Genomic DNA, 144,179 nt, shown 5'->3' on the forward strand with positions numbered 1-144,179 from the left:
GGAGTTGAGGAATTCTAGGCAGCGTGTGTAGATGACTTGCTCTAGGAGTCTGGAAACGAATGGTAGGAAGGAGACAGGGCGATAGGTGGAATGGGCAGTGGGGTCAGGTGGGGTTCTTTTTAGGATGGGGGAGAGGTGGGCATGTTTAAAGGCAGAGGGGAAGTGCTCTATCCACTTTATAACACCATAACAGACACATTCCCTGCCCCTTCAAGAAGGGAAAATAGAATGGAAAGATAAATATACAATTATTGGGTACCATTTTACAAATGAGGAACCTGAGGCTCATAGAAGTGAAGCGACATTCCCAAGATCCCCCAGTAGCACAGAGAAAGAGGCAGGATTAAACCCCAAGCCCTCTGATTCCCACTAAGCTATGCTTGTGAGAGTACAATAGAACAGAGCTGGTAAATGTGTATACTGCCCGCACAGCTCACAGTCTGGAAGAGACCTCCTGGGCCCATATCCAGTAACTGAGGATGGAAATGAGTTGAGTCGCATTTGAGTTAGGTGAAGTGGGTTTAGAAGGCTGGGGAATTAATCAGGAAAGCTGGTTGGAGGAGGGGGGATTTTAGCAGTGCTCAAAATTCAGAATGAACTGTGCTCTCTCTGATTTTGAGTGGATAAGAGAGGGAGTTCCAGGCTAGGATGGAAACGAGGGAGTAACAAGTAGAAAGGTGCTTTGAGAGTTGAGAAGGCGTGTTGAACAAGGGAAAGTCGGTGAAGTGCAGTCATAGGGCAGAGAGTCTTCAAGCCGATTGTGAGTTTTTGTTTCTCGTGGGAAGACACAGCTTGTCATGAGAGGAGGTTGAGTAGAGGACAGGTGTAGGTTGAGGGATGCTTTAGGAAAGGACATAATGAATACTGAGGTATGCTTGTTTTTGTGTGTGTACAAGTGTGAATGCAGATATGTGAGCAAATGGAATTAGTTTGGAGTATATGTGTTTTTGTTGTTGTTGTTTGTTTTATGGTAGCGTTAAGTGCTTATTATGTGCCAGGTACTGTAGTAAGCACTGGGTGGATCCAAGCTAATCAGGTTGTACATAGACCTCCAGCACTTAGAACAGTGCTTGGCACATAGTAAGCGCTTAACCAATACCATTATTTTTATTATAGCCCATGTCCCATAGGGCGCTCACAGCTGTGGTCCCCATTTTTCACATGAGGTAACCGAGGCACAGAGAAGATAAGTGACTGGCCCCAAGTCACACAGCAGACAAGGAGAGGAAGCAGTATTAAAAGCAAGGTCCTTCTGTCTACCAGGCCCATTCTCTCTTCATTAAATGGACGAATTTTTGTGTAAAAGCCTTTCTTGTTTGACTCTAAAACCACTGAAAAACTTTCACAACAGTCATGTACATATCTTTATGTTCTCTGACTTCTTCTCTCTGCTATTCATTTTAGTTTCCGTCTCCTCAACCAAACTTAATTCTCTTGATGTTTTTTAAGTGCTTACTGTGTGCCAAGCAACGTAGTAAGTACTGGGGAGATTCAGGATAATCTGCTAGAAAACAGTCCGTGTCCCACGAGGGATTCACAGGCTACGTAGGAGGGAAAACAGGTATTTTTTTACTACTACGAAAACGGAGGTAGAGAAATTAAGTCACTTTCCCACGGCTATGCAGCAGAGAACTGGTAGAGTTGGGGTTAGAAACCAGGACTTCTGACTCCCAGGCCTGTGTTTATCCAGGTAGTGCACCCTGCATCTACACGGCTCGAAGCCTGGTGCTTCCAATAGAATGGAAGGTCCTTGGGGGCAGTGATCATATGTACTAATACCGTGTCCTCTGTAGGTACTCAATAAATAGAATTGATTGACTTCGTCTTATTCCTTCACCCTCAACATCAATGTCCTTATATTGAAATCTTCCCTCCCTCTTCCTGTGCATTCCCCAGAAATGTTCAATGTCTCCACGGTGAATTCAAGGATCATCAGTAACTGTCTCCTCTCCATAGAGAAATACTAGCAAGTGTCCCGTCAATTCCTTTACTCATCCCATCAATGGACTCTAAATTGGACTTTTCCCTCATCACATGCAGAAAGTCCAAAAATGTCCAACGTTTCCACAGTGAGGGAATTCGTCCTGTTGGGTTTCTCGGAGAACCGGGAGCTGCAGCTGATCTATGCCGCGCTGTTCCTCCTGGTCTACCTGGCGGCCCTGATGGGGAAATACCCTAATCTTCGCCGTCACCGCCCTCGACCGGCGCCTGCACACCCCCATGTATTTCTTCCTCAGGCATCTGTTCGTCCTCGATCTCTGCCGAATCTCCATAACTGTCCCCAAGTCTGTCGCCACCTCCCTGACAGATAGTAGATCCATCTTCTTCCTAGGCTGTGTAGCCCTGGTCTTCCTCGTGGTCGTTTTGACCATTTCAGAGCTGTTCGTTCTCACGGCGATGTCGTATGACCGCTATGCTGCTATCTGCTGCCCCCTGCGCTATGGACAACACGGCCTGGGGAAAGATGGCCGTCGCCTCGTTACTCAGTGGAATGCTGTTTGGAATCTTCTATTCAGCCTCGACATTCTCCCTGAACTTCTGTGAGTCCAACGTTGTCCAGCAGTTTTTCTGTGACGTCCCCTCCCTGCTGAAGATCTCCTGCTCCGAAGACCACGTCGCCTTCGATGTGAGCCTCACCGGTGGGGTAGCGTTATCTGTCGTCTGTTTCGTCTCCATCTTCGTCTCCTACTTGCGCATCTTCCAGGCTGTGCCAAGGATGCCGGCCACCAAGAGCCGGGCCAAAGCCTTCTCCACCTGCCTGCCCCACCTCGCCGTCTTCATCGTCTTCCTCTCTACGGCCATGGTCTCCTACCTCAAGCCAGTGTCATACTCACCCTCGACTTTGGACGTGCTGGTGTCCGTGTTCTACATCGTGGTGCCCCCCTCACTGAATCCCCTCATCTACAGCCTGAGGAACCAGGACGTGAAGGCAGCCCTGGGGATAGTTCTAAAGGGGAGATTCCTCTTCCCTCTTCTAAGGGACAAAATGTCTGTTTCCTTTTTCATCAGAGTTTCCTGTTTCATCAGGGTTCTGACCCTGGGGGTATCCATATTAAGAGCTGTCCAAAGAGAAAGTCCAGTGCCTGAGGATTTGTCAATGTCTGGGACAGAGGCTTAGAAGCCGTGTGCGACTGTCAGCCCAGTGTGGGCAGGGATTTTCTCTTAATTCTGAAATTCACTTTCCAAGCCCTTGTACAGTGCTCTGCGCTCGGTAAGCACTCAATAAATATCATTGAATGAATTAATAAATAACTGACAAGGCTCTTGGAGAGACATCATGGCTTAGTGGAATGAGCATGTGGCTGGGAGTCATGAGATATGAAAGGTCTGCCCGGTTCTGCCACCAGCCTGCTGTATGACCCTCGTCTAGCCACGTAACCTCTTTGGGTCTCTCTATAAAATCGGGATTGAATATGTGCGCTCTCTTTCTCTTACAGTCTGAGCCCCTGTGGGTCAAGAAACCTGTCTGATCCGATTAGTTTGTTTCTACTCCAGGACTTGACAGTTTTTTGCAAGTAAATTCTTAATGAATTCAGTAATGATACTGTTGATACTACTACTGATAATAGTAATTCTATGAATTTTAACATCACTCCTGATGGTTATGAAAATCAGAAAATCAGAGGGTGACAAGGGAGAAGGGACTTTATCATGGAAACTGTCCCCCACATTTGTTTACTTCTTATGCTTGTCTCCCCCTTATAGACGGTGAGCCTGTTGTGGGCAGGGATTATCTCTGTTGCTGAATTATACTTTCCAAGCGCCTAGTACAATGCTCTGCACCCTGCAAACGCTCAATAAATACGATGGAATGAATGAATGAATACATTTGACTTATCAAATCCTTGTCTCGAATCCATTCGTTCATCCATCCATCCATCCACCCAACCATCCATCCCTCCATCTATCTGTTTGTTCACCCATCTATCTGTCCATCCATCCATCCATCCGTCCATCCATCCATCCATCCATCCATAATAATAAAAATAGTGGTATTTATTAAGCACTTACTATGTGCCAGGCATTGTACTAAATGCTGGGGCAGATACAAGCTAATCAGGTTTTACACAGTCCCCATCCCACATGGGGCTCACAGTCTCAATTCCCATTTATGATGAGATAACTGAGGCACAGAGAACTGAAGTGCCTTGCCCAAGATCACACAGCAGACAATCCACCCACCCATCCATCCGTCTATTCATCATCTACCCACCATCCATCCCTCCTCCATCCAACCACCCATCCATGCATCCATCTCTCAATCCATTCATCCATCAATCAATGGTTTTTGTTGAATGCATCCTGGGTGTAAAGTACTGTACTGAACGCTTCAGAGAAATCAAAATAAATTGAACACCACCCCTGTTTTCCAAGAGCCTAAAATCTAACAGAGATAGACACATAATTAATTAATGGGAGGACGAAGAAGAGAATGCAAAGAATGGTAAACAGATGACTGTGTGCTTAAAGAGTACATTTTATAAATAACACTAGGTACAAAACTATAATGGCGGGTGTGAGTACAATCATGGAGACGTGGTATAAGGTGCAGACTGGTAGTTGGGAGTAGATGCCTTAGGGAGAAGAAAAATGAATCATGCGAGGCATCCTGGAAGCGCTGATGATGGAGGGGCTTTGTAGATGGGGAACGCTGTGCTCTGATGGACTGGAAGGGGGGAGGAGGAAATGTGGGCTGAGAGATTATTTCTCCATTTTCCATCACTGAGATATTTTGAAAGGGGACAGGACCATTTTGAAAGGGGACAGGACCATTCAGAGGAGAGAATGCACTGACCTCCTCACCCCAGTTTGATACAGTGTCTCAGCTCTGCTATAGAAGAGGACGAACCCTAGGCGACAAACTATTCCTTTTGAAACCAGGGATTTTCCCGTCAAGTTCACCCAGCCAGTATCAGTGATTCTTTCCCATCACCCTTCCCAAACTGATAATAGTAATAATAATAATTACATTTGTTAAGCGCTTACTATGTGTCAAGCACTGTTCTAAGCACTAATCACGTTGTCCCACCTGGGGTTCACAGTCTTAATCCATTTTCCAGATGTGGTTACTGAAGCCCAGTGAAGTTAAGTGGCTTGCCCAAGGTCACACAGCAAACACGTGGTGGAGTTGGGATTAGAACCCACATCCTCTGACTCCCAAGCCTGTGCTTTTGCCACTAATATGCTGCTTCATATTCTGCTTCTCTGGGTTGATCCCCAAGCTAGCCCTGGGGAGGGTCTTAGGATGGATTTACAGTCATTTCTCGTTCTCTCTAGATTTGCAAGCAGAAGGAGTCAGAAAATAAAACTGATTAAATGAACAATTGATTGTTGGAAGTCATGAACAAGATGAAACTCAGAGAGGCAGCGTGGCCTAGTCGATAGAGCATGGACGTGGGAGTCAGAAAGACCTGGGTTCTAACCTCGGCTCTGCTACCTTTCTGCTGTGTGACCTTGGGCAAGTTTCTTCACTTCTCTGGGCTTCAGTCCCTCATCTGTAAAATGGGGATTGAGACTGTCAATCTCATGTGGGACAGGGACTATTTCCATCCTGATTAGCTTGTATCACATCACAGGACTTAGTACAGAACCTGTCACATAGTCAGTGCTTAGCAGGTACCATTGAAGAAAAAAAAGAAGTTGAAGCGCCCAGCCGTTGACCCAGATGGTCCCTAACAGAGGGAACCGTTAGGATGCTGTTGCCATGGGAACCGTGCAGCCAAGTGCCAATACCGGATCTTAATCTCTGTGGGGACTCAAAGATTGTGGGGACGAGCCGCCGTGATCCGATCCTCCTGGGCCCCCTCGGAATAGTGGTAGCTTTATCTAAGGAGATGGGGGCCTCGTCTGGAAAGCGCGTCTCAGTGTCTGCGGGAGAGCAGAGAGGCCCTAACGTCTCCTCGCTGTCCCTCAGGACTCCTCCAGCCTACGCTGGCCTGGGGAGAGAGATCGGGGCTGGGGAGAGACAGGGAGGACCATCGATGTGAGCGTGAGGGTCACTCTGAGAAGACGTTCATACCCGGGGTCCAGGGTGGAGTTGTAGCCAGGGCTGCGTACACAAGCAGAGAGAAAATGTTTGCCCCTACAGTAGTCTCCTGGCCGCCTCCATCCACTTTGCAAACACAGGCTACCATGGCTGCCGGGCTAGTACGTTATGGCATGGGGTCAGCCCTGTGCCGTGGTGACTTCAACCGTCATCTTGACCCTGCGAGCAGGGACAAGAGGGTATGACTGCCAGGCACCAGCCAGGCACTTCATCACCAGTTCCCCCTTACAGGACGTCCCCCCAAAATCCTGGGAGGATGCAAGAGAGAAGTAGGGTGGTCTAGTGTATAAAGCATGGGCTGAGAGTCAGAGGCCTTGAGTTCTAATAACTGTTCCATCTTTTTTAATTTTTAATGCTATTTATTATGCACCTACTATGTGTCAAACATTGTTCTAAACACTGGGCAAGTTAATAAGGTTTGACACAATTCCTGTACCTCATGGAGCTCAAAGTCTGAGCAGGAGGGACAACAGGAGAACTGAAGCAAAGAGAAGATAAGTGACATGCCCAAGGTCACACAGCAAGCAATTGACAGAGCTGCAATTAAAGCCCAGACCCATGCTCTTTCCACTGGATCAGGCTGTTTCTCTTCTGGGTGATTTGGGGCAAGTCACTTCGCTTCTCTGTGCCTTAGTTCCCTCATCGGTAAAATGGGGACTGAGACTGTGAGCCCTGTGTGGGACGGGGACTGTGACACACCCAATTTTCTTGTATTCCTCCCAGAGCTTAGTACAGTGCCTGAACATAATGAGAGCTTAAGAAATACCATAAAAAGAGGGGTAAAAGCCATGGTCCCTGCCATCAAAGACTTCCCACTCTAATAGGCTAGATAAGCAAAATGTCATTTACATGTGGGAGGAGAAAAGAATCGAACAATGGATATGTGGATGAGGAGCAGCGTGGCTTAGTGGAAAGAGCATGGAGGTGAGAGTCAGAGGTCATGGGTTCTAATTCTTGCTCCACCACTTGCCAACTTTGTGACTTCGGGCAAGTCACTCAACTTCTCTGGGCCTCCTTTACCTCATATGTAAAATGGGAAATAAGACTGTGAACCTCAGGTGGGACAACCTGAGTACCTTCTTTCTTCCCCAGCGCTGAGAACAGTGATTGGCACACAGTAAGCGCTTAGCAAATGCTGCTATTATCAGTATCAATATTATTATTAGTGCTTGATAATCATATTTTGAGTGCTTAATGTATGTAGAGCGCTATGCTGAGTGCGGAAGAGAGTACCCTATAAAAGAGTTGGTAGACCTGTTCCTTGCCCACAAGGAGCTCACCGTTTCTGAGGGAAGCAGACATTAATCAGTCAACCAATCGGAGACATTTTTTGAACGCTTACTGTATGCAGAGTACTGTACAAAATGCTTGGTGGAATACAATATAAATGAGTTGATAGACATGTTTCCTCAAGGAGCAGGAATATCCTGAGCGTCTGCTCAAGATTCCTCAGGATTCATGCATAAATTCTGGAAATGGTCACACAAAGATGGTGGGAAGAAGTGAATTAGCTAAATCCACCTTGAGACGGTGGAATTCCAGAGCGTTTTTGAGGGCGGGAAATCTTCGGGCTGGGGAATTGAAAAGGGTGGATTTCCAGGCCAAAGGAAGGGTGAGAGCCAGAGGTGGGAGGGGGAAGTGTCGAAAATGAGTCACGGTAAGAAGGTTGTTTTTGGATGGTTGGTTGAAGAAAGCAGATAATGAGAAGGAGAATTAGAACAGTTGGATGTCACTGACGCAAGTGATCAGGCATTCATTGAAGTCAACCCAACCACTATCAGTTATTCCTCTAGACTGTAAGCAAGTTGTAGGCAGGGACTGTGACTGTTTATTATTATATTGTCCTCTCCCCAGCATTTAGCACAGTGCTCTGCACACAGTTAGTGCTCAATAACTACGACTGAATGAATGTATTTTCCACCTTACAGGTTGCTGCTGCAATCAGGTTCCCTGTGCTAGAAGCAATGTGCGTTTGTGTGTGTATGTTTCTATATGTGTGCATGTTTATATATGTGTGTATGTTTGTAAGTGTGTGTGTGTGCATGTGTGTGTGCACGTACACATACACAAGGTTTTGGGTAGCGGAAGCAGCGAACAAATTTAGGCAGTGGGGATTGTTAAGACAACACAGAAAAATATCTCCCTCCAGACTTTAAACTCGATGTGGGCAGGGAACGTGTCTACCAACTCTGGTGGGATTGCCAAGGGGAGAAAATCTCAGGAGTTCCCTTTAAATGGACCAAAATAATGTGAAAAGTTCTATCTTTCCTTTTCCCTGCCAGATAACGAACTCAAAGGACTTTTTTAATTCAACAACTGTCTCTTCTCTATAGAGAATCACTAACAAATGTCCTGTCAGTTTCGTCATTCATCCCATCAATGGACACTAACTTTGACTCTTCCCTCATTACATTCAGAAAGTCAGTGCTGCCTCCCCAAAATGCCCAACGTCTCCATGTTGACAGGATTCCTCCTGCTGGGTTTCTCTGAGATCCGGGAGCTGCAGCTGGTCATCTCTGTCACCGTCCCCAAATACGTCATCATCTCCTTGACTAATAACAGCTCCATCTCCTTTCTGGGCTGTGTGGCTCAGCTCTTAATGGTGGTCTTGTTTGCCGCTATGGAGCATTTTGTCCTCACAGCGATGCCGTACCACTGTTATGCCTCCTGAACTATCAGGTCATTATGGACCCAGGGGCCTATGAGAAGAGGCCGCCACTTTCTGGCTCAGCGGGAGGCTGCTTGGGGTCGTATTTTCAGCTTCGACATTCTCCCAGTCCTTCTGCGTGTCCAACGTCGTCCAGCAGTTTTTCTGTGACGTCCCCATTCTGCTGAAGATCACCTTCTCCGATGACCACGTTGCCATCGACGTGAGCATGACCGTCGGGGTAGCGTTAGCTGTCGTCTAGTTCGTCTCTATCGTCATTCATTCATTCAATCATACAATTATATTTATTGAGCGCTTACTGTGTGCAGAGCACTGTACTAAGCGCTTGGGAAGTACAAGTCGGCAATATATAGAGACAGTCCCTACCCAACAACGGGCTCACAGTCTAGAAGACTCAGGGTCAACTCGTACATGCGCATATTCCGGGCTTTGCTGAGGATGCCGGCCGCCGTGGGCCGGGCCAAAGCCTTCACCACCTGCCTGCCTCACCTCGCCATTGTTATCATTGGTATCTTCCATTTGCGTTAATAATAAGAATAATTATCTAATAATATAATATAGTTACTATTATTGTATTTGTTAAGCACTTTCTTTGAACCAGGCACTTTTCTAAGCACTGTGGTGCATATAAGCAAATCAGGTTGGAACAGTCCCCTGTCCCAGTTGGGGCTCCCAGTCTCAGTCCCCATTTTACAGATGAGGTAACTGAGGCCCAGAGAAATGAATGGACTTGCCCAAGGTCACACAGCAGACTAGTGGCAGAGCCGGGATTAGAATCCGTATGGATGAACCACAATGATTCCCTGCATAGCTTTGATTTTTCCTGAAGTATTGGGGGTGGGAGGGATAGCCTGATCCCGATCTAATATCCAAAACATTTCAGCCTCCCAACTGTCCCAGGTCTGAGTGATTTTACCCAGTGGGCCGAAAAAATATTCAATTTAGGTGGTCTTCTAGACTGCTAGCTTGTTATGGTCAGGGAACATGCTGATTTTGTTTTATTGTACTCTCCCATGATGTTAGTAGAGTGCTCTGCACGTAGTAAGTGCTCAGTAAATACTTTTGACTGAGGATGATGATGATGATAAAAACAATTTAGAAGTCAGTCAATCATGTTTACTGAGTGCTTACGGTATGCAGAGCACTATACTAAGCACTTGGAAGAGTATAGTATAACATTTTACAAAAGAGGAAACTGAAACCACAGAGAAGTGAAGCTACATTGCCATACGCCATCTCTCCTGCCACGATAAGGCATTGATTCCTAGGAGAACGTCCGTTCAGAAGAATTGATGATGATACTGGGGTTTTTCCCAGAATTAGTCACGCTCTCTCACCCCTGATAATCACATTCCCACTGAAAACATTTTTGACATAAAGGAACCACTGACAGCCGAAGTGGCTGTTGTAAGTGCCAATGCTCAGATGTAGCATCCGAGCGTGACAAGTGGCTGCCATGGTAGCTGAGGTGGGTTGCTGGAGGGAGGAGAGCTGTGTCAGTTATGGGCCCACTGGTGGATAGAGCACAGGCCTGGGAGTCAGAAGGATGTAGATTCTAATCCCAGCTCCCTCACAAGTCTGTTGTGTGATCTTGGGCAAGTCACTTCACTTCCCTGTGCCTCGGTTACCTCATCTGTAAAATGGGGATAAGAATATGAGCCCCATGATGGATAGGGACTGTGTCCAGCTTAACTTGTGATTAACCCAGCGCTTAGAACAGTGCTAGGCACACAGACAATATTTAACACGTACCAAAATTATTTATTATTTATTATTGCTGGCAAGCCATTCCCCTCCTATAAGCCTGACCTGTCTGGGGTACGATCTTGGTCTGAATTAGCCTCTCCCCGCTTCTAGACTGTGAGCTCCTTTTGGGTAGGTATTGTCTCTGTTGCTAAATTGTACTTTCCAAGCGCTTAGTACAGTGCCCTGCATACAGTAAGCTCTCATTAAATACGATTGAATGAGTGAAGGAACTCTAACCTGTTCCCCGAGTGTGAGAATCTCCCCAGACGGATCCATCTCTGGCTTCACCCATCTGGTTCCATGCTGCCTCTCTCCACCCCTGCTCACTCTCACCAGGGCATCTGGGGCTGGCGGAGGGCACTAAGCTCCTCTGGATCGGGCTGGTCTCCTCTTTCTCCTCTGATTCCTGGGTTCTGTCAGACACAAATGGACAGCCAGGAGCCCTCAGCCACTCTCCACTCTCCCATGGATCCTGACCTGCTCTCCAGATAGACCCTGTCCCCATAGATAAAGCAGTCGCTGCTCCGAGGGGAATCCCTGGAGGACCGGCTTGGCCCCCAGTGGAAGGACCTCGTGGGCCAGGTGACCAGAGAACCCTCTGGCCACATGGTTCCTGAGGCCCTCCAGAGATAAAGACCTGGCACTCCCAACTGCAGCAACGGTCCTGGCCTGTGATGTTCCCATGGCAACAACAGCACTAGCATGATTTAGTGGAAAGAACCTGGGCACGAGAGTCCCATCTCCCCCGAATGCTTTCCGGGTGACCTTGGGCAAATCACTTCACTTCTCTGGGCCTCAGTTCCCTTAGCTGTAAAATGAAGATGTAACACTGGTTCTCCCTCCTAGGCAGACTGTGAACCTCATGTGGGCCAGGGATTGTATGCAACCTGATTGTTTTGTATCTATACCAAAGCTTAGAACAGTGCTTGTCACGAAGTAAGTGCTTAACAAATACCATATCAAAAATAGAATGTATCCTCATTGGGGGAGTACGACTGGTTACTCAGAGTAACCAAAGGAGAATCAGACCCCTCAACACAGAGATTGGCAAGCTCAGTTAGTGTCTGGAGAGTAGAAGCAGCTTGGCCAGTGGAAAGAGCCCGGGCCTGGGAGTCAGAGAACCTGGGTTCTATTCCCGACTTCGCCGCTCATCTGCTGTGTGACCGTCGGCAAGTCACTTCATTTCCCAGTTACCCCCTCTGAGAGGCTGAGAGTTCCATGTAGGACAGGGACTGTGTCCAATGTGATTATCTTGTATCTTACCCAGTATTTAGCCGCAGGTGAGCTGGGTGACCCTGGACAAGTCACTTCACTTTTCCTGTGCTTCAGTCTCCTTATCTGTAAAATGGGGATTAAATCCTATGCCCTCCTTACTTAGACTGTGAGTCCCATGTGGACAAGGGCTATATCCAACCTGACTATTCCTGCATTCATTTATTCAATCGATTTATTGAGCACTTACTATGTGCCGAGTATTGTACCAAGGGCTTGGAAAATACAATTCAACAACAAACAGAGACAATCCCTGCCCGCAACGGACTCACAGTCTAGAAAGGGGGAGACAGCCATCAAAACAAGTAAACAGGCTGTCAAATGTGAGGGACAGTTTCCATGATTGTGTCCCTTCTCTCTTCTCACCCTCCGGTTTTCTGATTTTCATAACCACCATGAGTAATCTAAAAATTCATAGAATTATCATTATTATCAGTAGTAGCATCAACATGAGCATTATTGAATTTATTAAGAATTTACCTGCAACAGACTGCTAGGTGCTGGAGTAGAAACAAACTCATCAGATCAGACACGTTTCCTGACCAACAGGGGCTCAGATTGTAAGAGAAAGAGAGAGCACATATTGAATCCCTATTTTACAGAGAGGCTCAAAGAGGTTACGTGGCTGGACCAAGGTCAAAAAGCAGGCCTGTCGCAGAATCGGTCAGCCCTTTCAAATCTCATGATTCCCAGCCACATGCTCATTCCCTAAGCCATGAGGTCGCCCAAACAATCACTTATTCATTCACTCAGTCATTGTTATTGAGTGCTTACTGTGTGCAGAGCACTAGTAAGCTCTTGGAAAGTACCATTCAGAATAAAGAGAGGCAATCCCTGCTCACAGCGGGCTTACAGTCACACACTTCTTATCAACCTCTTTCCCAGACATTGACAAATCCTCAGACGCTGGACTTTCTCTTTGGACAGCTCTTTATGTAGATACCCCTGATGAGGTATGGGATAGTCAACAAAAGGAAAGCGGCATTTTGTCCCTTAGGGGATGGAGGAGATATCTCCCCTTTAGGACTCTCTCCAGGGCGACCTACATGTCCCGGTTCCTTAAACTGTGGATGACAGGGTTCAGGGTGGGCGGCACTACGGTGTAGAACACGGATACCAACATGTCCAGGGTCGAGGGGTAGTCTGACACGGGCTTGAGGTAGGTAACGGATCCAGTCGAGAGGAAGATGGTGACGATGCTGAGGTGTGGCAGGCAGATGGAGAAGGCTTTGGCCCGGCCCTTGGTGGCTGGCATCCTCAGTACGGCAAGGAAGAAATGCAGATAGGAGATGATGATGAAGATGAAGTAGACGACACCTAAAGATACCTCACCAGTGACGCTTACATCGATGGTGACGTGGTCCTTGGAGCACGTGATCTTCAGATGGGAGGGGACATCAAAGAAGAACGTCTGGATGATGTTGGACCCACAGAATCTCAGGGAGAAAGTTGAGGCTGAATACAAGACCCCATGCAGCATCCTGCTGAGCCAGGAGGCGGTCACCATCTTTCCACTGGCCATGTTTTTCATGATACGCTCATAGTGCGGTGGGTGGCAGATGGCACAGCAGCGGTCATAGGACACCTCCATGAGGACAAACAGCTCTGAAGTGGCCGAAATGACCACGAGGAAGACCTGGGTGACACAGCTCAGGAGAAAGATGGATCTACATTCTGTCAGGATGATGATGACAGATTTGGGGACAGTGACGGAGTTGTAGCGGAGGCCGAAGACGGTCAGATTCCTGAGAAAGAAGAAAATGGGGGTGCAGAGGCGCCAGTTGAGGGCGGTGATGGCGAAGATGAGGATATTCGCTGTCAGGGCCACCAGGTAGACCACGAGGGACAGCCAGGCATAGATCAACTGCAGCTCCCAGATTTCCGAGGAATTCCCTCACTGTGGAAACGTTGGACATTTTTGGGAGGCTGCATTGATTTTCTTCATGGGATGAGGGAAAAGCCAAAGTTAGAATCCATTGATGGGATGAGTGAAGCAATTGATGGGACACTTGCTGGTGATTCTCTATGGAGAGGAGACAGTTATTGAATTCAAAATGATCTTTGAGTTCACCATGGAGACATTGTACATTTCCGGGGAATGATGTCGTCTCCCTGCACAGGAAGAGGGAAGACTTCAATTTAGAGACACTGATGCTGGGTGCGAAGAAATAGGAATAAGTCAAACAGTTCTATTTATTGAGTACCTACAGAGGACATGGTATTAATAAATATGATCACTGTCCCCAGGGAGCTTCCATTCTATTGGAAGCACCAAGTTTCGAACTGTGTAGAAGCAGGGTGCTACTGGAAAGGACACAGGCCGGGGGATCAGAAGACCTGGTTTTTAATCCCAATTCTATCAGTCTCTGCTGCATAGCCATGGGGAAGTGACTTAATTTCTCTACGTCTCAGTTTTCTCAGTAGTAAAATGAGGATTTGTGATTTGTTTTCCCTCCTACTTAGTCTATGAATTTCTCGTGGGACATGGACTGTGCTCTACCAGATTGTCCTGAATCTTCCCCAGCACTAAATACTATGCTTAGCACGTAGTAAGCACTTAAAAATATCAAGTCAATTATATTTGGTTGAGGAGACTGAAACTAAAATGAATAGCAGAAAGCAGAGGTCAGAGAACGTAAAGATATCAACAAGACTGTTGTGAATTTTTTTGGTGGTTTTATAGTCAAACAAGAAGTGCCTTTATACATAGATTCATTCATTTAGTGGAGATAGAATGAGCCTAGTGGCCAGAAGGAGCTGGATTCTAATCCTGTCTCCTCCTCTTGCCTGCTTTATGACCTAGGGTCAGTAATTTACCTTCTCTGAGGTTCGGTTACCTCACCTGTCAATTCAGGATTATGACTGAAAGCACTATTTAGGTCATGGACTGTGTCCAACCTGATTAGTTTGTATCCACCCCAGTGCTTAGTACAGTACCTGGCATTTCATAAACAATTGACGCTTCCATAATATAAACAACAATACTAAAGCCCATATATATATAAAACTTATTCCATTTGCTCAATATCTGCATTCACACTTGGACACACACAAACACAAGTATTCATTCATCTAGTCCTTTCCTAAACCATCGCTCAGCATACATCTTCTCCTCTCATCATTCATTCATTCAATTGTGTTTATTTAGCGCTTACTGTGTGCAGAGCACTGTATTAAGCGTTTGGGAAGTACAAGTCGGGAACGTATGGAGACGGTCCCTACAAAACAACAGGCTCACAGTCAAGAAGGGGGAGAATGACAACAAAACAAAACATGTACACAGGTGTCAAAATCGTCAGAACAAATAGAGTTAAAGCTGTATGCACATCACTGACAAAATTAATAGAATAGTAAATATGTACAAGTAAAATAGAGTAATAAATCTGTACATATATATGTATATATATTCATTCATTCATTCAATCGCATTTATTGAGCATTTACTGTGTGCAGAGCACTGTAATAAGTGCTTGGGAAGTACATGTTGGCAACATATAGAGAGGGTCCCTACCCAACAGTGGGCTCACAGTCTAGAAGGGGGAGACAGACAACGAAACAAAACATATTAACCAAATAAAATGAATAGAATAAATATGTACAAGTAAAATAAATAAATGGAGTAATAAATATGTACAAACATATATACATATATACAGGTGTTGTGGGGAAGGAAAGGAGGTAAGGCGGGGAGATGGGGAGGAGGAGGAAGGGGAGAGGAAGGAGGGGGCTCAGTCTGGGAAGGCTTCCTGGAGGAAGTGAGCTCTCAGTAGGTCTTTGAAGGGAGGAAGAGAGCTAGCTTAGCGGATGTGCGGAAGGAGGGCATTCCAGGCCAGGAGGAGGACGTGGGCAGCGCGTCGACGGTGGGACAGGCGAAAACGAGGCACAGTGAGGAGGTTAGCAGAAGAGGAGCGGAAGATGTGGGATGGGCTGTAGAAGGAAAGAAGGGAGGTTAAGTAGTGGGGGCGAGGTGATGGAGAGCCTTGAAACCGAGAGAGAGGAGTTTTTGCCTGATACGTAGGTTGATTGGTAGCCACTGGAGATTTTGGAGGAGGGGAGTAACATGCCTAGAGCGTTTCTGCACAAAGACGATCTGGTCAGCACCGTGAAGTACAGATTGAAGTCGGTAGAGACAGGAGGATGGGAGATCAGAGAGCAGGCTGATGCAGTAATCCAGTCGGGATAGGATGAGAGATTGAACCAGCAGGGTAGCGATTTGGATGTAGGGGAAAGGGCGGACCTTGGCGATGCTGCAGAGGTGAGACCGACAGGTTTTGGTGACAGCTTGGATGTGAGGGGTGGACGAGAGAGCAGAGACGAGGATGACACCAAGGTTGCAAGCTTGTGAGACGAGAAGGATGGTAGTCCGTCAACAGTGATGGGAAAGTCAGGAAGAGGGCAGGGTTTGGGAGGGAAGATAAGGAGTTCAGTCTTGGACATGTTGAGTTTTAGATGGAAAGCAGACATCCGGATGGAGATGTCCTGAAGGCAGGAAGAGATACGAGCCTGGAGGGAGGGAGAGAGAGCAGGGGCAGAGATGTAGATTTGGGTGTCATCAGAGTAGAGATGACAGTTGAGGCCGTGGGAGCGAATGAGTTCACCAAGGGAGTGAGTGTAGATAGAGAACAGAAGGGGACCAAGAACTGACCCTTGAGGAACCTCTACAGTAAGGGGATGGGAGGGGGAGAAGGAGGCCGCAAAGGAGACTGAGAATGAACGACCGGAGAGATGAGGAGAACCAGGAGAGGGCACAGTCTGTGGAGGCAAGTTTGGTAGCGTGTTGAGGAGAAGAGGGTGGTCCACAGTGTCGAAGGCAGCTGAAAGGTCGAGGAAGATTAGGATAGAGTAGAAACCGTTGGATTTGTCAAGCAGGAGGTCATTGGCGACCTTTGAGAGGGCGGTTTCAGTGGAATGTAGTGGAAGCCAGATTGGAGGGGATCGAGGAGAAAGTTGGCTTTGAGGAATTAGAGGCAGCGCGTGTAGACGACTCGTTCAACTAGTTTGGAAAGGAATTGTAGGAGGGAGATAGGGAGATAACTATAAGGTGAGGTGGGGTCAAGACAGGATTTTTTTAGTATGGGAGAGACGTGGGCATGTTTGAAGGAAGAGGGAAAGGAACCAGTGGAGAGTGAGCGGTTGAGGATGGAAGGTAAGGAAGGGAGGAGGGACGGAGCAAGTTATTTCATAAGATGAGAGGGAATGGGGTCAGAAGCACAGGTGGCCGGATTAGCACTTGAGAGGAGGGAGGAGATCTCCTCTGAGGATACTCCTGGGAAGGAGGGAGAATAGCTGAGAGGGTTGAGAGCAGGGGATTGGAGTAGTGGGGCAGTGACTTTGGGGAGCTAAGACCTGATGGATTTAATTGTATTAATGACGTAGGAGGCCAGATCGTTGAGAGTGAGGGCAGGAGGAGGGGGAGGAACCGGGGGTCTGAGAAGGGAGTTAAATGTACGGAAGAGCTGATGGGGATGATGGGCATGGGTGTCAAAAAGGGAGGAGAAATAGTTTTGTCTGGCAGAGAAGAGGGCTGAGTTAAGGCAGGAAAGGATAAAATTGAAGTGAACGAGGTTGGCATGGTGTTCAGACATTCGCCAGCAGCGTTCAGCAACTCGAGCATAAGAGCGAAGGAGGCGGACAGTGGCAGTGATCCAGGGCTGTGGGTTAGTGATACGAGAGCGGCGAAGGGAAAGGGGAGGGAGGGAGTCGAGCTGAGTAGAGAGGATAGAGTTGAGAGCAGTAATCTGATAATTAAGGTTGAGTAGTGTGGAAAGTGGGGCGTCGTGGGGTGTGTGGCCCTCAGAAAGATGGATTGGGTCGAGAAAGCAGAGGTCTCTGTGAGATAGTAATAGAGAATTACAGGGGAGAGGGGTGTGAGTGAGGAGGCAGGTGAGAAGGTTATGATCAGAGAGAGGGATTTCAGAGTTGGTGAAGGTGGAGATAGTGCAGCGGTAGGAGATGATGAGGTAGAGGGTGTGACCAAGTTGGTGAGTGGGCGAAGTGGGGTGGAGCAAGAGTTTGGCAGCGTCAAAGGAGAGATAGAAGGCAGGCGGCAGGGGAGTCTCCAGTTATAACCATATGGATGTTGAAGTTCCGAGGATCAGAGTGGGCACGGAAAAGGAGAGAAGGAAGGTGAGAAAGGGGTCAAAATCGTTAAGGTATTTGGAGTTGGTGCCGGGGGGGGGGCGGTATAGGACGGCTACAAGAATCTGGAGGGGGCAGTAGAGGCGAATAAAGTGGGCTTCAAAGGAAGGGAAGGAAAGGGAAGGGGGAGGAGGAATAGTGCGAAAGCGACATTGGGGGGCGAGAAGGAATCCGATACCCCCTCCTTTTCCGGTGAGTCTGGGGGAGTGGGAGAAGAAGAGACCTCCATTGGAGAGAGCAGCAGAAGAGACCGTGTCGTCCGGAGACAGCCATGTTTCAGTTAGGGTGAGGAGGAGTAGAGACCTGGAAAGGAATAGGTCCAGGATGAAAGGGAGCGGGGGTTCCAGAGGCCACACATGGCAGCAGCTGTGGAGGGAGGGGAGGGAGAGGGAAGGGTGCAAGGGGTGGGGAGGGTTTGGTTTGGGATGAGCTGGCGGGGCCTAGGTGGGGAGAGTGAGAAGACGGGTGGTGATGTGTAACGAGAACTGGGATGGGGTGGGGGCGCGGAGTAGGGGAGAGAGGGGGTTGGGAGGGAGGTGTTAAGGGTTGGAGCCGGTACAGAGGGATCCTGGGTAGGGGATGAAGGGGAGGGGTGGTGCTGGGGTAAAGGGAGGGAAAAATATGGGTGGGAGAGGGGAAGGGGAAGGTGAGGAGTGGGAATGGTAGTTGGCAGCAAGGGAATTGATAGTTCATGGTGAGGTCAGCAGGGTAAATTACAGCACAGCGGGAGGCTAACAATTGAATGCAGAAGCAATAACACAGTAGCAATCATATAAGTAGGCACTGGCACCGCAGGGGGTAGTTAATTAACATGCTATGGCACTAATAAAATGGGCAGATGACAATGTCACAGAGAGCAGATAACTACGATGTGATGGTAAAAAAATGAGCAGATGATGACATCGCAGACGGCGGTTAACAATTAACATACGATGGCAGTAAAATAAGTCGGTGATGACACCATCGAGAGACGTTAGCAATTAACATTCGATGGGAATAATAAAATAAGTAGACGATGACATCTCAGAGAGCAGTTAACAATTAACATACAGAAGCGACCATGAACTATCCATAGGTCAGTCTAATCAGGTCAAAGAGGTTAACGGCAAACAGAATCCCGGGGCTCTTGGCAAACGTGTCTCGGAGGTGGAGGACGGGGTCCTATGGATGGCAGCTCTGGAGTAGGGTGGAACTGTTAAGGGGTGTCCGGGAGTGGAGATGCCTGGGGAGAGGATTGAACAGGCAAATAGCATGGGAGGGCTGAGTAGGTGCAAATGAGGTTGTCGTTAAAGTAACTTGGTGATATCAAGGACCTTTTTCCCGGGGGAGGGGAGGCGGGGGTTGGGGGGAATCATTCAGGTCCGGACAGGGAAGGGGGGTACTGGAGGGACTCTTCAAGGATGGTCACTTAAGCGGTGGCGGGGGGGAAGCAGGTGACGCAATGACCCAAGGACGAGCAAGGGGATACAGTGATCCATGAACAAGCAGGAGGACACAATTTTTCACGAAATAGCAGCGGGACACAATGTCCCTCGATCCCAGTTGGCTACTTGGACAGAGTGGAGGTGGCTTCTAGGGGTGAGTGTAGCGATGATGGGGGTGGGGGCCCAGCCCAAGGGCCTCGGTGTGGTCGGGCGGGGATGCAGATGCCCGGGGGGGGGGGCGCCAGGAACCCGGCCATGGGGTATACGCACCCGATAGCAGGCTGCTGGGGAACGGACAGTCGGAGGGAGGGAGGGTAGGGGAGCCCCGGCCCTGGCGGCAGCGTCCGAAGGACAGGATCCCTCCGGAAGCAGCAGGGCCATCCGGTGTGATGGCAGGCGGGCCTTTCGGGAACATGGTCCCGGGTTTCTATGGCGGCGCTCTCCGGAGAGGATCCTTTCGAGAGCAGCAAAGCCGCGCGGTGTGATGGCGGGAGGGCCTCTCGGGAACGGAGTCCCGGGCGTCTATGGCGGCGCTCCGAGGAGAGGATCCTTCCGGGAGCAGCAAGGCCGCATGTTGTCTATGTACAAGTGCTGTGGGGAGGAGAAAGAGGTAAGGCGAGGGGTTGGGGCAGAGGAGAGGAAAAAAGGTGCTCAGTCTGGGAAGATCTCCTGGAGGAGGTGAGCTTTCAGTAAGGCTTTGAAGGGAGGAAGAGAGCTAGCTTAGTGGATGTGTGGAGGGAGGGCATTCCAGGCCAGGGGGAGGACGTGGGCCCGGGGTTGACAGCAGGACGGCGAGAACAAGGCACAGTGAGGAGGTTAGTGGCAGAGGAGTGGAGGGTGCGGGCTGGGCTGTAGAAAGAGAGAAGGGAAATGAGGTAGGAGGGGGCGAGGTGATGGAAAGCCTTGAAGCTGAGGAGTTTTTGCTTGATTCGCAAGTTAACAGGCAGCCACTGTAGATTTTTGAGGAGGGGAGTAACATGCCCAGAGGGTTTCTGCACAAAGATGCTCTGGGCAGCAGAGAGAAGTATAGACTGTAGTGGGGAGAGACAAGACGATGGAAAATAAGAGAGGAGGCTAATTTAGTAATCCAGTCGGGATAGGATGAGAGATTGAACTAGCAAGGTAGCGGTTTGGATAGAGACGAAATAGCGGATTTTGGCGATGTTGTGGAGGTGAGACCGGCATGTTTTGGTGACGGATTGGATGTGTGGGGTGAATGAGAGAGCGGAGTCGAGGACAGCAAGGCTGTGGGCTTGTGATACGGGAAGGATGGTAGGACCGTCTACAGTGATGGGAAAGTCAGGGAGAGGGCAGGGTTTGGGAGGGAAGATAGAGAGTTCAGTCTTGGACACATTGAGTTTTATATGGTGGGCAGACATGCAGATGGAGATGTCCTGAAGGCAGGAGGAGATACGAACCTGGAGGGAGGGAGAGAGAGCAAGGGCAGAAATGTGCATTTGGGTGTCATCACTCAACCTCCTCTCAGGACAAGTTGTGTCTTTTCAAAAGCCACAAAAACTCACAATCGGCTTGAAGTCTCTCCACCCTATGATTGCACTTCATCCCCTTTCCATCGTTCAGCTCATCTTCTGAGCTCTCAAATCAACTTTCTAGTTGTTCCTGTCGATCGGCTCTCGCATTTCCATCCTAGCCTGAAACCCCCTCTTATTTGTTCAAAATCACAGAGAACACAGTTTTTTCCTAATTCTGACCACTGCTAAATGCTTCTAAGCACTGCTAAGCGCTACCCCCCTACTCCAACCAGCTTCCCCGATTCATTTTCCAGCCCTCTAAACCCACTTCACCTACCTCAAGTGCGACACAACTCATTTCCATCCTCATTTATTGGAACAACCATGGGTCTAGGAGTTCTCTTCTTGAATCTGAGCTCCTTGAGGGCAGCATACACATCTACCTGCTCTGTTCTACTGTACAATCGCACGCAGAGCTTAGTGAGAGTCAGACCATTTTGGTTCTAATCCTGCCTCTGTCGCTTTGCTACTGTGGGACTTTGGGCAAGTCGTTTCCCTTCTGTGGACCTCTGTTTCCTCATCTGTAAAATGGCAGGCAATTTATTGCATATTCATCTTTCCATTATTTTTTTCCTTCTAGTAGGGGCATGGAGTCTGTTTGTTACGGTGTTATAAAGTGGATAAAGCACAGGCTTGGGAGTCAGAAGGGCCTGGGCTCTAATTCCGGCTCTGCCCCATGTCTGCTGTGTGACCATGGGCGAGTCATTTTACTCTCTGAGCCTCAGTTACCTCATCTGTTAAGAATGTGCGCCCTATGTGGAACAAAGGACTGTATCCAACCTGCTTAACCTGTATCTACCTCAGCGCTGAGAACACTGCCTGGGACATAGTAAGAGCTTAACCATTACTATTATTATTATTATTATTATTATTATTATTATTATTATTATTATTATTATTACTCTCCCAAGGGCTTAGTGCACACAGTAAGCACTCAATAAATATTATTCAAGATTGATCGACTGATAGTAAATTATATTGTGTTAACCTAGCCCAGTAGACTGGAAAGTTCTTGAGGGCAGGGATCATAACCTTTCCCACTATTTGAAATCTCCCATCATTTGGGAATAACTCTTAAAAGGAGGAAATTCTGACAGTGACAGTGGCTATCCAAATCTGGTCACACTCTTTCAGCCCTGCATGTCATTTGCCGCTGCAAGTAATTCTGGGACTCACTGAAGGCCGAAGTGATTGTCCACAGTGCTGACACTGTGCTAGAACACCATAGCCTGGTGGGTAGTTGGTATGGTAGCAACGTTTAAGGAGGAAGGAGGAGAGGTTAGTGAGTATTACTGAAGTGGAAATCACCTCTTCTTCTACAAGCCCGCCTCCCCCGCCCCTGGTCCAAACCCCAGCTTAGGCCCCAGAGTGGCTCCATGTCTTCCATCCTCATCCTCGTCCCCCTGCCCCCCGCCCCTCCAACTCACTCAACCTCTATCATTCTCACCGGGGCATCCAGGAAAGAACATAGAGGAGCCCTCCATTCCTCTCTGCTCTCCCTCAGATCCTGAGAAGCTCTTCAGATGGGGCCCCGTCCCTGTAGATAAAGCAGGAGCTGCTCCGAGGGGGATCCCTGGAGAATGGCTCGGAACCCTGCTGAGGGACCTCGTAGCCTGGACAAGACAGGCACCCTCTGGTCACGTGGTTCCTGAGGATTCTGGGAGACAAGGCTCCGGTCACTGCAGCATCAGTGATGGTTCCGGCCCTCCGGGTTCCCGTAAAATCAGCGGCATCTGCATCCCAGCGTCCCAAAGTTTCACGTTTGAACGACATTCTTTAGTCACTGTGAATGGTTTCACCTTTGTCTAATGCACAACCTGAGACACTCAATCTGTCAGTCAGTCAGCCAGCCAACTGTAACTTTTTCTTATGGCCTTTATGAAGTGCTTACTATATATCAAGCACTTTACGAAATGCTGTAGTAGTTACAAGCTAATCAGATTGGAAAGAGTCCATGTCCCCCGTGGGGCTCACAGACTCAATCCCCATTTTACAGGCGAGGGAACTGAGAGGCACGGAGAAGTTAAGAGACCCTGCCCATGTTCACACAGCAGATATTTGGTGGAACCGAGGTCAGAACCCATGTCCCTTTGAATCCCAGGACCCTGTTTTACCAACTAAGCATGCTGTTTCTTCTGAGTTGTTCTGATTGCAAATCTGCTGAAGCTCTGTTCATACTGACAATATAAACTGTACTCTTGAATCAAGCGTTCTTCCACTTTTCCATCTTTCCCTTCTGTCCTTCCTACTCTACGTACTTTATTCTGTGTCTATCTTCCCCCGTTAGATCATAATCTCCTGGAGAGCAGGAATAACACCTTTTATTTCTTTTCAACTCTCCTGGGAGCTTACTACAGTGCTTTGTACCCAGGATGTGTCCAATAAATATGATGGATAGATCGACGGATGGATGGAATGATTGTTGGATGGATTGATGTATAGATGTATGGGAGGATAGATAGACGGATGGATGGATGGATGGTTGGGAGCAAGGATTTGACCAGTCAAAAGTGGGAGGGGGAGTTTCCATGGTTACTTCCCTTCCCCCTTGTCACTGAGTTATGTTTCGATTTTCATAACCACCGAAAGTGATCTTAAATTCATAACATTTGTTTTTATCATTACTAGTTGCATCAACATTATAATTCCTGAATGTACTAAGGATTTACTTGCAAAAGACTGCCAAGTGCTGGATTCGAAGCAGTATAATAAGAAGAAACATATTTCCCTGTCCACATGGGCTCAGAGGGTAAAAGATAGAAAGAGCACCTATTGAATCCTCATTTTCAAAGAGGACCAAAGAAGTTAAGTAGCTGGAGCAAGGTCGCCCAGTAGGTCAGTGGCAGAACTGGGCAAACGTATCAAGTCTTATGACTTCCAGCCACATCCTCATTCCGTTAGGTATTCATGCCCCTCAAACCATGAATTGTCGGTCACACACGTCTTTTCAACCTCTCTCACAGACACTGACAAATCCTCAGTCGCTGGACATTCTCTTTGGATTTGTAGGTTAGCTGATGAGGGATGGGAAAATCAGTGAAAGGAATCAGACATTTTGTCACATGGAGGGATTAGGAATTTCTCCTTTAGGATTCTCCCCAGAGAGACCTTCATATCCCTGTTCCTCTGGCTGCAGAGGAGAGGATTCAGAGCGGGTGGCACCATGGTATATAAGATGGACGCCAGTAGATCCATCGCCGAGGGGGAGTTTGATACGGGGTGAGGTAGGTGATGGCGGCCATACAGATAAAGACGGTGATGACGACGAGGTGAGGCATGCAAGTGGTGAAGGCCTTGGCCAGGCCTTTGGCGGCCAGTATCCTCAGCACAGCCCAGAAGATGTGGACATATGAGACGACGATGGAAACGAAGCAGACGACAGATAACACTACCCCGGCATTCGTGCTTACATCGATGGCAACGTGGTCTTTTGAGCAGGAGATCTTCAGCAGAGAGGAGACGTCCCTGAAGAACTGTTGGACGACGTTGGGCCCAAAGAATTTCAGTGAGAAGGTCAAAAATGAAAATGAGAGGTCAAACGGCGTCCCCCAGAGCCAGGAGGCAGCCCCCATCTTTCCACATGCCGTGAGTACATGATGACGTCATTTCAGGAAGCTACAGGTGTTGTTTTAGCTGTCGAAGGAAATCTCCATGATGACAATCAGCTCTGAAGTGGCCAAAAAGACCACCAGGCAGACTTGGGTGGCACATCCCACCAGGGAGATGGATCTTTTACTGGTCAGAGAGTTGTATATGGATTTGGGGACGGTGACAGAGATGTAGCAGAGGTCGAGGGCGGAAGGCTCCTGAGGAAGAAGTACACTGGGGTGTGGAGGCGCCAAGCCAGGGTGGTGACGGCGACGAGAAGGAGATTCCCCGTCAGAGTCGCCAGGTAGACCAGAAGGACCAACGCGTCGTGGACCAGCTACAGCTTCCGCATCTTCGAGAAACCCAGCAGGAGGAATCCCGTCACCGTGGAGCCATTGAACATTTCTAGGAAATGATGTCGACATTCTGCACAGGAAGCAGAAAGACTTCAATTCAGAGACATTGATGTTGGGGGTGAAGGAATAGGACTAAGTCAATCAATTACATTCATTGAGTACCTACAGAGGACACGGTATCAGTACACATGATCACTGACCCCAGGGAGCTTCCACTCTATTGGAAGTACCAAGCTTCGAACAGTGTAGAAACAGGGTGCACTATTGGGATGTATACAGGCCTGGGAGTCAGACGACCTGGGTTCTAATCCCAACTCTACCACTTGTCGGTTGCGTAGCCATGGGAAAGTGACAATTTCTCTACGTCTCAGGTTTCCCAATAGTAAAATGAGGATTCGATACGTGTTTTCCCTCCTACTAAGTCTGTGTATTTCTTCTGGGACATGGACTGTGTTCTACCAGATTGTCCTGAATCTCCCCCAGCACTTAATACTTCACTTGGCACATAGTAAACACCTAAAAATATCAAGAGAATTATTTTTGGTTGAACAGACCGAAACTAAAATAACTTACAGATAGCAGAGATCAGAGAACAGACAGATATAAACATGACTGCTGTGACATTTTCAGTGATTTTAAAGTCAAACAAGAAGTGCCTTTACACGTAAATTCATCCTTTTAGTGGAGAGAGAATTTGCTTGGTAGAACGAAGGACCTGGATTCTAATCCTGTCTCTGCTCCTTGTCTGCTGTGTGACCTGGGACCAGTCACTTACCATCTCTATCCCTCGGTTACCTCATATGAAAAATAGGGATTACAACTGTGAGCACCCTACCGGGCATGGCCTGCGTCCAAACCGATTAGCCTGGGATCCACCCCAGTACTTAGTACAGTACCTGGCACATAATAATCACTTAACGCTACCATAAAGCAAACAAACAATAACAAAAAACACATATACTCCAAACTAATTCCATTTGCTCACATATCTGCATTCACACTTGTACACACACAAACACAAGCGTATCTCATCATTCATCTAGTCCTTTCCTAAAGCGTCGGTCAGCCTACATCTCTCCTCTCCTCAACCTCTTCTCATGGCAAGTTGTCTTTTCATAAGCAACAAAAACTCACAATCGGCTTGTAGTCTCTCTGCCTTATGACTGCACTTCATCCTCTTTCCAATGTTCAGCACATCTTCTCAGCTCGCAAAGCAACTTTCTAGTAGCTACTCACGATTGGCTTTACCATTTCCTTCCTAGCCTGAAATTCCCACTGTTATCCACTCAAAATCAGAGAGAACACAGTTCTTTCTGAATTCTGAGCACTGCTAAAATTCTCCCCTCTTCCAACCAGTTATTCCGATTCATTTCCCAGCCTTATAAACCCACTTCACCTACTTCAAGCGTGAATCAACTCATTTCCATCCTCATTTAATGGAAAAGGCGTGGGCCCAGGGGATCTCTTCTCTGTCTCCCCCTTCTAGACTGTGAGCCCACTGTTGGGTAGGGACGGTCTCTATATGTTGCCAACTTGTACTTCCCAAACGCTTAGTACAGTGCTCTGCACACAGTAAGCGCTCAATAAACACGATTGAATGAATGAATGAATGAAACCCTTCTTGACTGTGAGCTCCGTGAGGGCAGCATACACATCTACAAGCTCTGTTCCATTGTACACTCCCAAGCATAGCTTAGTGGGAGTCAGAGGACTTCGGTTCTAATCGTGCCTCTCCCCCTGTGCTGCTGGTGGACCTTGGCCAGGTCGCTTTAGTTCTCCGGCCTCAGTTTCCTCATATGTGAAATGGCAAGCAATAATTGAAAATTCTTCCTTTTTTCATTCTAGAAGGGGCAGGTAAGGTGTCTGTTGTAGTATTATAAAGTGTATAGAGTACTTTCCTTTGCCTTTGAACATGTCCACGTCTCCCGCATCCGAAAAAGACCCTCTCCTGACTCCACTGCCCCTTCCAGTTATCGCTCTATCTTCCTCCTACCCTTCTTTTCCAAACTCCTAGAGCGAGTCGTCTAAACTAGCTGCCTCCAATTCCTCAACTCCAACTCTCTCTTGGACCCCCTCCAATCTGGCTTCCGTCCCCTCCAAGTCACCAAACCTGCCTCCCCAAAGGTCACCAATGACATCCTTCTTGCCAAATCCAATGAATACTACTCTATCCTAATCCTCCTCAACTTCTCAGCTGACTTTCACACTGTCGACCAACCCCTTCTCCTCAACACGTTTTCCAACCTTGGCTTCATGAATTCCTCCTTCCCTGGTTCTCTTATCTCTCTGGCCATTCATTCTCGTTCTTCCTCGCGGGCTCCTCCTCCCCCTCCCATTCCCTAACTGTAGAGGCTTTTCTCAGACGACGGCCGTGTTATTTTCTGGGGGATTCCCTGTGGCAGGGTGGGCCCGCGGCTCGACTGGGACAGCTGACTGCCCGGAAATCTCAGAAGTCCGGGATCGTGGGCTCCGTGTGATCCAGGCGCCCACAACCTAAATGACTACCCAGTCCCATGTGGTTCCCAGTCTGGGACTCCTTCCTATGAAAACACCACCTGACTAATCATCATTCCCTCTCTGTGATTCATTCATTCATTGAATCGTATTTTCTAAGTGCTTACTGTGTGCAGAGTACTGTACTAAGCTTTTCGAAAGTACAATTTGGCAGCAGATAGAGACAATCCCTAGCCAACCATGGGTTCACAGTCTAGAAGGGGGAGACAGACAACAAAACAAAACAAGTATGCAGGTGTCAATACCATCAAAATAGATAAATACAATTATAAATATCTACACATCATTAATAAAATAAATAGATTAATAATAGCGCTCATGTTAAGCTATGTGGTTTGGAGCTTCGTCCCATGCCAGGGCCTGGGACCATCTGAAATCAGCAGCAATCCAATTTAGACATTCCCCTCGAGACTGTGAGCTCATCATGGGAAGGGAATGTGGCTACCAACCCGATTATACTGTTAAATCGTACTCTCCCATGCGTTTAGTACTAAGGTCTTCAGATAGTAAGTGCTCAATAAATATGATAGATCGATTGATATGCTTTATTTTCCCCTACTGAATTCCCATCTGCATTCTCCATTCCTCCCAAGATCACCACCTCACTGTGCCTCTCTCCCAACTCCCCCTACTCAGACCCCTACCTCACCACCTTTCCCACGCTTGGAATTCCCTCTCCCTTCATATCCACCAGACCACAAGGCTTCCCATCTTCAAAACTCCTTCCTGAAACTCTATTAAATCCACGAGACTTTCCCCGATTATTTTTTTCATAATGGTACGTGGTAAATGTTTACTATTTTCCGGGGACTGTTCTAAACATTGAAGTATATACAAGCTAGTCAGGTTGGACACAGTCCCTGTCCCTCATGGGACGTCCAGTCTTAATCCCTATTTTACAGATGAAGTAGTTGAGGCAAGAAGTGAAATTACTTGCCCAAGGTCACATTCATTCATTCAATCATATTTACTGAGAGCTTACTGTATGCAGAGCACTCCAGTAAGCGCTTGGGAAGTAGAAATTGGCAACATATAGAGGCGGTCCCTACCCAACAGCGGACTCACAGTCAAGTGAGCACACAAGTGGTGGAGGTGGAATCAGAACGTAGGTTCTCTGACTTCCAGGTCTACGCTCTATCAACTGGGCTATGCTGCTTCCCTGTGCTTCCCTGTGCTTCCCTGTCTCAGGGTGCCTAATTGTCTCTGTCTGGGCCTGTGTAAAAACCTCCCTTCCTCATCGTTACTACTAATAATAATACCAATAATAATAATGATGACATTTCATAAGCGTTTTTTATGTGCCAGGCACTGTACTAAGCGCTGGAGTGGATACAAGCAAATTGGGCCAGACAAGCCCCTGTCCCACATGGGCCTCACAGTCTTAATCCCCATTTTACAGAAAATAGAAGCGACTTGTCTAAGGTCACACAGCAGACAAGTGGTGGAGCTGGGATTATAACCCAGGTTCTTCTGTACTCTATCCAGTAGGCCACACTGCTTCTCTTGGTTTGCTGCTGCTGGGGTCAAGATATCTGGTCTCTTTACCTGAGCAGGACTTAATTGGAGTGGAGGACAGGCAGCTTCCCTGGGAATCTATGGAAAATCTATGATAGAAGCAGGTGATTCCATTTTCCAGATGGCATTTATCCGCCAGTCATTCTGAAAACGGGCAGACGACCTGAAAGGTGAACCATAACACCATTTAGCAGTTCATCAGCAAAGGAGATTTTTCTTTCATATTGGGTATAACTCTCAGCATGATGGACTGCCACCCATAGAGGAGGACATAGAGGACGACCAGGGCCACCACCGTCTTGGCCGCCCTGACCTCGGGCATCGCCCTAGGGGAGCATCGGGGACCGTGGAGGTGCTGGACCTACAGCTGGTGTCTGTACAAGACGAACACCAAGTAGCCACTGGCCGTGCTCATGCGTCCCAAGAAGAACAAGTCGTGGAGGGAGAAAATGATAGTGATGAGCAGTGCGGGTTCCACGCTGACACTGACTTTTACCAATATTTGAGGTCCAGCACGAGCTTAGCACTGCTGTTGCTGATGCAGATGTTAGTTCTCTCATCTGTAAAATGGGAACTAAGGCTGTGAGCCTTAAGTGGCGCATGGACTGTGTCCAACCTCATTATCTTGTATCTAGCCCAGTGTTCACAACAGTGCCTGGCACTTAACAAGTACCATAAGAAAATCCCCAACAAATGTCTTTAAAAAAAAAGAGCAAGGAAACTGGGCTAGCACTTCTTTGCAGATGACTCTCAAAACCTTCCATCCAGCCCTGAGTTCTCATCCAACCTACAGTTCCCCTACTCTTCTTGTCTTTACGTAATCCCCACTTGGCTGTCCCACCAAAACTTCACATTTAGAACATTTAAAATCAAACTTCTGAGCTTCCCTCTTAAACCCGCTACTCCACCTACATTTTTCATTTCCGGGGACGACTCTCCTTCTGCCTTCATAGCCTTATTAAAGGCACATCTCCTTTAAGGGGCCCTCCCACGACTAAGCCCTCATTTCCTCTTTTTCCACTCCTTTCTGCGTCTCCCTGACTAAGCACTAGAGTAAATACATGCTAAACAGATTGGACACAGTCCACGTCCCACATGGGGTTCACAGTCTTAATTCTTATTTTACAGATGAGGTAACAGAGGCAAAGAGAAGGGAAGTGAGTTGCCCGACATCACAAAGCAGACAAGTGGTGGAGCCAGGATTAGAAACAAAGTCCTTCTGACTCCCAAGCCCGGATTCAATACATTAGGCCATGCTAAGAGCATGGGCTTGGGAATCAGAGGCCATGGGTTGAAATACCGGCTCTGCCACTTGTCTGCTGTTTGACCTTGGGCAAGTGACTTAACCTCTCTGGGACTCAGTTACCTCATCTGTAAAATGGTGATTAAGACTGTGAGCCCCACGTGGGACAACCTGATTACATTGAATCTACCCCAGCGCTTAGAACAGTGCTTGGTACATAGTAAGCACTTAACAAATACCATTATTATTACCATTATTATTATTATTATTATTATTATTATTAGAAACGCAGCGTGGCTCAGTGGAAAGAGTACGGACTTGGGAGTCAGAGGTCATGGGTTCTAATCTCATCTACAGCACTTGTCAGCTGTATGACTGACTTGTCAGCAAGTCACTTAACTTCTCTGTGCCGCTGTTACCTCAACATTAAAATGGGAATTATGACTGTGAGCCCCACGTGGGACAACCTGATTACCTTGTAACCCACCCCTCAGCACTTAGAGCAGTGCTTGACACATAGTAAGTGTTTAACAAATGCTATTATTATTATATTATTATTATTAAAAGATGCCTTTGGCAAGACATGGCAAAATCAGAAGAGCAGCCTGCAGGTTTCAGAAATGTCACAGGTATTTTTAAGCTCTTACTAGGCATCAGTCACTGTACTAAGCCCTGAGGTAGAAACAAGTTGGTTGGTTCCACCTGGATGTCAGCCCGCCACCTAAAGCTCAACATGTCGAGGACTGAACTCCTTGTCTTCCCTCCCAAACCTTGTCCTCTCCCTGACTTTCCCATCTATGTTGACGGCACTACCATCCTTCCCGTCTCACAAGCCCGCAACCTTGGTGTCATCCTCGACTCCGCTCTCTCATTCACCCCTCACATCCAAGCCGTCACCAAAACCTGCCGGTCTCAGCTCCGCAACATTGCCAAGATCCGCCCTTTCCTCTCCATCCCAACCGCTACCCTGCTCATTCAAGCTCTCATCCTATCCCGTCTGGACTACTGCACCAGCCTTCTCTCTGATCTCCCATCCTCGTGTCTCTCTCCACTTCAATCCATACTTCATGCTGCTGCCCGGATTATCTTTGTCCAGAAACGCTCTGGGCATATTACTCCCCTCCTCAAAAATCTCCAGTGGCTACCAATCAATCTGCACATCAGGCAGAAACTCCTCACCCTCGGCTTCAAGGCTCTCCATCACCTCGCCCCCTCCTACCTCACCTCCCTTCTCTCCTTCTACAGCCCAACCCGCACCCTCCGCTCCTCTGCCGCTAATCTCCTCACCGTACCTCGTTCTCGCCTGTCCCACCATCGAACCCCGGCCCACGTCATCCCCCGGGCCTGGAATGCCCTCCCTCTTCCCATCCGCCAAGCTAGCTCTCTTCCTCCCTTCAAGGCCCTGCTGAGAGCTCAACTCCTCCAGGAGGCCTTCCCAGACTGAGCCCGTTCCTTCCTCTCCCCCTCGTCCCCCTCTCCATCCCCCCATCTTACCTCCTTCCCTTCCCCACAACACCTGTATATATGTATATATGTTTGTACATATTTATTACTCTATTTATTTATTTATTTATTTATTTTACTTGTACATAGCTATTCTATTTATTTTATTTTGTTAGTATGTTTGGTTTTGTTCTCTGTCTCCCCCTTTTAGACTGTGAGCCCACTGTTGGGTAGGGACTGTCTCTATATGTTGCCAATTTGTACTTCCCAAGCGCTTAGTACAGTGCTCTGCACATAGTAAGCGCTCAATAAATACGATTGATGTTGATGATGATGATGGACACAGTTCACATTCCACATGGGGCTCATGGTTTTAATCTCCACTTTATAGATGAGGTAAATAGAGGTCCAGATAAATAAAGTGGCTAGCCTAAGGTCATACAGCACACAAATGGTGGAGCCAGGATAAGAATTCAGGTCTCTCTGAGTCACAGGTGGGCTCTAACAATTAGGCAACGCTGCTCCCTCCCTGTTTGGGGAGGGCCCGTGGCCTGAAACAGGAAGGTATCCCAGTTGGCCCGGGGCCAGAGATCTGCAGAGACTTAATGATGCTCCTTGGGGCAGATTCAGAACAGGCCCTATTTGTGGGACCCTCCCAAGGGACCCCATCCCCGGGACTGTTCGGTTGATAAGACTGATCCAGTCAGAGAACAGTACTGCCCCTGAGGAAGAGTCTGCCGTTATTAAAATCCGAGTTATTTTCTGGTCATACACCTCATCAGGCTAGGATTTATGGACCTAAGACCAACCGATTAGCGAGGAAAAGGAGAAAGCAGCAGAGACCAGACAACTCCAAACTACAGCAGGTAAGCGAGGTTAACCATCATTGATAGTATTTATTGATGGCTTAGTGTGTGCAGAGTACTGTAGTAAGCGCTTGGGAGAGTACTATGGAACAGAGTTGGTAGAGAAGTTCCTTGCCCACAACGAGCTTACTATCTAGAGGGTGAGAGGTTGATGTGTTGGTTATGATATGTATCGTATTGGGTAGTTATTCAAGCAGCCTGGCCCAGTGGAAAGGACCCAGGCCTGGAAGTTGGCCCAGGCCAGGAAATTGTCTGCTGTGGGACCTTGGGCAGGTCCTGTCATTTCACTTCTCTGTGCTTCGCTTCCCTCTTCAGTAAAGGCTGTTTGGGGTTGATATGAAGGAATGTGGGAGTTAATAAGGGGTGCCTTGTTTGAAGAGGTGAGATTTTAGGGAGACTAAGGTCTGGTGGAATTTTGAGGGACGGGATTTTAAAATTAAGGACACTGGTGCTGGTGATGCAAGAGAGGATTAAAAGGAAGTACAATTAGGCAGTTAGCTTGCATGGAACAAAAAGTGAGAAGTGAAATGATATGTAATAATAATTATGGTATTTTATTTAATGGCTACTGTGAACCAACCAGTATAGTAGATATAGGATGGTCAGATCAGACAGACGCCATGCCAGATGGAGCTCAGAGCCCAAAAGGAAGGGAAAACTAGTTTTGATAGCCATTTTACAGATGAAGAAACTGAGGTACGGAGAACTTAAGTGAGTTGCTCAAGGTCACACAGCAAACAAGTCGCAAAGCCTGGATTGGAACCTAGGTTCTCTGACTCCGGACCTGACCATCTTAATAGATCACTTCAAAAAAGTGATCTATAAAACAATGGAGAAGGATGTGGATAAAGGCAATTCATTCAATCGTATTTATTGAGCGTTTACTGCCTGCAAAGCACTCTACTAGAGCTTGGGAGAGTACACCACAACAACAAAAGACACATTCCCTGCCCACAACGAACTCACAGTCTAGAGGCATTGTGGTGGAGGGCTGACACGATAGTGTAGTGGCTATATAATGAGATCTTAGATTAGGGTGGTAATTCTTTGGATGAGCAGAGATTCTGGGAATTGTTGAAGAGGAAGAATCGGTAAGATTTATCAGGAAATTGTATTCAATTTCCACCCTAAATGAGGAGTAAAGTGGGACCCCAGGTTTTTGTGACAGAGACATAGAATACACTATGTGGGATTAGCATGCTCTAGTGGAAAGAGCCCGGGTTTGGGAGTCACAGGTCATGGATTCTTATCCCAGGTCCACCACTTACCAGCTGTGTGACTTTGGGCAAGTAACTTCTCTGCGCTTCAGTTACCTTATCTGTAAAATGAGAATTAAGATGGTGAGCCTCACGTGGGACAACCTGATTACCTTGTATCTACCCCAGGGCATAGAACAATGCTTGGCACATAGAAAGTGCTTATCAAATATCATCATTATCATTACTACAATACAACCTAATAACAGACACATTCCCTACACACAAAGAGCTTACAGTCTAGAGAGAGAATCAAGCCAGGCTGCTCTTCAAGTGAACATATTAAGGACTTAACAAATACTATTATTAATAGTAAGTGCATAGAAATGATGGGTCAGTCAATTGTTTTCATTGAGAGTTTACTGGATGGAAAGCACTGTACTGAGTGCTTTTGAGAGTGCAATGTAACAGAGTTGGTAGGCGGGTTCTCTGTCAGCAAAGAGCTTAGCTTGGGCTGTGGATCCTTTGTCCTGACAATGTTTCATTTGTCCACAGGAAGCTCTCTGCTTCTCCCAGAAACGGTCCACGTCTCCGTGGTGACCGAATCCCACTCAGGGCCGTTGGTAGAGGGAAAAGGCATCTGAGGTGTTCCATCCAACCCTACAATTTCATCTTTCTGACAGTGCTGTCCTTGGGATGATGCTCATGTTCTCAGTTTTGACTTCCACGCAGACGTCAGACGACATGGCCAACCGCACGACAGTGACGGGATTCCTCCTGCTGGGATTCCCGTAGGTCCGCGAGCTGCAGCTGGGCCGCGCTGTTCCTTCTGGTCTACCTGGAGGCCCTGATGGGGAATCTCCTCATCTCCATTGCCACCGCTGTCGACCTGTGGCATCTCCACACCCCCATGTACTTCTTCCTCAGGAACCTGGCACTCATCGACCTCTGCTACATCTCTGTCACCTTCCCCAAATCCATCCACAACTCCCTGACCAACCGAGATCCATTTTCTTCCTGGGCTGTGCCACCCAGGTCTTCTTGGTGGTTCTGTTTGGTGTTTCAGAGGTGTTTCTCCTCAGGGCAGTTTTATACAACCGTGACTCCTCCATCTGCCTCCCCCTGGGCTACACAGTCCTCATAGACCGAGAACCTTGTGAGAAGCTGGCTGTCACCTCATGGCTTAATATGAACTAACATGAACTAACATGGCTCATAGTTGGGGGGCTGTATTCAGTCATGTCATCCTCTGAAACATTCTCCCTACCCTTCTGCGGTCCTTCCGGATCCCACATTTCTTCTGTGTTATCGCCTCCATGGTCCAACTCTCCTTCTCCAAAACGCACCTCGTCATCGATGTGATTGTAGTCACCGGGGCCCTTTGGGCATCTCCTGCTTTGGCTCCATCGTCTTCTCATACGTGCACATCTTCTGGGTCCAGCTGAAGATGCCGGCCATCGAGGGCCGGGTCAAAGCTTTATCTACCTGCCTGCCTCACCTTGCCGTCATGACCATGTTTTTCACCATGGCTGCCTTCGGTACCTTAAATGCACCCTTAGACTCCTCGTTAGCTCTGGACCTGCTGGGGTCTGTGTTCTACATTGCGGTGCCCCCCACCCCGAACCCCCTCATCTGCAGCCTGAGGAACCGGGACGTGAAGACTACCCTGGGGAGGGTCCTAGGTGAGTCTTTGGACCCAGGATAGAAAGTTCCTACTGATGCCTTGATCCTTTGATTTCTCTCTCATTCATTCATACATTAAATCGTATTTATGGAGAGCTTACTGTGTGCAGAGCACTGTACTAAGCGCTTGGGAAGTACAAGTTGGCAACATGTAGAGACGGTCCCTACCCAACAATGGGCTCACAGTCTAGAAGGGCTCATCCATCGAGAGAAACAGCGCTTCGTAGTGGAAAGAGCACAGGCTTGGGGGTCAGAGGACCTGGGTTCTAATCCCGAGTCTGCCACGTGTCCGGTGTGTAACCTTGGGCAAGTCACTTAACTTCTCTGGGCTTCAATTACTCCATCTGTAAATTGAGGATTAAATCCTACTCCCTTCTGTTTAGACTGTAACTGGGACTGGGTTTATGTCCAACTCCATTATCTTGCTTCTACCCCAGCACTTAGTACAGTCCATGGCAGACATTAAATTCTTAACAAATGCTATTATTATTAATACCCCCTACTTCCGGGTGTCATTTTGTGCTTGGTCATTTTTCTTCTATCACCCTTCCTGGCAGGATCAACTGTGCTATGCGCTCAGTTGTGCTCTGCACACATTAAGTACTCAATAAATATGATTGAATAAATTGATCAATCAATGAACTGCATTTATTAAACACTTACTATGTTCTGAGTACTGTACTAAGCACTTGGGAGAGTATGACAGACACATTCCCTGCCAAAGCGAAATTACAATCTAGACAGGGAGACAGATATTAATGTAAATAAATATATTGCAGATACATATATATTTGTTCTGGGACTGGGCGGGTGTAAAAAGGGAGCAAATCAGGGTGACACAGAAAGGGGTGGGAGAAAAGGAAATGAGGACTTAGCTGGGAAAGTTCTCTTAGAGATGTGCCTTACATGTAGCAGTGCAGCATGTGTGGAGTTGAAGATATACAGTGAGAGTGAGAATTGAATACCTCAGCCTGTTAGGTTGTCATGACTATGAGGTTGTGAGTCAGGGAAGGATTCTATAGCACAGGACAATAATAATAATAATAATAAGAAGAAGAAGAAGAAGAAGAAGAAGAAGAAGAAGAAGAAGAAGAAGAAGAAGAAGAAGAAGAAGAAGAAGAAGAAGAAGGAAGAAGAAGAAGAAGAAGAAGAAGAAGAAGAAAGAAGAAGAAGAAAGAAGAAGAAGAAGGAGAAGAAGGAGAAGAAGAAAGAAGAAGAAGAAGGAGAAGAAGGAGAAGAAGAAGAAGAAGAAGAAGAAGAAGAAGAAGAAGAAGAAGAATAAGAAGAAGAAGAAGAAGAAGAAGAAGAAGAGGAAGAGGAAGAAGAAGAAGAAGAAGAAGAAGAAGAAGAAGAAGAAGAAGAAGAAGAAGAAGAAGAAGAAGAAGAGGAAGAAGAAGAAGAGGAAGAGGAAGAAGAAGAACGGTATTTGCCAAGCATTTTTCTAAGTGCTGGGGTAGATGCAATGCAATCAGGTTGTCTCATGTGGGGCTCACAGTCTTCATTCTCATTTTACAGAAGAGGTAACTGAGGCAACAGAGAAGTTATGTGGCTTGCTCAAGGCCATAGAGCAGACGAGGGGCCGTGCCAGGATTAGAACCCACGTCCTCTGACTCCCAAGCCCATGCTCTTGTCACTAAGCATCGGTCTCCCGACACCTGATTGGATGTGCATGTCTGACTCCAGCCTTGACCTTGCAAGTCAAGTGTAAATCAATCAATCAGTCAATCAATCGTATTTACTGAGCGCTTACTGTGTGCAGAGGACTGCACTACGCGCTTAGGAAGTACAAGTTGGCAACATATAGAGATGGTCCCTAGCCAACAGTGGGCTCACAGTCTAGAAATAACCCCAAGAGAGAGCTGGAAGTCTGTACCTACCAGGACTTGGAGGTCCTGTAACCAACCAAAATTCTCACGACAAAAAAGAGGTTAATGATGTGTGACCTTGGACAAGTCACTTTATTTCTCTGTTCCTCAGTTTACTCATCTGTAAAATCCGGATGAAGAGTGTGAACCCTTAGTGGGATAGGGACTTTGACCAACCGGATTCACTTGTATCTATCCCACTGCATAGAACAGTGCTTGGCACATAGTAAGCGCTTAACAAGAACAATAATAATAATAATAAATGGATGCAGGAGGGTCAGAGGGGTTGGTGTAGGACAGTGAATGAAGCTGTGGGTAGAAGGGTGGGGAGAAGTGATGGGGGTGGCAGCTGACAGAAGAAGAGCAGTCTTTGAGAGGGCAGGGAAGTTAGCGAGTGGGATCAGGAGTGGGAGAGTTAAAGTGAGGTCTGGAGGAGGGAGGACTGGTACATCCAAAGTACTTTAAAATGGCCGCCTCACGGCCGTGAAGCGGATAAAGCCGGTGGGGTACTGAGAAAAAACCAAATTGGGCACCTCATTATCATCTCCGCAGTTACTCTGGAGGTTCGCCCTGTGCAAGGCACACTAGTTTGATGGGCCACATGGTCCCCAGTGGAATAGTCACGTGGGGCAGGGCCACTACCCCACCCAAAGTTCCCAAGGTCCCCAGCAGTGCCAGACCACTGGGAAGCCAGGCCCGAACAGGACATAATGAGGCCACTCAGCCGAACGTGTGACCCGTCTCCCAGGGGAAATCCCGCGGGAGAGGCAGGAAGCTTTTCCGGAAGGGACTGGCTTCACCGAGAGCCCGACACGCTCCAAGCAGGAAGGAAGAAGAGCCAGAACCCTGCACACCTCCCGGAGATCCTCCTGTGGCTGACGTCCGGGAGCTGAGGGGACGGGGACGGCTGAAAGACAACAGAGACCAGAGTCCACTCGCTCCAATCTGACCAGTGAGTCTGGGCCGGGAAGTGCAGGGATGGGTTGGGGTCTTACGGGGGATCCTGCGGTGACAGAGATCTAGAACCTCCTCACGTCTCCTTGCGTAAAACCGATCTCTCCCCCCGGCGTCTCCATTGCTCTCCATCCGCTGGATCTACTGGGTATTGGCCGGGATGGACGGGGATGGATGGGTGACAAATGTTCTGGGTGGATGATCTATCATATTTATTGAGCAATTACTGTGTGGAGAGCACTGTACTAAGGTCTTGGGAGAGTAAAATATAAGATTGGCAGAAGAATTCCCTGCTTGTAAGGAGCTTACAGTCTAGAAGGGGAGACAAACATTAATAGAAATACATAAATTATGGATGTATAAATAAGTGCTGTGGGATCGAGAGAGCGGTGAGTAAAAGGGGCAAGTTCAAGTGAAGGGCAACACGGAAAAGAGTGGGAGAAGAGGAATCAGAACTTAGTCGGGGAAGGCCTCTTGGAAGAGCTGTGATTTTAATAAGGTTTTGAAGGTGGGGAAAGTGAACGTCTGTCGGATATGAAGAGGGAGGACATTCCAGGCAAAAGACAGGATGTGGACGAGAGGTCGTTGGCTGGAGAGACGAGATGGAGGTACGGTAAATAGGTTTGCATCAGAGGAGCTAAGTGTGCGGGCTGGCTTGTAGTAAGAGAGTAGCGAGGTGAGATAGGAAGGGGCGAGGTGATTGAGAACTTTAAAGATGATGGTGAGGAGTTTCTGTTTGATGCAGAGGTCGGTGGAAAACCATTGGAGGTTCTTGAGGAGTCGGGAAACATCAGATTTGGTAATGTCTGCCACTCAATGGTGTTTACTAAGCACCTACTATCTGAAGAAAACCGTGCTCTGTTCTGAGGAAGAGAACAATGGTGACTAGACACGGTCCTTTGAGAGGCCAGTGACTGACAACTAGATAAGGGTTATGCTCACATAGGGGATAAAAGGCTATCCTACCCCGTATTTGCCATGAACCAGGGTGCTCTATCTGGTGAGAGATAATTCATTTAGTTGCGCTCAACACAGAGCTCTGCACAGAGTAAATGGTCAAGATATTTGATCGATTGATTGATTTTAGTTTCCTTCTGCGTGAAGGTTGCTTCTGTGTGAAGATTGAAGGTTAAGAGTGGCAGCTTCTCATGGTCACCCAGTCTGTGGACCATCTAAAACCAAACTACTCACTGTATTTTGGTCTCATCTATCCCTCTACTGATTCCTAGCCCATGCCCTTCCACTGGCCTGGAACTCCCTCCCTCTTCAGATAATAACAATAATAATGGTTGTATTTGATAGCACTGTAACACTGCTCTAAGCGCTGGGATAGATACAAGGTTAACAGTTTAGACGCAGTCCCTGCCCCACATGGGGCTCATGGGCTTAATCTTCAAATTACAGATAAGGGAACTGAGGCACAGAGAAGTGAGGTGACTTGCCAAAGGTCAAACAGCAGACAAGTGGCAGAGCCGTTATTAAAACCCAGGTCCCTCTGACTCCCAGGAGCAGGGGTACAGGTAGAATTTTTCTAACTACGTAATACTCTCAGTTGTCACTCAATAAACACCATTATTATTTCTCTTCCTATTCTTACTTTTATTACTATGATTATTTATTGTATGACATACTTCAATATTTACGTATTAATTCAATCAACCAATCAATCAAATTGAAGTGCAACAGAAGGCCAAGTTTCATTCTTTGCACACAAGGAGCTTACACTTTTCGAAAACTTTACAGGTGCCTGTGACACACAGCTATTCAGTGTCAAAACTAGAATGAGATCTCGGGGTTCTTTCCCTTTTTTGCCAGATCAATCTGAGTATTGGATTCAACCATGACTACCAAATGGGCTAGGTTGCCTATTCTCCCTACCACGATATATCTCCAATACCCAGAGTTGAAACAGGAAGCTGTTATTAATCATGGAAAGAGAATGATGAATCCGTTAAGGGTGTTCTAAGAAAGAGTCCCAGAATGGGATCCACGTGGGAGTAGGCAGTTATTTAGGTTACGGGGGCCAGGACCTTAGAGAGCCCACGATCCCAGCCTTCCAAATTCCCAGACAGTCAGCCGTCTCAGCGGAGCCCCGGGACTGTCCTCCCATAGGGAATCCCCCAGGAGATAACACGGCCGTCATCTGAGGTGATGGCACAGCCAGCCAGAGAGCCGAGAGCGGGAAGCAGGATCCTGACAGCTCCCACACCCTACCCAGACCTTTCTGTCACTGTCTCCCCTGTCCAGGACCGACGAGATGGAACTAGTCTCTCTCTCAGCAGAGGTCGATGCTCCCCAGCCAAGGACAGGTCCGGTGACTCCAGAGAGGAGCAGGGGAAAGGTGAAGGGCAGGGAAAAGAAATTTAAATATAAACCCAGGAAATAACAGGAAATTTTCTGTTCTTTCTTAATAATGATAATTGTGGTATTTGTTAAGTGCTTACAATGTGCCGAACACCATAGTCAGTGCTGGAGTAGATACGATATAATCTGATTAGAAACTGCCCCCGGCCCACATGATGGCGCTCACCTTCTTAAACCCCATTTTGCAGTTGAGGAAACCGAGAAACAGAAAAGTTAAATAACTTCCCCGAGGTAGCCCAGTAGGTAAGTGGCAGAGCCGGGATTAGGATCAAGGTCCCCTAGACTCCCAGGAGTCTTTCCACTAGGCTATGCTCCTTCTCATTCATTCATTCATTCATTCATTCAATCGCATTTATTGAGCGCTAACTGTTTGCAGAGTACTGTACTAAGCGCTTGGGAAGCACAAGTTGACAACATTTAGTGACGGTCCCTACCCAACAATGGGCTCACAGTCAAGGACAGACAGAATGAGGAGACAGACAACAAAACAAAACAGGTAGACAGGTGTCAAAATCTTCTGAACAAATAGAATTAAAGATATATGCACATCATTAACAAAATAAATAGAATAGTAAATATGTACAAGTAAAATAGAGTACGAAATCCGGATAGATAGGTAGATAGATAGATAGATAGATAGATAGATAGATTGATAGATAGATAGATAGATAGATAGATAGATATAGATAGATAGATATACACAAGTGTTGTGGGGAGGGGAAGGAGATAGGGCGGGGGTATGGGGAGGAGGAGAGGAAAAAGTGGGCTCAGCCTGGGAAAGCCTCTTGGAGGAGGTAAGCTCTCAGTAGAGCTTTGAAGTGGGGAAGAGAGTTAGTTTGCCGATTGTGAGGAGGGAGGGTGATCCAGGCAGAGGTAGGACGTGGGCTAGGGGTCGACACGGGACAGGCGAAAACGATGCCCAGTGAGGAAGATAGAGGTCCCAGAGGAAGGTAGTGTGACGGCTGGGCTGTAGGAGAGAAGGGAGGTGAGGTAGAAGGGGGCGAGGTGATGGAGAGTATTGAAGCCAAGAGTGAGGAGTTTTTGCTTGATTTGAACGTTGACAGGCAACCACTGGAGATTTTTGTGGAGCGGAGCGACATGCCCAGGGCGTTTCTGTACGAAGATACTCTGGGCAGCAAAGTGAGGTATAGACTGAAGCAGGGAAAGACAGGAGGATGGGACATCAGAAAGGAGGTTGATACAGTAATCCAGTCGGGATAGGATGACAGATTGAACCAGAAAGGTAGTGATTTGAATGGAGAGGAATGGGCAGATCTTGTCGATGTTGTGGAGGTGAGACAGGCAGGTTTTGGTGATAGATTGGATGTGTGGGGTGATTGAGGGAGCGGTGTCAAGGATGACAACAAGGTTGTGGACTTGTGAAACGGGAAAGATGGTGGTGCCTCATACAGTGATGGGAAAGTCAGGGAGAGGACAGGGTTTGGGAGGGACGATAAGGAGTTCAGTCTTGGATATGTTGAGTTTTAGATGGCGGACAGACATCCAGTCGGAAATGTCCTGAAGGCAGGAGTAGACACGAGCCTGGAGGGAGGGAGAGAGAAGAGGGGTGGAGATGTAGATTTGGGTGTCACCAGCGTAGATATGATAGTTGATGCCGTGGGAGCAAATGAGTTCACAAGGTTAGAAAAGCAGCATGGCTCAGTGGAAAGAGCGCAGGCTTGGAAGTCAGAGGTCATGGGTTCTAATCCCGGCTTCGCCACTCATCAGCTGTGTGACTTTGGGCAAGTCACTTAACTTCTCTGTGCCTCGGTTACCTCATCTGTAAAATGGGGATTAAGACTGTGAGCCCCACGTGGGGCAACCTGATTATCTTGTATCTCCCCCAGCGCTTAGAACAGTGCTTGTCACATAGTAAGCGCTTCACAAACACCAAGATTATTATTATTATTATCATTATTATCATTATTATTATTATTATGGGAGTGAGTATAGATAGAGAACAGAAGTGGACCAAGAACTGACCCTTGAGGAACCTCTACAGTAAGGAGATGGGAACGGGAGGAGGAACCCGCAAAGGAGACTGAGAATGAACAGCCAGAGATATTAGAGGTGAACCAGGAGAGGACAGAGTCTGTGGAGCCAAGGTTGGAGAGCGTGTTGAGGAGAAGGGGGTGGTCCACAGTGTCGAAGGCAGCGGAGAGTTCGAGGAAGACTAGGATAGAGTAGGAGACATTGGATTTGGCAAGAAGGTCATTGGTGACCTTTGAGAGGGATGTTTCGGTGTACTGTAGGGGACAGAAGCCAAATTGGAAGGGGACTAGGAGAGAGTTGGAGTTGAGGAATTCGAGGCAGCGAGTGTAGATGACTCGTTCTAGGAGTTTGGAAAGGAAGGGTAGGAGGGATATAGGGCGATAATTAGTAGGGGCAGTGGGCTCAAGAGGGGTTTTTTAGGATGGGGAAGATGTGGGCATGTTTGAAGGCAGAGGAGAGGGAACCAGTGGGGAATGAGCGGTTGAAGATGGAAGTTAAGGAAGAGAGGAGGGAAGGGGCGAGAGTTTCCATAAGATGAGAGGGAATGGCGTCCGAAGCACAGGTGGATGGGATGGCACTTGAGAGGAGGGAGGAGATCTCATCTGAAGATACTTCTGGGAAGGATGGGAGAGTAGCGGGGAAGGTTAAGAGTAGGGGGAAGGTGGAGAAGGGGGACGGGTGACTCTGGGGAGCTCAGACATGATGGTGTTAATCATTACTTGTATCAACATTATAATTATTGAGTTTATTAAGAATTTACTTGCAAAAGACTTCCAAGTCCTGGTGCTGAAACAGAATAATCAGAAGAGACATATTTCCTGGTCCACAGGGGCTCCAAGGATAAGAGAAAGAGAGAGCACATATTGAATCCTGATTTACAGAGAGGCCCAGAGAGGTTACACTGCTAGACCAAGGTCTCCCAGCAGCCCAGTGGCAGAAATGGGCAAACATCTCCAGTCTTACGACTCTCAGCCACATGGTTATTCCGTTAGGTCTTGATGACCCCCACACCATGAATTGTCAGTCACACACGTCTTATCAGCTTCCCTCACAGACACTGACAAATCCTCAGAAGCTGGATTTTCTCTTTGGATTTTTAGGCTACCTGATGATGGATGGGAAGATCAGTGAAAGAAAGCAGACATTTTGTCCCATAGAGGAGGGATTAGGAATTTCCCTTTAGGATTCTCCCCAGAGAGGTCTTCGTGATCCTGTTCCTCAGACTGTAGAGGATAGGATTCAGAGCGGGTGGCACCACGGTACAGAACATGGACACCAGTAGATCCAGCACGGAGGGGGAGTCTGACACGGGCTTGAGGTAGGTGATGGCGGCCGTAGAGAGAGACGGTGACGACAACGACGTATGGCAAGCAAGTGGAGTAGGCCTTGGCCCGGCCCTCGGTGGCCGGCATCCTCAGCACGGCCGAGAAGATGTGGACTTAGGCGACGATGATGAGAATGAAGCAGACAACGTCTAGCACTATACCGGTGGTGACGCTCACAGCGATGTGGTTCTCGGAGCCCCTGATCTTCAGGAGGGAGGGGACAACACAGAAAAACTGCTGGACGATGTTGGACCCACATAAGGACAGGGAGAAGATCGAAGCTGAAAACAAGACTCGAAATAAACCCGCGCTGAGCCAGGAGGCAGCGGCCATCTTCCCACCGGCCCCTCGAGCTGACAACTTTATAGCTCAGGGAGAGGCACATGGTGGCATAGCCGTCGTGGACATGGTCGTGAGGACGAACAGCTCTGAACTGGCATACCAGACCACGGAGAAGGTCTGGACGGCACTGCCCACTAGGGAGATGGATCTTCTGATCTTCTGACCCCTCTAAAAATCCTCCCCCTCCAAACGCACCTCCAACTCCATCCTTTCGCTCCTTATAAAATCACTTGCTCCCTCCTTTCTTCCATTCCTCACCTTGATCTTTAACAATTCACTTTCCGATGGTTCCTCCCCACTGCTTTCAAACATATTCATTTATCCTCTATCTTTTATCTACACCTACTCCCTTGGAGCTCATTGACTACCATGGCTTCAACTACCATCTCTGTGCTGATGATTCCAAATCTACATAATCAGCCCTGGCCTCTCTTCTCTGCGGTCTTGTATTTTGTCCTATCTTCAGGACATCAGATGACATATGTTCCCAACCTGTACTTCCCAAGAGCTTAGTACCGTGCTCTACACACAGTAAGCGCTCAATAAATACGGTTGAATGAATGAATGAACATCCATACTTAGATGTCCCGCTGATGCCTCCAATTTAACACATCCAAAACAGAACTTCCCATTTTCCTATCCAAACCCTGTTTCCGCCCATCTTTCCCATCACTGTAGGAAGCACTACTATTATCCCGGTCTCTCAAGCCCATAACCTTTGTATTACCCTTGACTCATCTGTCTCATTAAACCTTAAAATTCAACGTCACCAAATCCTGTTGGTTCTAACTTCACAACGTTGTTAGAATTTGCCCTTTCCTCTCCATCCCAACTGTTACCACACTAATCCAAGCACTTTCCTTCTCCTGCCTTGATTGCTGTATCAACACCCTTGCTACCTATCTATCTTGCTACCTATCCTCCCTACCTCCTATTTCTCCGCACTCCAGTCCATACTTCACTCAGCTGCCCAGATCGTTTCTATGAGGAAACTGAAGCACAGAAAAGTGAATTGACCTGCTAAAGTCAGCCAGCGGGTAAGTGGTGGTGCAGGGATTAAAACCCAGGGCCTCTGACCTCCAGGATTGTGTTCCTTTTTTCCCCTAGGTCACATGTCTTCCCTGGTGCCAAGGTGCCATGATCTTACTGGTAGTTGCTTTGACAAAAGTTGTGTTCTCTGCTTATATTAGCTAACTCTTATGGAAGATTCCAGCTGAACCTTATGGAAGCAATCAATAGGTTGCAATTATTAAGTGCTTATTTTGTATAGAGCATTGTACTAAGGTCTTGGGAGAATACAATATGACAGAGAAGCTCTGCACACAGTAAGTGTTCAATGACTATGATTTTTTGATAAAGTTGAAAGGCCGACTGGCCTAATGGATAGAGCATGGGGCTGGGAATCAGAAGGACCTGGGTTTTAGTCCTGGCTCTGCCACTTTACTGCTGTGTGACCCTGGAGATTAATGGAGATTAAGGCTGAGCCCCGAGTTGGAACAGGGACTGTGTCCAACCTGATTGACTTGTATCTACCCTAGTGCTTGGTGAAGTGCCTGGTGAAGGGAAACTTGACTCAACTGTCCTTTAGACTGTAAGATCACCGTTTGTTAGGGGACATGTCTACCAACTCTGTCGTATTGTACTCTCCATGTGCTTAGTAAAGTGCTCTGCATATAGTAAACACTTACCAAATGCCATTAAAGAAAAGAAAAACAGAGTTGATAGATATGTTTCCTACCCACAAGGCCCCAGGGGGTACTTTGGTCGGAAAACTTAACCCAGAAGTCAGACCACATCCTCAGTCCAGTTGATCAGTCAATGAATCATTTGATTGTATTTCTTGAGCACTTACTGTGTGCAGAGCACTTTACTAAGCACATGGAGAGTACAATACGACAGAGTTGGTAGACATGTCCTCTAACAAAAAATGATCTTACAATCTAAAGGACAGTTGAGTCAAGTTTCCCTTCACCATTCATTAGAATGTACATTTCAGTGTTCAATATTTCTCCCTCTCTCTTTGGTCCACCTGGACAGTGGATCTAATCTGCCTCAAAAAGAAACACACCATCAGTTTTAAAATACTTAATCTCCTTGACCCTTCTACCTTTCCTCACTGTTCTCATTCTACAACCCAGCCCGCACACTTTGCTCCTCTTGTGCCAACTCACTATGCTTCAGTTTCATCTACCTCACGCCCGACCCCTCGCCCATGTCCATCCTCTGACGTAGAACTCCCTCCCTGTTCATATCGACAGACTATTACTCTGTGTCATACTCAAAGCCTTTAGAAGGCACATTTCTTAACCACGGCCCTGCTACTTGATTGCTGTGTGACCTTGGGCAAATCACTTAATTTCTCTGTGCCTCAGTTTCCTCAACTGTAAAATGGGGATTGAGTACTTCGACTGTGAGGCAAATGTGGTAAAGGAACTGTGTCTGACTTGATTACCTTGAATCTACCCCAGCCACTTAGAACAGTACTTGTCACATAGTAAGTGCTAAATAAATATTAAAAAATGAAAAAAGGAGGAAGAAGAAGAGGAAGAAGATAACTACTGGGAAACAGTGTTGCCTGAGGAAACAGTGTTGCCTGAGAGTCAGAGGACCTGGGTTCTAATCCCAACTCTGCCACTTATTTGCTGTGTAATCTTGAGCAGGTTACTTAACTTCTCTCTGCCTCAGTTACCTCACCTGGAAAATAGATATTCAATACCTGTTCTCCCTTTCAATTAGACTGTGAGACCCAATGGGACAGGGTCTGTGTCCAACCTGATTATCCTGCATCTAACCCAGCGCTCAGGACAGTGTTTGACACATAGGAAGCGTTCTATAATAGCCATAATTATTCATGAGGAGGATGAGGATGGAGAGAATGGATTTATTTGCCTTGTCTTCTACAAGGAAATGGGAGAGATTCCTATTTTCATTTTCCCCTGTCGCAGTCCTCCTGTGAAACTCCCTCCCTGATCTACTCTCCTCCTGTACCTCCCATTTGGATTCACAGCGTCAGGCCCTGGCTTTAATGTTCATGCTTGTTCACATCTTTGGCTTCTCCTTTCGAGCCGTGAAACCTTTAGTGAGGAGGAAGAGGATTTCCAGACCTCTTGGTCCCCACTCACCCTGGCTCACCAAGGGCAAAGAGACCAACGGCTGCTTCTAAGTTCCCCTTATTAGGAGCGGCCAGGATTCCATGGGGGAAGGAGCTCCTTGGGGGATGGGATTGGGACCTCATTACTGGTGAAACACCGAAGCGCTTTGCAGGTGAGTTTCTCTGGAGGTCACCAAGGTGGCTCTCCTGGGAAACGGAAGAGTCACCAGAGTGTCAGTTCTCTTTCAGTTAAGCCCTGCTGTTTTTGTTGCTTGTTTTGTTTTTGGTACTTTCTCAGGGTTTACTTTGTGCCAGGCACTGTTGTAAGTGCTGGGGTAGATATAGATTAATCAGATTGGACACAATCCCTGTCCTATATGGGGCACACAGTACTAATCCTCATTTTACAGACGAGGTAACTGAAGCCTGAAGACGTGAAGTGACTTGCCCAAGGTCACTAAGCAGAAAAGTGGTGGGGAAAGTTTGAGAGTCCTTCTGACTCCTAAACTCATGCTCTATCCATTAGGCCACGCTGCTGTAGGTCTGGGGGAAAGAACATGCCCTGGGAATTGATAAACCCTGAACTAATAATAATAATAAGAACTGTAGCATTCGTTTAGCTCTTATTCTGCTCCAGGAACCGTACTATGCACAGGGGAAGATATAAGCAAATGGGGGCGGACACAGTCCTTGTTCCACAATGGGGCTCACAGTTTTAATCCCCATTTTACAGATGAGGTAACTGCGGCACAGAGAAGTGAAGTGACTTGCCCAAAGGCACACAGCAGACAAGTGGTGTAGCTGGGATTAGAACTCAGGTCTTGCTGACTCCCAGGCCCGGGCTGTATCCATTAGGCCAATTAAAGCTCCATCTCTGCCTGCTGGCACTGGGCCACCTCTGGTCGAGGTTTCTGACCAACGAATCAACATCGTATGAGGTGGGTGGATCCAGTAGGAATCCCCCTAAAGAGATGGCTAATGTGGACAACAAATATGTCCCTGGAATAATGGAGTTCTGGTCCTAGCTTCACCACTCTCTTCTGTGACCTTGGGCATGTCATTTGACTTCTCTGTGCCTCAGGCTGCTCGTCTGTGAAATGGGGAGTAAACATTTCTCCACCTGATTTGTATTTCAATGTCTGTCACCCCCTCCAGCCTGTAAACTCATACTGGACAGGGAACATGTCTACCAACTTGATTATATTGTTATATTGTATGCTTCCAGTCCTTTAGTACAGTGCTCTACACACAGTAAGCATTCAATAAATAAGACGGTTTAAGTTAAAAAGCAATGTGGCCTACTGGAAAGAGCATGGGACTGGGAGTCAAAAACTTCATGGGTTCTAATCCCACTTCTGCCACCTGTCTGCTGTTTAACCTTGGACAAGCCACTTCACCTCTCTGTGCCTCAGCTACCCCACCTGTAAAACAGTGATTGAGACTGTGAGCCCCAGATAGGTCAGGAACTCTGTCCACCTTGATTTGCTTGCATCCACTCCAGCTCTTAGTACAGTGCCTTTAACATAGTAAGCACTTAACAAATACCATGATGATGTTGATGATGATGATGATGATGATGATGATGATGATGATGATGATGGTAATTAACCTGGGTTCTAATCCTGGCTCCTCCATTTGCTTGCTTTGTGGCCTTGAGTAAGTCATTTCACTTGTCTGTGCCTCAGTTGCCCATCTGCAAAGTGGGGATTAAATGTAAATGTGAGCCCTATGTGGGACAGGGACTGTGTCTAACCTGATTACCTTGTATCTACCCCAACACTTAGTTCAGAGCCTGGCACAGAATCAGTTCTTAACAAATTCCATTTGGAAAAAAAATGTTGAGGACTGTCTACTGGACGGCTCTCTCAAATTCATTCATTCATTCAATCGTATTAATTGAGTACTTACTGTACCTTAGGAGAGTACAGTACAGCAATGAACAGACACATTCCATGACCACAAACAAGCAAGCAGTCTAATGGGGGTAGACAGACATTAATACAAATAAATAAATTACATATATGTATGTTAGTGCCGTGGGGCTGGGTGGGTGGATCAACAAAGGCAGCAGGTCAGGGTGACACAGTAGAGAGCGGGAGAAGAGGAAAGAGGGGTTTATTCTGGGAAGGCCTCTTGGAAGAGAGGTGTCCGCAATAAGCCATTGAAAGGGGGGAGAGTAATTGTCTGTCGAATTTGAGGAGGGAGGTTGTTCCAGGCCAGAGGTAGGATGTGGGCGATGGGCCAGCGGCAAGATAGAGGAGATCAAGGTACAGTAGGAAGGTTGGCTTTAGAGGAGCGAAGTGTTTGGGCTGGGTTTTAGTAGGAGAGTAGCGAGGGGAGGTAGGAGGGGACAATATGACTGAGTGCTCTAAAGCCAATGGCGAGGAGTTTTTATTTGATGTAGAGGCCATATCCCCATTTTATGGAGAAGGAAACTGAGGCCCAGAGAGGTATAGTGAGGTGCCCAAGGACTGCCAATGGAAGAGCTGGTAGCATATCGCAGGTCCTGTGGTCTTACCACTAGCTCATGCTACCTCTAAGGGAGAGATCTCACCTGACGAAAATCTCAGATAGTTTCTTTGAGATGAACACGGGTTCACTAATTTTCTCATGGAGGAGATTCCTGCCCTGAACTAGGATCCTATCTTCTATTCATTTTCCTCTTGGCAATCCTGGCAACATCAGACTGAGTTGTCAATCGCCTGGGCCTTTCTCTTAGGGAGTGTTAAGTTGGGACAGGGTGCAAGCCCTGACAGAAGGAAATGAATGTGTCTTTCCCCACCCACTGCTGGAGAATGGAAATTCCCAGACACAGAAGGGAGAATCTAGCCGGGCTTGGAACCATGAAAGTTTTTATTTGTGTGAGAAAAAGTATGTAAATATATTGCTCTATTGTACTTTCCCAAGTTCTTAGTATAGTGCTCTGTACACAGTAAGCCCTCAATAAATACAATTGAATGAATGAATGAATATGAGTTTGTGTTTATTTCTGTGTTGTGTGCAAGTTTGTTGGTTTTTTTGTGTCTGTGCAATCCTATGAATGGATTTGTGTGATAATAGGAGGTGGACTTATGAGTGAAAGCATTTGTAAGATCATGTGTTTAAAGCAATGTATGTATGAGTTGGCGTTATGTGTGCATATATGTAGCATTGTGAACAGAGGAGAAAATGAAGTACGCAACTATGAGTGTTTATCTGTATTCACACAAGATTACATTAGTGAATGTTTGTGTAGATATGAGTTTAAGTTTGTGCGTGTATGTGGAAGGGAGGCAGAGCATTCTAGCAAAGGACCCAGGACTTGTGTTTTTTTTAATGGTATTTATCAAATACTCACTATGTGGCAAGCACTGTAATAAGCTCTGGATTAGATAAAAGCTAGTCAGGTAGGACACAATCCCCGGTTTACACATGGGGGAACTGAGACCCAGAGAAGATAAATGACTTGCCCAAGTTCACACAGCAGACAAGTGGAGGAGTAGGGATTAGAACCCATGTCCTTCTGACTGCCAGGCCTGTGTTCTATCCACTGAGCCATGCTTATTCTAATCCCAGCCCTGCCACGGACATAGTATATGACATCAGGGGAGTCACTAAACCTCTGGGGTATGGGTTTCTAGTGCTTTGCACCCAGTAAGTTCTCAGTAAATACGATTGAATGAATACCTGCTCTCTGCAACTCTTAGATCGTGAACACTGAGTGGGACAGGCAAAGTGTTCAATCTGATTACCCAGCACCAACCCCAGCTGTTGGCTAAGTGCTTTGGCACGGAGGAAGCACTGAAAAAATAATTATTTATCTGTGTTAATGTCTATCTCCCCTTTTAGGTTGTAAACTCGCTGTGGACAGGGAACATATCAACAGATTCGTTTGTACTGTGTTCTCCAAAGCACTTAATACAGTGCTCTGCATAAAGTAAGTACTCAATAAATGGCAGTGATTGATTGATAAACTAGAGTTTTATATTCGAGAACACAGATGAGCATGTGGGACTTAAGGTATCCCTGATGGTTCAATAGATTTCCAGACACCTATTTGCCAATACACCTTTTGTGTAAGCCACAGTCATGAATAACATTCCCTAAAATATATACTATCACAGAGCCATAGCGATACATACAAAAATGATTATTTCAGAAATGCAGAAGCATCATGGCCGAGTGGAAAGAGCACAGACCTCGGAGTCAGAAGACCTGGATTCTAATCACGGCTTTGCCAAGTGCTTGTTGTGTGGCATTGGGCAAGTCACTTCACTTCTCTGTACCTCAGACCTCCTGCTCTCCCTCCTACTTGTACTGTGTCCCATGTGGGACAGGGACAGTGTCCAATCTGATTAGCTTGTATCTACTCCAGTGCTTAAAACAGTGTTTGACACATAGTAAGTGCTTAACAAGGACCATAAAAAATGTATTTCCCGAGCAGGTCACCAAGGGATTATGACCTTGGATCCCTTTCTACAGCTCCAAAGCCTTCCTAGATCCCTGTGAAATCTGAATGCTGATTTTGTGGAGCAGAAGCCGAGACAGAGGAAGGCTGAGTGTTGAAACTACAAGTGGTTTTATTTTCTGTTTCTTTCAGATTCCTTTTTATAAATTATGTCCCTTCTCTGAGCCTCCTTATACAGTCCACAGATTCTCCAAGAATATGACCAACGTCACCATTGACCGGATTCCTCCTCCTGGGGTTCTCAGAGGTCCGGGAGCTGCAGTTGGTCTAGGACGTGCTCTTCCTCCTGGTCTACCTGGCAGCCATGATGGGGAATCCCCTCATCATCGCTGTCACCGTCCTCGACCAATGCCTCCACACCCCTATATACTTGTTACTGTTATCAAAATGTAGGGTGCAAAATAGGTTAACCGGTGTAAAACAGCCGCAGGGTTTGAGAAGCCAAGGTGGTGATGCAGACAGGAAAAATGACTCGGTGATATGGGTTCAGATAGAGCAGTAAAGGAGGAAGGTGACTACCAGCCCGTACAGCTCCCGAGAGAGGTACGAGTGACAGGCAGCCCCGAGATCCATTACCACTGTCCTTTTATTGAGTTACAGCAACGCGAGAGTGAACGATGGGGAACTTCAGGGAACCAATGAGGACCGATAGGATGGTTGTGAAGTTTCACTGGTCTCTGTTTCTAGTTTATCACAGCCTTGTACAATCTTGTCTATACTCTTGTATAGACAAGAGTTACTTGTTATAGGCCTTACAACCTTGCTGTACAGACAGGAGTTACTTGTTATCGGCCCTACAACCCTTACACAGACAAGTGTTACTGGCCTTAAAGACATCCTGTTGTTGAATCTTACGTAAATTACAAAAAGGAGTTGCTCTCGACCTGCACAAAATGGAGGGTTAAGGTCGGTATGCACAAGATGGAGTCAGTCATGCCAAGTCCGCTGGCAGACATCAATCCCCCCTTTGATGCTTCCGAGGCCCACGGCCTCCTTGGTATAGCAAAAGTCTTCCACAAAGCCAGCGCCTAAAGTAAAGGAAAAGACAGAAAAATCCAGGCACAGCAGAACTGACCACACACAACAATCCTCCCTCCTCAGCAAAATGCAGAGTCCAGATGGCACGCCATGTCCATGACTTTGGCCTTGTGCAGGGGTACAGTCGGGATTTCCGAAGCATCAGGGTAAATGAAGCGAGTCGGAGGAAGGCCTTCAGGGGCTGAAAAACACAGCACACCAAAAACATGATGCACAGGAAAACCGGAGCTATGCGAAAGGGAGGGCATGCCAGGCTGCCCAACGAGAGGCCTCGTCGGCTCAGCGATTGCCCAAACTCGGGGAATCACTTCCTCGGGTGTGGGCACGCACATGCACAATGGCCCCCTCTACTGGGAGCAAGAGGGCCTGTAATAGGTGATCTATACCATCCTCATTAGCAACCTGATGACTACCTGAAGTAAGAAACCCACGACTTTGTCATAGGGCACCTGTTGCATGACAGACCCCAGAGGCATACTTAGAGTCCGTATAGATGGTCATGCGCTTCCCCTTACTGAGTAATAATGCCTGTGTAAGGGCTTCGAGCTCAGCTGCCTGCGCACTGCAAGAAGCTGGGAGTGAGCCCGTCCATGGCACAGAGGTTAGGGTGACAATGGCAGCGCCGGTGAGGTGCGCTCGTTGGTCCATAAAGCAGGAGCCATCCGTAAGCAAAGTTAGATCAGGAGTGGACAGAGGCTCATCATGGAGGTCAGTTCGAGGAGCGACAGTTTCCCAAACTATCTCGTCACAATCATGAATTTGGTCAGTCATGGGGGAGAACTCCAGCAGAGTAGCCGGTTTTAAGGAGCCACAGTGCTCCACATGTACCTGTGGATTCTCCAATAAGGCAACTTCAAACTTAGTTAGAGGTGCCACAGATAAGGCTTGGGTGGCCGCACACAACTTCGTGCGGAGTCCAAACAATAGCAGGGTGTTCCAAGAGGATATCCTGAGACCTTTCATGTAACTTGACCACCGCAGCTATGCAGCAGATACAGGGTATTTGGCCTAGAATGACAGGATTGAGGACACCCGAATAATAGGCTATTGGCCTATAGAGAGGACCGAGGATTTGGCACCAATCAATCAATCAATCAATCGTATTTATTGAGCGCTTACTATGTGCAGAGCACTGTACTAAGCACTTGGGAAGTACAAATTGGCAACACATAGAGACAGTCCCTACCCAACAGTGGGCTCACAGTCTAAACAGACACCTGAATCCACTCCACAGCATTCATGAATGTACAAATAGAACAGTTTACTATAGTCAGGGAGTCCCAGAGCAGGGGCTGAACTCAGGCATGATTTTAGGTTCCGAAAGTCTTCTGCAGCCTCGGGAGTCCAGTCCAGGGGCCCTGGGGAGGTCATTTCTAGGACTGACCCTTTCAGGTAATTTGAGGGCTGATAGGTTCTGCAAAATTCTCTCGAAGGAATGGTTGGGGAGTGGACAAAACCCTGGGGAAGTCTTGTCCAGGTGAATTTACGGCCCTCTCAGGTAAAGACAAAAAGGTACTGGCTGTCACAGGCCACCGGGATGGTAAAGATGGTGCCAGTTAGATCAATACAAGTAAAACAGATTGCTTTGGGACTCCTGGAGCTAACTAGCGCCATGGGGCTAGGGACCACAGCGGGCATGGGCAAGACATAGAAGTTAATCGCACGCAAATCCTGACTAACAACCCGATAGAATGGAGGCGAGCCCGGTTTCCGCACAGGCAACACAGGAGTATTACATGGAGGCCGACATTCGACCAAAATTCCCTCGTATCTCTTCTCTTTTTCTTTCACACACACTTCCTCTAGCTTTCAGACAATTTCCTTCAACTGCAATTTCTCCACCCATCAAATCTCTTCTCTTTCTCCTTCACATACACTTCCTCTAGCCTTCATACACATACAATTTCTTTCAATTGCAATTTCTCCACCCATCATTCCCCTCTTATGGGACACCTGCTTCGCAAGGTGTAGACGCCTGAGAAGACAATTTCTTTCAAGTGCAATTGCTTCACCTTCTCTTTTCTTTCTCCTTTTCCTTCCTCCTCCCTTCATATACATACAATTCCTTCGACCATTGTCTCTTCTCTCTCACTAAGACGAGTGAAAAATTCATCAGAGGTTTCCCCTTCCATCTGGGCCATCCTATGAAAAGAGTCCCAGTTAGGAGGTTTACGACCTAATTCTTGGATGGCAGACAGGAGAGTTTGCTGTGCCTGATTAAGGCGATTCCAATCTATTTTTACATTTAAGTTCCAATTAGGCTCAATTGCTGGCCATGCTACATGGGGCTGACCATCGTTCTCTAACTTGACAGTCAGGGCTCTGAGTCGGGAGCGCTCATCAGAAGCTAAAAGTGGCACCGGAGGACAAATAAGTGTTGGGGGGAGTTTAAGTCAAACAGGAAACAGGGTAAAACCTCCCGGAGTTTGCAAAGAGTTTGAGGATCATAAGACCCTCCCTCGGGCCAGAAGTAATGATCCTGTGGGTCTCGGAACTGAGTCCAGGCCTTATGACACTCTACAAGGTGTTTTTAGATATTCCTTTAGTTACCGGAAAGTCACCCTTGTCCCTTGATTGGAGAATTTTAGTCAGCCTCGAGCCTGTTTTAGAGTGACTCGAGCCCATGGTTCCAACAACTGGAACCCCTTTTCCGCTTAACCGGGAAATCAATCAATCAATCAATCAATCAATCAATCAATCGTATTTATTGAGCGCTTACTATGTGCATAGCACTGTACTAAGCGCTTGGGAAGTACAAATTGGCATCACATAGAGACAGTCCCTACCCAACAGTGGGCTCACAGTCTAAAAGGGGGAGACAGAGAACAGAACCAAACATACCAACAAAATAAAATAAGTAGGATAGAAATGTACAAGTAAAATAAATAAATAAATAAATAAATAAATAGAGTAATAAATATGTACAACCATATATACATATATACAGGTGCTGTGGGGAAGGGAAGGAGGTAAGACGGGGGGATGGAGAGGGGGACGAGGGGGAGAGGAAAGAAGGGGCTCAGTCTGGGAAGGCCTCCTGGAGGAGGTGAGCTCTCAGCAGGGCCTTGAAGGGAGGAAGAGAGCTAGCTTGGCGGATGGGCAGAGGGAGGGCATTCCAGGCCCGGGGGATGACGTGGGCCGGGGATGACGTGGGCTGGGGGATGACGTGGGGGAAAGAACTTCTAGGATGTCTACTAGGTCCCTCAGAACGTCTTCTGAGGTCGACAACCCACCTCCTAACCCAGGAGGAGAAACCACCCACCCCCTCTAACCGAAGGTGAGGAGAAACCATCCACCACCATGTAACCGGGGGAGGAAGAAATCGCTAACCCGGAACCTCACTGGGCGCTCCAAATTAACTACCCAGAAGGAGAGAAGGGGAGGCTCGAACCCTAAAAGCAGATCTGTACTTGCAAGTTCGTCAACGAGGAGAGTCTACCGTTCTCACCTACCGTTCCTATCCAGATCACAGCATTCGAGGCCCTTCGTGGTCGCCAAAAGAAGTTACTGTTATCAAAAACTGGGGTGTAAAATAGGTTAACCAGTGTAAATCGGCCGCAGAGTTTGAGAACCCAAGGTGATGATGCATATAGGAAAAATGACTCGGAGACATGAGTTCAGATAGAGCAGTAAAGGAGGAAGGTGGCTACCTCCCCGTTCACCTCCCGAGAGAGGTACGAGTAATAAGCAACTCCGAGTTCCATTCCCACTGTCCTTTTATTGAGTTACAGCAACGCGGGAGTGAGCTATGGGGAACTTCAGGGAACCAATGAGGACTGACAGGATAGTTGTGAATTTTCATTGGTCTCTGTTATCACAGCCTTGTACAGACAATAGTTACTCATTATAGGCCTTACAACCTTGCCGTACAGATGGGAGGTACTAGTTATCGTCCCTACAACCTCGCATAGACAGGTGTGACTTATTACTGGCCTTGAAGACATTGTGTTGTTGAGGCTTGCATAAAATACAAAAAGGAGTTGATCTCGGCCTGCACAAAATGGAGGTTTTCACATGATGGAGTCAGTCATGCCAGGTCCGCTGGCGGGCAACACTTCCTCAGGAACCTCTGCTTTGTCGACATCTGCTTCATCTCAGTCACCATCCCCAAGTCCATATACACTTCCCTGACCTGCTCGAAATCCATCTCTTTCCTGGGCTGCATAACTCAGATCTTCTTAATGATTTTGTTAGTTGGTGTAGAACTGGTTATCCTCACAGTAATGTCCTACGACCACGAAATGGCTATCTTCCATCCCCTGAGCTATGATTTCACTATAATAATAATGATGATGATGGCATTTGTTAGGCGCTTACTATGCGCAAAGCACTGTTCTAAGCGCGGAGGGGGGCACAAGGTGATCAGGTTGTCCCACGTGGGGCTCACAATCTTAATCCCCTTTTTACAGATGAGGTAACGTAGGCTCAGAGATTTTAAGTGACTTGCTCAAGGTCACACAGCAGACATGTGGCAGACCCGGGATTAGAACCCATAACCCATATCCACTGACTCCCAAGCCCGTGCTCTTTCCACTGAGCCACGCTGCCTGAAGCCGCTATGAACCAGATCTACATCTCTGCCCCTGCTCTCTCCCCCTCCCTCCAGGCTCGCATCTCCTCCTGCCTTCAGAACATCTCCATCTGGATATCTGCCCGCCACCTAAAACTCAACATGTCCAGGACAGAAATCCTTGTCTTCCCTCCCAGCCCCTGCCCTCTCCCTGACTTTCCCATCTCTGTTGACGGCACTACCATCCTTCCAGTCTCACAAGCCTGCAACCTTGGTGTCATCCTCGACTCCGCTCTCTCATTCACCCCTTACATCCAAGCCGTCACAAAACCTGCCGGTCTCAGCTCCGCAACATTGCCAAGATCCTCCCTTTCCTCTCCATCAATACCGCTACCCTGCTCGTTCAAGCTCTCATCCTATCCCGTCTGGACTACTGCATCAGCCTTCTCTCTGATCTCCCATTCTCGTGTCTCTCCCCACGTCAATCCATACTTCATGCTGCTGCTCGGATTGTCTTTGTCCAGAAACGCTCTGTGCATGTTACTCCCCTCCTCAAAAATCTCCAGTGGCTACCAATCAATCTGCGCATCAGGCAGAAACTCCTCTCCCTCGGCTTCAAGGCTCTCCATCACCTCGCCCCTTCCTACCTCACCTCCCTTCTCTCCTTCTACCTCCCAGCCTGCACCCTCCGCTCCTCTTCCCCTAATCTCCTCACCGTGCCTCGTTCTCGCCTGTCCCGCCGTCGACCCCCGGCCCACGTCAACCCCCTGGCCTGGAATACCCTCCCTCTGCCCATCCGCCAAGCTAGCTCTCTTCCTCCCTTCAAGGCCCTATTGAGAGCTCACCTCCTCCAGGAGGCCTTCCCAGACTGAGCCCCCTCGTTCCTCTCCCCCTCGTCCCCCTCTCCATCCCCCCATCTTACCTCCTTCCCTTCTCCACAGCACCTGTACATATGTATACATGTTTGTACATATTTATTAATCTATTTATTAATTTATTTATTTTACTTGTACATATCTATTCTATTTATTTAATTTTGTTAATATGTTTGGTTTTGTTCTTCGTCTCCCCCTTCTAGACAGTGAGCCCATTGTTGGGTAAGGACTGTCTCTATATGTTGCAAACTTGTACTTTCCAAGCGCTTAGTACAGTGCTCTGCAAACAGTAAGCACTCAATAAATACGTTTGATTGATTGATTGATCTATAGTTATGGCAAAGAGCAGAAGGACAAGGTTTTGGTGGGAAGATAAGGAGTTTAGTTTTGGATATGTTAAGCTTGAGGGGATGGGAGGACATCCAATAGAGGTGTCTTGAAGGCAAGGGGAAATCTGAGACTGCAGAGAGGGGGAGAGAACAGAGCTGGAGATGTACATTTGGGTATCATTTGCATAGAAGTGTTAGTTGAAGACTTGGGAGAGAATGAGTTTTCCAAGGGAGTGGGTGTAGATGGAGAGTAGAAGCGGTCCCAGAACTGAATCTTGAGGGACCTCTACAGTAATGGAGTGGGAGGCAGAAGAAGGGCCCACAAAGGAAGCCTAGAATGAACGGCCAGAGAGATAAGAGGAGAACCAGGAGAGAACAGTCAGTGACTCCAAGGTTGGATAAACATTTCCAGGAGAAGGGCATGGTCCACAGCGTCAAAGGCAGCCTAGAGGTAGAGGACTATTAGAATGGAGTAGTGGACGTTGGATTTGGCAAGGAGGAGGTCATTGGTGACCTTTAAGCGGGAGGCTTCTGCGGAGTGAAGGGGAAAGAAGCCAGGGAAGGAAGGGAACAAGAGGGGAAAGAAGGAGAGGGGGTAAGAAGAGGGGAGAGGAGAGGAGAGAGGAAGGACGATGAGGAGAGAGGAGATGAGAGAGTGTGTAGGAAGGAATGAGGATGCAAAGAACGAAAAGAGAAAGAGACAAGATTCAGCACTTTTCTACATCCACATTTATTTTTTGAATATTTTATGTTCCTACGTTTTATGCATCTGAATACATCAGCTGTTTCCTCCTGAAGTTTTTTTGTGGGGGCCTGCTTCCCGCTTTATCCTTGTTTAGTATCCCACTTTCACTGTCGTGAATTATTTTTGTCTAGGCATCTTCTCTGTTAGATGGTAAGTTCCTTGAAGGAAGAAAATGTTTATCTTGCTACTGTTTGTACTATCTCAAGGGTTTATTTCAGTGACTAGCCCTCAATAGGCATACAGTAAATCATCATGAATGGTATTGATTGAGCAGTTACTGCATGCAGAGCACTGTATTAAGCGCCTCAGATTACATTACAACGGAGTTGGTAGACAGGTCCCCTGCCACTGTGTCTCCTCTCCATCTTCTGCTCTGCCTTCTTGCTACCTGGGTCACGATAGGCATGATGGCTTCTTAGTACCACTTCACCCTCTTCACCATGCCCATTACTTGGGAACTGGGCAGTGTGAGCAGGGTGCCATCTGGGGCATAAGACAGTGCTGTTCCATATACTCTTCTTGCCCCAGCCTCTTTATTTTTCAGTGAGGAAGACAATAATGATAATAATGAAAACAACAACAATAATAATAATGGTATTGGTAGAGCAGTTACTATATGCCAGGCACTATACTAAGTGCTGGGATGGACACAAGCAAATCGGGTTGGACACAACCCCTGTCTCACATGGGGTTCACAGTCTCAATTCCCATTTTACTTATGAGATAACCGAGGCCCAGAGAAATTAAGTGATTTGCCCAGGATCACACAGCTCACAAGTGGTGGAGATGGTATTAGAACCCCGACCACAAAAGGGCAAGTATAAAATCAATTTTCCAGAGACCATTATTGTCACTCCTGTTCACCCCTATGTCCCCCACCTCTCGTATATATCCACGGTAATAATAGCAATAATAATAATAATAGTGGTATTTTTAAGTATTTACTATGTTCCAAGCACCATACTGAGTACTAATATATAAGGTTATCAGGTCCCACACGGGGTTCACAGTCTAAGTAGAAGGGAGAACAGCCATTGAATCCCTATTTTACAGATGAGGGAACTGAGGCAGAAAAAAAGGAAATGACATGCCAAAGCTCACGGCAGGCAAGTGGTGGGGCCGGGATTAGAACCCAAGACCTGGGACTCCCAGGGCTGGGCTCTTTCCACTAGGTCAGAATTGCTCTTCATTGCAGCCATAGTCCATCATAGGTCCAATAGCGATGGTAGTTATTAAAATTCTGAATAAGTGCCAGAGCACTGGAGTAGTTGCAAGACAATCCTATCTGACAGAGTCCTTGTATCACGTGGGGATGCCAGGCTATGATGAAGGGAGAACAGTTTTCTTATCCCCATTTTAAGGATGAGAAACCTGAGTCCTAGAGAGGTTCTATCCAAGGGCACACAGCAGGCCATTGGCAGAGATGGGATTAGATTGTCGGTCTCCTGAATCCCAGGACCATATGTTTATTCCATTATATGGCGGATTTCTTTCTTCCACTGTACTTACTCTCTTTCCTTTAATTTTAAAGGAGCAGGATATCTCATGTAATAATAATAGTAATAATGAAAATCGTAGTATTAAACACTGTCTATGTGCCAGACACTGTACTAAGTGCAGAAGTTGATACAAGATGATCAGGTTGGACACAGTCTACATCCCACATGGTGCTCACCGTCTTAATCCTTATTTTACAGATGAGATAACTGAGGCCCAGAGAAGTTAGGTGAGTCACCCTATGTCACACAGAAGGCAAGGCGCAGAGCTGGGATTCGAACCCAGGTCTTCTCACTCCCAGGATCGAGCTCTATTGAATAAGCAACAACGCTTCTCCCCTATGCTAGGGGCGACTGCCTTCAGGCAATGTTGGAAACCTAGACGCCTCTTTCATCCTCCTCCTTAGTGTCAACATTGCCTCCATTTTCTTCCTTTGTTTCTTCTTCCCTAGGCAAGCGATAAAACCTCTAGAGAAATGGCCAGTCATACATTTGTTCTCGGAGGTCCGGAACCTGCAGCTGGTCCATGCCACATGGTTCCTCCTGGTCTACATGGCGGCCCTGATGGGAAATCTCTTCATCATCGTCATCACTGTCCTCGACTGACGCCTCCGCCTTCTTCCTCAAGCACCTGTCCATCCTCGACCTCTGCCACATCTCCATCGCTGTCCCCCAATCCATCCACAACTCCCTGACCGACAATAGATCCATCTCCTTTCTGGGCTGTGCTGCCCAACTCTATTTTTTCGCTTGTTTTGCTTCACTGGATATCGCCCTGCTCACGTTGATTTCCTATGACCGCTACGTGGCCATTTTCCACCCCCAGCGCTATGACATCATCATGGACAGAGTGGTCTGTAGTAAGATGGCTGTCGCCTCCTGGCTCGGTGGAACTATCTTTGGTCTCCTGCACACCGTCAACATCTTTCTCCTGCCTTTTGGTAACTTCAACGTGATCCTCCAGTACTTCTGCGACATCCTCCAGCTATTAACCCTGTCCTGCTCGCCCTCCATCGTACCAGAGTTGGTCCTGATAGGCGTTAGCATCATGTTGGATTATGGCCGCTTCCTCTTCATGGGGGTTTCCTATTTCCACATCTTACTTACTGTGAGTAAGATTTCCACATCTTACTTACTTGGGGAACCCCCCCTACTTTGGGGATTCCTCAAGGTTCAGTGCTTGGTCCCCTTCTGTTTTCGATCTACACGCACTCCCTTGGTGACCTAATTCGCTCCCACGGCTTCAACTATCATCTATCTCTACGCTGAAGACACCCAGATCTACATCTCTGCCCCTGCTCTCTCCCCCTCTCTCCAGGCTTGCATCTCCTCCTGCCTTCAGGACATCTCCATCTGGATGTCTGCCCACCACCTAAAACTCCACATGTCCAAGACTGAACACCTTGTCTTCCCTCCCAAACCCTGCCCTCTCCCTGACTTTCCCATCTCTATTGACGGCACTACCATCCTTCCGGTCTCACAAACCCGCAACCTTGGTGCCATCCTCGACTCCGCTCTCTAATTCACCCCTCACATCCAAGCCGTCATCAAAATCTGCCAGTCTCAGCTCCACAACATTGCCAAGATCTGCACTTTCCTCTCCATCCATACCACTACTCTGCTTGTTCAAGCGCTCATCGTATCCCGTCTAGACTACTGCATCAGCCTTCTCTCTGATCTCCCATCCTCGTGTCTCTCCCCACTTCAATCCATACTTCATGCTGCTGCCCGGATTGTCTTTGTCCAGCAACGCTCCGGGCATATTACTCCCCTCCTCAAAAATCTCCAGTGGCTACCAATCAATCTGCGCATCAGGCAGAAACTCCTCATCCTGGGCTTCAAGGCTCTCCATCACCTCGCCCCCTCCTACCTCACCTCCCTTATCTCCTTCTACAGCCCACCCCGAACCCTCCGCTCCTCTGTGTCTCGTTCTTGCCTGTCCCACCATCGACCCCCGTTCTCGTTCTCGCCGTACTCGTTCTCGCCTGTCCCGCCATCGACCCCCGGCCCACGTCATCCCCCTGGTGTGGAATGCCCTCCCTCTGCCCATCGGCCAAGCTAGCTCTCTTCTTCATTTCAAGGCCCTACTAAGAGCTCACCTCCTCCAGGAGGCCTTCCCAGACTGAGCCCCTTCCTTCCTCTCCCCCTTGTCCCCCTCTCCATCCCCCCATCTTACCTCCTTCCCTTCCCTACACCACCTGCGTATAGGTATATGTGTTTGTATATATTTATTGATCTATTTATTTATTCACTTATTTTACTTGTACATATCTATTCTATTTATTTTATTTTGTTAGTATGTTTGGTTTTGTTCTCTGTCTCCCCCTTTTAGACTGTGAGCCCACTGTTGGGTAGGGACTGTCTCTATATGTTGCCAACTTGTATTTCCCAAGCGCTTAGTACAGTGCTCTGCACACAGTAAGGGCTCAATAAATACGATTGATTGATTGATTGATTGATCTTGTCCATTGTACTGAGTATCCCATCTGCGCAGGCCAGAACCAAAGCCTTCTCCACATGCCTGCCCCATCTAGCTGTGCTAGCCATATTTTTCTCCTGTAGATTTATTGCCCACTTAAAAATGCCTTCTGACTCCCCTTCAGTGCTGGACCAGCTGGAATCCGTGTTCTACACGGTACTGCCCCCCTCCCTGAACCCCCTCATCTACAGCCTGAGGAACAAGGACATGACGGCCACCCTGGGCAGGGTCCTCAAGGGAAAATTTCCTTGAAAAGCAGGGTGGCCTAGTGGATAGTACTCAGACCTGGGCGTCAGAGGACCTGGGTTCTAATTCGAGCTCTGCCAACTGCTTGCTATGTGACCTTGGACAACTCACTTCAATTATCTGGGTCTCAGTTTCCTCAACTGTAAAATGGGGATTCCATGCCTGTTCTCCCTCCTACTTAGACTGTGCGTCCCATGTGAGGCAGGAACTGTGTCTGACCTGATTATCTTGCATCTACCCGAGCACTTAGATCAGTATTTGACACATAGTAACTTCTTTCTCTTACCTTTAAGACATCTCTACGTGGATGTTCCCCCATAACCTCAAGCTTAACATATCCAAAACTGAACTCTTTATTTTCCCATCGAAACCCTGTCCTCCTCTTGACTTTCCCATCACTGTAGATGGCACCAACATCCTTCCTGTCTCACAAGCTCCTAACCTTGGCATTATCCTTGACTCATCTCTCTCATTCAACCCACATATTCAATTCTTCACTAAATCCTGTCATTCATTCATTCATTCATTCAATCAATCATATTTATGGAATACCTACTGTAGTAAGCACTTGGTAAAGTACGATACAATGATAAACAGTGACAATACCTGCCCACAACGAGCTCCCACCTCCACAAAATCCCTAAAATCTACCCTTTCCTCCCCATCTAAATCACTACCTGATTAATGCAATCACTCATCCTATCATGCCTGAATTAATGCATCAGCCTCCTTGCTTACCTCCCAATTACCTGTCCCTCCCCAACCCCGTCCATACTTCAATCATTTTTCATTTTTCTACAACAAGGTTCAGAAAATGTTTCCCCACTCCTCAAGAAAATCCAGGAGCTACCCATCCACATCTATATCAAACAAAACCTTTTCATCATTGACTGTAAAGCGCTTCATCACCTTGCCCTGTCCAACCTCACCTCACTACCCTCTTTCACCAACCCAGCCCATGCACTTTGCTCCTCCAGTGCTAACCATTGCTCTGTGCCTTTATCTCTCCTGTCTTGCAATGAACCTGGCTCATGTCCTGCCTCTGGCCTGGAACGCCCTTTCTCCTCAAATCTGACAAGCAATTATTATTCCCTCTGTTCAAAGCCTTACTGAAAGCACATCTCCTCCAATAGGCCTTCCCAGATTAGACCCCCCCCTTCTTCTTCCCCCCTCCCTTCTGCTTCACCATGACTTGTTCCCTTTGCTCTTCCTGCCCCACAGCACTTATGTACATAAGTGCTTAGTACAGTGCTCTGCACTCAGTAAGAGCTCAATAAATATGATTGAATGAATATCCACAATTCACTCATTTTTATTGACGTCTGTCTCCCCCCTCTAGCCTGTAAGTCATTGTGGGCAGGGACTGTGTCTGTTTATTGTTGAACTGTACATTCTCAAGTACTTACTATAGTGCTCTGCACACAGTATGTGCTCAATAAATATGATTGAATGAATGAGTAAATTACAAAAAAACTCTCTCCTCGTATTTCATTTGGGAGGCACTGAGGTCAAGTGGAAAGAGCAAAGGAGGACCAGAGGACCCAAGTTCAAAACCTGGTTCTTCCATTAGCCTGCTGTGGGACCTTGGGCAAGCAATGTAACTACTCTGACTCAGTTTTGTTCTCTGGAAAATAGGGATGAAACATCTCTTCTCCCTCCCACTTAGGTGCTGGACCCTGTGGAATAGGAACTGTGTCTGATTGGAGTCTTCTGCTCCTCTCCCCACAGGGATATTTTCGTTGTTATTATTATTTTTTTTCATTATTATGGCATTTGCTAAGCACTTACTGTGTGCAAAGTGCTGCAATAAGCGCTCGGGTAGATAAAAAGTAATTGTCAGACATAGTCCCTGTCCCACTTTGGGGTCGCAGTCTAAGTAAGAGGGTGGACTGGTATTAAATCTCGACTTTACAAATGAGGAAGCTGAGTCACAGAACTGTCGTATATGGGATTCATGGTCTAATAATAACAATAATGATGGTATTTGTTACTTTGTACACTTTGTGTCAAGCATTGTTCTAAGTGCAGGGGTAGATGAAGCTAATCAGGTTGGACACAGTCCCCATCCCACATAGGGCTCACAATCTTAATGCCCATTTTATAGGTGAGGTAACTGAGGCCCAGAGAATTGAAATGACTGGCCCAAGGTCACACAGAAGACAAGTGTCTGAGTAGGATTAGAAGCCAGGTCTTTCTGACTCCCAGGCCCGTGCTATATACACTAGGCTACGCTGTTTCTTGCTTCTAATTAGGATGGAGTACGATTTAATCCCCATTTTACAGATGAGAAATCTGAGGCCTGTCAAAATGACTTGCCCAAGGTCACAATGCAGGTAAATGGCAGAGCTAGGATTAGAACCCAGGTCCTCTGACTCCTAGTTCTATGCTCTTTCCCTTAGGCCAAGCTGTTTCTTTTGTTTAGATTGTTTTTAATTAGTATGCAACTGTCAATTCCTTATGATGTTGTAGGGTTCTTATTATGAGAAGCAGCATGGCCTAGTGGCAAAAGCATTGGCTTTGTAGTCAGAGGAAGTGGGTTCTAATCCTGACTCCACCACTTGTCTGCTTTGTGACCTAATGGAAGTCACTTAACTTTTCTGTGCCTCAGTTACCTCATCTGTAAAATGGGGAGTAATTAATATGGTGAACCGCTTGTGGTGTAAACTTGTGGGCAGGGAATGTGTCTGCTTATTATTATGTTGTACTTTCTCAAGCTCTAAGTACAGTGCTGTGCAAACAGCAAGCACTCAATAAATAGGATTGAATGAATGATTTAATGAATGACAAGAACTGTGTCCAACCTGATCACCTGGTATCTACTCCAGAACTTAGAAACAGTGCTTGGCATACAGTAAGCGCTTAACAAAAACTATAATAATCATTATTCCTATCACTTCTCTATCTTTGTGTTTCACCAGTTCTCCTCTCCCCCATTTTATACTTAAATTCTGAGTCCCTTGAGGGCTGGGTGGCATGTCTAATTCCCACCTGAATAGTCACTCCCAGTTTATTGCAATACAGTGCACAAAGTAAGCATGTAATAAATACTATTACTATGACTACAAGTATTATTCCAATGTAGTGCTTTGGCACAGAGTAATGCTTTATTAACAATGCCAATAGTAATAGCATGGCTTGGTGGAAAGAGTACGGGCTTGGGAGTCAGAGGACATGGGTTTTAATCCAGCCTCTGCCACTTGTCTGTTGTGTGTCCTTGGGCAAGTCATTTAACTTCTCTGTGTCTCAGTTCCCTCATTTGTAAAATGAAGATAAGTGTGAGCCCCATGTGGGACAACCTGATCACCCTGTATCTACCCCAACGCTTAGAACAGTGTTTGGCACATAGTAAGTGCATAACAAATACTATCATTAGTAATAGTCCTTATGATAATTGTCATCATTATTGAAGTTACTGTGCATCCTGAAAAATGTCTTTATTTTCCCGTCAGAATCTGTTCTTCCTTTCCTCTATTTACTCCCTTCAAGGATGCAACCACGTAGTTGGTTATCCATACTGATTCCTCAGGCTATGAGTCCTTTACAAGCTTCAAGGGCCAGGATATGGGTTTTAGACATGGAAAAATGATGTGATTTCTACAGCATGGAGTAGTGGATAGAGCATTGGCCTGGGAGCCAGAAAGTCATGGGCTCTAATCACAGCTCCACCACTTGTCTGCTGTGTGACCTTGGGCTAGTCACTTAGCTTTTCTGAGCTTCAAGTAACCCATCTGTAAAATGAGGATTGAGACTGTGAGCCCCACATGAAACAGGGACTGTGTGTTTCAGGGACAAACAGGGACGATTTGTTTGTCTCCCCCTCAATGCTTGATGTAGTATCTGGCACATAATAAGTACTTAACAAATACAATAATTATATTTACTATCATTATTTCACTTATGAATACTTCTGATCTCACCCCTTTTCTTCCCCACAGATTAGAATGCTGTGTGGACTAGAGAAGCAACATGGCTAAATGGAAAGGATCAGAGGCTCTTCTTAATTGCTTGCTGTGTGACCTTGGGGAAGTCACTTCACTTCTCTGTGCCTCAGGTATCTCATATGTAAAATGGGGATTCAATTTTTGTTCTCCCTCTTACTCCATGCTCCTCTTTCCCACATAGCTAGACCCTCCAGAAACTCTCCCAGGAAAGTGGAATTCTGTGTCCCTTGCTCCAAAGGGAATCAATTAATCTATCATATTTATCGAGTGCTTACGTATGTAGAAGACTGTACTAAGCACTTGGGAGTGTACAACAGAATTGTACAACAGAAGAATTGGTGGACACATTCCTGGCCCACAACAAGCTTACACTCTACAGGGAAGAAAGCGCTCTCTCTTTGCAGCACTGTGCATCTCCCAAAATGGCCCTCAGGAGCTGCTACCAAGATTCCTGAATCAATCAATCAGTCAATCAGTCACTTGTATTTATTGAGCTCTTACTGTGTGCAGAGCCCTGTATTAAGCACTTGGGAGAGTACAATACAACAGAGTTGGCAGACAAATTCCCTGCCCACAATGAGCTTATAGTCGAGGGGGATACAGACATTAATAGAAATGAATAAATTACTGAAATGTGCATAAGTGTGTGAGGCTGAGGGTGGGGTGAATAACAAGTGCTTAAAGGGTACAGATTCAAGTGATTGGGTGATGCAGAAGGGAGAGGGTGTTGGGGACAAGAGTTGGTCATCTGAAGCAACCATCACATACTTCATTATTGGGACACCTCCTTCCCTCTCCTCAGGGACAGGAACTTTATCTAATTCCCATCTGTGTATTATCTCCCATGTTTCACTGTAGTGCTCTGCACACAGTAAGTGCTTAATAAATATTATTAGTACTATTAAAAAAGGACTCAATCGGGTAAGACCTCTTGGAGGAGATGTACTTTTAATAACGCTTTGAGAACGGGAAAAATTATTGTCTGTTGACTATGAAGAGGGCGGGCCTTCCAGTCCAGAGGCAGGACATGAGCAAGGGGTTGGCGGTGAAATAGATGAGATTGAGATACAGTAAGCAAATTGACCTGAATGATGTCAACAGGGTCCTTGGTCACCTCAATGCACGCTCAACAACTGTTCATTAGTAATAATAATGATGGTTATTGTTAAGTGCTTACGATGTGCCAAGCACTGTTCTAATTACTGGGATAAATATGAGATAATCTGGTGTCCCACGTGGGGCTCACAATCTTAATCCCTATTTTACAGATGAGGTAAATGAGGCAAAGAGAATTGAAATGACTTGCCCAAGGTCACAGAGCAGACAAGTGGTGGAGTTGGGATTAGAACCCATGATTACTGACTCCCAAGCCCGTGCTCTGCCACTAAGCTACACTGCTTCTTACGTGGTATTTGCTAAATACTATGTGCCAAACACTGTACTAACCACTTGGATAGATGGTCCTTATCATCAGATCAGGCACAGTCTCTGTCCCTTAAATTCTTTAAATGATATTTGTTAAGTGCTTATTATGTTTCAAGCACTGTTCAAGGCGCTGGGGTAGATATAAGTCAATTAGGTTGGACATAGTCCCTGTACCTCATGGAGCTAATTTTCCCATTGTACACTCATTCTGGATCTACTCTCGTTTCAGAGTTGCCTACTGAGTGCTAGGGTAGATACAAGATAATCAGGTTGGACGGAGTCCGTGTCCCTTATGGAGCTCACAGATTTAATTTCCATTTTAGAGACGAGGAAGCTGAAGCTAAGTTAAGTGCCTTGCCCAATGTCAACTGCTTTTTAAATTTACTGGTCTTTGTTAAGCACTTACTGTGTGCTTGGCACTGTATTAAGCATTGGGGCAGAAACAAAATAATCAGATTGGACACTTTCCATGTCCCACATGGGACTCACAGTCTTAATCTCCATTTTAAGGTAAGGTAACTGAGGCACAGATTACGTTGTGGCTTGGCCTAGTGGAACAAGCATGGACCTAGGAGTCAGAGGATCTGCGTTCTAATCCTGGTTATTCCACTTACCTGTTGTGTGGCCTAGGACAAGTCCCTTCACTTCTCTGTGCCTCAATTCCCTCTTCAGGAAAATGAGCCCCATGCAGGACAGGGACTGTATCCAACCTAACTGACTTGTATCTATCCCAGAGCTTAGAACAGTGTTTTACACATAAGAGCTAAGCAAATACCTTAAACAAATTTGTTTTCCCTCCTACTTAGACTGTGAGCCCTATATGAGGACCTGCTTATCTTGTATCTACAACCGGTGCTTAGAACTGTGTTTAACATATAGTCAGAGTTTAACAAATTCCATAATTATTATTGAGGTGGAGCAGATCACCAGGAGGAAGACGTCCAGAGACACCAGAGCCTGGAGGGAGATGTGGAGTCCCTCCTGCATTCCGAGGAGCCAATGGATTCAGACCATTATTCTGAAGCTGAGCCATCTTCAATAACTGTGCAAAGATGCTGATATTTCTGTGCAGATGGCCCTGAATGGGTGTTAATTTTCCCCCATATAAGCCTCTCCAACGCCACCTTCATGTCCCTGTTCCTCAGGCTGTAGATAAGGGGGTTCAGGGTGGGGGGCACCACCATGTAGTACAAGGACACCAGCAGGTCTAGCATGGAGGCAAAATCAGATGGCGACTTGAAGTAGGAGAAAAATCCAAAGAAAAAAAGGATTATGATGGCAAGGTTGGGCAGACAGGTGGCAAAGGTTTTGGATCGACATTCTACAGTTGAAATCTTCAAGATGACAGTGAAGATGAAGATATAAGAAACGCCAGTGACTAGAAAGCACCAGAAGTCCAGAACAATACCCTTGATGATGGGCACAACCTCTCCGAAGGTTTCTTGAGAGCAGTATATGAGGGGCAATTGAGGAATGCCACAGAAGAACTGATGGATGTAATTGGACCCACAGAAGGAGGGAGAGAAGGTGCCGGCTGTATGTATCACCGTCGTCAGGCTCCTGAAGAGTCATGATGCAGGGGCCATCTTCCCACAGGCCCCTCAGTCCATGATGACATCATAGAACAGGAGGTGACAGATGGCCACATAGCAAAGGACATCGCTGTGAGGACGAACAGCAGTGCAGGTAAAGAGAAAAGCAAAAGGAAGACCAGAAAGAGGCAGTCTAAGAAAAAGATGGACTTTGTGTACTTCGTGTCAGTCAACAGGTTGATGATGGATTTGGGGATGGTCATCATCAATCATATTTATTGAGCGCTTACTGTGTGCAGAGCACTGTACTAAGCGCTTGGGAAGTACAAGTTGGCAACATATATAGACAGTCCCTACCCAACAGTGGGCTCACAGTCTAAAAGATGTAACTTTTAGATGGTGAGTAAGATGATGAAGAGATTAAGGATGGACAGGTTCCTGAGGAAGAAGTACATGAGGGTGTGGAGGCGCCATTCATGGGCTATGACGGCGATGATGAGGAGATTTCCCGCCAGGGCCACAAAGTAGAACAGGAGGAAAAGCACATAGTGGACCAGGCACATCTCCCAGACCTCTGAGAAACCCAGGAGGAGGAATTCCATCACCATCATGTGATTGCTCATTTCTTGGTGATCTGAATCTCTCGCTGTTGAGAAAGAAAAGCAGAAGTGTGGATCAACTCTTGAGCATCAAGTGTTCCTAGTGGCAGATTTATTTTTTGTGGTATTTGGTAGGCAATTGCTGCTCTAAACACTAGGGAATATACAAATTAATCAGGTCGGATAAAGTCCGTGTCCCACGTCGTGCTCACAGTCCAAGTAGGAGGAAGAACAGGTGTTGAACACCCATTTTACAGTTGAGGAAACTAAGGCACAGAAAAGTGAAGTTATTTGCCCAAGGTTACAAAGCAAACAAGTGGTTTAGCCAGGATTAGAACCCAGGTCCTCTGACTCCCAGGCCCAGGCTCTTTTCCATGCTCCCAGACCTCATTGCTTCTCAAAAGCTATTTAAAAGAAGTCTCTGAGCATCAAAGTTCTGTTCATCTTAAAACAGCTACAGTAGATGGAAGATATATGGAGAATGGACAATAGCAGAATATAAAAAGAGTTGTCAGGTGGAGAGTTAAAATTGAGAAACTGAGAACAGGGAGGGCAGAAGAAATGTTTTTAAGGACACGGCAAAACCAAGCTTCAGACTATATTGCATCCCAACTGAAAACTGGGTGTCTCCTACTGAAGATACAACAGAACAGAATCTTGCAATCAAGAAAGGAGCTGCTCCCTTCAAACCAAAACTTTGTAAGCCATGAGAGACAAGGAAGCAAATGAGATAACAGCAAAGTTACTGCAAGCACTAAACATGACAACACATTCAGGGAATGTCTTTTTCTGCATACAGCGTGGACTGTGGATTTTACATTGTCCTTTTCAGTTAAACAAGCACTCGTAGAGAAATTTTACCATCGTTGGTGCCTGCGTTCAAGGTGGTAACAAGCAGTGATAGAAGATAGTAGTAGTAGTAGCAGCAGTAATAATCATAATGATATTCGTTAAGCACTTACTATGTGCCAAGCTCTGTACTATACCCTAGGATAGATGCAAGATAATCAGTTCCCACGTGGAGTTCACAGTCCAAGTAGGAGAGAGAACAAGTATTGTATCCCCATTTTGCAGATGAGAGAACTGAAACACAGAGAAATTAAGTGACCTACCCAAAATAACCCAGAAGACTAGTGGCAGAACCAGGATTAGAAGCCAGATCCTCTCACTGCCAACCCCATGCTCTTTCCATGAGACCGCACTGTGTTTTCATAGTAGTAATTATCTTTATTCAGCTCTAATATTGGATCCCCCTCTCAGGATTATACCTGGAGAGTTTCCAATATTCTACAAGTCTCAGCTATAGGAGGGAGAGTCAAGCAGAGGCCTACCCATTACATTCCTAGTTTGGACAGTGGCTAGCGAGTGAAAGGCAATCTGCTACAAGTCAAAACTCATCTGTGCTGGGCTGCAGTGGCATGAGCGAGAGTCGAGGGTGGAGACTGAAGTTTACTGCATTACTGAAGACAGTGGTAAACCACTTCCATATTTTTTAAAAGAAAACTATATGAATACACTCATAGAACGATTGCAGATGGAGAATGGGGAGTTCTGGGAGAGATGTGTCTATGGAGTCTTTATGGGTCAGAGGCCACTCAACAGCATAAGACAGGAAAAGACAATCTTGACTCTGCCATTTTGCTGCATGACCTTGAGCAAGTCATTTAATTTCTCTGGGCCTCAGTTACCTCATCTGTAAAATAGGGATTAAGACTGCAATCCCCAAGTTTGACATGGACTGTGTCTAACCTGATTAGCTTCTATCTATGCCACCACTGAGTCCAGTGACTGACACATAGTAAGCACTTAAATACCATGAAAAAAAAAACTCACGTACTTGTAATACACATTGCTACTCGCAATTCACATTACTAAAGCAGTAAAGTTCAACAAAAGCAAATGATGTGTTCCCTGCCCACAAGCAACTTACAAATAGGGGAAGAGTCTAGTATTAACACTGATGTGAAACAGTGTTCTGGAGGCTACCTGCTTCTTGCCTATTAGTATCTTAAAGAAACCTTTAGAAAAGGGATACCAAATGCAGAGGTGCAATGCCAAAGCAGTGGAAGGAGAGGAAATGATTCCTTTTGGAGAGGAGGCAGAGGTAGGGGATGGACAGGTGCCTGAGGAAGAAGTACACTTGGGTGTGGAGGCATATCCTCGAGAATAGTCGAGAATGGTGATGAGGAGATTCCCCATCCGGGACGCCAGGTAGATCGGGAGGAACAGCGTGTCATGGACCGGCCGCAGCTCCCAGACCTCTGAGAACCCCAGGACCAGGAATTCCATCACTTTGGTGATGTTGGTTATCTCTTAGGGTGTGTGATTCACTAGCAGTTTTCGAGAGGAAGTAGGAAAGAAAGTGAACCAATACTAGTTATGTATTGTGTATGTATATGAGTTTTGTGTGGTACCAAAAATCAAATATTAAGACGTAAATCAAAGATAAAAGGTCCTGAAATGTGGTACATGATAGAAGCCACAGAGCATATGCCATCAACCAATCAATCAAGCAATCAAACTGAGTGCTTACTGTTTGCAGGTCACGTACTAAGCACTTGAGAAAGTACAGTACTTCAGAGCTGGTGGACATGTTCCCTTCCCCCAGTGAGTTTACAGTCTAGAGGAGAAACACATTAATATACACAAATAATTTGTAATATTTAATTTACATCTCTCAAGCAATCATTACAATATAACAAAGTTGGTAGAATTTGTCCCAGTCCACAATGAGCTTAGAGTTTAGTGAGGGAGAAAAACAATAGTATAAAACAATTACAGATATTGCTGTACGCCCTGTGGGGCTAACGTAGGGGTGAATAAAGGGAGAAAATCAAAGTGCAAGGGTGGCGTAGAAGAGAGTGTGTGGAAAGGACAGGAGGGCTTAGTTGGGGAAGACCTTTTGGAGAAGATGTAGTTTTAATAAGGCTTTGAAGTTGGGGAGAGTGATCGTCTGTCGGATATGAAGTGGATGGGCGTTCCAGGCCAGAGGCAGGATGTGGGTGAGAGATCAGCGATGAGATAGATGAGTAGGTTGGCACCAGTGGAGCAAATTCCATTCATTTATTCATTCAATTGTATTTATTGAGCCCTTACCTCGTGCAGAGCACTGTACCAAGTGCTTGGAAAGTACAGTTCAGCAATAAAGAGAGACAATCCCTGCCCACAGTAGGATTACAGTCTAAAAAGGGAGAGACAGACATCAAAACAATTAAACAGGCATCAATAAATAGGATCATTATAAATAAATAGAATTATAGATATGTACATATGTGCTCAAGTGTTGTGGGGTGGAGGGGTAGAGCAAAGAGAGCGAGTCGGGGTGATGGGAAGGGGAGGGGGAGTTGGAAAAAGGGGGCTTCGTCTAGGAAGGCCTCTTGGTGGACGTGAGCCTTCAGTAGGGCTTTGAAGGGGGGAAGTGTGATTGGTGGATTTGAGGAGGGAGGGCGTTCCAGGCCAGAGGTAGGACGTGGGACAGGGGTCGATGGCAGACAGGCAAGAACAAGGTACAGTGAGAAGGTTAGCACCAGACGAGCGGAATGTATGAGCTGGGACGTAGAAGGAGGGAAGGGAGGTGAGGTAGGAGTCGACAAGGTGATGGAGAGCTTTGAAGCCAATAGTGAGGAGTTTTTCCTTGATACGGAGGTTGATAGGCAACCACTGGAGATTTTTGAGGAGGGGGTTGACATGACCAGAACGTTTCTGTAGAAAGATAATCCGGGCAGCAGAGTGAAGTATACACTGAAGTGGGGAGAGACAGGAGGTTGGGAAGTCAGAAAGAAGGCTGATGCAGTAATCCAGTCAGGATAGGATGAGTGATTGTATTAACGCGGTAGCGGTTTGGAAGGAGAGGAAAGGGCAGAACTTGGCAATGTTGTGAAGATGAGACATACAGGCTTGATGACAGAATGGATATGTGGGGTGAATGAGAGTTTGAAGTCAAGGATTACACCAAGGCTGTGGACTTGTGAGACAGGAAGGAAGGTAGTGCCGTCCACAGTGACAGGAAAGTCAGGGAGAGGACAGGGTGTAGGAGGGAATATAAGGAGCTCTATGTTGGACATGTTGAGGTTTAGGTGGCAGAAGGACATCAAAGTAGAGGTGTCCTGAAGGCAGGAGCAGATGCGAGCCTGGAGGGAGGGAGAGAGAACAGGGGAGGAGATATAGATTTAGGCATCATCCATCTAGAGATGATTATCCATGTAGAGATGATAGTTGAAACCGTGGGAGCGAAAGAGTTCACCAGTGGAGTAAGTGTAGATGGAGAATAGAGGGGCACCAAGAGCTGACCCTTGAGGAACCCCTACAGTTAGAGGATAGGGGGGAGGAGGAGGAGCCAGCAAAGGAGAGAAAGAATGAACGGCCAGAGAGATAAGAACAGAACCCGGATAGGATGGGGTCAGTGAACCCACAATTGGATAACATGTTCGTTCATTCATTCATTCATTCATTCATTCATTCATTCATTCAATTGAATTTATTGGGCGCTTACTGTGTGCAGAGCACTGTACTAAGCTCTTGGGAAGTACAAGTTGACAACATATAGAGACGGTCCCTACCCAACAGCGGGCTCACAGTCTAGAATTGGGAGACAGACAACAAAACAACACATATTAACAAAGTAAAATAAATAGAATAGTAAATATGCACAAGTAAAATAAATAGAGTAATAAATCTGTACAAACATATATAGAGGTGTTGTGGGGAGGGGAAGAAGGTAGGGCGGGGGGGTGGGGGGGGAGGAGGTGCTCAGTATGTTGAGGAGTAGGGGATGGTCGACAGTGTCAAAGGCAACTGAGAGGTCGAGGAGGATTAGGATGGAGTAGCAGCCGTTGGATTTGGAAAGAAGGAGGTCATCGATGACCTTTGAGAGGGCGGTTTCAGTTGAGTAGAGGGAACGGAAGCCAGATTAGAGGGGGTTCAGGAGAAAGTTAAAGGAGAGGAATTCTAGGCAGTGTGTGTATACGACTCCCTCCAAGAGTTTTTAAAGAAGGATAGGAGGGAGATGGGGCAATAAATGGAGGGGACTGTGAGGTCAAGGGAGGGTTTTTCTTAGGATGGGGGAGACGTGGGAATGTTTGAAAGCAGAGTGGAAAAAGCCATAGAAGAGTGAGCAGTTAATGATAGAAGTTAAGGAGGGGAGGAGGGAAGTGGTGAGAGTTTTTATAAAGTGGAAAAGAATGGGGTCTGATGCGCATGTGGAGGGCGTGGCACTTGAGAAGAGGGAGGAGATCTCCTCTGAAGATACACAAGGAAGGATTGGAAAGTAGAAGAGCGGGTCGAGAGGAGTCGGGGGAAAAGGGGTGATTTTGGGGAGTTCAAACCAGATGGTGTTAATTTTCCTGATGACGTAGGTGGCCAGATCATTCGGGGTGAAGATGATTCAGTCCCCTTCCATTCTCCATCTACACCCATTCCCTTGGAGAACTCATTCTTTCCCACGGCTTCAACTACCATCTCTAGGCGGGTGATACCCAAATTTGCATTTCCTCCCCTGATCTCTCTCCCTCTCTCCAGGCTCGGTTCTCCTCCTGCCTTCAAGACATCTCTACTTGGATGTCCCCCTATCATTTCAAACGTAACGTGTCCAAAACAGAACTTCTTATCTTCCCATCCAAACCTTTACCTCTCCCATTCATTCATTCATTCAATCGTATTTATTGAGCGCTTACTGTGTGCAGAGCACTGTACTAAGCGCTTGGAAAGTACAAGTTGGCAACATATAGAGACGGTCCCTACCCAAAAGTGGGCTCACAGTCTAGAAGGGGGAGACAGAGAACAAAACAAAACATATTAACAAAATAAAATAAATAGAATAAATATGTACAAATAAAATAGAGCATATTTATAGTAGAGTAATAAATATGTACAAACATATATACATTTACACAGGTGTTGTGGGGAGGGGAAGGTGGTAAGGCGGGGGCATAGGGAGGGGGAAGAGGGGGAGAGGAAGGAGGGGGCTCAGTCTGGGAAGGCCTCCTGGAGGAGGTGAGCTCTCAGTAGGGCTTTGAAGGGAGGAAGAGAGATAGCTTGACGGATGTGCCGAGGGAGGGGATTCCAGGCCAGGGGGATGACGTGGGCGGGGGGTCGCCTGCAGGACAGGCGAGAACGAGGCACGGTGAGGAGATTAGCAGCAGAGGAGCGGAGGGTGCGGGCTGGGCCGTAGAAGGAGAGAAGGGAGGTGAGGTCCCAGACTTTCCCATCGCTGTTGATGGCACCACCATTCTTCCTGTCTCACAAGCCTGTACCCTTGATGCTAACCTTCACTCCACGCTCTCATTCAACATATCCAATCTGTCATCAAATCCTGTCAGTATTACTTTAACAACATTGCTAAAATCCGACCTTTCCTCTTCATCCAAACTCGTACAATCACTCATTCTAACCCTCCTAGATTACCGCATTAACTTACTTGTTGACCTCCCAACCTCTTTCCTCTCACCACTCCAGTCAATATTTCACTCCTCTGCCTGGATTATCATGCTACAGAAAAGTTCAGGACATCTCACACCCCTTCTCAAAAATCTCCAGTAATTGCCTATCCACCTCCACATCAAATGAAATCTCCTCAATATTGGCTTTAACGCTCTCCATCACCTTGCCCTCTCCTACCTCACCTCACTTCTCTCTGTCTACCATCCATTCATTCAATCGTATTTATTGAGCGCTTACTGTGTGCACAACACTGTACTAAGCGCTTGGGAAGTACACGTTGGCAACATATAGAGGTGGTCCCTACACAACAGCGGACTCACAGTCTAGAAGGGGGAGACAGACAACAAAATAAAACATATTAACAAAATAAAATAATTAGAATAAATATGTACAAATAACATAAATAAATAAATAGAGTAATAAATAAGTACAAACATATACATAAATACACAGGTGCTGTGGAGAGGGGAAGGAGGTAAGGAGAGGGGTATGGGGAGGGGGAGGAGGGGGAGCGGAAGTAGGGGGCTCAGTCTGGGAAGGCCTCCTGGAGGAGGTGAGCTCTCAGTAGGGCCTTGAAGGTAGGAAGAGAGCTAGCTTGGAGGATGTGGGGAGGGAAGGAATTCCAGGCAGGGGGAATACGTGGGCCGGGGGTCAACGGCGGGACAGGCGAGAACGAGGCACGGTGAGGAGATTAGTGGTAGAGGAGTGGACGGTGAGAGCTGGGCTGCTGAAGAAGAGAAGGGAGGTGAGGAGGAGGGGACGAGGTGATGGAGAGCCTTGAAGCCGAGGGTGAGAAGTTTTTGCCTGATGCGTAGGTTGATTGGTAGCCACTGGAGATTTTTGAGGAGGGGAGTAACATGCCCAGAGCATTTCTCGAAAAAGGCAATCCGGGCAGCGGCATGACGTATGGATTGAAGTGAGGAGAGACAGGACGATGGGAGATCGGAGAGGAGGCTGATACAGTAATCCAGACGGGATAGGATGAGAGATTCAACGAGCAGGGTAGCAGTTTGGATGGAGTGGAAAGGGCAGATCTTGGAAATGTTGCGGAGGTGAGACCGGCAAGTTTTGGTGACAGCTAGGATGTGAGGGGTGAACGAGAGAGCAGAGTCGAGGATGACACGAAGCTTGCGGGCTTGTGAGATGGGAAGGATGATAGTGCCGTCAACAGTGATGGGAAAGTCACGGAGAGGGCAGGGTTTGGAAGGGAAGACAAGGAGTTCAGTCTTGGACAAGTTGCGTTCTACGTGGCAGGCAGACATCCAGATGGAGATGTCCTGAAGGCAGGAGGAGATGCGAGCCTGGAGGGAGGGAGAGAGAGCAGGACCAGAGATGTAAATTTGGGTGTCATCAGTGTAGAGATGATAGTTGATGCCGTGGGAGCGAATGAGGTCACAAAGGGAGTGAGTGTAGGTCTAGAACAGAAGGGGCCCAAGAACTGAACCTTGAGGAACCCGTACAGTAAGGTGATGGGAGGGGGAGGAGGAGCCTGCAAAAGAGACTTTGAATGAACGGCCGGAGAGATAAGAGGAGAACCAGGAGAGGATGGAGACCGTGAAGCCAATGTTGGATAGCGTGTTGAGGAGAAGGGGGTGGTCCAGTGTTGAAGGCAACTGAGAGGTCGAGGAGGATTAGGATAGAATAGGGGCCGTTGGATTTGGCAAGCAGGAGGTCATTGGAAACCTTTGAGAGGGCAGTTTCCGTGGAATGTAGGGGACAGAAGCCAGATTGGAGGGGGTCAAAGAGAGAGTTGGCGTTGAGGAATTCGAGGCAGCGCGTGTAGACGACTCGTTCAAGGAGTTTGGAAAGGAATGGTAGGAGGGAGATAGGGCGATAACTAGAAGGGGAGGTGGGGTCAAGAGAGGGGTTTTTTAAGATAGGAGAGACCTGGGCATGTTTGAAGGCCAAGGGGAAGGAACCAGTGGAGAGTGAGCGGTTGAAGATGGAAGTTAAGGAGGCGAGAAGGGACTGAGGGAGAGATTTCATAAGATGAGAGGGAATGGGATCAGAAGCACAGGTGGCCGGAGTAGCTCTTGAGAGGAGGGAGGAGAGCTCCTCTGAGGGTACTGCTGGGAAGGATGGGAGAGTAGCGGAGAGCGTTGAAAGCCGAGGGGCTGGAAAGGTGGGGGTGACTTTGGGGTGCTCAGACCTGATGGATTTAACTTTATTAATGAAGTAGGAGGCCAGATCGTTGGGGGTGAGGGAAGTAGGAGGGGGAAGAACCGGGGGCCTGAGAAGGGAGTTGAATGTACGGAAGAGCTGACGGGGATAATGGGCATGGGTGTCAATAAGGGAGGAGAAATAGTTTTATCTGGCAGAGGAGAGGGCTGAGTTAAAGCAGGAAAGGATAAACGTGAAGTGAACGAGGTTGACATGGTGTTTAGACTTTCGCCAGCAGCGTTCAGCAGCTCGAGCATAAGAGCGAAGGAGGTGGACAGTGGCAGTGATCCAGGGCTATGGGTTAGTGGTACGAAAGCAGCGAAGGGAAAGGGGAGCGAGAGAGTCTAGCAGAGTAGAAAGGGTAGAATTGAGAGTAGTAATCTGATCATCAAGATTGGGTAGAGAGGAAAGGGAGGCGAGGTGGGATGTGAGGCCCTGAGAAAGATGGTCAAGAGAGCGGAGATCTCTGTGAGGGAGTAATATGGATTTACAGATGAAAGGAGTGTGAGTGAGGAGGCAGGTGCTAAGATTATGATCAGAGAGAGGGATTTCAGAGTTGGTGAGGGTGGACACAGTGAAGCGGTAGGAGATGATGAAGTCGAGGGTGTGACCAAGTTGGTGAGTGGGCGAGGTGGGGTGGAGCAAGAGGTTGGCAGCGTCCAGGAGAGATAGAAGGCGGGCGGCAGAGGAGTCACCAGGGATATCCATGTGAATGTTGAAGCCTACGAGGATCAGATTGGGTATGGAAAAGGAGAGAAGGAAGGTACGGAAGGGGTCAAAATCGTTAAAGAAGTTGGAGGTGGGGCCAGTGGTGCGGTAGATGACGGCTACAACAATCTGTAGGGGGTGGTATAGGGGAATAATGCTGGCTTCAAAGGAAGGGAAGGAAAGGGAAGGGGTAGGAGGGATAGTGTGAAAGCGACATTGGGAGGCAAGAAGGAAACCAACACCTCCTCCTTTTCCGGTGAGTCTGCGGGAGTGGGAGAAGAAGAGGCCTCCACTGGAGAGAGCAGCAGAAGAGATCGTGTCGTCCGGAGTCAACCATGTTTCAGTTAAGGCGAGGAAGAGTAGAGACCTAGAAAGGAATAGGTCCAGGATGAAAGGGAGTTTACTGATAACAGAGCGGGGGTTCCAGAGGCCACACTTGGCAGCAGCTGTGGAGGGAGAGGAGGGAGGGGGAAAGGTGCGAGGGGTGGGGAGGGTTTGGATTGGGATGAGTTGGCGGGGGCCTAGGCGGGGAGAGTGGGAAGAGAGGTGGCGATGGGAAAGGAGAACTGGGATGAGGTGGGGGCGGGGAGAAGGGGAGGGAGAGTGCTGGGAGGGAGGAGCTGAGGATTGGCACTGGTACAGAGGGATCCTGGGTAGGGGGTGAGGGGGAGAGGTGGTGTGGGGGAGAGGGAGGGAAAAAGCTGGGTGGGAGAGGGGAAGGGGAAGGTGAGGAATCGGAATGGCAGTTGGGGTCAAGGGAATTGATAGTTCATGGTGAGGTCAACAGGGCAAATGACAGCACAGCGGGAGGTTAACAATTGAGATGCAGAAGCAATAAAACAGTAGCAATGATATAAGTAGGCGATGGCATCACAGAGAGTAGCTAACAATTAACATGCTATGGAAATAATAAAATAGGCAGATAATGATGTCACAGAGAGTAGATACAAACTATTATGTGCTGGAGTCGGGTGGACCTTTTAAGGGGGAATAAGGAGCCGAGATACCAGAGATACCAGCAGAGCACCCAGCCTGCTCACTTTGTTCCTCTGGTGCTAACCTTCTCACTGTGTCTCATTCTTGCCTGTCTCACCACCGACCCCTGGCCCACATCCTACCTCTGGCCTGGAATGCTCTCCCTTCTCAAATCCGACAATTACTCTCCCCACCTTTAAAGCCCCACTGAGGGCGCACCCTGACTTGCTCTCTTTGCTCTTCCGCCCTTTCTTAGCCCCACAGCACTTATGTATATATCTGTAATTTTGTTTATTTATACTGATTTCTATTTATTTGTACTGATGTCCGTCTCCCCCCATCCCAAACTGTGAGGTTGCTGTAAGCATGGATTTTCCTCTTTATTTCTTCAGTGTACTTTCCCAAGAAGTAAATACAGTGCACTGCACACAATAAGCACTCAAAAAATATGATCGAATTACTGAACGAATCTTGAGTCTACCCCAATCCATAAATGGTATTCATTATTAATAACACTAATTGTGGCATTTGTTCAGCGTTTACTTTGTACCAAGCACTGTATAGAGCGCTGGGGTAGATATAAAATAATCAGGTCCTACTTGGGACTCACAGTCTAAGAAGGAGGGAGAACAGGTATTGTATCTCCAATTTTTAGATGAGAGACCTGAGGCACTGAGAAATTCAGTGACTTGTTCAAGGTACCACCACAGACAAATGGCGGAGATGGAATTAGAACCCAGGCCCTCTGCCTATAATAATGATTTATTGAGCACTTACTAAGTGAAGAGCACTGTACTAAGCACTTGGGAGAGTAAACACAACAGAGCTGGTAGACACCTTCCCAGGTCACAGGGAGCTCACAGACTAGCAGGGAGACATATATTAATCAATCATTCAATCAATGTTACTTATAGAGCACCTGGTTTGGGCAGAACACTGTACTAAGCGCTTGGAAGAGTCCAGTACAACAGACTGGGCAGATGGGTTCCCTGCTGAAGATGGGCTTTCAGTCTAGGGGGAACAGGTTGGATAGAAGGCTTAGTGAAAGACTCACCTGAATGCATCCAGCACCAAGCTATCATCGGCTTCAACTGCTCTGGTTGCCAGCTCTCTTCCCACTATGGGAAATGATCAAGGGTTCAAGGGGGAACATCCCTCTCTACATCAGCACCAAGCTCTCCTATCTCCAGGAGAGAACAATAGGGAGGAAGGAAAGCCCTGTTTTTCATAGTCACCATTCCAACAACTGCCGATGGCGGGCTTATTCATTCATTCATTCAATCAATTGCATTTATTGTATTTACTGTTAGCCCCTGTAAAAGGGGCCAGAGACATATTGGCTATTAATGCCGTGAGGCGATTCCTGTATTGTGCACACAGAGGCAGGTGAATTGTATCAGAAGGAAACGGGGTCGACAGTGTGCACTGCTGCCTTGGTTCCTATGGCTACAGAAGTTGTATAGCTCGGAGGTTATTGGAGAAGGATCAGCCAGGAATTGGGGTGGCAGGAAGAAATCCCAAGGAGCCCAGCTGCCATGGAAATGAGAAATGGAGTGGGCTAGGTCAAAACCACTTCGAAAGGAGAATCACGGGTAATGATACAAGTAGCATTAAGGGAGTTATGTCTTCCTTCAGTGCCAGAAATTCATTTATTCATTCATTTATTCAATCGTATTTATTGAGCGCTTACTATGTGCAGAGAGCGCTGTACTAAGCACTTAGGAAGTTCAAGTCGGCAACATATAGAGACGGTCCCTACCCAACAACGGGCTCACAGTCTAGAAGGGGGAGACCGACAACAAAGCAAAATGAGTAGACAGGTGTCAAACTCGTAATAATAAATAGAATTATAGCTATATGCACATCATTAACAAAATAGAGTAGTAAATATGTACAAGTAAAATAGAGTAATATTTTTTTATAAACATATACAAGTGCTGTGGGGAGGGGAAGGAGGTAGGGCCAGGGGAGAAGGGGAGGAGGAGAGGAAAAAGGGAGCTTAGTCTGGGAAGGCCTCTTGGAGAAGGTGAGTTCTCAGTAGGGCTTTGAAGGGAAGGAGGGAACTAGCTTGGCGGATGTTTGGAGGGAGGGCATTCCATGCCAGGGGAAGGACGTGGGCCAGGGGTCGACGGCAGGACAGGAAAGAACGAGGCACAGTGAGGAGGTTAGCGGCAGAGGAGAGGAGGGTGCAGGAAGGAGGAGAAGAAGAAGAAGAAGAAGAAGAAGAAGAAGAAGAAGACTCCTTGAACAAGTCTTCTACATGCGCTTCCTAGAATTCCTCAACACCAACTCTCTTCTCGACCCCCTCCAATCTGGCTTCCGTCCCCTACATTCCACGGAAAGTGCCCTCCCAAAGGTAACCAATGACCTCTTGCTTGCCAAATCCAACGGTTCATACTCTATCCCTATCGACCTCGACCTTTCAGCTGCCTTTGGCACTGTGGGCCACCCCCTTCTCCTCAACACGCTATCCAACTGTGGCTTCACAGACTCCGCCCTCTCCTGGTTCTCCTCATCTCTCCGGTCGTTCATTTTCAGTCTCATTTGCAGACTCCTCCTCCCCATCCCATCCCCTTTCTGTAGGGGTTCCTCAAAGTTCAGCTCTTGGTGCCCTTCTGTTCTCGATCTACATTCACTCCCTTGGTGACCTCATTCGCTCTCACGACTTCAATTATAATCTCTACGCTGATGACACCCAAATCTACATCTCTGCCCCTGCTCTCTCTCCCTCCCTCCAGGCTCGCATCTCCTCCGGCCTTCAGGACATCTCCATCTGGATGTCTGCCCACCACCTAAAACTCAACATGTCCAAGACTGAACTCCTTGTCTTCCTTCCCAAACCCTGCCCTCTCCCTGACTTTCCCATCACTGTTGATGGCACTACCATCCTTCCCGTCTCACAAGCCCGCAGCCCTGTTATCATCCTCGACTCTGCTCTCTCGTTTACCCCTTACATCCAAGCTGTCACCAAAACCTGCCTTTCTCAACTCCACAACATTGCCAAGATCCGCCCTTTCCTCTCCACCCAAACCGCTACCCTGCTCGTTCAAGCTCTAATCCTATCCCGTCTGGACTACTGTATCAGCCTCCTCTCTGATCTCCCATCGTCCTGTCTCTCCCCACATCAATCCATACTTCACGCCGCTGCCCAGATTACCTTTGTCCAGAAACGTTCTGGAAATGTTACTCCCCTCCTCAAAAATCTCCAGTGGCTACCAATCAACCTACGCATCAGGCAGAAATTCCTCACCCTCGGCTTCAAGGGTCTCCATCACCTTGCCCCCTCCTACCTCAACTCCCTCCTCTCCTTCTACAGCCCAGCCCACATCATCCACTCCTCTGCCGCTAATCTCCTCACCGTGCGTCGTCCTCGCCTGTTCCGCCGTCGACCCCCGGCCCGCATCATCCCCCTGGCCTGGAATGCCCTCCTTCCCCACATCCGCCAAGCTATCTCTCTTCCTCCCTTCAAGGGACTACTGTGAGCTCACCTCCTCCAGGAGGCCTTCCCAGACTGAGCCCCCTACTTCCGCTCCCCCTCCTCTCCCTCCCCATGCCCCTCTTCTTACCTCCTTCCCCTCCCCACAGCACCTGTATATTTATGTATATGTTTGTACTTATTTATTACTCTATTGATTTATTTATTTTATTTGTACATATTTATTCTAATTATTTTATTTTGTTAATATGTTTTATTTTGTTGTCTGTCTCCCCCTTCTAGACTGTGAGCCCGCTGTTGTGTAGGGACCATCTCTATATGTTGCTAACTTGTACTTCCCAAGGGCTTAGTACAGTGCTCTGCACACAGTAAGCGCTCAGTAAATACGATTGATTGATTGATTGAAAGTAGAGGAGGAGGAGGAGGAAGAAGAAGAGGAGAAAGTAGAAAAACATTTGTTAAGCACTTACTGCGTGCCACTGTACTAAGAGCTGGGGTAGCTATGTCATTTTGGACACAGTCCCTGTTCAGGAGGGGCTGACAGTCTAAGTAGGGGAAAGAACAGATACTGAATCCCCATTTTGCTGATGAGGGAACTGAGACAAAGAGAAGCAAAGTGACTTGCCTAAGATCACACATCAGACAATTGGCTGAGCAGGGATTTTGTTTATGACAAATTTTCTCATTGTATCCTCAAAATATCCCTCTGAAATAGGAAGAAGTAGGAAATATTATCCACACAGAGGTTAGGGTACTTCAATCAGTCAATCGTTTATTGAGCGCTTACTTTGTACAAGGCACTACAGTAAGCACTTGGGAGGGTATAACATAACAGAGTTCCCTGCCCACAAGATTAAGTATTTAATCCCCATTTTGCAGATAAGAAAACTACGGCATAGAGTCCTCAAGTGACTTGCCCAAGGTCACACAGCAGGCAAGTGGTGTAGTTGGGATTAAAACCCAGGTCTCCTGACTCCCAGGCCTGTGTACTTTGCTGACAGTGACCCATACATTCGCTCTTGGTAGGCTTGCCTGCCATTTGACATCAAATAACATTCATCATTTGTCCTGTTGAAAGTGCACAAGAAGTTGGTCTCTCTTTTTGCAGTGAATCTAGGATTCACAACCTTATAGGAGAAGAAGTAAGGCTTAGAGGGAAGAGCACAGGTCTTGGAGTCAGCTCATTATGTTCAGGGAATGTGTCTGCTAATTCTGTTGTATTGTACTCTTAAAGAGCTTAGAGCAGTGCTCTGCACATAGTACTTGTTCAATAAATACAATTGACTGATAGTGCAGGCTCTGCCACTTGTCTGCTGTGTGACCTTGAGCAAGTCCCCTAACTTCTCTACCCCTCAGCTCCCTCATTTGTAAAATGGAGATTAAATCCTCCTCATTCCCGTTTAGGCTGTGAGCCCCATCTGGGATAGGGATTTTGTCCAACCTGATGAGCTTGTATCTATCCCAGGACTTAGTAGACTGCCCGGCAGTCAGTAAGTACTTAACAAATACCATTTAAAAAAGATTGGACACCCACAAAAATCTTGTACAGGCTGTGTTCTCCTCCCAAGTGGGCTTCTGGGATCAATCAATCAATCCATTGAACTTATTGAGCGCTTACTGTGTGCAGAGCACTGTATTAAGCGCTTGGGAAGTACAAGTTGGCAACATATAGAGACAGTCCCTACCCAACAGTGGGCTCACAGTCTAGAAGGGGGAGACATAGAACAAAACCAAACATATTAACAAAATAAAATAAATAGAATAGAAATGTACAAGCAAAATAAATAAATAAATAGAGTAATAAATATGTACAAACATATATACATATATACAAGTGCTGTGGGGAAGGGAAGGAGGTAGGACGGGGGGATGGAGAGGGGGACGAGGGGGAGAGGAAGGAAGGGGCTCAGTCTGGGAAGCCCTTCTGGAGGAGATGAGCTCTCAGTAGGGCCTTGAAGGGAGGAAGAGAGCTAGCATGGCGGATGGGCAGAGGGAGGGCATTCCAGGTCCGGGGGATGACGTGGGCCGGGGGTCGATGGCGGGACAGGCGAGAACGAGGCAAGCTGAGGGGATTAGCAGCAGAGGAGCGGAGGGTGCGGGCTGGGCTGTAGAAGGAGAGAGGTAGGTGAGGTAGGAGGGGGTGAGATGATAGAGAGCCTTGAAGCCAAAAGCCGAAAGCAATCTGAATTCTTAAAAAAGTCTCCTCTTTTTTCTGCTCCCTACCAAAGGGGACTAGATCACGTCGCCAGACCATTTTAGTACCAAGGGATGCCCAAGTTGTCAAGGATCATTGTGACTTTCTGTATTTCAGGATGGGTGAGAGACTATGCCCCCGCTCAGGGTCACACCTGGAAAGCTTCCACTACTCTACCTGTCTTGGCTACGGGATGGAGAGTCAAGCATAGGCATACCCATTCCATTCCTAGTTTGGGCAGTGGCTAGCGAGTGGAAGGCAATCTGCTACAAGTCAAAACTCCTCTGCGTTGGGCAGCAGTGGCATGGGAGAGATTCAAGGACGGAGACTCGAGTTTACTACGTGGAAGGTGGCAATGGTAAGCCACTGCCGTATCTTCACCAAGAAAAATCTATGTATACACTACCAGAATGACAGCAGATGGAGAGCAGGGCATTCTGGGAGAGATGTGCCCGTGGAGTCGCAATGGGTCGGAAATGACTCGACGGCATAAGGCAAGACAAGAGAAACTATGGATTTAGAGTAATCATAAGTTAGAATCTGTATTATTAGAGATGCAGCGTGACCTAGAGGAAAGAGTATGAGCCAGGAAGTCAGAGGACCTGGGTTCTAATACTGCCTCCACCACTTTTAGTTACAGGCGAAAACAAGGCACAGTGAGGAGGTTAGTGGCAGAGGAGCAGAGGGTGCGGGCTGGGCTGTAGAAGGAGAGAAGGGGATTGAGGTAGGAGGGGGCGAGGTGATGGAGAGCCTTGAAGCCGAGAGTGAGGAGGTGTGGCTTGATTTGAAGGTTGACAGGTAACCACTGGAGATTTTTGAGGAAGGTAGTGACATGCCCAGAGCGTTTCGGTACAAAGATAATTCGGGCAGCAGAGGGAAGTATAGACTGAAGCAGGGAGAGACAGGAGGATGGGAGATCAGAAAGGAGGCTGATGCAGTAATCCAGTCGGGAAAGGATGAGAAATTGAGCCAGCAAGGTGGCGATTTGGATGGAGAGGAAAGGGCAGATCTTGGCGATGTTGCGGAGGTGAGACGGGCAGGTTTTGGTGACGGATTGGATGTGAGGGGTGAACGAGAGAGCGTAGTCGAGGATGACACCAAGGTAGCGGGCTTGTGAGATGGGAAGGATGGTAGTGCTGTCCACAGCGACGGGAACGTCAGGGAGAGGACAGGGTTTGGGAGGGAAGATAAGGACTTCAGTCTTGGACATGTTGAATTTTAGATGGCGGGCAGGCATCCAGAAGGAGATGTCCTGAAGGTAGGAGGAGATACGAGCCTGGAGGGAGGGAGAGAGAGCAAGGGTGGAGATGTAGGTTTGGGTGTCATCAGCGTAGAGATGATAGTTGAAGCTGTGGGGGCGAATGAGTTCCCCAAAGGAGTGAGTTTAGATAGAGAACAGAAGGGGATCAAGACCTGACCCTTGAGGAACTCCTACACTAAGGGGATGGGAGCGGGAGGAGGAACCCGCAAAGGAGACTGAGAATGAATGGCCAGAGAGATGAAGAGAACCAAGAGTGGACAGAGTCTGTGAAGAAGAAGGGGTGGTCCACAGTGTCGAAGGCAGCTAAGAGGTCGACGAGGATTAGGATGAAGTAGGAGCCATTGGATTTGTCAAGGAGGAGGTCGTTGGTGACCGTTGAGAGGGCAGTTTCCCTAGAGTGTCGGGAACAGAAGCCAGGTTGGAGGGGTTCTAAGAGAGTTAGAGTTGAGGAATTCGAGGCAGCGAGTGTAGACGACTCGTTCCAGGAGTTTGTAAAGGAAGGGTAGGAGGGAGATAGGGTGATAACTAGAAGGGGCAGTGGGGTCAAGAGAGGGTTTTTTTAGCTTTAAAAAAGCTCTCCCAAGTACTTAGTACAGTGCTCTGCACACAGTAAGCACTGAGTAAATATCATAACTATTGTTAGATAGGTCACAGTCCTGACCTAGGGCTCACAATCTGCGTGATCACCATTTAACAGACGAGGAAACAGAGACACGGAGAGAATACTAAACCTTTCTAAGTGCACAAAGCAAGCCAGTCGCAGAGCTGGAACCTGGTAACATGATTTCCAACCCAGTGCTCTAACCTTTGGGTAAAACTGCCTACATTTCCCCTCTCTTAGTCAACATAGGCACCTTCTGGCCCATGGTCAATGTCACCATGGTAAGGGAATTCCTCCTCCCGGGGTTTTATAAGATCCGGGAGCTGCAGCTGGTCTCTGCCGTGCTGTTCCTGCTAGTCTACCTGGAGGCCCTAATGGGGAATCCCCTCATCATCATCATCATCACTGCTCTTGACCGGAACCTCAACACCCCTGTATACAATCAATCAATCAATCAATAGTATTTATTGAGCGTTTACTGTGTGCAGAGCACTGTACTAAGCGCTTGGAAAGTACAAGTTGGCAACATATAGAGACGGTCCCTACCCAACAGTGGGCTCACAGTCTAGAAGGGGGAGACAGAGAACAAAACAAAACATATTAACAAAATAAAATAAATAGAATAGATATGTACAAGTAAAATAAATAAATAGAGTAATAAATACGTACAAACATATATACATACATACAGGTGCTGTGGGGAAGAGAAGGAGATCAGGCGAGGTGATGGAGAGGGGAAGGAGGGGGAGAGGAAAGAGGGGGCTCAGTCTGGGAAGACCTCCTGGAGGAGGTGAGCTCTCAGTAGGGCCTTGAATGGAGGAAGAGAGCTAGCTTGGCGGATGTGGGGAGGGAGGGCATTCCAGGCCAGGGGGATGATGTGGGCCGGGGGTTGACGGCGGGACAGGCGAGAACGAGGCACTGTGAGGAGATTAGCGGCAGAGGAGTGAAGGGTGCGGGCTGGGCTGTAGAAGGAGAGAAGGGAGGTGAGGTAGGAGGGGGCGAGGTGATGGAGAGCCTTGAAGCCGAGGGTGAGGAGTTTCTGCCTGATGCGTAAGTTGATTGGTAGCCCCTGGAGATTTTTGAGGAGGGGAGTAACATGCTCAGAGCGTTTCTGGACAAAGACAATCCGGGCAGCGGCGTGAAGTATGGATTGAAGTGGGGAGAGACAGGAGGATGGGAGATCTGAGAGGAGGCTGATACAGTGGTCCAGACGGGATAGGATAAGAGCTTGAACGAGCAGGGTAGCAGTTTGGATGGAGAGGAAAGGGCAGATCTTGGCAATGTTGCGGAGTTGAGACCGGCAGGTTTTGGCGACGGCTTGGATGTGAGGGGTGAACAAGAGAGCAGAGTCGAGGATGACACCAAGGTTGCGGGCTTGTGAGATGGGAAGGATGGTAAGTGCCATCACAGTGACGGGAAAGCCAGGGAGAGGGCAGGATTTGGGAGGGAAGACAAGGAGTTCAGTCTTGGACATGTTGAGTTTTAGGTGGCGGGCAGGCATCCAGATGGAGATGTCCTGAAGGCAGGAAGAGATGCGAGCCTGAAGGGAGGGAGAGAGAGCAGGGACAGAGATGCAGATTTGGGTGTCATCAGCGTAGAGATGGTAGTAGAAGCCGTGGGAGCGAATGAGTTCACCAAGGGAGTTAGTGTAGATCGAGAACAGAAGGGGACCGAGAACTGAACCTTGAACCTATACCTCTGCCTCATCTCCCCGAGTTCGTTAGTAATGCCGTGATAATTAGTAGATCTAATTCCTCGGCTGTATGTTGTCTTCAGGTCCTGTTTTTTACCCTCTGTGGCTGTTTGGAGGTGGGCATCCTCACGACGATGTCCTAGGACCATTACATGGCCAACTGCCTCCACCTGCACTATGCTGTCATCATGTTTTCAGGGTCCACCTGTGGGAATATGACCCTTGTCTCGTGGCTTAGTGGGCAACTCATGGGGATCCTTCATGTCTCTAATATCTTCTCTCTGACCTTCTGTGGCCCCGCGGTGATTTCTTCTGCGATGTCCCCCAGGTATTAAAGTTCTTCTGCCCTGGAGACACAGCGGGAGAAGTGGGTGCTATCTGTCTCTTCGTTACTGTGGCTTTTTTCACTTTGATTTTAATCATTTAATCTTATGTCATCATCTTCTGGGCCGCGCTGAGGATGCCATCTACCGGGGGCCAAGCCAAAGCCTTCTTCATCTGCCTGCCCCACCTCGTCATGGTCACCTTGTTTCTTTCCTCCGGTGGGTTTGAATACCTCAATCAAGTTCCTGATTTCCCTTCTGTTCTGGACTTTCTCCTCCCTTTGTTCTATGCCGTAATATCCTCAACTCTGAATCCTGTTATTCATAGCCTGAGGAACAGGGACATAAAGAATACCCTGGGGGAAGCCTTCAGTGGGAAAGGAATTTGCTCAGTATTAAAGTCTTTGCCCTGGAATAAATTTTCTGAAACTACTGACGAAACAGAGCCTAGGGGTCACCAAGTAGACTCTCAGTTTTTTTTATATTAATGTCTGTCTCCCCCTCTGGACTGTAAGATTGTTTTGTGGAGGAAATGCTTATGTTATGTTGTTGTATTGTACTCTCCTAAGCGTTACGTTTACTGCTCTACACACAGTAAGTATTCAATAAACAAGTTTGACTGACTGACTGACCCCCAGATTGAGGCTACTGGCAAAAAATTCAATCCGCTTCCTCTTCTACTATTATTTCCTTTACTACTATTGCACAAGGAGTGATGCAGCCTAGTGGAAAGATCTGGGGCCTGGGAGACAGAGGGCCTGGGCTCTAATCTCGGAGTCTGCCACTTGCCTGCTAACCTTGGGCAAATCACTTACCTTCTCTGTGCCTCACTTTCAACTGTAAAATAGAGATTCAATCCCTGTTCTCTCTCCTACTTAGACTGTGAGCCCCATGTGGGACAGAGAGTCTCTTCAGCCTGATTATCTTGCATCTAGCCTGTATATCCATGTATCTACCCCTGTATCTCCTCCTCCAAGAGACCTTCCCTGATTAAGCCCTCTTTTCCCCGACTCGCTCTTTCTGAGTCATCTATACACTTCAAACTGCGATTTTTGGACACTTGATAGTCACCCCAACCCCAATCCCAGCACTTACATATACATCTTTAAGCTATATATTACACATTCCTTATTTATTGCTATTAATGTTAGTCTCCCCCTCTAGACTGTAAGCTCAGTATGGGCAGGGATCATGTCTGCTAATTCTGTTGAATTGTACTCTCCCGAGTACTTAGTACAGTGCTCTGCACGTAGTAAGTCTCAAACATACAATTGATCGATTGATTAATTTACCCCAGTCCATAGAACAGTGTCCGATCCTTAGAAAGCACTTAACAAACACCATTTTAAAAAATCAATCAATCGTATTTATTGAGCAAAATTGATCTATAATTTACCCCTCACTTGCTTATTTTGTAGTGCATTGTTACTTTTTTAGCATTTACTACTTATGCATACTTACTCTACTTGTTGCTTTGCAGAACAGTGGTGTAATAGATAGAACACTGGCCTGGGAGATAGAAGGGCCTAAGTTCAAATCGCTGCTCTGTAACCTGTATGCTGTGTGACCCTGGGTACGTTACTTCACTTCTCTGTGCCTCAGTTACTTCATCTGTAAAATGTGGGTTAAGACTTTAAATCCCATGCAGGACAAGGACTTTGTGCAACCTAATAAGCATATATCTACCCCAAAGCTTTGGACATTGCCTAGCACATAGTAAGTGCTCACAAAATACCATAGAAAAATATTAGAGCTGTTTTTTGGTTTGAAGATGGAGCTGCCAGTGGTAATATGGGTCTGTGGCTGTGAACGTAACTACTCCAAGCCTTAGAACAATGCTTGGCATATAGTAAGCAGTTAACAAGTACCATCCTTAATATTATTGTTATTATTTTGAGAAGGAGCATGATGCTTTCTCAATAAAAGTGTTAGAAAGATGCTTTTAAGCAGTAAAGAGTGGTCTAGACTGAAGACAGGAGAGAGATGGTCACTGAAAATCTGTTGAGGTCACTGGTGCCTGAAATAGCCTGAAATCCACATACCCCATGGTCCCTGGCAAAACTGCCAGGCCACAGCTCTCCTCATCCTTAAAGCTGCCCATAATCAATCAATGTTATTTATTAAGCGGTTAGTGTAAGCAGAGTTCTATACCAAGCGGTTGAGAAACTGCTAAACAACATAATTGGTAGACATGTTTCTTGTCCATAGAAAGTTTACAGTATAGAAGGGAGTCTATGTTGCCAACTATACAGTCTGCGTTGCCGACTTGTACTTCCCAGGCACTTAGTACAGTGCTCTGTACACAGTAAGCACTCAGTAAATAAGATTGAATGAATGAATGAGATATACAGTAACATAAATGAATTAGCAATTGAATGATTCCAATCAAACAATCATATTTATTGAGCTCATATTGTGCTGCAGAGCACTGTAATAATAATAATCATGGTATTTGTTAAGCACTTACTATGTGCCAAGCACTGTTCTAAGCGCTGGGGGGGATACAAGGTAATCAAGGTTGTCCCACGTTGGGCTCACAGTCTAAATCCACATTTTACAGATGAGGTAACTGAGGCATAGAGAAGTTAAGTGACTTGCCCAAAGTCACACAGCTGACAATCGGTGGAGCAAGGATTAGAACCCATGACCTCTGACTCCCAATCCCATGCTCTTTCCACTGAGCCACGCTGCTTCACTGTACTAAGCACTTGGAAGAGCACAATGCGACAGAATTGATGGACACATTCCCTGCCCCTAACAAGCTTGCAAGATTTTCTGTTCTGCTTTGGCCAATGAACGTATGCACAGTGAAAATATTGGAGCTGGGGTTAGAAGCTAAGTCCTCTAACTTCCAGTGCAAGGCTCTTTCCACTAAACCACACTGTTTCTCTTGGGTGCATAAAGGGAGAATTTAGGATGAGTGCTAACTGAGACTTCTTCTCAACACGGTACCCAGAGTAGCATATGGCCAGCCCCTCTGCAAAATAACTGTTCTGGGTAACCCATGGATAGTTATAGCAGGGAAATGGGTATGTCTAGGAAAAAGAAGGGCAGTTATTCAGCCGGGAGCCTATGAGTCTTTGGTGTTCCTTTGAGACAGTGGCAACGTCTGGGCTGAGTGATCTTCCTTCTCTGGGGACAGACTCTCCCACCTGGGCACAGGGGAACAGGGTTCATCCAATCTCCTGACACCCAGACTGCTGGGGGGTAGCGATCTCAACAAAGCAACACCACCGACAGATAAACTCATCCCTAGCGGCCAAGGTTGCCCACCTGTTGCTGGTCTCAGTGAGCCAGACAGAAGCTTGGCAGGGAAGCATAATTACAGAGCTCCTGCAGGGATGGAGAGAGAGAGAGACAGACTCTTACCCATCCTCAGAGGCACTGTGGACGTGAGGTGAGGGGAAAGATGTATTTGTTTTGAGGGTGGCTAGAGGGAATGAATGGTATCAACCTACCATGTGCCAGGCACTGTTCTAAGCCCTGGGGTAATAATAATAATAATAATGACATTTATTAAGGACTTATTATGTGCAAATCACTGTTCTAAGCACTGGGGAGGTTACAAGGTGATCAGAGTGTCCCACGGGGGGCTCATAGTCTTAATCCCCACTTAACAGATGAGGTAACTGAGGCACAGATAAGATAAGTGACTTTCCCAAGTCACACAGCTGACAATTGGTGGAGTTGGGATTTGAACACAGGACCTCTGACTCCAAAGCCCATGCTCTTTCCACTGAGTCACGTTGCTTCTCTACAAGTTAATCAGGTTGGACACAGATCATGTCCCACATGGGGCTCACAGTGAGTCAATTTTATTAATTGAACACCTACTATGTGCAGAGCTCTGTACTAAGCATTAGGGAGAGTACACTATGGCAATAAACAGACACATTCCCTGCCCACAATGAGTCTTAATCCCCATTTTACAGATAAGGTAACCGAGGTTCAAAGAAGTGAAATGACTTCCCCAAGATCACACAGCAGACAAGTGACAGAGCCAAGATTAGAACCCAGGTCCTTCTGACTCCCAGGCCCTTGCTCTATCCACTAGGCCATGCTGCTTCTCTCCTCTGGTGCATCCAGGGAAACGGGCTTTTGAGGGTTGAATAAAGAGGGAGAAGACTCCTTAGTGAACATTCCTCCTTTAGTTTCAAAGACAATTCTACTTGAGGCTGGTAGGCAGTTGTCAGGAGAATGGATGATTACAGGATACCTAGACAGCTTAGCGGAAGGGCTCTGAGACAAGATTGAAAAAGGATAATGGAGAGAAGGGAAGTACTGGCACAGCCTATTAGGGTAGAAGGGTAGAAAGGTAGAAGGTATTGTGTTCACCTTTGACAGAATACGATACAGCTGAACTCTCACTAGGTTTTTCAGTCACATTTGCATGTGTGAATGGACTCTATGTAACCCAAAGCTAGCAATGAAAGCACAGGTGGGAATAGATACCCACACTTAGCCATCTCCTCCTTCCACAATGAGAGCATGTCACACAGGCTATCAAATTCATACATTGATTCAATCATATTTATTGAGCGGAACACTATACAAGGTGCTTGGAAGAGTGCAATACAACGATAAATGGACACATTCCTTGCTCAGAATGAACTTACTGTCTAGAAGGGGAGACGGATAGAAATATAAATCAATTAATTACATCTACGTACTTAAGTGCTATGGGGCTGGGAGAGGGGATGAATAAAGGGAGCAAGTCAGGGAAATGAGAAGGGAGTGGTAAAAGAGGAAAGGAGGGCTTAGTCAGGGAAGGCCTTTTGGTGGAGATGTGTCTTTAACTCATTCATTCATCCAATCGTATTTAATGAGCGCTTACTATGTGCAGAACACTGTACTAAGCGCTTGGGAACTACAAGTTGGCAACATAAAGAGACGATTCCTACACAACCATGGGCTCACAGTCTAGAACGGGGAGACAGACAACAAAACAAAACATGTAGACAGATGTCAAGTCATCAGAACAAATAGAATTAAAGTTAAATGCACATCATTAACAAAATAAATAGAATAGTAAATGTGTACAAGTAAAATAAATAGTGATAAATCTGTAGGTAGGGCGGGAGGGATGGGGAGGAGGAGAGGAAAAAGGGGGCTCAGTCTGGGAATACCTCTGGGAGGAGGTGAGCTCTCAGTAGGACTTTGAAGGGAGGAAGAGAGCTAGCTTGGCGGATGTGTAGAGGGAGGGAATTCCAGGCCAGGGGGAGGATGAGGGCCAGGGGTCGATGGCGGGACAGGTGAGAACGAGGTATAGTGAGGAGGTTACCGGCAGAGGAGTGGAGGGTGCGGGCTGGGCTGTAGAAGGAGAGAAGGGAGGTGAGGTAGGAGGGGGCGAGTTGACGTAGAACCTTGAAGCCGAGAGTGAGAAGTTTTTGCTTGATGCATAGGTTGACAGGCAGCCACTGGAGATTTTTGAGGAGGGGAGTAACATGTCCAGAGAGTTTCTGCACAAAGATGATCCGGGCAGCAGCGTGAAGTATATACTGAAGTGGGGAGAGACAGGAGGATGGGAGATCAGAGAGGAGGCTGATGCAGTAATCCAGTCGGGATAAGATGAAAGATTGAACCACCAAGGTATCGGTTTGGATGGAGAGGAAAGGGCGGAACAGGGCGATGTTGTGGAGGTGAGACCGGCAGGTTTTGGTGACGGATTGGACGTGAGGGGTGAACGAGAGAACAGAGTCGAAGATGACTCCACGTTTGCGGGCTTGTGAGAAGGGGAGGATAGTAGTTCCGTCTACAGTGACGGGAAAGTCGGGGAGAAGGCAGGGTTTGGGAGGGAAGATAAGGAGTTCAGTTTTGGACATATTGAGTTTTAGATGGCAGGCAGACATCTAGATGTAGATGTCCTGAAGGCAGGAGGAGACAGGAGCCTGAAGGGAGGGAGAGAGAGCAGCGGCAGAAATGTAGATTAGGGTGTCATCATCATAGAGATGATAGTTGAAATTGTCGGAGCGAATGAGTTCACCAAGGGAGTGAGTGTACATAGAGAACAGAAGGGGACCAAGAACTGACCCTTGAGGAACCCCTACAGTGAGGGGATGGGACGGGGAGGAGGAACCCGCACAGGAGACTGAGAATGAATGGCCGTAGAGATAGGAGAAGAACCAGGAGAGGTCGGAGTCTGTGAAGCCAAGGTTGGATAGTGTGTTTAGGAGAAGTGGGTGGCCCACAGTGTCGAAGGCAGCTGAGAGGTCGAGAAGGATTAGGATAGAGTAAGAGCCGTTGGATTTGGCAAGAAGGAGGTCATTGGTGACCTTTGAGAGGGCAGTTTCGGTGGAGTGTAGGGGACGGAAGCCAGATTGGAGGGGGTCAAGGAGAGTTGGCGTTGAAGAATTCGAGGCAGTGGGTGTACACGACTCGTTCTAGGAGTTTGGAAAGGAATGATAAGAGGGAGATAGGGCGATAACTAGGAGGGGAAGTGGGGTTGAGATAGTTTTTTTAGGATGGGGGAGATGTGGGCATGTTTGAAGGCAGAGAGGAAGGAACCAGTTGAGAATGAGCTGTTGAAGGTGGACGTTAAGGAGGGGAGGAGGGAAGGGAAGAGAGATTTCATAAGATGAGAGGGAATGGGGTCTGAAGCACAGGTGGATGGTGTAGCACTGCGAGGAGGGAGGAGATAATAATAATGATGGCATTTAGAAGAGATTGCTGGGAAGGATGGGAGAGTAGCAGAGAGGGCTGAAAGCAGGGGGGTTGGAGAAGGGGGAGGAGTGACTTTGGGGAGCTCAGACTTGATGGAGTTAATTTTACTAATGAAGTAAGAGGCCAGATCGTTTGGGGTGAGGGATGGAGGAGGGGGAGGAACAGGGGGCCTGAGAAGGGAGTTAAATGTACGAAAGAACTGACGGGGATGATGGGCATGGGTGTCAATAAGGGAGGTGAAATAGTTTTGCCTGGCAGAGGAGAGGGTAGAGTTAAGGCAGGAAAGGATAAACTTGAAGTGAACAAGGTTGGCTTGGTGTTTAGACTTTCGCCAGCAGTGTTCAGCAGCTCGAGCATAAGAGTGAAGGAGGCGGACAGTGGCAATGATCCAAGGCTGTGTGTTAGTGGTACGAGAGCAGCGAAGGGAAAGGGGAGCGAGCGAGTTGACTCGAGGAGAGAGGTTAGAGCTGAGAGCAGTAATCTAGTCATCAAGATTGGGTGGAGTGGAAAGGGAGGCCAAGTGGGGTGTTATGCGCTGAGAAAGATGGATGGGGTCGAGACAGCAGAGGTCTCTGTGAGGTAGTAATATAGATTTACAGGGGAGAGGAGTGTGAGTGAGTAGGCAGGTGAGAAGGTTATGATCAGAGAGAGGGATTTCAGAGTTGGTGAGGGTGGATATAGTGCAGCATAGGCGATGATGAGATCGAGGGTGTGACCAAGTTGGTTAGTGGGTGAGGTGGGGTGGAGGGACTTTGAAGACTTTTAAGGAGGGGAGAATAATTGTCTACCTAGTATGAGGAGGGAGGGTGTTCCAAGCCAAAGGAAAGATGTGGGAGAAACGTAGGTGGTGAAATCGACCAAGGTAGTGAGAAGGTTAGCATTAGAAGAATGAAGTGTGCAGGCTGGGTTTCGTAGGCGAGCAGTGAGGTGAGGCAGGAGGGGAAGGTGATTGATTGCTTTAAAGTCTAAGTTACTGTTTGATGAGGAGGTGTATGGGCAATCAATGGATGTTCTGGAGGAGTGGGAAAACATGGCCTAAACATTAAGGTATAAAAATGACCCGGGCAGCCCTCTGTCAAGTCTAGCCCTCTGTTCCAGGACCTGGAAAATCACCAAGATCAGAAACACCAGTACTTCCCTCCTACCCTGTTCCAGGTCTTTTTCATTCTTAAAGTCGATCAGTGGGATTTGTTGAGCACGTGATGGTGCTGAGAAGAGTAGTGATAATTGTGGCATTTGTTGAGTACTTACTCTGTGCTAGAACTGTATACATGCTGGGGTAGTCACAAAATAATCAGGTCGCACATGGGACTCGGAGTCTAATTAGGAGGGGTATTGTTATATTGTACTATCCTAGGCTCTTAGTACAGTGCTCTACACATAGTAAGTGCTCAATAAATATGACTGACTGAATGAATGGTGAGCTCTCAATACATAGGTTTGGCTGACTGAGGAAGAACAGGTATTGAATCCACATTTCACAGAGGAGGTAAGTGAGTAATAGAGAAGTTAAATGACTTTCCTCGGGTCATTCAGAACTTAAATGACAGATCCTGGATTGTTTATTTGTGGCATTTGTTATGCACTTCCTATGTGCCAGGCACTGTTCTGAGGGCTGGGGTAGATATGAACTAATCAGGTTGTACAGAATCCATGTCCCACGTGGGGCTCAAAGTTTTAATCCCCAATTTACAGAATGAGATAACTGAGGCACTGAGAAATGACTTGTCCAAGGTCACACAGCAACTAAAAGTGGTGGAGGCAGTATTAGAACCCAGGTCCTCTGAATTTTTGGCTCATACACTTTCCTCTAGGTCATGCTGCTTCTCTAAAAATACAGATTATAACTTCTGATTCCTCTAAATCCATAGTCTCTTTTGTCTTGCCTTATGCCGTCGAGGCATTTCCGACCCATGGCGAGTCCATGGACACATCTCTCCCAGAATGCCCTGCTCTCCATCTGCAATCATTCTGGTAGTGTATACGTAGAGTTTTCTTGGTGAAAATATGGAAGTGGTTTACCATTGCCACCTTCCACGCAGTAAACTCGAATCTCTGTCTTTGACTCTCTCCCATGCCGCTGCTGCCCAGCACAGGGACGTTTTGACATGTAGGAGATTGTCTTCCACTCGCTAGCCACTTCCCAAACTAGGAATGAAAAGGAGAGGCCTCTGATTGACTCATTCATTTACATTGCCAATCGTATTTATTGAGTGCTTACTGTATGCAGAGCACTGTACTAAGCGCTTGGGAAGTACAAATCGGCAACATGTAGAGGTGGTTCCTACCAACAACAGGCTCAAAGTCTAGAAGGGGGAGACAGACAAAACAGAACAAGTATACAGATGTCAATCCTATCAGAATGAATAGAGTTATAGCTATATACACATCATTAATAAAATATAGTAAATATGTACAAATAAAATAAATAGAGTAATCAATATGTACAAATATATATAAGTACTGTGGGGAGGGGAAGGGGGTCGGGCAGAGGGAGGGAGGGGGTGATGGTGAGGGGAGGAGGGGAGCGAAAAGGGGCTCAGTCTGGGAAAGCCTCCTGGAGGAGGCGAGCTCTCAGTAGGGCTTTGAATGGAGGAAGAGAGCTAGTTTGACGGATATGTGGAGGGAGGGCATTCCAGTCCAGAGGAAGGACGTGGGCAAGGGGTTGATGGCGGGACAGGCAAGAATGACACAGTAGGGAGGTTAGCGGCAGAAGAGCAGAGTGTACAGGCTGGGCTTTACATGGAAAGAAGGGTGGTGAGGTAGGAGGGGGCGAGGTGATGGAGAGCTTTGGAACCAATAGTTAGGAGTTTTTGCTTGATTCGAAGGTTGATAGGCAACCACTGGGGATTTTTGAGGAGGGGAGTGACATGACAAGAGCGTTTCTATACAAAGATAATCCGGGAAACGGAGTGAAGTATAGACTGAAGTGGGGAAGAGACAGGAGGATGGGAGATCAGAAAGGAGTCTGATGCTGTAATCCAGTCAGGATAGTATGAGAGATTGAACCAACAAGGTAGAGGTAAAGACTGGTAGAGAAGTGGAAACTCTCCAGGTGTGACCCTAAGAGGGGGTATAGTCTCTCACCCATCCTAAAATACAGAAAGTCACAATAATCCCTGAAAACCTGGGCAGCCTTTGGTTCTAAAATGGTTTGGGAAGGTGATCCAGGCCCCTTTGGTAGGGGGCAGATAAAAAGAGGAGCTGTTATTTAAGAATTCAGATTGCTTTCAACCCAGAAACCCACTTGGGAGGAGAACACAACCTGTACAAGATCTTTGTGGGTGTCCAATCATTTTTTATGGTATTTACTAAGCACTTACTGAGTTCCAGGCAGTCTACGAAGTCCTGGGGTAGACACAAGCTCAATCAATCAATCAATCGATCGTATTTATTGAGCGCTTACTGTGTGCAGAGCATTGTATTAAGCGCTTGGGAAGTACAAGCTCATCAGGTTGGACACAATCCCTATCCGACTTGGAGCTCACAGCCTAAATCAAAGTGAGGAGGATTTTACAGATGAGGGAACTGAGGGGCAGAGGAGTTACGGGACTTGCACAAGGTCACACAGGAGACAGGTGGCAGAGCCTGCACTATCAGTCAATTGTATTTATTGAGCAAGTATTATGTGCAGAGCACTGTTGTAAGCTCTTGGAAGAGTACAATACAACAGAATTAGCAGGCACATTCCCTGACCATAATGAGCTGACTCCGAGGTCTGTGCTCTTTCCTCTAAGCCTTGCCCATTTCTCCTATAAGGCTGTGAATCTTAGATTCACTGCAAAAAGAGAGACCAGCTTCTAGTGCACGTTCAACAGGGCAACTGATGAATGGTTTTCATTGCCAAGAGTGAATTTATGGGTCATTGTTAGCGAAGAGCACAGACCTGGGAGTCCGAGGACCTAGGTTCTAATTCTGGCTCCATCATTTCTCTGTTGTGGGGCCTTGGGCAATCACCTGACTTCTCTGTGCCTCAGATCTCTCACCTCCAAAGGGGTATTCAGAACCTGTTCTCTCGTCCAATTAAACTGTGAGCCCCTTGCGGGACCTGATTATCTTTTATCTACCCATTCATTACCGTCTCAGGATCGCACCTAGAGAGTATCCAGTACTCTACCAGTCTCAGCTATGGGAGGAAGAGTTAATCAGGGGCCTACCTATTCCATTCCTACCTTGGGCAGTGGCAGTGAGTGGAAGGCAATCTGCTACAAGTCAAAACTTACCTATGCTGGGCAGCAGTGTCATGAGAGAGATTCACGGGTAGAGACTCAATTTACTGCACATAAGGAGACAATGGTAAACCACTTCTGTATTTTTACCAAGAAAACTCTATGAATACACTACCAGAAAAATTGCAGATACATATGGGGTATTCTGGAAGTCGCTATGGGCCGGAAATGACTCTTCAGCCTAAGATAAGAGAAGTCCCATTCATTGACTCAATTGTATATATTGAGCACTTACTGTGTGCAAAGCACTGGACTAAGCACTTGGGAAAGTATAATACAACAATGAACATACACATTTCCTGCCTTCTATGAGCTTACAATCTAGGGGATCTGTAGCTTATTTATGTATAAACTTAAACTCTTAGAACAGTTCTTGGCACCTAGTAAGCACTTAACAAATCACATTATGACTATGATTATTATGAATATTATTATTATTGTCATTATCTTCAGCAAATAACCATGACCCAACTGGTCCAGGGTGCCTCCACTGGCCCTCTCAGGAGATGCCAGTAGAAGGTCTAGCCGGGATCCATTGGCTATAGAGAATCTCACCACCGTCACTGAGTTCGTCCTCCTGGGGTTCCGAGATGGGCCATCATTGCAAGACACGCTGTTTCTAACGTTCCTGGTCTTGTACTGTGTGTCCTTGGTGGGCAATCTCGGAATGGTAGCCATTATAAGCCTGGACCCCCAGCTTCATACCGCCATGTACTCTTTCCTCTGCAGTCTGTCTCTCCTGGAAGTCTGCTATTCCTCTACTATCACCCCCAGGGCTCCGCTTAATTTCCTCTAAGAGCGGGCAGCCATCTCCTTCTTTGGCTGCGCTGCTCAGTTCTTCTTCCTCTCTCTCTTTGCGACGACGGAGGTTTTCATCCTGGCTGCCGTGGCATATGATCGCTTCATTGCCATCTGAGACCCCTTCCACTATTCCACAATCATGTCCCATGGAATCTTTCAGCTGCTGGTGGGGGGATCGTACCTCTGGGGAGTGGACAATGCCGTGACCCAAACCACCATGAACTTCCAGTTACCATTCTGCGGGCCCAATGAAATCGACGGCTTCTTTTGTGACTTCATCCCTATCCTGACCCTGTCCTGCTCAGACACGCTGACCAACCAGTTGGTCTTGCTTGGCCTGTGTGGCGTGGGCACCTTCTCCCTCATCTCGATCTCCTATGTCCTTGTCGTCTCTACTATCCAGAGGATCAGCTCACCAGAGCGACGGATGAGAGCCTTCTCCACCTGTGTCTCCCACCTGGTAGGGGTGGGTCTGTTCTATGGCTCTGTCTTCTTCATGTGCGCCCAGCCCGGTGCCTTCTCGAACATGGAGCCGAGCAAGGTGGTGTCCATCTTCTACACCGTCATCATTCCAATGCTGAATCCTATTATCTACGGTTTGAAGAACAAAGAAGTCAAGGAGGCATTTAAGAGGATCAGGAAGAAGCTCTCTCTGTTGTCGTTTGATAACCCGGTGGACAGGGCTTGGGACAACTCTGGGCCAAAAATTCACTACATGTTTCCCCACTCCTCAAGAACCCCTAATTGTTGTCCATCAAAGAGAAATTCCGTACTATAGACTTTGAAACACTCAATCACCTTGTCCTCTCCTACCTTATCTCCCCGATTTCTTACTACATCTTAGCCCACACATTTCACTCTTCTGGTGCCCATCAACTCACTATACTTCCATCTTGTCTGTATTATAAATTCATTCATTCAATCGTATTTATTGAGAGCTTACTGTGTGCAGAGAACTGTACTAAGCGCTTGGGATATAACAACTATAAACAGGCACATTACCTGTTCACAATGAGCTTACAGTCTAGAAGGGGGGAGACAGATGTTAATATAAATAAATGAATGACAGATATGTACAGAAGTGCGGGGAGGGGGCTGGGAGGGAAGAAGAACAACGTCAGGAAGACAGGGTGATGCAATAGGGAGTGGTAGAAGAGGAAAGAGGGGGCTCAGTCAGGGAAGCCCTGCTGTAGGGGACGTGTCTTCAGAAAGGCTTTGATAGGGGAGAGTAATTGTCGGATTTGAGGAGGAGGACGTTCCAGGCCAGAGACAGTACATGGGTGAGGGGTCAACAGCGAGGCAGGAGAGATCAAGTCACAGTGAGAAGGATAACATTAAAGGAGCAAAGTGTGAGGGCTGGCTTGAAGTAAGAGAATATCAAGGTGAGTTAGGAGGGAGCAAGGTGATTGAGTGCTTAAAAGCTAATGGTGAGAAGTTTCTATTTGATTCAGAGGTGGATAGGCAACGACTGGAGTTTTTTAGGGAATAGGGTGATGAGTCCTGAAGGTTTATGTAGAAAAATGATACGGGCAGCAGATTAAAGTATGGACTGGAGTCTCTCCACCAACCTCTAGCCCATGTCCTGCCGCTAACCTGGAATCCCCTCCCTCTTCATATCTGACAGACAATCACTCTCTCCATCTTCAAATCCTTATTAAAAACAAATCTTCAAGAGGCCTCCCCTGACTATGCCCCCATTTCCTCTGAGCCCAGAGGATTTTCTCAGGTAGAAAAAAATCCTATTCAGGTTGACTCTACCAGTAGGAAAAATCCCTCCTACCTTACCTTGTTGATTTCCAACTACAACTTAGTCCACATACTTCATTGTAATAATACCGGTAATAACTGTGGTATAGGCAGTTCCTGTGTGCTACGACTGAACTAATCATTGGAGCAGATACAAGATAATTAGGTCCCACATGGAGCTGTCAGTCGAATTAGGAGGGAGAACAGGTATTGAATCCCAACTAAGCAGATGAGAAAACTGAGGCACGGAAAATAATAATAACAATGGCATTTATTAAGTGCTTACTATGTGCAAAGCACTGTTCTAAGCACTGGGGAGGTTGCAAGGTGTCGCACGAGGGGCTCACAATCTTAATCCCCATTTTACAGATGAGGTAACTGAAACACGAGAAGATAAGTGACTTTCCCAAGTCACTTATCCACAATTTGTGGAGCCGGAATTTGAACCCATGACATCTGACTCCAAGGCCGGGGCTATTTCCACTGAACGACGACTTGCCCCAGGTCAACCAGCAGGTAAGTGGTGGAACTGGTATTACAACCCAGGTCTTCTGATGCCCGGACCTGTTCAGTTCCTCTAATGCCACCGTATTCTCTGGACCTCAATCTTGTCAATATCTTGGCCGACCCCTTGCCCATTTCCTCGCTCTGGCCTGGAACTCCCTCCCACTTCCTATGTGGCTGATCATTACTCTCCCTACCTTGAGACTTGTTAAAATTATATCTCTGTCTAAAGGGCTTCCCCAACTAAGTCCTCTTTTCCTCTCTTCCTTCTCCCTTCTGCATCACCCTTGCACGTGGATCTTTATCCTTTAAGCACTTGGTATTCACCCCATCCTCAACCCCATAGCACATATGCACATACCTATAATTTATCCATTTATTTTAATGTCTGCCTTCATCTCTAGAGGGCAAACTCCTTGTGGTCAGGGGATGTGCCTATCAACTCTAATGTATTTTCTTTTCCTGAGTGCTTAGTACAGTGATCTGCACACCGTCAATGCTCAATAAACACCACTGACTGATTGACTGATTAAGCACTTGCCAGGTACTAAATGAAAGGCTGGACATAAAATAATGAGATTAGGCATAGTCTCCAGTCAAATTGAAAGGAGTGTGGGTATCTTACTCTCATTTTATAGATGAGGAAGCCAAGGCTCAGATATGTTAAGTGACTTCCCCAAAGTCACACAGCAGGTCGAGGCAGAGTTGGAATTAGAATTCAGGTCTACTGATTCCCAGCCCATGTACTGTCCACTAGCCCATGCTGCACCACAGGTGGTGTACAATGAAAGGAGGGCCAAGGGGTTATACCAGAGGGGTCAAAGAACTTCTTTTCAGTGGGGGCAAAAGAGTGTCTTCTAGACTCTAAACTCATTGTGGGCAGGGGATGTGTCTGTTTATTTTTATATTGTACTCTCTCAAGTGGTTACCTACAGTGATCAGCACACATTATGTGCTCAATAAATATGATTGAATGAATGAATATGCTGGCACTGAAGGGAGACATGACTCCCTTAATGTCAAGGAAAACCCATGATTCTCCTTTCGAAGTGGCTTTGACCTAGCCCACTCCATTTCTCATTCCCAAGGCAGCTAGGCTCCTTGGGATTTCTTCCTGTCACACCAATTCCTGCTGATCATTCCCCAATTGCCTCTGAGCCATCCAACTTCTCTATCCATGGAAACCAAGGCAGCAATGTGCACTGTGGACCCCGGTTCCTTCTGATGCAATTTTCCTACCCTTGAGTGCATGATACCAGAATCTCCTCACCGCATTAATAGCCGATGTGTCCCCGGTCCCTTTACTGGGACTACCAGAAAATACAATAAATGTGATTGATTGAATGACTGAATACCCCCACCATTGGCAATTGTTGGAACAGGGACTGTGGAAAACAATGCCTTTCTTCCTCCCTGTTAGTCTCTCCTGGAGAAAGGAGAGCTTTGTACTGAGTGATGTTCCCCCTTGAACTCTTGATTATTTCTCACAAGGGGGAGAGATCTGACAACCAGAGCAGTTGAAGCTGATGACAGCTTGGGGCTGGATGCATTCCAGTGAGTCTTTTACTCAGCCTCCTATACAGCTCTCTCCCTCTAGACTGAAAGCTCATCTTTGGCAGACAATGTATCTACCAAGTCTGTTGTACTGGACTCTTCCAAGCGCTTAGTACAGTGTTCTGCCCACAAGAGGTACTCAATAAGTACCATTGATTGATTAATATATTTATCGCCTGCTAGACTGTGAGCTCCTTGTGGGCTGGGAAGGTGTGTACCAACTTTGTTGTGTTTACTCTCCCAAATGTTTAGGACAGTGCACTGCACTTAGTAACTGCTCAATAAATTATTATTATAGACAGAGGGCCTGGGTTCTAATTCCATCTCCGCCACTTGTCTGCTGTGGTACCTTGAGTAAGTCACTAAATTTCTCAATCAATCAATCAATCAATCGTATTTATTGAGCGCTTACTGTGTGCAGAGCACTGTACTAAGCGCTTGGGAAGTACAAGTTGTCAACATATAGAGACAGTCCCTACCCAACAATGGGCTCACAGTCTAAAAGGGGGAGACAGAGAACAAAACCAAACATAGTAACAAAATAAAATAAATAGAATAGATATGTACAGGTAAAATAAATAAATAAATAAATACAGTAATAAATATGTAGAAACATATATACATATATACAGGTGCTGTGGGGAAGGGAAGGAGGTAAGATGGGGGGATGGAGAGGGGGAAGAGGTGGAGAGGAAGGAAGGGGCTCAGTCTGGGAAGGCCTCCTGGAGGAGGTCAGCTCTCAGTAGGGCCTTGAAGGGAGGAAGAGAGCTAGCTTGGCGAATGGGCAGATGGAGGGCATTCCAGGCCCGGGGGATGACGTGGGACGGGGGTCGATGGCGGGACAGGCGAGAACGAGGCACGGTGAGGAGATTAGCGGCAGAGGAGCGGAGGGTGCGGGTTGGGCTGTAGAAGGAGAGAAGGGAGGTGAGGTAGGAGGGGGCGAGGTGATGGAGAGCCTTGAAGTCGAGGGTGAGGAGTTTCTGCCTGACGTGCAGATTGATTGGTAGCCACTGGGGATTTTGAGGTGGGGAGTAACATGCTCAGAGCGTTTCTGGACAAATACAATCCGGGGAGCAGCACGAAGTATGGATTGAAGTGGGGAGAGACACGAGGATGGGAGATCAGAGAGAAGGCTGAAGCAGTAGTCCAGACGGGATAGGATGAGAGCTTGAACCAGCAGTATAGCGGTTTGGATGGAGAGGAAAGGGCGAATCTTGGCAATGTTGCGGAGCTGAGACCGACCGGCAGGTTTTAGTGACGGCTTGGATGTGAGGGGTGAATGAGAGAGCGGAGTCGAGGATGACACCAAGGTTGCGGACTTGTGAGACGGGAAGGATGGTAGTGCCGTCAACAGAGATGGGAAAGTCAGGGAGAGGGCAAGGTTTGGGAGGAAAGACAAGGAGTTCAGTCTTGGACATGTTGAGTTTTAGGTGGCGGGCAGACATCCAAACGGAGATGTCCTGAAGGCAGGAGGAGATGCGAGCCTGGAGAGAGGGGGAGAGAGCAGGGGCAGAGATGTAGATCTGGGTGTCATCAGCGTAGAGATGATAGTTGAAGCCATGGGAGCGAATGAGGTCACCAAGGGAGTGAGTGTAGATCGAGAACAGAAGGGGACCAAGCACTGAACCTTTGGGAACCCCCACAGTAAGGGGATGGGAGGAGGAGGAGAAGCCTGCAAAGAAACTGAGAATGAACGACCGGAGAGATAAGAGGAGAACCAGGAGAGGACGGAGTCTGTGAAGCCAAGGTCGGATAGCGTGTTGAGGAGAAGGGGGTGGCCCACAGTGTCGAAGGCAGCTGTGAGGTCGAGGATTAGGATAGAGTATGAGCCGTTGGATTTGGCAAGCAGGAGGTCATTGGTGACCTTTGAGAGTGCAGTTTCCGTGGAATGTAGGAGACGGAAGCCAGACTGGAGGGGGTCGAGGAGAGAGTTGGTGTTGAGGAATTCGAGGCAGCGTGTGTAGACAACCCGTTCAAGGAGTTTGGAAAGGAATGGTAGGAGGGAGATGGGGCGATAACTAGAAGATGAGGTGGGGTCAAGAAAGGGTTTTTTTTAGGATGGGAGAGACATGGGCACGTTTGAAGGCAGAGGGGAAGGAAACAGTGGAGAGAGAGCGGTTGAAGATGGAAGTTAAGGAGGGGAGAAGGGATGTTGCGAGAGATTTCATGAGATGAGAGGGAATGGGGTCAGAAGCATAGGTGGCCGGAGTAGCACTTGAGAGGAGGGAGGAGAGCTCCTCTGAGGACACTGCTGGGAAGGATGGGAGAGTAGCAGAGAGTGTTGAGAGCCGGGGGGTTGGAGAAGGGGTGGGGAGTGACTCTGGGGAGGTCGGACCTGATGTATTTAATTTTGTTAATGAAGTAGGAGGCCGGATCGTGGGGGGTGAGGGAAAGAAGAGGGGGAGGAACCGGGGGCAAGAGAAGGGATTTGAATGTACGGAAGAGCTGACGGGGATGATGGGCATGGGTGTCAATAAGGGAGGAGAAATAGTTTTGTCTGGCAGAGGAGAGGGCTGAGTTAAGGCAGGAAAGGATAAACGTGAAGTGAACGAGGTTGACATGGTGTTTAGACTTTCGCCAGCAGCGTTCGTCAGCTCGAGCATAAGAGTGAAGGAGGCGGACAGTGGCAGTGATCCAGGGCTGTGGGTTAGTGGTACGACAGCGGCGAAGGGAAAGGGGAGCGATTGAGTCTAGCTGAGTAGAAAGGGTAGAGTTGAGAGCAGTAATCTGATCATCAAGACTGGGTAGAGAGGATAGGGAGGCGAGATGGGGTGTGAGGCGCTCAGAAAGATGGATGCGGTCAAGAGAGCGGAGATCTCTGTGAGGAAGTAATATGGATTTACAGGGGAAAGGAGTGTGAGTGAGGAGGCAGGTAAGAAGTTTATGATCAGAGAGAGGGATTTCATAGTTGGTGAGGGTGGACACAGTGCAGCGATAGGAGATGATGAGGTCGAGGGTATGAACAAGTTGGTGAGTGGGTGAGGTGGGGTGGAGCAAGAGGTTGGCAGCGTCGAGGAGAGATAGAAGGCGGGCGGCAGAGGAGTCATCAGGGATATCCATGTGGATGTTGAAGTCTCCGAGGATCAGAGTGGGCCTGGAAAAGGCGAGAAGGAAGGTGAGGAAGGAGTCAAAATCGTTGTCTCAGGTCTCTCATCTGCAAAATGGAGATAGAATACCCGTATTATACCTCCTTATTAGACGGTGAACCTCAAGTAGGACCTGAATATTTTATATCTACCCCAGCGCTCAATACAGTGCTTGGCACATAGTAAATGCTGAACATATACCACAATTAGTATTATGAATAATGAATACCATTTATGGCTTGCGGTAGACTTAAGATTCGTTCATTAATTCGATCATATTTATTGAGCGCTTACTGTTTGTGGAGCACTGTACTAAGTGCTTGGGAAAGTACAATAAAGCAATGAAGAGGACAATCCCTGCCTATAGAGAGCTCACAGACCGGGAGGCGGTGTCGGGGGTGGGGGAGGGGGCGAGATGGAGACAGACAGACATCAGTACAAATAAACGGACATCAGTATAAATAAACAAAATTACCGATATATGCATAAGTGCTTTGGGGCTAGGAGGGGGGAAGAGCAAAGAGAGCAAATCAAGGTGACACAGAAGGGAGTGGGAGAGGAGGAAAAGTGGGGCTTAGTCTGGGAAGGCCTCTTGGACGAGATGTGCTTTCAGTAAGGCTTTGAAGGTGGGGAGAGTAATTGTCAGATTTGATAAAGGAGAGCATTCCAGGCCAGAGATAGGATGTCGGCCAGGCGTTGGTGGGGAGAAAGGCAAGAATGAAGCACAGTGAGAAGGTTATCACCAGAGAAGCGAAGTGTGGAGGCTGGGTTTTAGATGGAGAGAAGCGAGGTGAAGTAGGAGAGAGCAAGGTGATGAAGTGCGTTAAAGCCAATAGTGAGGAGAGTTTTTATTTGATATGGAGGTGGATCGGCAACCACTAGAAATTTTTGAGAAGTAGGGTGAGATGTCCTGAACTTTTCTGTATAATGATAATCCAGGCAGAGGACTGAAGTATTGACTAGAGTGGGAAGAGTCAGGAAGATGGGAGGTCAACAAGGAAGTTAATGCGGTAATCTAGGAGGGTTAGAATGAGTGATTGTACCAGTTTGGATGGAGAGGAAAGGTCAGATTTTAGCAATGTTGTGAAGGTAAAACCGACAGGATTTGGTGACAGATTGTATATGTGGGTTGAATGAGAGAGCAGAGTCTAGGATAAACTCAGGTTACAGGCTTGTGAGAAAGGAAGAATGGTGGTGCCATCTACAGTGATGGGAAAGTCTGGGAGAGGACAAGGTTTGGATGGGAAGTTAAGGAGTTCTGTTATGGACACCTTACGTTTGAGATGGACACCTTACGATGATAGAGGGACATCCAAGTAGAGATGTCTTGAAGGCAGGAGGAAAAGCGAGCCTGGAGAGAGGGAGAGTGATCAGGGGAGGAGATGTAAATTTGAGTATCATCTGCCAAGAGATGGTAGTTGAAGCCGTGGAAACGAATGAGTTCTCCAAGGGAATGAGTGTAGATGGAGAATAGAAGGGGACTGAATCACCCTCACCCCCAACAATCTGGCTACCTACTCCAGGAAAATTAACAAAATCAGGTCTGAGGTTCCCAAAATCACCCCTCCCCTCCATCACCCCTCCTCCCAACCCCCTCTTCTACTTTACCATCCTGCCTTACATATCTTCACAGGAGATCTCTCTCTTCTCAAGTACCACACCCTCTACATGCACATCAGACCCCATTCCCTCCCACCTTATAAAAACTCTCACCCCTTCCCTTCTCCCCTTCTTAACTTCCATCCTCAACTGCTCACTCTCCTACGGCTTCTTCCCCTCTGCATTCAAACACGCCCACGTCTCCTCCATCCTAAAAAAAAACCCTCTCTTTACCCCGCAGCCCCCTATAGTTATCGTCCCATCTTCTTCCTACCCTTCTTTCCAAACTTCTGGAGCGAGTCGTCTAGATTCACTGCCTAGAATTCTTCTCCTCCAACTCTCTCCTGAACCCCCTCTAATCTGGCTTCCTTCCCCTCCACTCCACTCAACTCAAAGGTCACCCTCTCAAAGGTCATCGATGACCTGCTTCTTGCAAATCTAATGGCTCCTACTCCATCCTAATCCTTCTGGACCTCTCAGCTGTCTGACGCAGTCTACCATCCCCTTCCCCTCAACGTGTTATCCAACAGGGGCTTTACTGACTCTGTCCTCTCCAGCTTCTGCTCTTATCTCTCTGGCCGTTCATTCTCAGTCTCCTTCGCTGGCTCCTCCTTTCCTTCTCATCTCCTAAATGTATATGCAGGCTGGGACGTAGAGGGAGGGAAAGGAGGTGAGGTTGGAGGGGGCACATTCGGCTCCTCTGGTGCTAACTTTCTCACTGTGCTTCGTTCTTGCCTGTCCTGCCATTGACCCCTGGCCCACGTCCTACCTCTGGCCTGGAACGCCCTCCCTCCTGAAATCCACCAATCACACTTCCCCCCTTCAAAGTCCTCCTGAAGGCTCACCTCCTCCAAGAGCACTTCCCAGACTAAGCCCCCTTTTCCTCAGCTCCCCCTCCCATTCCCATCGCCCGGACTCGCTTTCTTGGTTATACTCCTCCTCCCCACAGCACAGATATGTACATATCTATAATTCTATTTATATTAATGCCTGCTTACATGTTTTTAAGTGTGTATATCCCTAATTCTATTTATATATATTGATGCCTGTTTACTTGTTTTGACATCTGTCTCCTGCCTTCAAGACTGTAAGCCCATTGTGGGCATGGATTGTCTCTTTTTATTTCTGAATTGTACTTTCCAAGTACTTGGTACAGTGCTCTGCACACAGTAAATGCTCAATAAATACCATTGAATGAATGAATGAATGAATTTTGCTCCACTGGTGCCAACCAGTCATTGTACCTCAGTCTCGTCTAGTTCATCGCTGACCTCTCGCCCACATCCTGCCTCTGGACTGGAACACGCATCCTCTTCATATCAGACAGACGACCACTCTCCCCAACTTCAAACCCTTATTAGAACGACATCTCCTCCAAATGGCCTTCCACGACTAAGCCCTCCTGTCTTCTCCACCTACTGTCTTCTATGCCACCCTCGCACTTCTATTTTCTCCCTTTATTCACCCTTCCTTCAGCACCACAGGGTTTACGGCAATAACTGTAATTTTTTGATTTATACTATTGTCTGTCTCCTTCTCTAAACTGTAAGCTCATTGTGGGTGGGGACAATCTCTACCAACTTTGTTGCATTGTACTCTCCCAAGCACTTAGTACGGTGCTCTGCACACAGTAAGTGCTCAGTGAACTGATTGATTGAGATATGTAAATTATATATTACAAATTATTCATGTATATTAATGTCTTCCTTCTTCTCTAGACTGTAAGCTCATTGTGGGAAGGGAACATGTCTACCCACTCTGCTTTATTGTACTCTCTCAAGTGCTTAGTACAATGCCCTGCATACAGTAAGCACTCAGATGGATTGATTGATTGATGGCATATGCTTGGTGGCTGTTGTCAGGACCTTTTATCTTTGTTTCCCGTCTTGATATTTGATTCTGGTACCACACAACACTGATATACACACACAATACATAACTAATGTTGGTTCATTTTATTTTCTACTTCTCCGTGAACTCAGCTAGTGAATCAGACACCCTAAAAGATGACCAATATCACCACAGCGATGGAATTCCTGCTCCTGGGGTTCTCAGAGGTACGGGAGCTGTAGCCAGTCCACACTGTGCTGTTCCTCCTGGTATACCTGGAGGCCCTGATGGGGAATCTTCTCATCATCACCATCACCACCCTCGACCGGCACCTCCACACCCCCATGTACTTCTTCCACAGGCTCCTGTCTGTCCTCGACCTCTGCCTCATCTCCATCACCATCCCTAAATTCGTACACAACTCCCTGACTAATGACAGATCCATCTCTTTCCTGGGCTGTGTCCTCATGGTCTTTTTTGGCTCTATCAGCGATTACAGAACTGATCATCCTCACAGTGACGTCCTATGACCACTACGTGGCTATCTGCCGCCCCCTGTGCTACGAGGGCATCATGAATCGAAGGGTCTGTGTGAAGATGGCCGCCGCTTCATGGCTGAATGGGGAGATGTCTGCTGAATTACACACAGCCAGCACCTTTTCCTTCTGTGAGTCCAACGTTATAGGCCAGGTCTTCTGTGAAATCCCCAGTTACTCACCATCTCCTGCTCTCCTGACCTCCTCAGAGAGGTGGTGCCCATCTGCGTCAATGTTTCTTTCGACTTCTGCTGTTTCATTGGCATCGTGATCTCCTACGTCCATATCAAGGGGACCGTGCTGAAGATGCGGGCCAATAGAAAGGCGGACCAAAGCCTTCTCCACCTGCCTGTCCCACCTCGTCGTCATCACCATTTTCCTCTCCACAGCATTCTTTGCCTTCCTCAAAGCACCCTCGGACTCCCCCTCAGTTATGGACCTTCTGATGTCTATGTTCTACATGGTTGTGTCGCCCACCCTCAACCCCCTCATCTACAGCCTGAGGAACAGGGACGTGAAGGTTACAATGGGAAAATTCGTAGAAGGGAAATTTTGCATAAGAGAGATGTCTTTGCACATCTCCCATTTGGCTTAGAATATTCCCATAGGCAAAATCCTTACACATTTTCATCATTTGTTAACAACACACTTCATTCCTTACTATGTGCTAGGCACTGTACTCAGCAATGGGGTAGATACAAGAAAATCAGGTTGGACACAGTCCTCATCCCAAATAGGGCTCACAGTCTTAATCCCCATTTTACAGTTGAGGTAACTGAGGCACAGAGAAATTAAGTGATTTGCCCAAGGTCACACACAGACTATAAATTAGTTATAGGCAGGGAATGGATCTGTTATATTGTACTCTCTCAAGTGCTTAGTACAGTGTTCTGCATGCAGTAAGCTCTCAATACAATCGACTGACAGATTCACTTACTGACTGACAAGTGGTGGAGTGGGAATTAGAATACAGGTCCACTGACTCCCAGGCCTGGGATCTTTCCAATAGATCATGCTGCTTCATTGTGACCCAGTTACCTCATCTGTAAAATGGGGATTAAGACTGTGAGCCCCTTGTGGGACATGGACTGTATCCACACTGATTATCTTCTATCTACCAGTGCTTAGTACAGTGCCTACAGTGCTCCCGGAAGGCTCCTCTCCTCAGAGCGCCGCCATAGACGCCCGGGACTCCGTTCCCGAGAGGCCCGCCCGCCATCACACCGTGCGGCCTTGCTGCTCCCGGAAGGCTCCTCTCCTCAGAGCGCCGCCATAGACGCCCGGGACTCCGTTCCCTAGAGGCCCGCCCGCCCGCCATCACACCGCGCGGCCTTGCTGCTCCCGGAAGGCTCCTCTCCTCAGAGCGCCGCCATTGACGCCCGGGACTCCGTTCCCGAGAGGCCCGCCCGCCATCACACCGCGCGGCCTTGCTGCTCCCGGAAGGCTCCTCTCCTCAGAGCGCCGCCATAGACGCCGGGGACTCCGGTCCCGAGAGGCCCGCCCGCCAGCCCGCCATCACACCGCGCGGCCTTGCTGCTCCCGGAAGGCTCCTCTCCTCAGAGCGCCGCCATTGACGCCCGGGACTCCGTTCCCGAGAGGCCCGCCCGCCATCACACCGCGCGGCCTTGCTGCTCCCGGAAGGCTCCTCCCCTCAGAGCGCCGCAATAGACGCCGGGGACTCCGTTCCCGAGAGGCCCGCCCGCCCGCCCGCCATCACACCGCGCGGCCTTGCTGCTCCCGGAAGGCTCCTCTCCTCAGAGCGCCGCCATTGACGCCTGGGACTCCGTTCCCGAGAGGCCCGCCCGCCATCGCAGCGCCCCCACGGACGCCCCCCCTGCTTCCACCCCCCACCCACTTAGGCGACCTTCCATAAAGTGCCCCCCAAACCCCCTTCCCGGTCCGGTCCTGACTGACTCTCCCCCCGCCCGCCCCCAGGTAAAAAGCCTTCGTTAGCACCATGTTACATTAACGACAACCTCATTCGCACCTCCTCAGCCCTCCCATGCTAGTTGACTGTCCGCTCCTCTCCCCAGGTATCTCTGCTCCCTGACCCCCCTTAACAGATCCACCCTACTCCAGCACTTAATATTTTGTATCTGCTCTCTGTGACATCATTATCTGCCAATTTTATTATTTCCATAGCATATTGATTGTTTAACTACACCCTGTGATGCCATCGCCTACTTATATCATTGCTACTGTTTTATTGCTTCTGCATCTCAATTGTTAACCTCCCACCGTACTCTCACTCACCCTGCTGACCTCACCATGAACCCTCAGTTCCCTTGCTCCTAACTGCCATTCCCATTCCTCACCTTCCCCTTCCCCTCTCCCACCCAGCTTTTTCCCTCCCTCTCCCCCACCAACACCACTCCCCCTCACCCCCTACCAAGGATTCCTCTGTACCAGCGCCAACCCTCCGCTCCTCCCTCCCGGCCCCCTCCCTCCCCTTCTCCCCGCCCCCACCCCATCCCAGTTCTCCTCTCCCATCGCCACCCCCCTTCCCACTCTCCCCGCCCAGGCCCCCGCAAACTCATCCCAATCCAAACCCTCCCCACCACTCGCACCCTTCCCCCTCCCTCCCCACCCTCGACAGCTGCTGCCAAGTGTGGCCTCTGGAACCCCCGCTCCGTTTTAAGTAAGATCCCTTTCATCCTGGACCTATTCCTTTCCAGCTCTCTACTCCTCCTCGCCCTAACTGAAACATGGCTGTCTCCAGACGACACGGTCTCTTCTGCTGCTCTCTGCAGTGCAGGCCTCTTCTTCTCCCATTCCCCCAGACTCACCGGAAAAGGAGAAGGTGTCGGTTTCCTTCTCGCCCCCCAATGTCGCTTTCGCACTATCCCTCCTCCCCCTTCCCTTTCCTTCCCTTCCTTTGAAGCCCACATTATTTGCCTCTACCACCCCCTCCAGATTCTTGTAGCCATCATCTACCGCCCTCCGGGCCCCACTTCCAACTTCTTTAACGACTTTGACCCATTCCTCACCTTCCTTCTCTCCTTCTCCATGCCCACTCTGATCCTCGGAGACTTCAATATCCACATGGATATCCCTAACGACTCCTCTGCCGCCCGCCTTCTATCTCTCCTTGACGCTGCCAACCTCTTCCTCCACCCCACCTCACTCACTCACCAACTTGGTCATACCCTCGACCTCATCATCTCCTACCGCTGCACTGTGTCCACCCTCACCAACTCTGAAATCCCTCTCTCTGATCATAATCTTCTCACCTGCCTCCTCACTCACACTCCTTTCCCCTGTAAATCCGTATTACTCCCTCACAGAGATCTCCGCTCTCTGGACCCGACCCATCTTTCAGAGCGCCTCACACCCCACCTCGCCGCCCTCTCTTCTCTACCCAGTCTTGATGATCAGATTACTGCTCTCAACTCTACCCTTTCTACTCAGCTAGACTCACTCGCTCCCCTCTCCCTTCGCCGCTCTCGCACCACTAACCCACAGCCCTGGATCACTGCCACTGTCTGCCTCCTTCACTCTCATGCTCGAGCTGCCGAACGCTGCTGGCGAAAGTCTAAACACCATGCCAACCTCGTTCACTTCAAGTTTATCCTTTCCTGCCTTATCTCAGCCCTCTCCTCTGCCAGACAAAACTATTTCTCCTCCCTTATTGACACCCATGCCCACCACCCCCGCCGGCTCTTCCGTACACTCAACTCCCTTCTCAGGCCCCCGGTTCATCCCCCTCCTCCTTCTACTCACCCACAACGATCTGGCCTCCTTCTTCATTAACAAAATTAAATCCATCAGGTCCGACCTCCCCAAAGTCTCTTCCCCCCTTTCTCCATCCCCCCGGCTCTCAACACTCTCTGCTACTTTCCCATCCTTCCCAGCAGTGTCCTCAGAGGAGCTCTCCTCCCTCCTCTCAAGTGCTACTCCGGCCACCTATGCTTCTGACCCCATTCCCTCTCATCTCATGAAATCTCTCGCTCCATCCCTTCTCCCCTCCTTAACTTCCATCTTCAACCGCTCACTCTCCACTAGTTCCTTCCCCTCTGCCTTCAAACATGCCCATGTCTCTCCCTTCCTAAAAGAACCCTCTCTTGACCCCACCTCACCTTCTAGTTATCGTCCCATATCCCTCCTACCATTCCTTTCCAAACTCCTTGAACGAGTTGTCTACACTCGCTGCCTAGAATTCCTCAATAACAACTCTCTCCTCGACCCCCTCCAGTCTGGCTTCCGTCCCCTACATTCCACGGAAACTGCCCTCTCAAAGGTCACCTCCTGCTTGCCAAATCCAACGGCTCATACTCTATCCTAATCCTCCTCGACCTCTCAGCTGCCTTTGACACTGTGGACCACCCCCTTCTCCTCAACACGCTATCTGACCTTGGCTTCACAGACTCCGTCCTCTCCTGGTTCTCCTCTTACCTCTCCGGTCGTTCTTTCTCAGTCTCTGTTGCAGGCTCCTCCTCCCGCTCCCATTCTCTCACTGTGGGGGTTCCCCAAGGTTCAGTGCTTGGTCCCCTTCTGTTCTCGATCTACACGCACTCCCTTGGTGACCTCATTCGCTCCCACGGCTTCAACTATCATCTCTATGCTGATGACACCCAGATCTACATCTCTGCCCCTGCTCTCTCCCCCTCTCTCCAGGCTCGCATCTCCTCCTGCCTTCAGGAAATCTCCATTTAGATGTCTGCCCGCCACCTAAAGCTCAACATGTCGAAGACTGAACTCCTTGTCTTCCCTCCCAAACCTTGCCCTCTCCCTGACTTTCCCATCTCTGTTGACGGCACTACCATCCTTCCCGTCTCACAAGCCCTCAACCTTGGTGTCATCCTCGACTCCGCTCTCTCATTCACCCCTCACATCCAAGCCGTGACCAAAACCTGCCGGTCTCTGCTCCACAACATTGCCAAGATCCGCCCTTTCCTCTCCATCCCAACCGCTACCCTGCTCATTCAAGCTCTCATCCTATCCCGTCTGGACTACTGCATCAGCCTTCTCTCTGATCTCCCATCCTCGTGTCTCTCTCCACTTCAATCCATACTTCATGCTGCTGCCCGGATTATCTTTGTCCAGAAACGCTCTGGGCATATCACTCCCCTCCTCAAAAATCTCCAGTGGCTACCAATCAATCTGCGCATCAGGCAGAAACTCCTCACCCTGGGCTTCAAGGCTCTCCATCACCTCGCCCCCTCCTACCTCACCTCCCTTCTCTCCTTCTACAGCCCTGTCCGCACCCTCCGCTCCTCCACCGCTGATCTCCTCACCGTACCTCGCTCTCGCCTGTCCCGCCATCGACCCCCGGCCCACGTCATCCCCCGGGCCTGGAATGCCCTCCCTCTGCCCATCCGCCAAGCTAGCTCTCTTCCTCCTTTCAAGGCCCTGCTGAGAGCTGACCTCCTTCAGGAGGCCTTCCCAGACTGAGCCCCTTCCTTCCTCCCCCCTCGTCCCCCTCTCCATCCCCCCATCTTACCTCCCTCCCTTCCCCACAGCACCTGTATATATGTATATATGTTTGTACATATTTTTTTTACCCTATTTATTTATTTATTTAATTCATTTGTACATATCTATTCTATTTATTTTATTTTGTTAGTATCTTTGGTTCTGTTGTCTGTCTCCCCCTTTTAGACTGTGAGCCCACTTTTGGGTAGGGACTGTCTCTATATGTTGCCAATTTGTACTTCCCAAGCGCTTAGTACAGTGCTCTGCACATAGTAAGCGCTCAATAAATACGATTGATGATGATGATGATGATGATGCCTAGCACATCATAGGAATTTAACAAATACCATTCAATAAATGTTATTACTACTATTGCAACCACTGCTGTTGCTCATATTAATGCTTATGGCATTTGGTAAGTGCTTAGTATGTTCTAGGCACTGTTCTGAGCAGTGGGGTAGGTACAATATCAATAAATCAATCAATCGTATTGATTGAGCGCTTACTGTGTGCAGAGCACTGTACTAAGCGCTTGGGAAGTACAAGTTGGCAACATATAGAGACAGTCCCTACCCAACAGTGGGCTCACAGTCTAGAAGGGGGAGAGAGAGAACAAAACCAAACATATTAACAAAATAAAATAAATAGAATAGATATGTACAGGTAAAATAAATAAATAGAGTAATAAATATGTACAAACATATATACATATACACAGGTACTGTGGGGAAGGGAAGGAGGTAAGATGAGGAGATGGAAAGGGGGACGAGGGGCATAAGATAGGAGAAAAATCCAGAGAAGAGAAAAAGGATTATGATGGCAAGGTGGGGCAGACAGGTGTCAAAGGCTTTGGATCGACCTTCTACAGTTAGCATCTTCAAGATGGCAGAGAAGATGCAGGTATAAGAAACACCAATGCCCAGAAAGCACCAGAAGTCTACAACAATACCCTTGATGATTGGCACAACCTAATTGACTTGTATCTGTCCCAGCTCTTTAAACAATGTTTGACACATAATAAGTGCCTAACAAATATCATTTAAAAAATTCCAGGGGCAAAGATTGTGCCTGATCTGATGACAAGGACAATCTAACCCAGTGGTTAGTACAGTGTTTGGCACGTGGTGTTTAGCAATTACCACATGAGAAGCATTGTGGCTTACTGCTAAGAGCACAGGCTTGGGAGTCAGTGGTCGTGGTTTCTAATACTGACTCAGCCACTTGTCTGTGTGTGACCTTGGGCAAGTCACTTCATTTCTCTGTGCTCCAGTTACCTCATCGGTAAAATCGGGATTCAGATTGTGAGCCCTACTTGGGACAACCTGACTGCCTCATATCTACCCCAGCGCTTAGAACAGTGCTTGGCACATAGTAAGTGCTTAACAATAACCATCATTATCATTACTAATGAGCATTTGTTGAGCGTGCATTGAGATGACCATGGAACCTGTTGATATCACTCAGGTCAAAATGATTACCGTATCTCAATCTTATCTATTTCACTACCGAACCATCGCTCATATCCTACCTCTGGACTGGAAGGCCCTCCCTCTTCATAGTCAACAGACAATCATTTTTCCCACTCTCAAAGCATTATTAAAAGCACATGTCCTCCAAGAGGTCTTCCCTGATTGAGTCCTCTTTTAATAGTATTACTATTCTTTATTAAGCACTTACTGTGTGCAGAGAACTATAGTGAACCATGGCAGATAACACACAGTTAGGAATTAGATACAGTTCCTGTCCCTGAAGAGAGGAAAGGAGGTGTTCCAATAATGAAGTTTGTGATGGTTGCTTCAGATTACCAACTCTTGTCCCCCAAACCCTCTCCCTGCTGCATCATCCATTCACTTGGATCTGTACCCTTTAAGCACTTGATAATTACTCCATCTTCAGCCCCACCACAATTATGCATCTTTCAGTAATTTATTAATTTCTATTAATGTCTGTCTCCCCCTCTAGACTACAAGCTCATTGTAGGCAAGGAATTTGTCTGCCTACTCTGTTGTATTGTACTCGCCAAAGTGCTTAATACAGTGCTTTGCACACAGTAGAAGCTCAATAAATATAAGTGACTGATTGATTGATTGATTGATTGATTCAGGGATCTTGGTAGCAGCTCCTGAGCGCCATTCTGTGGAGCTGCACAGTGCTGCAAAGAGACAGTGCTTTATTCCCTGTAGACTGTAAGATCGTTGTGGTCAGGGAATGTGTTCACCAATTTTGTTGTATTGTCCTCTCACAAGTGCTTAGAACAGTCCTCTGCACACAGTAAGCAATAAATAAATACGACAGATTGATTGATTCCCATGGGAGCAAGGGACACAGAATTGCACTTCCCAGGGAGAGTTTTTGGAGGGTCTAGCCATATGGGAAAGGGGAGCATGGAGTAGGAGTGAGAACAGGAATTAAATCCCAATTTTACAGATGAGTTAACTGAGGCACAGAGAAGTGAAGTGACTTACCCAAGATCACACAGCAAGCAATTAAGAAGAGCTGGAATTAGATCCCAGGCCCTCTGTTCCTTTCCACTCATCCATGCTGCTTCTCTAGTCAGCACAGTATTCTAATCTGTGGGGAGGAAAAGGGGTGAGATCAGAAATGCTCATGAGTAAAGTAATGGTAGTAATAGTAATTATTGTATTTGTTAAGTACTTACTGTGTGCCAGGTACTACAGCAAGCACTGAGGTGAAGACAAACAAATCGGGTTAGACACTGTCCCTGTCTCATGTAGGGCTCAAAGTCTCAATCCCCATTGTACAGATGAGTTTTCTGAAGCACAGAAAAACTGAGTGACTAGCCCAAGGTCACACAGCAGACAAGTGGTGAATCTGTGATTAGAACCCAAGTCCTTCTGGCTCCCAGGCCCATGCCCTATCCAATACTCCATACTGCTGAAACCCTCATCATTTTTCTATTTCTAAAACCCATATCCTGGCCCTTGAAGTTTAAGTACTCACAGCCTGAGGAATCAGCATAGATAACCAACTACCTGGCTGCATTCTTGAAGGGAGTGAATAGAAGAAAGAGATAACAGATTCTGAAGGAAAATAAAGACATTTTTGAGAATGCACAGTAACTTCAATAATGATGGCAATTATCATAAGGACTATTACTATCGGCATTGTTAATAAGCTATTACTCTATGCCAAAGCACTGCATGGGAATAATACTAGTAATCATAGTGATAGTATTTATTAAGTGCTTACTTTGTGCCTGCATTTTAATAAACTGGGAGAGACTATTCAGGTGGGAATTAGACATGGCTTCTGGCCCTTAAGAGACACAGAATTTAAGTATAAAATGGGGGAGAAGAGAACTGGTGAAACACAAAAATGGAGAAATAATTATCATTATTATTATTGCTATTATGGTATTTGTTAAGTACTTACTGTAAGCCAAGCACTGTTTCTAAATTCTGGCATAGACAAGGTAATCAGGTTGGACACAGTTCTTATCATTCATTTAATTATTCATTCAATCCTATTTATTGAGTGCTTGCTATGTGCAGTGCACTGTACTAAGAGCTTGAGAAAGTACAACATACTAATAAACAGACACATTCCCTGCCCACAACGACTTTACACCACATGGGGCTCACTGTATTAATGGGGTAACTGAGGTACAGAGAAGTTAAGTGACTTTCCCCAGGTCACACAACAGACAAGTGGTGAAGTCAGGATTAGAACCCACTTCCCCTGACTACAAAACCTATGCTTTTGTCACTAGGCCATGCTGGTTATCATAATAAGAACCCTACAACAACATAAGAAAGTGACAGATGCATACCAATTAAAAACAATCTAAACAAAAGAAACATCTTGGCCTAATGGAAAGAGCGTGGAAGTGAGAGTCAGAGGACCTGGGTTCTAATCCCAGCTCTGCCATTTAACTGAATTGTGACCTTGGGCAAGTCGCTTCTACAGGCCTCAGTTTCCTCATCTGTAAAATGAGGATCTAATTGTACTCCATCCTACTTAGAAGCAAGAAGCAGCATAGCCTAGTAGATAGAGCATGGGCCTGGGAATCAGAAGGACCTGAGTTCTAATCTAATCCCTAATCTAAGGCCACATGTCTGTTGTGTGACCTTGGGCAGGTCACTTCAATTCTTTGGGACTTAATTACCTCACCTATACAATGGGAATTAAGATTATGAACCCTATGTGGGATAGGAACTGTGTCCAACCCGATTAGCTTGTCTCTACCCCAGTACATAGAACAGTGCTCAAAGTAAGTGCTTAACAAATACCATCATTATTGTTATTATTAGACTGTGAATCTCATATAGGACAGTTCTGTGACTCAGTTTCCTCATTTGTAAAATGGAGATTCAAAACCAATCCACCTTCTTACTTAGACTGTGACCCCAACATGAGACAGGCACTATGCCTGACTTAATTACTTTGTATCTCTCCGAGCGCTTAATACAGCACTTGGCACATAGTAAGCACTTAACTAATAATAATAATAATAATAATAATAATAATAATAATAGTATTTGTTAAGTGCTTACTATGTGCCAAGCACTGTTCTAAGCACCAGGGTGGATACGAGGAAATTAGGTTGTCCCACCTGGTGCTCACAGGTGGGAGCATTTGTAAAATCTCCATTTTACAGTTGAGGTAACTGAGGCAGAGAGAAGTTAAGTGACTTGCCCAAAGTCACACATCTAAGTGGAAGAACCAGGATTAGAACTCACCACCTCTGACTCCCGAGCCCTTGCTCTTTCCACTAAGCCACGCTGCCATCATAATAAAACTATCAGTAGGGTCCTGAGGAGAGAGGAGCAGAAGGCTCTAATCAGGCACAGTTCCTGTTCCACACAGCATTCAGCACCTAAGAGGGATGGAGAGGAGATATTTTATCTGCATTTTCCAGAGAAAAAAACTGAGTCAGAGAGGTTCATTCATTCATTCAATCGTATTTATTGAGAGCTTACTGGGTGCAGAGCACTGTACTAAGCGCTTGGGAAGTAGAAGTACAAGTTGGCAACATATAGAGGCAGTCCCTACCCAATAATGGGCTCACAGTCTAGAAGGTTATGTTGATTGCCCAAGGTCCCGCAGCAGGCTAATGGAAGAGCCAGGATTAGAACTTGGGTCTTCTGGCTCTCCCTTGCTCTTTCCACTTGGCCTCAGTGCCTCCCAAATGAAATACGAGGAGAGAGGGGGGTTTTTATTTACTCATTCAGTCAATCATGTTTATTGAGAGCTTACTGTGTGCAGAGCACTATAGTAAGCATTTGAGAAAGTACAATTCAACAATAAACAGACACAGTCCCTGCCCACGGTGAGCTTATAGGCTAGAGGGGAGAGAAAGACATCAATAAAAATGAATAATTTACGGATATGTACATAAGTGTTGTGGGGCTGAGGGTTGCGGGGAGCAAAGAGAACAAGTCAGGGTGAAGCAGAAGGGAGCGGGAGAAGAGTAAAGGGGGGAGGGTCTAGTCTGGAAAGGTCTATTGGAGGAGATGTGCCTTCAATAAGGCTTTAAACGGGGGGAAGAGTAAGAGTAATTGCCCGTCAGATTTGAGGAGGGAGGGCGTTCCAGGCCAGAAGCAAGACATGAGCCAGGGGTCCATGGCAAGACAGGAGAAAGTGAGGCACAGAGAGACGATTGGCATTAGAGAAGCAAAGTGTGTAGACTGAGTTGGTGAAAGAGGGTAGTGAGGTGATATAGGAGGGGGCAAGGTGATGAAGTGCTTTAAAGCCAATGATGAGGAGTTTTTGTTTGATATAGAGGTGGATGGGTAACCACTGGAGTTTCTTGAGGAGTGGGAAAACATGTCCTGAATGCTTTTGAAGAAAAATGATCTGAGCAGCAGAGTGAAGTATGGACTGGAGTGGGGAGAGACAGGAGATTGGGAGGTCAGCGAAGAGGCTGATGCAGTAATCCAAGCATGACAGGATGAGTGATTGAACTAATGGAGTAGTGGTTTTGGATGGGAAGGAAAGGGTGCATTTTAGGGATTTTGTGAAGGTGGGAGCTCATTGTGGGCAGGGATTGTCATTGTTTATTGTTGCATCATACTTTCCCAACTGCTTAGTAGAGTGCTCTGGAGATAAATACGATTGAATTAATGAATGAATGAAAGACAGGATTTAGTGATGGACTGAATATGTGGGTTGAATGAGAGAGAGGAGTCAAGGATAATGCCACGGTTAGGAGCTTGTGAGACAGGAAGGATGTTGGTGCCATCTACAGTGATGGGACAGTAAAGGAGAGGACAGGGTTTGGGTGGGAAGATAAGGAGTTCAGGTTTGGACACGTTAAGCATGAGGTGACGGGAGAACATCCAAATAGAGATGTCTTGAAGACAAGAGGAAGAATTTACTATGTGCCAAACACTGATCTAAGTGCTGGGGGTAGATTCAGGTTAATCAGGTCAGGCAGAGTCCCTATCCCACATGGGACTCACAGTCTAAGTAGGAGGGAGAACAGGTATGGAATCCCCACTTTACAATTGAGGAAACGGAGGCACTGAGAATTGAAGTGAGTTGTCCAAGGTCACACAGCAAGTAGTTGGCAGAGACTGGATTAGAACCCAGGTTCTCTGACGCCCAGGTTTGAGTTCTATCCATTAGGCCACCCTGCTTATCAATGAAGTTTCCGCTTGAGGACCCTGCCCAGGGAAGCCTTCATGTCTTTGTTCCTCAAGCTATAGATTTGGGGGTTCAAGGTTGGGGGTAGTACTATTGTAGAACACGGATACCAGCATGTCCAGCCCTGAAGGGGAATCAGAGGGTATTTTTAAATGGGCAATAAATCCACAGGAGAAAAATATGTCTTTCACAGTGAGATGGGGCAGACAGGTGGAGAAGGCTTTGGTTCTGGCCTGAGCAGACAAGTGCCTCAGTACAGTGGGCAAGATGTGGATATAGGAAACCCCCATGAACAGGAAGCAGCCGAAATCCAAATGTTGCTAACGTATATCAGCACCAACTCTGGCACAATGGAGGGTGAACAGGACAGGGTTAATAGCTGGGGGATAATAATAATAATGATGATGGTATTTGTTAAGTGCTTACTATGTGCAAAGCACTGTTCTAAGCGCTGGGGTATATAAGGTCATATGTTTCCCACATGGGGCTCACAATCTTAATCCCCATTTTACAGATGAGGGAACTGAGGCATAGAGAAGTTAAGTGACTTGCCCAAAGTCACACAGCTAACAAGCAGCGGAGTCTGGATTAGAACCCCTGACCTCTGATTCCCAAGCCCGTGCTCTTTCCACTAAGATGCTGCAGAAGTACTGGTTATCACGTTGAAGTCACAAAAAGGCAAGGAAAAGATGTTGACGGTGTGCAAGAGACCAGAGAGAGTTCAGCTGAGCCAGAAAGCGGTGGCCCTCTTCCCACAGGCCCCTCCGTCCATGATGACGTCGTAGCGCACGGGGTGGCAAATAGCCATGTAGCGGTCAAAGGACATCACCATGAGCGGGGCGATCAACAGTGAAACAAAACAAGCGAAGAAATAGAGTTGGGCAGCACAGCCCAGAAAGGAGATGGATCTATGGCCAGTCATGGAGTTGTGGATGTATTGGGGGACAGCGACGGAGATGTAGCAGCGGTCAAGGACGGAGAGGTGCCTGAAGAAGAAGTACATGGGGGTGTGGCGGCGTCAGTCGAGAATAGTGATGGTGATGATGAGGAAATTACCCAGCAGGGCTGCCAGGTTGTCCAAAAGGAACAATGAAGTGTGGACCAGCTGCAGCTCCCAGACCTCCAAGAACCCCAGGAGGAGGAATTCCATCACAAATGGGAAATTGGCCATTTCCCTAGACGTTTTGCCCTTTGCTAGGGAAGAAGAAACAAGGGAAGAAAATGGAGGAACGTTGACACTAAGGAGGAGGATGAAAGAGGTATCCATGTTTCTGGCATTGCCTGAGGACAGTCGCCCCTAGCATAGGGGTGAAGTGGTGCGGCCTGTTGAATAGAGCTCGGGCCTGGGAGTCAGAAAGACATGGGCTCTAAACCCGCTTCCACGCCTTGCCTGCTGTGTGACATTAGGCAACTCACCTGACTTCTCTAGGCCTCAGTTACCTCATCTGTAAAATAAGGATTAGGACTGTGAGCCTCATGTGGGATATAGACTATGTCCAACTTAATTATCTTGTATCAACTTCCACATTTAATACAGTTCCTGGAACACAGTCAGTGTTTAACAAATACTACAATTTTCATTATTATTATTATTATTATTATTATTACGTGAGATATTCCGGTTCTATGAAATTAAAGGAAAGAGAGTAAGTACAGAGGAAGAAAGAAAGGCACCATATAGTGGAATAAACATATGCTCCTGGGATTCAGGTGACCCACAATCTAATCCCAGCTCTGCCAAAGGCCTGCTGTGTGCCCTTGCATAGAACCTCTCTGGGCCTCAGTTTTCTCATCCTTAAAATGGGCATAAGAAAACTGTTCTCCCTTCACCTTAGCCTGGCATCCCCATGTGATACAGGGATTGTGTCAGATAGGATTATCTTGCAACTACTCCAGTGCTCTGGCATTTATTCAGAATTTTAATAAATGCCATCACTGTTGGAACTATGATGGACCATGGCTGCAATGAAGAGCGGTCTGCCCCCGTGGAAAGAGCCCAGCCCTGGGAATCTGAGGTCTTGGGTTCTAATTCAGACCCCACCACGTGCCTGCTGTAAGCTTGGGCATGTCACTTCCCTTCTCTCTGCCTAAGTTCTCTCATCTGTAAAATAGGGATTCGATGGCTGTTCTCCCTTCTACTTAGACTGTGAGCCCCTTATGGGACCTGATTATCCTGTATCTACCCCAATACTTAGTATAGTGCTCGGAACATAGCAAACACTTGAAAATACTACAATTATTATTATTATTGTTAATATTATTATTATTGTTATTATTATTACAGGGGATATATACAAGAGCTGGGGGACATAGGGATGAACAGGAGTGACCAGAATGGTCTCTGGAAAATTGATTTGACACTTGCCCTTTTGCGGTCAGGGGTTCTAAACCTGGCTCCATCACTTGTCTGCTATGTGACCTTGGGCAGGTCACTTTACTTCTCTGTGCCTTGGTTATCTCATAGATAAAATGGGGATTGAGACTGTGAGCCCGATGTGAGACAGGGACTGTGCCTAGCCCTATTTGCTTGTGTCCACCCCAGCTCTTAGTATAGTGCCTGGCATATAGTAAGTGCTTAGCCAATACCATTATTATTATTACTATTATTATCATAATTATTATCATTATTGTCTCCCTCACTGAAAAATAGAGAGGCTGGTGAAATAAGGGTATATGGAAGGGCACTGCCTTATGAGCCAGATGACACCCTGCTCATGCCTGCTGCCTGCCCAGTTCCCAGGGAATGGGCATGGGACAGGGTGAAGGGGTACCAAAATAACATCGTGCCCAACATGACCCAGGTAGCAAGAAGGCAGAGCAGGAGACAGAGAGGAGGCACAGTGGCAGGGAATGGGTCTACCAACTCCGTTGTAATGTAATCTCTGAGGCACTTAGTACAGTGCTCTGCATGCAGTAACTGCTCAATAAATACCATTGATGATGATGATTTACTGTATGCCTACTGAGAGCTAGTCACTAAAATAAATACTTGAGATAGTACAACAGAAGCAAAATACTCATTTTCTGCCCTCAAGGAACTTACCATCTAACAGAGAAGTTGCCCAGGCAAAAATAATTCACGACAGTGAAAGCTGGACAAAAAACAAAGATAAAACAGGAAGCAGACCCCCGAAAGACTTCAGGAGGAAGCAGCTGTTGTACTCAGATTAATAGATACATAAAATATTCATAAAATAAAAATGTATGCAGAAAAGTGCTGAATCTTTTCTCTTTCTCTTTTCTTTCTTTGCATCTTCATTATTTCCTACACACTCTTTCATCTCCTCTCCTCTCATCGTCCTTCCCCTCTCCTCTCTTCTCCTCTCTCATCTTCTTACCTTCTCTCTCCTCTTCTTCTTACCTCCTCTCCTACTCTCCCCTCTTCTTCCCTTCCTTCCCTGGCTTCTGTCCCCTTCACTCCTCAGAAACCTCCCTCTCAAAGGTCACCAATGACCTCATTCTTGCCAAATCCAACGCCCACTACTCCATTCTAATACTCCTCTACCTCTAGGCTGCCTTCGACGTTGTGGACCATGCCCTTCTCCTGGAAATGTTTATCCAACCTTGGTGTCACTGGCTGTTCTCTCCTGGTTCTCTTTTTATCTCTCTGGCCATTCATTCTCATTCTCCTCTGTGGGCCCTTCTTCTGCCTCCCACTCCATTAATAATAATAATGGTATTTGTTAAGTGCTTACTATGTGCAAAGCACTGTTCTAAGCGCTGGGGGGGATACAAGGCTACCAGGTTGTCCCACGTGGGGCTCACAATCTTAATCCCCATTTTACAGATGAGGTAACTGAAGCACAGAGAAGTGAAGTGACTTGCCCAAAGTCACACAGCTGACAATTGGCGGAGCTGGGATTTGAACTCATGACCTCTGACTCCAAAGGCCGAGCTCTTTCCACTGAGCCAAGCTGCTTCTACCTGTAGAGGTCCCTCAAGACTCAGTTCTGGGACTCCTTCTCATCTCCACCTACACCCTTTCCCTTGGAAAACTCATTCTCTCCCAAGTCTTCAACTAACACCTCTATGCAAATGATACCCAAATCTACATCTCCAGCTCTGATCTCTCTCCCTCTCTACAGTCTCAGATTTCCTCTTGCCTTCAAGATACCTCTATTGGATGGTCTCCCATTCCCTCAAGCTTAACATGTCCAAAACAGAACTCCATATCTTCCCACCAAAATTTTGTCCTCCCGCTCTTTGCCATCACTGTAGATGGCACCACCATCCTTCCTGACTCACAGGCTCATGTTATCCTTGATTCCTCTCTCTCACTCAAACCACATATTCAATCCATCAATAAATCCTGTCGGGTCCCACCTTCAAAACATCACTAAATTCCACCCTTTCCCCTCCATCCAAACTGCTACCACATTAATACAATCAATCATCCTATCCTGCCTGGAGTACTGCTTCATCCTTTTTGCTGACCTCCCAACCTCCTGTCTTTCTCCACTCCAGTCCTTACTTTACTCTGCTGACCAGATCATTTTTCTATAGAAACATTGAGGACATGACACCCCACTCCTCAAAGAACACCAATGGTTGCCCATCTACCTCTGCATCAAACAAAAACTCCTCGGCATTGCCTTTAAAGCACTCAATCACCTTGCCCCCTCAGACCTCACCTTACTACTTTTCTACTACCACCCAGCCCACACACCTCGCTCCATTAGTGCTAAACTTCTCACTGTGCCTCAATCTCGCCTGTCTCCCTGACAACTACTAGCCCACATTCTGCCTCTGACCTGGAACACCACCCTTCCTCAAATCCCACAGACAATTACTCTCCCCAACTTGAAAGCCTTATTGAAGGCACATCTCCTCCAAGAGGCCTTCCCTGAATAAGCACCCCTTTCCTCTTCTCCCACTCCCTTCTGTGTCGTCCTGAGTTGCTCCCTTTATTTTCCCCTCTCCCAGCCCCCAACAATTATGCTTATATCTATAATTTATTTATTTATATCAATATCTGTCTCTCCACTTCTAGGCTGGAAGCTCATTGTGGGCAGGGAATGTGTCTGTTTATTGTTGCATTATAGTCTCTCAAGAGCTTAGTTCCGTGCTCTACATACAGTACATGTTCAATAAATATGATTGAATTGAATTGAATTCCTTCTCCTCCTCTCTTCTCTCCTCTCCTCTTCCTTTCCCTCTCCTCTCCTCTCTACTCTTATCCTTGCCTCCTCTCCTCCTCTCCCCTTCCCTCTCCTCCCCTAGATGCTCCTTTCTTCTTCTCTCTCTTCTCCTTTTCTTTCCTCTCCCCTCCCCTTTCCTCCCTTCCTTCCTCTCCTCTCCTCTCCTCTTCCCTCCTCCCCTACTCTCGTCTCCTCATCTTGTCTCCTATCTTCTCCAATCCCCACCCCTCTTCTACCCTCCTCTTCTGTACTCATTTTCTCTCCTCTTATCTTACCTCCTCTCCTCCTTTCCCCTTCCCTCTCCTCCCCTCCCGTCTCCCCTCCTCTTTCCTCTTCTCCCTCTCCGTTCCCCTCTCCCTTTCCCTCTCCTCTCCTTCTCTTCTTCCCCCCGTCCTCCCCGATTTTCTCTCCTGTCTTCTTCTCTCCTACTCTCCTTGCTTCTCATTTATTCAGTCATATTTATTGAGCACTTACTGTATGTGTAACACTGTACTAAGCACTTGGGAAGTACAATTCGGCAAAAAAACAATTTTCCTTCTCAACTCCTCTCCTATCTTTTCCTCTCCCCCTCTTTCACTCCCCACCCTCTTCTCCCCTCTTGTCCTCTCCTCTCTCTTCTCCTCCTCTCCTCTTTTCCTCTTTCTGTCCCCCACCTCTATTTACTCTCCTTTCTTTCCTCTCCTCTCCTCTCCTCCCCTTCCCTCCTCTTCCCTCTCCCCATTGACACCTTCTTCCAAAACTAAAACAATACTGTGCCTCTGCCCAGGTAGTGTCAACCCCCCCCAACCCCCACCCCCGGAACCCTTAGGTCTTGACCCCAGCCACATGACTCTAGCCAGTCTGAGAGGAAAGCTCCAGTCATTGTCCCTGTCCACAGACCTCTCCTGGCCATCAAGGGCAGAACTGAAGGTCATCCATGCAGAATGTAGGTGCAGCAACAGCCTCCGCCAGAACTGGTCAAAGGGATGGCATCTGGCTCTGAACATTCCTCTGTGGCTGATCCTGTTGCTGTCCCCCACCCAGGACTCCTGGATACCCTGCAGAGATGGCAGTCCCAAGTCTCTAGGCTGGACTGGGTCCCTCCACTGGGCATCAGGAAGGAGCCTGTTCCCAGAGGCAGCTTCTGTCCTGGCCCTGCAGAAATGGGGCTGGTGTCCTGAAGGCAGGCAAGGATGCTGTCCAGGAGCCAAAACCCCAGGATGCACCCCGACACTGCCCCTTCTTCCTGATTTGGCGTGCTGGGGGTATAGAAGGGGGCTGGGGAGATGCTGGAGCTTTTGGCTTTAAGGAGCTTTTTGGCTTTAAGGAGCTTTTAAGGAGCTTTTGGCTTTCCTATCCTATTTATTTTATTTTGTTGGTATGTTTGTTTCTGTTCTCTGTCTCCCCCTTTTAGACTGTGAGCCCACTGTTGGGTAGGGACTGTCTCTATGTGTTGCCAATTTGTACTTCCCAAGCGCTTAGTACAGTGCTGTGCACATAGTAAGCGCTCAATAAATACGATTGATTGATTGATTGATTGATTGATTAAGGAGACCCTGGGGATCCCCACCTCCTTGGGATTCTACTACCTGCAAAAAGATGTCCACAGGAGCATGGTGGGCTTAACGTCTCCCCTTAGGAGGTCTGGGCAGGTAATTGAGTGCTGAGGGAGTCACTGGAGCAAAGATCTAGGAGGAAATATCTCCCTCTTCACCCTGTCACCATCTCTCCAGCCCAAACCTATGTTCAAGCAACCAAACAATGGTATTTACTGAGGGCTCATTGTGTGCACAGCACAGTACTAAGTGTTTGGAATAGTACAGGGCAACAGAGTTTTTATGGTGTTTGTTAAGCACTTACTACATAATAATAGTAATAATAACAATGGTATTTATTAAGCACGTACTATGTGTCAAGCAATGTTCTAAGCTTTGGGGTAGATACAAGGTTATTAGGCTGTCCCACGTGGAGCTCATAGCCTTAATCCCCATTTTACAGATGAGGTAACTGAGGCACAGAGAAGGTAAATGACCTGCCCTAAGTCACATAGCTGACAGGTGGTGGACCCAGAATTAGGACCCACAACCTCTGACTCTGACATTCTGTTTCCACTAAGTAGTACATCAAGCACTGTTCTAAGCACTGTAGAAGATACAAGTTTATCAGGTTGCATATAGTCCCTGTCCCACATGGGTCTCGCCATCTAATAATTTCACCCCCTTTTTATGGTTATGGAAACTGAGACACAGAGAAGTTGCATGACTTACCCAAGGTAACCCAGCAAACAATTGGAAGACCTGGGATAAGAACCCAGATCCTTCTGACTCCTAGGCCTATGCTCTAACAACTAGGCTGCACTGTTTGGTAGATACATTCTCTGCCCAGCCCAAGAAACTAGAGGAATTAGTCAACCAATTAAGGTATTCATTTAGTGCTTACTGTGTGCAGAGCACTGTACTAAGTCCTTGGGAGAGTACAATATAACAAAAATAGTAGACGTTTCCTTCCACAAGGAGCTTACAGTCTAGAGAAGGAAATAGCCATAAATCAATCAATCAATCAATCAGTGGTATTTATTGAGTGCTTACTGTATGCAGGGCCCTGTATGTAACAGGTGGTGGTACTAAGTACTCATAAGCTTGTTGTGGGCAGGGAATGTGTCTGTTTATTTTTATATTGTACTCTTTCAAGCACTTAGTACAGTGCTCTGCACACATAAAGTGCTCAATTCATTCATTCATTCAATCGTATTTATTGAGCTCTTACTGTGTGCAGAGCACTGTACTAAGCGCTTGGAAAGTACAAGTTGGCAACATATAGAGATGGTTCCTACCCAACAGCGGGCTCACAGTCTAGAAGGGGGAGACAGAGAACAAAACAAAACGTATTAACAAAATTGAATAGAATAAATATGTACAAATAAAATAAATAAATAGAGCAATAAATGCGTACAAACATATATACTTATATACAGGTGCTGTGGGGAAGGGAAGGAGGTAAGGCAGGGGAGAGGGGGAGGGGGAGAAGGGGAAGAGGAAGGAGGGGACTCAGTCTGCGAAGGCCTCCTGAAGGAGGTGAGCTCTCAGTAGGGCCTTGAAGGGAGGAAGAGAGCTAGCTTGGCGGATGGGCAGAGGGAGGGCATTCCAGGCCAGGGGGATGACGTGGGCCGGGGGTCGACGATGGGACAGGCGAGAACGAGGCACAGTGAGGAGATTAGCAGCAGAGGAACAGAGGGTACGGGCTGGGCTGTAGAAGGAGAGAAGGGAAGTGAGGTAGGAGGGGGCGAGGTAATGGAGAGCCTTGAAGCCGAGGGTGAGGAGTTTTTGCCTGATGCATAGGTTGATTGGTAGCCACTGGAGATTTTTGAGGAGGGGAGTAACATGGCCAGAGCGTTTCTACACAAAGATGATCCGGGCAGCGGCGTGAAGTATGGATTGAAGTGGGGAGAGACAGGAGGATGGGAGATCGGAGAGGAGGCTGATGCAGTAATCCATTCGGGATAGGATGTGAGATTGAACGATTAGGGTAGCAGTTTGGCCGGAGGGGATAGGGCGGATCTTGGCAATGTTGCGGAGGTGAGACCAGCAGGTTTTGGTGACAGATTGGATGTGAGGGGTGAACGAGAGAGCAGAGTCGAGGATGACACCAAGGTTGCGGGCTTGTGAGATGGGAATAACTACAATAAATACAACTGAATGCTTTAATGACACACCATAGAAATGCAGTAGTAATATAGTAGCAGTAGCAGCAGTACCAATAGTAGAAGCAGTAGTAGCAGTAGTACTAGTAGCCTAGCAGTAGCAGCAGTAGAGCTGCAGTAGTAGTAGTAGTAGTATAGTACTAGTAGTAGCAGCAGTAGGAGTAGTGATAGTAGTAGTAATCAGTCAATCAATTGTATTTATTGACCTCTCACTGTGTGTACAGAGCAATGTATGAAGGGTTTGGAAGAGTACTGTATATAACAGAGCTCCCTGCCCACAAGGAGCTTACAGTCCAGAAGAGAGGACAGACGTTAATATAAATAAATAAATTGTGGACATGTACATTAGTGTTTTGGGGCTAAGGGTTGGGTGAATAAAAGGTGAAAACCTGAGTAATAATAACAGCAATAATGATAGTAGTAGTTATAGTAGAAGTAGTAGTATAGTAGTAATAGTAGTAGTAATAATAGCTGCAGCAGCAGTAGTAGTAGTAGTAGTAAGCTACTACTAGTAGTAGCAGTATTCTTCTTCAAATGCCAACAAATCATTTCTGATCCAAAGTGAGTCTTTGGACACACCTGCTCCAGATCGTCCCATCTTCTGCCTTAAAGTCGTTCTAGTATGAGTACACATAGAGCTTTCTTGGTAAAGATATGGAAGTGGGTTACCGTTGCCTTCTTCTATGCAGTAAACCTCGAGTCTCTGCCGTTGTCTTTGTTCAATATTTTGATAACTTGATCATTTGCCTTTGATTCTTTTGTATACCACTGCTGCCCAGTACAGGTGATATTTCATCTTAGAATTTCGATTATGGTTAACCCCGTATGACATAGCTGTAAGCTTCATCAGCTTACGCAAAGTCTTTTGCCAAGATAAGGTGTTGATTCATAGGAGATAGTAGTAGCAGTAGCAACATTTACTAAGTATGGATTTGGTGTGGGGAAGTACATTATGCACTTTGGAAGTATAAAAGAGGTGCAATTCCTGCCGACGGGAAGCTTACACTCTAAAGGGTGAGATGCAAATAAGAATATTTATAGCAATGCTAAAATAAATGAATTGGGAGTACATATATACATGAGGGCTAATCAGAAATTCCCCTGCCTCCCCCAGATGGCTGGATTCAGTCTGATGGTTGGCTCCAGAGTGTGAGGGGGTGGGGGAACCCCACACAGAGAAGAGATTGAGTGCAGAGAGGTGATGGGGGCGGGGAGAGAGGGACAACCATCCTTGTTCTGCTCTGCTGTCTCCTGCTTTCCTTAAATCCCAGGGCTTCTCCTTTGCCCATCCCCATTGGACTATGCCCATCTCCATCATCATTATCTCCCCACAGGACAGGGGGCAAGCCAAATGAGATCTGGACTGTCCGGTATGAAACTGGGTGGATGGCCACCACAGTTCAGGGATGGGGCTGGGAATCAGAGGAGCTGAGACCAGCCCTGTCAATTGCTTTTTGCATGACCTCGGACAAGCCATTTAACTACTCTGCACCTCAGATCTCCCATTCTTCTTCCTACTTAGACTGTGAACGTTTTGAGGGACAGGGACTGTGTCCAAGCTAATTGATTTTATCTATCCCAATGTTTAGAACGGTGTTTGACACAAAGTAAGGACTTAACAAATGACAGAAAGGAAACAAAACAAAGATAGGGGAAGCCAGGAAGGGGGAGTGTACATGTGGGAGGAAAAGGGAAGAGCAATCCCCAGGGAAAGTAAAAACCCTCTTCAAAAACCTTACTGAAGGCACATCTACTCCCAAAGGCCTTCCCTCACTAAGTCCTCCTTTCCTCTTCTCCCTTTCCCTTCTGTGTCTGACTTGCTCCCTTTATTCATCCCTTCCCTACGCCATCCCCACAGCACTTGCATACATATCTGTAATTTATTTTTATTAATGTCTGTCTCCCTTCTAGACTGTAAGCTCATTGTGGGCAGGGAATGTGTCTATTGCTATATTGTACTCTCCCAAGCACTTAGTACAGTGCTCTGCACGCAGTAAGTGCTCCAAAAATACAATTGAATGAATGAATGAATGAATAAATGAATGAAAAACCCATTTACTCCAGTCCACCTAGTAAGTCTTGATGAATCCCATTACTGGTTGAAATCCCCACAACTGGCAATGGCCTGAGGGGCTATTAAATACCACACAGACCAGTGTCAGAACAAAGAGAAGGGGATTTTGTTTTTTTATGGTATTTGTTAAGAGCCAACTCTTTGCCAAGTACAAGATACAATTGATCAGGTTGTTCAGGTTGGACACAGTCCCTATCCCACAAAGAGCTCCCAGTTTTAATCCTCATTTTACAGATAATGGAACGAGGCACAGAGAAGTTAAGTGACTCATCCAAGTTGTCACATACAGATACGTGGCAGAGCCGGGATTAGAACCCAGATGATTCTTTTGCCAAGAATCGTTTGCTCCCAGGCCAGTGCTCTATCCACTAGGCCACACTGCGTCTCGGAGGGAATGGATCCCCCACTCCAGGACCTTCTCCAGGGTAGCCTTCACATCCTGTTCCTCAGGCTGCAGATGAGAGGTTTCAGGGCAGGGGGCACTGTGGTGCAGAACACAGGCACCAGAAGGTCCACCGCTGAGGGGGAGTCTGAGGCAGGCTTTAGATAGGCAATAGAAGCTGTAGAGAAGAAAACAGTGACGACAATGAGTTGGGGCAAGCAAGTGGAGAAGGCTTTAGCCCGGCATCCTCAGCATGGCTCAGAAGATGTGGATGTACAAGGTGACGATGGAGACAAAGGAGAATACAGCACAAACAAACCCAGAGGCCAAACTGAAATAAAAAACCACGTGAGTCTCGGAACACGAGACCATCAGCAAGGAGGGGGCATCACAGAAGAACTGCTGAACTATGGGGGTCCCACAGAAGGGCAGGGACAATCACCCTGCCATGTACATCACCCCAAATATACCCCCGCTGAGCCAGGAGGCGGCGGCCATCTTTACACAGGTCTCTCGGTTCATAGTGACATCATAGCTCAGGGGACGGCAGATAGCCACGTAGAGGTTTTAGGACATTACCGTGAGGATGACCATTTCCACACCAACTAACAGAATCACCAAGAAGATCTGAGCTATGCAGCCCAGGAAAGAGATGGATCTCGTACGGGTCAGGGAGTTGTAGATGGACTTGGGGATGGTGACGGAGATGAGGCAGAAGTCGACAAAGGAGAGGTTCCTTAGGATGAGGTACATAGGGGTGTGGAGGCTTTGGTCGAGGACGGTGACAGCGATGATGAGGAGATTCCCCAACAGGGCCGCCAGGTAGACCAGGAGAAACAGCACGACATGGACCAGCTGCAGCTCCTTGACCTCCTAGAACCCCAGCAGGAAGGAATCCGGTCAGTTGTGACGTTGGTCATGTTCTGGGAGAATCTGTGGACTGTCCAAGGAGGCTCAGATAAGGCGCATAATTTACAAAAAGGAATCTGAAAGAAACAAAAAAAAAACACTCGTGGTTTCAGCACTCAGCCTTCCTCTATCTCGGCTTCGGCTCCTCAAAATCAGCATTCAGATTTCACAGGATCTAGGAAGGCTTTGGAGCTATAGAAAGGGATATGAGGTTATAGTCCCTTGGTGACCTGATTGGGAAATACAATTTTTATGTCTTTGTTAAGCACTTGCTATGTGTCAAACACTGTTCTAAGCACTGGGGTAGATACAAGCTAATCAGGTTGGACACAGTCCCTGTCCCACATGGGACACAGTCCAAGTAGGAGGGAGAGCAGGATATCTGAGGTACAGAGAAGGGAAGTGACTTGTCCAAGGCCATACAACAAGCATTTGGCAGAGGCGGGATTAGAATCCAAGTCTTCTGACTACCAGGTCTGTGCTCTTTCCACTAGGCCATGATACTTCTGCATTTCTGAAATGATCATTTTTGTATGCATCGCTATGGTTCTGTGATAGTACACATTTTAGGGAATGTTATTCATGACTGTGGCTTACACAAAAGATGTATTGGCAAATGGGTGTCTGGAAATCTATAGAACCATCAGGGATACCTAAAGTCCCATATGCTCACCTGTGTTCTCGATTATAAAACTCTAGTATATCAATCAATCAATGCCATTTATTGAGTGCTTACTTTATGCAGAGCACTGCATTAAGTGCTTTGGAGAATGCAATACAAAAGAATCTGTTGACATGTTCCCTGTCCACAGTGAGATTACAGCCTAAAAGATAGACATTAACACAGATAAATAATTACTTATTCAGTGCTTCCTCCATGCCAAAGCACTTAGCCAACAGCTGGAGTTGGTGCAGAGTAATCAGATGGGACACATTGCCTGTCCCTCTCAGGGTTCACGGTCTAAGAGGTGCAGAGAGCAGGTATGCATTCAATCGTATTCATTGACAACCTACTGGGTGCAAAGCACTGTACTAAGTGCTTGAATCTAATCTCCTTTTTAAGAGTGCAGAAACTCACACCACAAAGGTTTAGTGACTCTCCTCAAGTCGTATACTATGTCAGAGGCAGGGCTGGGATTAGAATCAATAAAGCTCAGTGGATAGAACACAATCTCGGCAGTCAGAAGGATCTGGGTTCTAATCCTTAATCCCCCACTTGTCTGCTGTATGAACTTGGACTAGTCATATATCTTCTTTGGGTCTCAATTCACTCATCTGTAAAACGGGGATTGTGTCCTACCTGACTAGGTTGTATCTAATCCAAGTACAGTCCTTGGCACATAGTGATCATTTAACAAATACCATTAAAAAACAAACAAATGGGGATTAAAACTGTAAGCCCAATGAGGGACTTGGACTGTGTCCAACATGGTTATCTTTTATCTACCCTAGGACTAAGTACAGTTTCTGGCGCATAATAAGTGCTTAATAAATATCACTTAAAAAAAGGAGTGAGACCTGAGTTGGAGAGGGAGATTTGGGAAGCATTTGTGCAGAGCTGGTAGCTTGGTTCAGTCAGGTGGTGGCAGAGCCAGAGTGTGAGGTGGTGCTACCTTTCTACTCTTTGCAACTCTACCCTTTCTACTCAGCTAGACTCACTCGCTCCCCTTTCCCTTCGCCGCTCTCGTACCACTAACCCACAGCTCTGGATCACTGCCCGTGTCGGCCTCCTTCGCTCTTATGCTCGAGCTGCTGAACGCTGCTGGCGAAAGTCTAAACACCATGCCAACCTCGTTCACTTCAAGTTCATCCTTTCCTGCCTTAACTCAGCCCTCTCCTCTGCCAGACAAAACTATTTCTCCTCCCTTATTCACACCCATGCCCATCACCTCCGCCAGCTCTTCCGTACATTCAACTCCCTTCTCAGGCCCCCTGTTCCTCCGCCTCCTCCTTCCCTCACCCCCAACCATCTGGCCTCCTACTTCATTAACAAAATTAAATCCATCAGGTCCGATCTCCCCAATGTCACTTCCCCCCCTTCTCCAACCCCCCGGCTCTCAACACTCTCTGCTACTCTCCCATCCTTCCCAGCAGTATCCTCAGAGGAGCTCTCCTCCCTCCTCTCAAGTGCTACTCCGGCCACCTGTGCTCTAATCTCATGAAATTTCTCGCTCCATCCCTTCTCCCCTCCTTAACTCCCATCCTAAAAAACCCCTCTCTTGACCCCACCTCACCTTCAAGTTATCGCCCCATATCCCTCCTACCATTCCTTTCCAAACTCCTTGAACGAGTTGTCTGCACGCGCTGCCTCGAATTCCTCAACACCAACTCTCTCCTCGACCCCCTCCAATCTGGCTTCCGTCCCCTACATTCCACGGAAACTGCCCTCTCAAAGGTCACCAATGACCTCCTGCTTGCCAAATCCAACGGCTCATATTCTGTCCTAATCCTCCTCGACCTCTCAGCTGCCTTCGACACTGTGGACCACCCCCTTCTCCTAAACACGCTATCTGACCTTGGCTTCACAGACTCCGTCCTCTCCTGGTTCTCCTCTTACCTCTTCGGTCTATCATTCTCAGTCTCTTTTGCAGGCTCCTCCTCCCCCTCCCATCCCAATACTGTGGGGGTTCCCCAAGGTTCAGTGCTTGGTCCCCTTCTGTTCTCGATCTACACGCACTCCCTTGGTGACCTCATTCGCTCCCACGGCTTCAACTATCACCTCTACGCTGATGACACCCAGATCTACATCTCTGCCCCTGCTCTCTCCCCCTCTCTCCAGGCTCGCATCTCCTCCTGTCTTCTGGACATCTCCATCTGGATGTCTGCCCGCCACCTAAAGCTCAACATGTCGAAGACTGAACTCCTTGTCTTCCCTCCCAAACCCTGCCCTCTCCCTTACTTTCCCATCTCTGTTGACGGCACTACTATCCTTCCCGTCTCACAAGCCCGCAACCTTGGTGCCATCCTCGACTCCGCTCTCTCATTCACCCCTCACATCCAAGCCGTCACCAAAACCTGCCGGTCTCAGCTCCGCAACATTGCCAAGATCCGCCCTTTCCTCTCCATCCAAACCGCTACCCTGCTCGTTCAAGCTCTCATCCTATCCCGTCTGGACTACTGCATCAGCCTTCTCTCTGATCTCCCATCCTCGTGCCTCTCCCCACTTCAATCCATACTTCATGCTGCTGCCCGGATTGTCTTTGTCCAGAAACGCTCTGGGCATGTTACTCCCCTCCTCAAAAATCTCCGGTGGCTACCAATCAATCTGCGCATCAGGCAGAAACTCCTCACCCTGGGCTTCAAGGCTCTCCATCACCTCGCCCCCTCCTACCTCACCTCCCTTCTCTCCTTCTACAGCCCAGCCCGCACCCTCCGCTCCTCTGCCGCTAATCTCCTCACCGTGCCTCGTTCTCGCCTGTCCCGCCTTCGACCCCCAGCCCACGTTATCCCCTGGGCCTGGAATGCCCTCCCTCTGCCCATCCGCCAAGTTAGCTCTCTTTCTCCCTTCAAGGCCCTACTGAGAGCTCACCTCCTCCAGGAGGCCTTCCCAGACTGAGTCCCTTCCTTCCTTTCCACCTCTTCCCCCTCTCCATCCCCCCATCTTACCTCCTTCCCTTCCCCACAGCACCTGTATATATGTATATATGTTTCTACACATTTATTACTGTATTTATTTATTCATTTATTTTACCTGTACATATCTATTCTATTTATTTTATTTTGTTAGTATGTTTGGTTTTGTTCTCTGTCTCCGCCTTTTAGACTGTGAGCCCACTGTTGGGTAGGGACTGTCTCTATATGTTGTCAACTTGTACTTCCCAAGCGCTTAGTACAGTGCTCTGCACACAGTAAGCGCTCAATAAATACGATTGATTGATTGATTGATTGCTGGAGCAGAATAAGAAGCATCATGGTCTAGTGGATAGAGTTAGAAGGTCATGGGTTCTAATCCTAGCTCCACAAGATGTCTGGTGTGTACACTTAGGCAAGTCACTTCACTTCTCTGAGCCCTCATATACCTCAACTGTAAAATGGGAATTAAGATTGTGAGCCCCATGTGGGTCAGGGATGGTGTCCAACCTGATTAAATTGTATCTATCCCAGTGCTTAGAACAGTGCTTGACACATAGTAAGCGCTGGACAAATACCATTACTTTTGTCATTAATAAAATACCTCGTCTGCAAAAGAGGGATTAAGACTGTGAGCCCCACGTGGGACTGGAGTACCTGGTATCTACCCCAGTTCTCATAACAGTGTCTGGTACATTGTAAACGCTTAACAAATACTATAAAAAGTAGCATGAGTATGGAGAGAGTCTGGCGGAGGGGCAGCCATTCTCATTCTGTTTTGCTGCCCCCTCCTCTCCCAACACCCAGAGCTTCCCCATTAGAACATCTCCAAGTCCATCACCCTTGCCTTCGGACCAGACAGGAGGAAAACCAGATGAGAAGGGAACTGTCACAGAACAGGATGAACTAGCACTATGGTCAGAGCCAGGGCAGGAACCCAGTAAATGAGTGCAGGAAAGACAGGAATGGGGTAAGGCAGCATCGTGACCTAGCAGATAGAGCACAGGCCTGGGAGTCAAAGGGCCAGAGATCTGATCCTGACTTTGCCACTTGAACACTGTGTGACCTTGAGAAATTCCCTTTACTTTCCTGGGATTCAGTTACCTCATCTGTAAAATAGGAATTAAGGCTGTGAGTCCATAATAATAATAATAATAACGCTACTTGTTAAGTGCCAGGTTTGGACACAGTTTGGACACAGTAAGTCAGTTTGGACACAGTTCCTGCCCTACATATGGCTCACATTCTTAATCCCCATTTTACAGATGAGGTACCTGAGGCCCAGAAAAGTGAAATGACCTTCCCAAGGTCACACAGCAGACATGTGGCAGAGCTGAGATTAGAACCTGTGACTTTCTAACTTCTAGGCCACTGCTCTATCCCTTAAGTCACACTGCTTCTCCACGTGGGACATGGACCATAAGTGACTTGATTAGCTCATATCTATCCCAGTGCTTAGTACAGTGCCTGACATATGTAAGTGCTTAACAAATACTAATTGTATCTGTGTATAGACATATATATGTGTGTGTGTACATATATGTATACATATATATGACAAATATAATATATAACAAATACTATATATATATATATATGTGTGTGTGTGTGTGTGTGTGTGTGTGTGTGTGTGTGTGTTTGTGTGCATACATAAAGAGTGGTAAACAGAGAGGGGAAAAAACCCTAAACACTTAGTCCAGTGCATTACACTCGGTAGGACTTGATGAATACCATTACCGCTTGTAACCACAACAGCTGATAATGACCCAGGGATGAAGAAATGACAAGCGGGAACCAATGTCAGGAGGAAGAGAAGGGGCTTTTAATTATAATAATTGTGGTATTTGTTAAGCGCTTGTTATGTGCTAAGTACCGAACTGAACATTGGGGAAGATACAAAATAATCAGGTCCCACATGATTTCACAGTCTAAGTAGGAGCAGTGCTCTGCAAAAAGTAAGTATTCCGTAAATATGATTGATAGATTGAATCCCCATTTTGCAGATGAGCGAACTGACGTTCAAAGAAGTTAAGTGACTTGTCCAAAGTAACATAAAAGACAAGAGGTGGCGTTTGGATTAGAACACAGTTCCTCTGATTCCAAGGCTTGTGTTCTTTCTGCTAATTCATGCTGCTTTTTTTCTGGGGGAATGGATGCCCCTCCAAGACCCTCCCCAGGGCGGCCTTTATGTCCCGGTTCCTCAGGTTGTAGATGAGGGGGTTCAGGGCAGGGGGCCCTGCGATGTAGAACTCGGACACCAGCAGGTCCAGCGCTGAGGGGGAGTCTGAGGGAGGAATAAGGTGGGTAATGTGATCGTGAAGAAAAAAAGACGTGATGACAGCAAGGTGGGGCAAGGAGGTGGAGAAGGATTTGCCTCCACTCTCGATGGCTGGCATCCTCAGCATGGCCCAGGAGACATAAATATAAGAGACGGTGATGGCAATGAAGGAGATTAAGGCAAAAATTAACCCAATAGCAAAACTGACATCCAATACAACGTACCTCTTAAAACGGGAGGACTTCGGCAAGGAGGAGTCATCACGGAAGAACTGCTGGAACATGGAGAACCCACAGAAGGGCGTGGAGAATGTCCCTGTCATGTACATCGCCCCAAATATACCCCCGCTTGAACTAGGAGGCAGCTACCATCTACACACAGACTGCTCGGTCCATAATGAGTTCATAGCGCAGGGGGTGGCAGATGGCAACGTAGCAGTCGTAGGACACTGCCATGAGGACAGACAGCTCTGCAGCCACGAAGAAAATGATTAGGAAGAGTTGGGTGGCACAGCTTTGTAGTGATATCAAGCTATTATTGACTAAGGAGGTGAGGATGGATTTGGGGACAGTGATGGAGATGTAACAGACATCTCTGAAGGACAGGTTCCTGAGGAAGAAATACATGGAGTTGTGGAGGCGCCGGTCGAGGGCAGTGACAGCAACGATGAGGAGATTCCCCACCAGGGCCGCCAGGTAGACCAGAAGGAACAACGCGGCGTGGACCAGCTGCAGCTCCCAGGAGCCTTCCGAGAACCCGAGGAGGAGAATTTCCGTCACCGTGGAGACATTAGCCATTTTCTAGGGGAATCTGTGTTTAGCCCGAGTTGGGACAGAGTGAAGGATAATTACAAAAAGGGATTCGGAAAATCACCACTTTGAATTTCTTCCCTCCATCTTGTTTTCTGCCACCGAATTCTATGGTTCAAAAGCAGCATCCGGTTTTCAGAAGAACCTGGGAGGCTGGAAGATG

The 144,179-nt window shown here is 47.3% G+C and overlaps 1 protein-coding gene, 1 non-coding gene and 3 pseudogenes across 2 annotated transcripts; 3 read left to right on the top strand and 2 right to left on the bottom strand.

The window, feature by feature from the left end:
* Positions 1-29,212: 29,212 nt before the first annotated feature.
* On the top strand, positions 29,213-63,334 carry LOC119922475 (annotated as a pseudogene).
* A 3,521-nt stretch (positions 63,335-66,855) lies between these two features.
* LOC119922476 (olfactory receptor 14A16-like) lies at positions 66,856-88,878 on the bottom strand. Its single transcript, XM_038742280.1, has 7 exons — positions 88,852-88,878; positions 82,161-82,224; positions 72,964-73,137; positions 70,680-70,872; positions 69,873-70,254; positions 69,622-69,675; positions 66,856-66,873 (listed from the first exon to the last, which is right to left on the bottom strand). The coding sequence occupies exons 1-7, from the start codon at positions 88,876-88,878 to the stop codon at positions 66,856-66,858; spliced, it is 912 nt and encodes a 303-aa protein (XP_038598208.1).
* LOC119922486 lies at positions 72,076-72,213 on the top strand. The gene has a single exon (XR_005448651.1). It is a non-coding gene; the product is annotated as a small nucleolar RNA SNORA7 (small nucleolar RNA).
* On the top strand, positions 88,877-113,605 carry LOC119922477 (annotated as a pseudogene).
* An 11,567-nt stretch (positions 113,606-125,172) lies between these two features.
* LOC119922479 lies at positions 125,173-126,348 on the bottom strand (annotated as a pseudogene).
* Between the last annotated feature and the right edge of the window lie 17,831 nt (positions 126,349-144,179).

Source organism: Tachyglossus aculeatus, unplaced genomic scaffold, assembly GCF_015852505.1.
Source record: "Tachyglossus aculeatus isolate mTacAcu1 unplaced genomic scaffold, mTacAcu1.pri scaffold_102_arrow_ctg1, whole genome shotgun sequence".
Lineage (NCBI taxonomy): Eukaryota > Metazoa > Chordata > Mammalia > Monotremata > Tachyglossidae > Tachyglossus > Tachyglossus aculeatus.

Bases quoted from the DNA above. Each gene is read 5' to 3' on its own strand.
- LOC119922476 (XM_038742280.1), bottom strand. From the start codon at position 88,878: ATGGTGACATTGACCATGGGCCAGAAG. The intron at 70,873-72,963 runs GTACTTCTTCCT...CTTTCTCAACAG, and splicing joins ATATGCCTCCACACCCAAGT to CGAGAGATTCAGATCACCAA. The intron at 70,255-70,679 runs GTACTTCTTCCT...ATGACTCTTCAG, and splicing joins TGGCGCCTCCACACCCTCAT to GAGCCTGACGACGGTGATAC.